Source organism: Cupressus sempervirens, chromosome 2 (genome assembly GCF_028749045.1).
Source record: "Cupressus sempervirens isolate cs-2001-9-10 chromosome 2, ASM2874904v1, whole genome shotgun sequence".
NCBI lineage: Eukaryota > Viridiplantae > Streptophyta > Pinopsida > Cupressales > Cupressaceae > Cupressus > Cupressus sempervirens.
The window spans coordinates 643,790,041-643,934,219 of NC_143119.1; the positions used below are offsets into that span (position 1 = coordinate 643,790,041).

Genomic DNA, 144,179 nt, shown 5'->3' on the forward strand with positions numbered 1-144,179 from the left:
CATAGAAAGGTGGTGAATCACCATAACAAAATTACACAAATGGATAGACCTTATACAACACACAAATGTTTCACAATCCCTCTATTGTCAACTCAATAAGAACAACACAATACTCTTATACAACACAAATAGAAACACATAACCAAATGGAGTTTGAATCTCCATTATCAACTCAATTACAATAGCGTTTTTTCCCCTTATGCAATGAAATCTTCATGACTTCCAAGTATCCAAGAGCATCAAATAACCTACAATTTCAAAAAAAAAAAATTTGGGAGCTCACCTCCCAACCTAGGCCTCAAGGAGGCCACCCACCGAGCTAGGGGGAAACAAGGCTCAAACAAGATACATTCAACCAATCATCACAAAACAAGAACCAACATGAATACAACATTTTCACAACACATTTACAACCCAACCAAGGCTTGCACAATGATTCACAAATGGAATCATAAATATTGGGTGAAGGTGGGCTCTCCAAGGTGGAGAATGCCATATCCTTATGAAACAACAAATCTTGCAATTGCAATAAACCTAACAAGGCTTCCAAGAATACATGCCACAACAAGGCTATCAATAATCACATGCCTCAACAAGGCTATCCATACTTACTCCTCTTCACATATCTTCACTTATACCTCCCCAAAGAACAATAAAAAGGCATATGGCATCAATGGAGCCCATACTCCATGAAAACTATCCCTTCTCCAAGCGGAGGATTTCTCAACTTCAATATTGACCCCAACTAACCCCTTCACCCTAAACTTCTCTTCCCTCCCAAGGGTGAGTGAAGCCTTCACACCCAACACAACGTTCAATCCACAACAACCATTCAAGAAGAAAACCAAATGCAAATAGCTTCAACATGCTCACTCACATACACAAACATCTACAACATACACCATATGAAAAACACATAAATCCTACAAGAACACTCTTATACCATATGCAAAACACATAAATCCTTCAAGAACACTCTTCCAAATTCCATTCTTTCAACTTTCATGAGATGAGAAAATCCATGGCATGAAACACTAACCTCCTTCCAAGCTAATGGCTATTGAATGGTGATGAAGAGCTTTCCTTCCTTGGCTTCCAAGTTCCTTCCCCCAAAAACCCTAAGTGTCTCTACAATTAAAGAGTGGGTGAACAACAACTAATTTGGCACAAGCTCCCTAAACAAACCTCCACTTTCATTCCCACCTACCCTTCCTACCCCCTTGTACCTTTCTACCAATAGGAACTTAACCAAGTGGAGGGGTGAGGAAAGAAGTCATGTGACACTTTGATTTTTGAATTGGCTTGAAAATGACTATTTTAGAGGGTCTCCTAAGTCCCCTAGACCAACTCACAGTTCTATTTAGACCCTCAAGCTATACTACTACCATGTGGGTGATTTATTTTCACAAAAATAACACTTGAGAACCACTTTTAGGCCCTCTAAAGTTCCTATCAAGTTTGAATTAGAATCCATCATGAAGGTGACTCATCCTAACACTTCCCAAGTGGGTTTCCTTGAATTCATAGTGGGTTTTAGATTTGAGGTTAAGTGATTTCATGCTCAGAACCCTATATGACATGTCATTTACACATAGACAACACGTGTCAAAATGACACACATTAAGATACATTACACAACAAAATGACATGCCTCTAATTATTCATGATTTCTAAATTTATTACACCCACGCACAATCATGTTACGAAATAAACACTATGCAATGAGGTTTTGAATCTTCCAAAGATTCACCTTGGCTTTACTGTGTTCACATAGGTTTGAACCTTGTTTCCCCAAATAATTTCCATGGTTCAACTTTTCCTGCACACTCAACTTAAACGTCAGTAGTCCAATGAAAATAGTGTAGAAGTACATGTATATAGGTGCAGAATAATCCATTATCACATTAACAAACACAATTGTTTCCCCTTTCTAATCATTTCCATAAAATATTCAAACATTGAAATATCAAAATATGTGTATCAACATTTATCTTAGCTTAACGTAACCAAATTAACATTCTAAATATCATCACAATCCTTTCTATCATAACAATAAAACATTGAAGTCATATTTATTGAATCATTAAAACAATTAAATGGATCCTGGAATATGTCATAAGTAAAAATCACTAATATGCAAACATGTTAACTCGTATCCATTAATCACATGCATTCCTTGCAGTTTATAATAGGGTACGAATGTGGGCCTTACAAACAAGCGGCATAGGAGAATTCTTGGAATTATTTCATCATAGTGAGTATTTAGATTGAGTTGTAAATTATACAGACAGAGATGTTACCAATCAGAGGATACAAGGAAACCAATAAATCGCACTCAAAAGAATAAAAGTCAATATTTTGTAAAAGACTAGAAAAAACCATAGAATGAATATTTTAGATATTCATTCAGTGTGCATAATATAGCCAACAATTAAATTACCAATGAACAATGTGCATGAGTCTGATCTCTCTGCAGGGGATGATATGGAAATGACATGATTAGAGATTGAAATTATAAGCAAATGAGACATGTGTCATCCTGGTTGACATAAGAGACTTGAGTATATGGATATAAGAGGTAGAGACCTCGTGCACAAAGTATAGAGGTATATTTTATTGGTAAGAATCACATTGTATAAGTAGGGATATATATATATATATATATATATATATATATATATATATATATATATATATATATATATATATATATATATACACTCAATTGAGAATTATATTATGAATCATAATAATAATAAGAAATGTATTTATGTTGTTGTTTGTAACAAGTATGAGTTGAACTACTAACATTCTTATTTGTACTATAAGTATTGTTTGCCTTAGTCTTTTCCTCCAAGAATGTTATTGTAGGAAAAGCGAGATTGATATTGGATTCAGAGGGAGTCTGACACTTCTTTAAAGGTAAAGGGGCTCAAAAGATTGAGGTTCAAGGGGAGTTTGACGCATCCGCCTAAAAGAGCAAATAGAGGATATGTATCAGTTGATCTTTGAAGATCTTGATCATATCAGAATCAAAGGGAGTTTTAACTTCATATAAACTTTTTGTTTCATGTGTGTGATTGGATGATTTAATGGGCCTACCCCATGTGTACATCATGAGGAAGTGACAAATTCAAAATGATTATAACTTGTATTTGCAGAAGTTATTGAAAGGTGACGATCTTACAATAACTTAATTTTCTATTATGATGGATATCTTGTGATATCTATTCAGATCATGATAGATTATACTTTGCATGGTGGATGTTCATATGGTAAGTATTATGAGAATGTGCGTGCACATACCTTATGAACATTTTGAGTACATGGTGAATGTTATGCAAATTGATGTTCAAGACACCATTACACATAGTATTTGGTGAATATCAAATGAGTTGACATTCAGGAGGTCACTGCTCATAGTACTTGGTAAATATCTTGCAACTCAACATTTGGGAGGCCATTGCTCAAAGAGTATGTGGTGAATGTCAAATGGGTTGACATTCAAGAGACCATTACTCCCAATATCTTTATATTACATTGAGGTAATATATGGTCATGTGTTTATCCTCTCTAGCTAAGAGGGGGTGTTAATGTTTGGTAGCTTCAATTGGATAAACTATGAGACTAAAGTGCAGAAATATATATATAATTAATCATTTAGTGTACATAATATAGCACACTAAATAAGAGTGATATTGTTGCCATTGGAAAACATATAGCATAAGAGGCTATGCAAATACATTTGCAGGGATCACCGAAAACCAACAGTTTGGACATTATTTGGTATATCTCCAGAATGTGATGTTTCTTCTCTTCAAATTGTTTTGGAAACTTGTTTTGGTCTATTCTTTCTCATCTCATTCTTTGGCACATATGAAAATTTAGGAATGGGGATATATTTATGGGTAGAGTTAAGATTCTTATTGAGTCTCTGCAAAGACTTACTTAGTACAATATCTTTATGCTAGTTACCATGATTTTGCCAGTTAAGGAGAGAAAACTACTAAAATTTATCAATGAATGTGCATGTACCTTCAAGAAGGAAGAAGTATCATATGAGTGCTTGGTCAAAGAGAAGACTAAGTTTTCTTTTGATTGTAACATGAAGCAATTCATTGAGCAAGTTCAGAAGAAGGGGAAGGCCCTTGTTGCCACTACCATCAATATGGATGCTCCTTGGTTGGCTTCTAATATACCCCCAACCAATGGAAACTAATCCAAGATGGTTATTGGCACTCCACCTCCCATTCCAAATCTACCCTAGAAAGCTTAGATGTCCAACCCACATAATGAAATCATTCAAGATGAACTGATGCTCAAACGGGTTGATGGTACCATGCCATGGATAACCTGGTTTAAGTTGACAGAAGCATCTCAACTTTTTGTATTATGATTTATATGTTTTACAAAATATACTCAAAACTATTTATGTGAGCTATAGACTTAGAGTTGTGTATTGTGATTTGGTACAAGTTCGAGGGTATGTTATGGTACGAGGTGTAAAATTTTGTTTTAGAAATGTTCCTCGATGGTTTCCTTATATAAAAAAATTTTTAAAAATCTTATTTGATGACAAATTGTTGCTTAAAACTTTTGTTGCTCTAACCATTACAATTAGAATATTTCATTATTTTTAGTTTGCTAATTTTAGCAATCTTCTTAGATTCTTCTATTAGTGGTCATATAGTAGTTTTGTTTTTTACTTTACTTCTATTTTAGAATACTTTTATTTCACTTTGAAGCTCTTGTAATGATCTATACATTCATTGTAAATTGTTTATTGAATACATCAAAATTGAACAATTACAAGTATCATATCCATAAACACACACAATTCATCCATCTTAGTGTCATAAATCACTTCCACTAAACACATAATGAATTAAATTATTGTTCTCTAAGCAAAAATGTTGTCACTAGCAACCTTATGTGGGGCTCTATGGTAAGAAACAACCATTTTCTAGATAACTAACTTTAAATCCTTGAGGTTGCCCACAATTTTTTGTGTGGTCTAATGATTCCTTTCAAATGCATTATTCATATGCCCTACCATATCTAGTAAAAGTCTTCAACTATACACTATTTGTTTATAAGTATCCCATATTTAAATTAGCATATCCTCTATCTGTTTTGATGGTTACAAGATACCACCAAGCTAGTACAAATATCTTGTACATGTATTTTTATAGCCAAGTTTCACTTGAAATATAAACTCATAATAGATGCACGTGAACAAATTCCATCATTATCCTCAAGACCACAATTTACTAAAATGAATTCTTAGTAGCTTCATCGTGGATGGATTCCCACAATTGAAAATTCATTTTCATTCTATGATCAAACACACTATGTACACTCCTTTATGAAGAGAGCCCCTATGTGAGGGTAGTGGCTATGCAGCCACTTATTTAGTAAATGATAACATAGAAATAGACAATTTTTACTGTAAAAAAATGGTCTCCTAGGTAAGATTTACTAAATAATTGGTTGCATAGCTTTTGCCCTATGTGAGCAAACAACTATCATGACCATGAATAAATCTCCTAAGCACAACTATACACACCATCCTAGTAACACTAAAGTTCTTACAAATAATAAAACCAACATACTAAACTACTACAATAATTAGATGGATAGGTTCATACATGAGATGTCGCACATCATAAAGAAAGGTTATCATAGATAACTAGAAATGATATGAATATCTATCTAATGGCATACATGAAGCCAACACAACAAATACATTCATGTCTTGTTTTAAACAAGGTAAAAAGAAAAATGTTCAGTTGTAAACTTTGATAGACCTTTCTAATCCAATGTCTTGTGAGTTTCAAGAGAGGATAATTTGTAAAGATATATCTCAACGTTGATTAATGGATCAATCATTTTAGTTTTCTATGTATAGAAATGCATTGTCTTAAAAAGATCTTTCGAAATAGAAGACTTGTAATTAAAATAAGGCAACTTTTATTAAAACTGATAATAATTAAGTTGCCCCCCATTTTGATGTTGTGATAACCTTAAAAGAAGAGCAAGTAACAATCAACTTCATTGTTCTCTCCAAATTAAAATTAAATGAGCTAGACCTATATTATCATGAGAAGTACCATCAAGATTCGACCTTGCATCCTATAAAAATCCTATATTTCTCTTTATCTTCTGAATTCTAGCTCACATCCTACACTAAAATCTTACATTTAAAGATATTTAGTCAATTAATGAGAAATTAATATATTCAAATTTATTACTAAAATTATATTAATATTTTTGTAAATATTATAAAATATAAGACTACCACATAATCCTCATACACTAATTGATCTATTATAAATTTAACTTGATCATTTAAAATTAGCAAATGTAGAATTCTAATGGTAAAGTCAACGTTTCCAAATGAAACAACTAATAACTCAAATTACATTACAAAATTAATGAATTGTCCTAAACCCCTTATAAGTCGTCCCTCATAATGTTGCATCCCAAAATTTATATTGTGATTAAAGTGAGTCACTGCTAGATAAGTTTTAACAAAATACAAGTGTGTGTCCACCTTGAAGTGTTCTCTAATTCACCATCTAAACTCACCTCATATAATGACATGCTCCAATGACTACTAGTTTATAATATCTAAATAGATTATTTTTTAAAAATCTAATTGAATTTGAAACATTAATAAACTTAATGAAAAAATCATAACTCATACTACAAAGGCACTATTTAGCACTATTTACAAAGTACTCAAATATACTATTAAACTTGATGTAAAACTTATGTCATAAAAAGATCCAATTTATTAAATATCTGAACACAATTTTTTTTCTCTCAATCACATATTGATGGAATATATTTTTCCACCAATACACAAACAAAATCTCTATACACATTAGTGATTAGAGTTACAGGGTTGTTATTCTATGAAATTATATCCTTTCATCCTGTCATAAAATTTATAATTTGAAACTTGTTAGACTTTTAGTAGTTTGAGCTATACAGTGTAGGCTTGTTGAATCGTTTCAATATCTAAGCCCTTAAGTCGAACTACAGACTCAACATGTCCTTTCAAAGTATTCAACTCTCGGAGCCTAAGAAAGACAAAAACAATCGTGTAATTATTAGTTAACACTTTATAAAAGCAAAGGCATACTTAGTATGTAAATATAGATAATGTACCTTGCAATTTCTGCACGTCGTTTAGCTTGCCCTGCAATTTCAGAAAATTCTGTGGATCCCTTTTTATCAGAGAAAAATCCCCTTGAATCTGATTGAGGTTGAAGGCCATCTAATGTACGTCGTGCATGAGCCCATTGTGCTTCACGCTCTTCTTTTCCATAATCCTTTTTAGTTGTAAAAGCAACCTTGAACCCAATACAACACCATTAAATTTTTTAAGTAGATTCATGCTATGAGATGATAGAACTTGTCTGTTGCTGCTCGATTCAATTGTATACATTTGCATCAACGTTTTGAATAAGTTGTTGCACAGATTCTAATGATGCTCAACTCACGCACAATCAAATCCAGAAGTTGCTTTCAAATTTGATTGTCTGGTTTGCATCAACAATTTAAATCATTGCATCATCACATAGTAATCTAAAATGTCGATGTAAAACACACAATCAAATCTAGAAACAACTTCTGAATTTGATTGTTTGTGTGTATTTTGCATCAATGTTTCAGAGCACAGATTTGTGCCAACATTTCAAATCACACTCTGATCCAAAACATTGATGTAAAACATACACACCACAAATCCAAAAGAAACGACAGTCCCATTAATTGTAGAAATTTAATAACACTAATGATAGAAATTACCTTGTTATTCAGGAGATTATCCCAAGCTTTTCCACTTAATATATAGCAGACTGCAAACTTTATAAAGTCTAGAGGTACGTAGAATATGATATTATACAACCAAATGACACCTGCCCATCCCCATCCAATTCCTTTAATTTGTGCAAATCCCCAATTTGCATATACTGCTATAAATGTAGCAACCTACACTCCCACAAATACATTGAATAAAAAAACTCATCTAGCAAGTAATAAAACAAATGAATATGTAATATACAAATAAATGGATTTCACAATGGCAATAACATTTTAAGTGTGACCCAATAAAATAGGATCAAATAATTAAATATAAAAAGAATAGCATTTTTTTTTTTTTAAACTAAATAATTGTAGAACACTTATAGTGGGAGGTGACATTAGAAAAAATTATAAACATTAAAATGTGTCAATAAAATGAAAAATTACAAATATTCATTAAAAAAGGTACTTAATATTTCTCCTACACTTATCCTCCCAACTCTATGATTATTACATAGAGTATTCTAAAATTTATAGGCTTGAAATTTTGAAATAAATTTGCATCTATTGTAGTGTAAAGTCGAGAAAAGTGGAAGACCGAGGCTCATCATTTTAGATTATTCTCTATTTCATTATGTTTTATGACTACCAAATTCTTAACTCATTATGGTTTATGACTATCAGATTCTTAATTAATGTGTAACATGGACGATAACCAAGAAGCTAAGAGAACTTAACAAAAGACTTCAAATATGTGATGGTTAAGAAGAGAGAAGAAGTAATTTGTTCTTAGAAAAATTAAGTACACTCCTTAAAGAAATTGAAATATTGAATAGATAATCTGACAAACTACGGGAAGCAAAATGGGCTATTTTATAATGAGGAGAAACCTAAGAGATGTTTGAATTGCATGTCTACCAGTATTACACAGGGATGTGTTCCCCCTAGACCCGTGTTCCTGGGACAGAGACGTGTTGTGACCTATACCCACCATCACCCCATTGCAAATGGGGGCCCCATCGTTTTGCTTTGGCAGTAGGGTAGTAGTTTCATGTAGCCTTGGTGGCAAATTCAAAGTCCTTGAGTCCATAGGCTAAGTTTGAGCAAGCTGTAGGTGCAAGTCCCTTGTCCATTCGAGATTCAAAAGCCACAGAGTAGAGGTGAACCAAGGCATCCAGTACTTAGATCCTCCATAGTAAGAGTGAGCCTTAAGAGAAGTTGATATGATGGGATCCAAGAGGTTGATGGGGAGTTCAAGATTTGATCTCTGAAAAGAGACGGAGCATGATGTGAAGAGAATAGAAACTGATTTGAATTTCAGCTTGATCCTTAAAAATTAGGAGATCTAGTATGACAAGTACTGAAATCTGATCTGGAACAAGTCTAGTGTGCATAAAGAAAAATTGATTTGAGGATGATCAACTTAAAGTGAACAATTTGAAGTTTGAGGCCTAGAATTGAACATGTCGTATGAAGTTAGGCATAAGAAAGAAGATAATAAATCAGACAAAATCCTGAAATAAGAGTATGAAAATGGAAAGAATTTAAGATTCAGATCTGTGACAAGCATGATTGAAACCACCTCAAAGCATGATTGAAATCACTTGGACGAAATGAAAAGGGGAGTTTATAAGTGAAGGAAAGGGGAGTTCTGAATATCAAGAAAGAAGACAATTTTTGGGACCTGTCCTAAGGTACTGTGGAATCCGCACTCACTCAGGGCAGGGCTGTCCAAGGGAGTGTGGAATCTGCACCTACACTGGACAAGCGTGTCCAACTTATCTCAAATTTCCACTCAGATATACCAGGATTTCAACCAGAAGATGGACTCAATCAGCTGCCAAAGTGAGATAGGATGAATTTAAGAGGGAATGAAGAACAATCAGCCAAGAGCAGGGATCCAAAGTCAATCTTATAATCGCTTGGTGCAATTGTGAAACATGTGAATACAAGTCCAATGTTGAGCAGACATGAAAGTTGGAAACTTCTGCAATCAGATCAGAAGAAGAATGAGAAAGGAAACCACTGAAAATCATGAACGAAGGATCAAATTAATGAAAGAACAATGGCAGAATTGGTTTTTAATAATGAAAACTTCAGAAGAATTTTTGGAAGTTGTCCAAGGGTAGTGCGGAATGCGAACTCACCTTGGAAAAGGCAGTCCAAGGGAAGTGCAGAATCCACAACTACCTTGGGCACCTATATCCGAGAAACCCCAAATTTCTGCTCTGTTCTCTACATATAATTTCAACATTGCATGACTTCTTGCATGAAAATATGAAGATTTCAAGGTGTAAAACAGGACTTATTCACCAAAATGAAGCTGATTTGAGTAGGTTGCAAATCAACTTATGCATAAGAAAGATCATAACCAGATCTGCAATCAAGAAGAAAATACATGATCAAGTCTGAAGTGTCAAAGTAAAATCAACCTCAAAGCCCTCACAATGAAGAAGTTGAAGATGAAATGAAGTTTTAGTGACAAAAGTATGTGAATTCCAAGGAAAGCAACATGGACCTGGAACTTGGGAGGGGTCACATTCCAACCTCAAAAAATCCAAATCGGGACTTCACCACCCAAATTTCCGCCGCCTTCTAAACATCAAATCCATGTTTTCTAGCAATTACACCTTGGAATGGTTCAAATTGGTCTAAAATGGGAATTTGTTTGAGATGGTGGATCAGAGTGAGGATGCAAATTCTAAAATGAAGATCAAAGAACAAGTTTTGCGAAGGGAACAATCAAGGCTACAAGTGGAGGGAGCTCTCACAAACTTTAATTTCCCTTGGAAATACAAGTCCACTTTGAAGGATCCAACTACATGGAGTACCTCATTAATCAGAATGTCAAGGCCAAGAAATTAAGATTTATAATATAATAATATATTCTACTGCCTTTAATATAAATAATATATTCTGATATATTTATTATCTACTGCCTCTGATTTAAATAACATATTCTGATATATTATTTTATCTTCTGCCCTGTGATTTCAGATTGTATAAATAATTCCCAGAATTATCTGAGGTTAGTATTATTGCCAATTTAGTAAATAACCGATGACTGGAACAAGTATTATATAAGCGGGAATGTAAGAGGTAATCACATGCTTTGCATTGATACTTTTCCAAATACAATCACATGATACTTACAGGATTAGAAGTGTTAATTATTGTTAGTTGGACAGCTGTTATTTCTGACCCGGAAATAGCAGCACTATTTATGGGTAGCTTGGACAGCTGTTCGTCCTTATCTATGAATAGCGGTTGTATTTATGGGTGGTTTGGACAGCTGTTTGTCCACTTGCCAAAAATTAGTAAATGGTTATTATTTACTAATTTTAGTGATTCCTTTTGGACACTTTGCAACCAATTCTATTATTGGCTGTCGAGTTGTCTTAATCTCAGCCGTTGGTTTGATTTAATCTCGGTCGTTGGTTTACCAACGAGAGTAGTATAAAAAGGGGTCATTGGGTCATTTGGATGTGAAGAAGCTTTTGGAGAAGCAATTTGCAGTGTTAGCAAACAGTCTTGCAGTGTTAGCAAGGGCGCAGTGTTAGCGCAGGGAAGAAGCTTTTGGAGAAGTAGTTTGCAGTGTTAGCAAACAGTCTTGCAGTGTTAGCAAGGGCGCAGTGTTAGCGCAGGGAAGAAGCTTTTGGAGAAGCAGTTTGCAGTGTTAGCAAACAGTCTTGCAGTGTTAGCAAGGGCGCAGTGTTAGCGCAGGGAAGAAGCTTTTGTGAAGCAGTTTGCAGTGTTGACACCAACATCCAAATTTCTATGGGAAACTTGTCCAAACTCAACCCTGTTGGGAAAGGGACTGTTCAGTTTCAGAGGGAGAATGGAAAGATAATTCCTCTTCATGATGTGTTATATGTGCCGGGCTTAGGTATGAATTTGATTTCTGTATCTGTTCTTCAGGATAGGGGGTATAATGTACTCTTTAGAGGGACACGTGTTGATTAAGCACAAGGATTGGAAATCACCAATAGTTATGGGTGATTTCCAATCCTTGTGCTTAATCAACACGTGTCCCTCTAAAGAGTACATTATACCCCCTATCCTGAAGAACAGATACAGAAATCAAATTCATACCTAAGCCCGGCACATATAACACATCATGAAGAGGAATTATCTTTCCATTCTCCCTCTGAAACTGAACAGTCCCTTTCCCAACAGGGTTGAGTTTGGACAAGTTTCCCATAGAAATCTGGATGTTGGTGTCCTCCTCCTTGTAACTGGAGAAGTACTCTCTAACTCCTGTCATATGAAATGACGCCCCACTATCTATATACCAAACACACTGTGAGGTTGAGCTAACCATACAAGCTATGAGTGCAAACTCATCTTCCATTCTGCTGGAGAGTTCTTCTGCACTTGCTGAAGCTGCCACCTGCTTCTTACCCTTTTTCCTCTCTGGGCAATCACTGACATAGTGGCCAAACTCGTGACATCCAAAGCACTTGACCTTAGAAAGGTCCTTCTTCTTCTTTTCATTTTGTGAATTTGATCCTTTGCTAGATCCCTTCTTTGCTTTCCCTTTACCCGCTAGGGCAACGTTCTCTTGTTCCACCTCATTTTTTCTGACTCTTGTTGGCCCCATTGACAAGACTTAGTCTAAACTCCTCCTGAGTGAAATCAGTCCATAGTCGATCCCAACTCGGTAAAGTATCTCGTCCACTGACAACTTGAACAAAGACACTCCATTGTTTAGTAAACCCATTTAGGGCTATTCTCACTAGCTCATCATCACTAGGGCTATCTCCAACAGCTGCTAACTCATCCTTGACAAGTCTGAGCCTGGTGAGGTAACTTGTGATGTCTTCTCCCTGATTCATCCGGGTATTCTTTAGCTTCTCTCTGAGAATCAACTTCCTGTTGGTGGTAGCATTCTGGTACAGATTTAGAATGGCGTCACACATCTTCTTTGCTGTATCTAGCTCCGAGATATGTGGAACAATATGATCCTTGACACCATCAAGGATAATCCTCCTCGCTTTGGCATCGTCCTTCCTATATGCTGCAAGCTGTGTTGCATCCGTTGGTACAGGTACACCACTGGTAGCATAATCCTTGATACCATTCTCTTCCAACAATAAAGAAATTCTGGCCTTCCAGACACCAAAATTTGAGGCACCATCCAATCTATCCTGATCTCTCAAACCAGCTGAAGCCATCTCAAGGGTTTAAAGCAATAATAAATCTAAAGAGATCAAAATTTCTTTCCTAGGGCAAAACTCTTCTACCCTTAACAATGCTCTGATACCATGTGAAAAATCAAACTATTGCAGTCACTGATTATTAATCTCCTATCACAAATGATTATTAAACTGCTGAAAATAAATTCCCACCTAATATCGAAGAATAACACAACTGCAACTTCACTTATAAAATACGGAAAGAAATGCGCAACACAATGAACACAATATTTGTCCGAAAATATTGTGTTCATTGTGTTGCGCATTTCTTTCCGTATTTTATAAGTGAAGTTGCAGTTGTGTTATTCTTCGATATTAGCTGGGAATTTATTTTCAGCAGTTTAATAATCATTTGTGATAGGAGATTAATAATCAGTGACTGCAATAGTTTGATTTTTCACAAGAAGGGTCACCCACGTAGGGGCATGACCCTGCGTGGTCCTGTTTTGTCTTTTTCTATAAACACTCCCGATCATTATCGAGTATAAACAAAGCATCGGCCTTTGACTAATCGGGCCTTGAGTAATCACTCCATTAAGATATGAAAATTGATTTAATATATATAGATTATTTACACAAGTATATATATAGACATAACCATTATAATTTTCATCATGAATCAATCTGACAGATGCTATCACATTTACATTGATCAAGGTATGGATGAGGAATCATATTTAAAAGAAAAACTCTAAAAAATTTAAGTTGGAAGACATCTTGGCTAAGGAAGAAATATTCTTAAGACAAAAGTCTCGCAAAATATGGCTGGAAGTATTACAAAGTAATTGGTAAATATTTGCTTGTCATTAATAGAGACCGAGAGAGCTATATATACAAAAGAATTAAGCGATGTTTCCTTAGGAAACGATCATAAAGAATAGAAACATTCTATTCTAGCTAAAAGAAAGCTAAAAAGGCTAACAGATAATTACAACTAACTAAATATTAGAAACATTCTAATATTTACAATAGATTACAAATAGATTACCATTAACTAATAATAGACATTTATCTATTATCATAATACCCTCCCTTAGTGGTTAATCAATCCACAACACCAAGTTGTCCTCTAAATTTGACAAATTTATCAGGACCAAGAGGCTTGGTGGGAATGTCTGCAGTCTGATTTGTGATAGGAACATACTGCAAATCTATTGTCCCATCTTCAACCAACTGTCTTATGTAGTGACAGTGAACATCCACATGCTTGGTTCGTTCATGAAAGATTGGATTTCGGGCTAACTTCATAATGCCTTCATTATCAGCAAACAAAGTAGTCGGTCCTGCTAGTAACACCTGCATATCCCCAACCATCCGACGAAGCCAAACAACTTCACATCCTACCTTAACAGCCCCTTTGTATTCGGCTTCTGAAGAGGAGAGAGAAACTGCCTGCTGCTTCTTATTGGTCCATCTGACGGCACTAGATCCCAAACTAAACACATATCCAGTAGTTGACTTTTTATCGTCAACAGAGCCTACCCAATCTAAATCTGTGAACCCACTGAGTCTAGGAATAGAACTTTGAGAGTAAAGAAGTTTGTAATCTGAAGTGCCCTTCACATACGAAGCACACACTTTGCGGCCATCCAATGATCAACCTTGGCAGCTGTCATAAAGTGTGAGATGTAGCTGACTACGAAGCTGATGTCAGGCGTAGTAGCAAAGAGGTAAATAAGGCTACCTACTAGTTGCCTATATGTAGTATCATCAACGGGAGGAGAATCAGACATGGATGATAACTTGAGACCCTTCTCCATGGGTGTAGATGTAGGCTTGCAATCCTACATACGGAATTTTTCTAACAGAGCCCTAGCATATTTGGACTGAGAGATGAATGAACCAAAAGATTGTTGCCAAACCTCAACACCTAGGCAATAATGCATGAGCTCAAGGTCAGCAATATCAAAAGACTGGCATAAATTCTATTTGATTCCTTGAATCAAAAATGTCAAATTGTCAATGATGATCAAATCATCCACATAAATAACCAGAAGGATGATGTCACTGTCAGTAGTCTTCATGTACAAATTTGAATCTGAAGATCTCCTCTTGAAGCCTTGATCACTAAGATACTTATCAATTTTTATGTACCATGCCCGAGGGGACTGCTTCAAGCCATAGAGAAATTTCACCAATCTGAGAACCTAATGGTCTTTACCAACAACCTTGAAACCAAGAGTTTGCGTCATGTAGACCTCTTCATGACGATCACTATGAAGGAAAGCACACTTGACGTCCATTTGATGGACCATCCAACCAAACCGTGTTGGCATGGCTAGGACTAATCTGATTGTGCTCATCTTTGCAGTAGGAGCAAAGGTCTCCCCATAATCAATGCCCTAACACTTAGAAAAGCCCTTCATAACTAAACGAGCTTTGTACTTATCCAAAGTAGCATCAAATTTGTATTTGATTTTGTAAACCCATTTGCAACCAATAGGTTTCTTCCCTAGTGAAAGATCAGAAAGGACCTAGATGTTACTCTTCAACAGGCTCTGGTGTTCAGATTTCATGGCCTATTCCCACTCTGGAATTCCTTTAGCCTCGGAATATGTTTGAGGTTCAAACACACTATGAATGTTGGTCATGAGAGAAAAGTTAACAGACTATGTAGGTTTGCTCTTTTTTCCAGCAGTTCTCCCATCAATGAGCTCATCATTACGAAGATCAGCAAGTATCTTAGTCCACCACTTAGGCTAGAGAGGAGAACAGCCAACACTAGTATCAGGAGATGCTTGGTGATCAGGTTCCTCATTAGAAGAATCTGGATCAAACTCAGGTGAAGCATCAACAAATCGAGGTGATCCTGTCGGAGAAGCTAGAGGTATCCGTACAGGGATCACTAGTATAACTAGAGCTACTAGAGCCCTCCCATTAGGTGGACCTAATGGAAGCCGAACTCCCAAATCATGAGCTTTCATAGGCTGGTCTATTGGATCAAGAATAGGAGAAACAAGCGTGAATGGTCATCATTGCTCATCAAAGACTACATCACAACTATACAGGAGACGAGATGTCTCAGTATTGATCAAGCGGTAGGCTTTGTGAAGACTACTATATCCAGCAAGCATGAGTTTCTAATTCTTGGCATCCAACTTGGTGCGTGACGCATCAGGGATCCGAACAAAAGCAAGAGAACCGAAAAACTTCAAGTGACTGATTATGGACTTGTGACCTAACCAGACCTCTTCTAGAATTTTACCTTTGACCGCCACTGTGTGTGACTGGTTCAAAAGATAAACTGCAGTGTTGACTGCTTCTACCCAAAACTTCTTTGGAACAAGTATGTGTTTGAGCACGGATTGAGCCATCTCAGTGATTGTTTTGTTCAAACATTCAACTACACTTTTCTATTGTGGTGTGTGAGGTGTGGTTAACTGCCATTTGATGCCATGAGTATCCAAGAAGCTAGAGAAATCATTAGAACAAAATTCCACCCCATTGTTTGATCTTAGAGTAATAATAGATTTTTCAGACTCTTTTTCAACTAAAGGTTTTAAACTTCTGAAATACAAGAAATGCATTGGATTTCTTTTTAAGAAAATACACCCACATTTTTCTACTGAAGTCATCAACAAACAACAACAAAAAAGCTGGACCCAAGAACAGGAGTGGCCATAGACCTGTAGATATCAGCATGAACAAGTTGAAGTACCTAAGAAGCTCGCCATGAATTGCCACTAGTGAAAGGTGTCCAATGTTGCTTCCCAGCCTGACATGCATCACAAACTTCAAGCTATTGAGTCTGAATCTCTAGCAATCCAAGGACAAGCTCATCTCGAGCAAGCTGAGAGAGATAATGCACATTTAAGTGCCCATATAGCTGATGCCAAAGTGTGCTAATATAAGATTGCGGAGCAGCCATAGCTAAGTCTAGAGAATCACCAGAATCAGTAAGTCAAAAAAGACCATGATCCTCAAGACCCGCTGCAATAGTAGACTGAGTCACCCGATCAATAATGCTACACTGATGTGAACTGAAGGTGACATCTAAGTGTGAAGAATGTCACAGGAACTGATTGACTAAGAGTAGATTTAGTTCCATCCCTGGAACATAGTACGCATCAAGGAAAATAAGATTCCTCCCAGCAAACTGAATCTGAATGTTGTGTAATGTTCCTATCATAAATTAAACAAGGCTATCTTTGTAAACCCTCGAACAATTTCCTCGACGATATTTAAGCACAGCATGTAGGTAGTAGTTGGTATGCGTTTTGGTTTATTATTCTTTGTACTGCGAATTCCTGTTGGGATTCTCTACTGTTCGTCATTTCGGAAGTGAAAGATCTTCCCTACTTGGCTTTCCGGTTTCAGTGGGATTCAACCCTCACCCTATTCCGTCGTTGTATTAATTTGCTTCGGATCTGGCAAATCTGAAACACCATTCTTGTCTGGAATATATTTATCAGTTACTATCTCAATATACTTTGGTGCGTTCTATACATTTTCCTTCAAGTTGTCAATTCCATTCTGGAAGTCTTAGCATTAGCGACTCAGACAAGCAACATCGTACTGCATCACTTTCGTCATCCTACAGCCTCTTACACCACACCCTACATCTCTAGCACTACACGACATCTTCCCTTCACCATCGTACAGCTCCCAAACACTACCGTACAACTTGCATCCTTGACTGTACGAACCCTGCAATACTTTGTCGTACGAATACCCCCTTCAATTATACGGCCCTATCTTGTGATACCATATGGCTGGCTGCACAGCTAATCCCCAATGTACGGCCCTACTGTACACCTGCTAAAAAAACTAGGGTTTTGAGCAAAAAAACCAAGTCGAAGGCCATGGAGGTCAAATGAGCAGAAAAATGCCCGATTTTGGTTGCAAAGTCAAACTAGAGGTCTTGCAACTACAACAACATCAAGATTGGATGAAGGGCACAACGTTTTTGGTAGAAAATAACAATAAAAAATGCGGCATTTAGGGCTTTCAAAACACCATGGAAAACGGAAGTCAGATCACTAGTTGCAGAGCAAAAATGGGAGTTAAATACCAGATTGAATATCGTGATTTATAGGAAAAAAAGAGCCCCCAGCTATTGCAGACACAATTTTCTGAAAGACGGTATTGTTACAAACACAATTTGTTGCAAAAAATCACATCCTTTCCGAACAGCGCTGGAAGCATGCAAAAAACGATTATATGAAAATTGACCTTTGCTATGTAGGCACCATTTTTTCTAGCAATCTAAACAAACCTTAGATTGAAGCAAAATATCTCAAATGCTTAATTTCGAAAATAGCTATTGATAATTTCCGAAAAGAAAATTATTATTTTCGAAAAAATTTAAAAACTTCGGTTTGATACCATATTACATAGTAATTGGTAAATATTTGCTTGTCATTAACAAAGACTGAGAGGTCTATATATACAAAAGAATAAAGTGATATTTCCTTAGGAAATGATCGTAAAGAATAGAAACATTCTATTCTAGCTAAAAGAAAGCTAAAAAAAGCTAACAGATAACTACAACTAACTAAATATTAGAAACATTCTAAAATTTACAATAGATTACAAATAGATTAGCATTAACTAATAATAGATGTTTATCTATTATTCTAATAGGAAGATGGAGACAAAACACAAAAAAACTCTATAATAGTACTAACATATGTAAAAAAATCAATAGTCACTAAGATTAAGGATTTCAGGGGAGCACTCATTGAGGACCCTAAATCTATTGCAGGATCTACAGTCCATTATTTTAATAAAGTTTTAAATAATTGGGAAGGCTCAGACCTAAAACATCAAGATAAGATAATGATATTAATATCCAACAAGAGACCAACAAGGGTCTAAGGGACTGAAAGATACAATAGTGCAGAGAAGAATAAACCAGCATGAGCGCCAAACGACATCCGGAGAAAAAGCACTAAACAGGAAAGCAAGAGAAAGGGAAACAACAAGAAGATAGAGAAAGGATCATCAATCCTTTCTCGATACAAAGAAACCCCACACAAAGGGATAAGGCCCCAGACAAGCAAGGGTCAGGGCTTGGCTCTGTCCTTGTCCCTGTGTAGCAACGGGGGTAGGGTGTTGTTGTCCGAGAAACCCATGTCGAGGTCTGACTAATCTGGTGTGGCCGGAAATGGGTGGGTGCGGTTGTTTCATGCCCCTAGAAGTGGGCATGAATGGAAAGAAGTCAATGATGAGCTGATTTGAGGTCTAGCTCTAAGAGAACAAAAGTTGTAAAGTGTGGTCTCTTAGCTGGGAGGTCTCCCAGAGGTAGAGCCTTGGTCAAAGTAACTGAAAAAGGTCGAGAGGGATCTGCAATCTCTATATAGGCAGTGGAACCTGGCTCTGATCTCATAGTAGATGTGGCACCTGAAGATAAAGTAGGTCTCAATCTTCTTCTTAAATATGGTGCAAAGGCGGCACACCCATTCCTCTCTGGCTAGGTGGTAATCAGTTTGGCAACAAAGTCAATGGGATCCAACTCTAAAAGACCCTAGGGCGATGTGGAGGGAATGGCTCTAGCGTCGACTCAAGTAAGAGGGACGAACAATAATACCAACACGGGTCTCAAGAAAGTGCTCCGAGTAGAAGGCCATTCGAGGGCATAAACCGCCAAGAGGGTTGATCCAAGTGATGGAGATGTATTGCCTGTAAATGTCGAGTCTGACGTGTCCATTCAAATCCTATTGTGAGGGGAGGAGATGGGCAGGAGCATCCAAGGAGAATTGGTATGGCAGAAGATGGTCGATATCTATCTCGATCGACCTCAGTAAGATAGTGGCCTAGGTATACCAGGAACGAGCCCTAGTTGTCCTTGTTGAGATAGCAATGTCCATAGAGGAACAATAAGCAAAGTACGAGTATCTGTGTCCGCCCTCAGTCAAGTCCACAAACTCTCTAAGATGGTGAAGGAACCAAATCAAGTCGAAAATGACGTTAAGCCGAAAAGGGTGGACCCCGAACTCGGCCAAAACAATACTATGGAGTGTAGTGGCAACGGATAATCCAACGGAGGAGAAGAGTCTGTACCGCTTAATCGAGGCCCAATTTGAGTCAAGAAGAGACAGTCCCCAAACCACAGCACCAAAAAGAACTGTGGGTCTAACCAAAGAGTCCAGGAGAGATAACTTGGACTTAGTGTCCTAGAAGTGGTGTCGGAAGCACTGTCTCTCTAAGAGGGCGAGGGAGCCCATGCCCTTGGCCACTCTAGGAAGGTGGGCTGGTCTCATGCTAAAACGGGGACCAAAAAACTTGACCCTGAGAGAAGTGTATGAGGAGACAATCTCGATCTGTTGACCCTGGAAGCTGAAGTGAAGATGCAAAGAAGACATCTTAAAGAATATCCCAAGTATCATTATTGAAGACCAAAATAAGATGTTTAATACAAAAATTTCCAAAGCTAAAATTGAATCTGTAATAGAATAGATGCAACCAGATAAAGCCCCAGGACGTGATGGATTACCTGCTCTTTTCTTCCAATTATGTTGGGATTTCTGGGAGATGAAGTTGTAGAGGCCTTGGGCGTGGTCAAGAGCTCTGGAAATCTCCTAAATGAACTTATCAATACTTCTTATCTCTCATTCCAAGAAAAGAAAAAACGGATAGCTTTGATGATAAGAGCTATAGCCTTTATAATACTATATATAAAATACTGACCAAAGCATTGGCAAATAAAATTCAAAAAGTACTTCCTTAAATAATTAGTGAAGGAGAAATTGGGTTTGTCCAAGAAAGATCCATATATGATGGAGTTATAATTGCTTAAGAAGCAATACATTTTGTTCAACAAAATGGGAGTCCAAGCTGCTTACTAAATTGGACATTAGCAAAGCATATGACAAGGTGGATTGGTGATTCTTATGCAAACAAATTCGGGTTTTACAAACATTGGATTAGCCTAATTTATGAATGTATCTCTACACCTAAATTCTTTGTCCTACTGAATGGTACACCGGAGGGATTTTAGGTTCTTCAAGATGGATCAAACAAGGGGACCCCTTATCCCCATTCCTCATCATTATCATACAAAAGCATTAGGCGGAACCTTTAACACTGCAAGGTGTTAGTGTAGTTTTTTATTTTTCCTATTTTGCTAGATTTTTCCTACACTTTAATAATCTCGCTTAGGTTAATAAAGCATGTCTTATTAGGTGAATGGTTGTGAGGTGTCATCTTCCTACATGTGAGCATCCATTAGCTATCTTGGGAAGATACTTTGCTATTTTTAGTCTGATAGATGGTTGCTCCTCATTGGTTGGTGTTGCCACCTCCTCCCTCTTCCTAGCCTATATAAGCATGCTACCTGGCTTGTATTTGCATCTCTTGTTTTTGCATCCTCTTAATGCTATTTTGCTTCCAGCATTTGCATTACTCTCTTGGAGACTAACTCTATGATGCTATTTTGATTTTGTATCATTTGCATTCATAGTTCAGATATTTACTCGTTGCACTAGTTTTCTGGGTTATTAATCTTTTCAGATTCTAACACAAGGATCGATGGTCACCTAAATGGAATAAGAATCCCTAGTAACATGGACCCAACCACCCATCGACTATTTGTTGATTACACTATGTTGTTTGGATGCAGCACTATTACTGAAGCTAGGAAAATTAAGGAAATTCTATGAATATATGCGAAAGCCTCGGGACAGGAAATTAATAATTCTAAATTGAAAATTTGTTTCTTCAATACTGAACTGCAGATTGAACTAGGGATTTGTAATATCCTCAACTTCAGAAAGGGTGAGCTTCCATGAAAATATCTAGGCCTTCCATTGGTCAAAGGAACTAAATCTACAAATTCAATATTATCTCAAAAATTAAACAAAAAACGGAATCCTAGAAAGGTAAATGGTTATGTTTTGTTGGGAAAGTTGTTATGCTCAAGGCGGTTTGTTAGTTGTCACCATTTACCAACTATTTTGCACCCATGATTTACCCTCAGATTAATAAAAAGAGCATCTTATTGGTGGCATGGGATAAACTGTGTATGCCTAAAGAAGATGGAGGTCTCTAGGATTCAAAAATGTCAAAGAACAAAGTAAAGCTCTAGGTGCTAAATTGATTTGAACAATGCACACTAACCCAAACCTAAATATGGGTAAGAAATACCTAAATGGAAGCAACCCATCAAATCTCTTTAGGATGGCTAACTCAACAAAAGGATCTAGAGTTTGGAACTCCATGTTAGAATGCAAAAGCATTATATGTCAAAATTTAACCTAGAACTTAGGAAATAGAGAGGGCGTCCTTTTCTGGGAAGACTCCTCGGAGGCTAACCCATCAATTATAACCCTTAACAATTTGGGAAATACCAAGGACATCCTGCAAAATCTTTGGATTAAACATGTTAAAGATTGTCTTGAAAACTCTCTACGAGACTTACGAGACTCTCTTTGACGGTCGAAATGGAAATCCCTAGCCAACATCGATATTTCAGACAACGATAAATTTTCCCTCCTAGACATCCTTAGCCAATGATGCATTCTACTAGATAATGCTAATGATAAATTGATTTGGGAAGCATCTAACATAGTGTTATATAATTCCAAGGACGGTTATAATGTGCTTATAAACAGACACCTCAGACCCAAAACTGATCTACCCTTGCAATTATGTTGGGACAAACAATGTATGCCAAAGGCTAGTCTTTTTACCTGGCCAGCCTTCCAGAAAAAAATTCTCACTACCGATCGCTTCATTAAAACAGGTTATGAAGGGCCTAGCAAATGTCCTCTTTGCAAAAGTAATATTGAAACTGCTGACCATATTCTTCTGAATTGTGTATTTGCAAAGGACTGTTAGGAATGGCTATGCTCCAAATTAGGTTACATTTCTGCCCTACCCAATAACATTCTTAATCTATTCTTCAATATGCTCTGAAGAATTTGCCCCTCTAACATAATATGGGAAATCCAGAAGGAACAAAACTGTAGACTGTTTTAAAGGCATGAAAATGTCTACTCCCTAAAGATAAATGCAATTATCATTGAAGTAGTCAATAATAGGATATCTAATTCTTCTGGTTCATGCAGCTCAATGTCACACTGGGACAGCCTTATGCGCAACCATTGGCCAGGACTAAAGCTCCTAGCCTTTGCTAATAATCAGATATTAGACAAATCTAAGGCCAGGTTGGAATGCAAGTGGGGACCACCCCAACAGGGCTGGTATGAGCTTAATTTCGATGGTGCTTCCCATGGCAATCCGGGAATAGCAAGGATTGGTTGTGTTAATAACAATTAGAAGGGTAAAGAAGTAGCATCTTTGGCTAAAACTCTAGGCATAACCACCTTTAACAAAGCAGAACTTATTGCTTTAGTGGAGGGATTGAAACTCAAAATTAAGCTCAAAACTAACAATTTGGAAATTGACGGAGACTCAACTAGTATTATTAATGATATTAGGAAAGAAAGCACCCCCAACCAACAACTCAACTCATTACATAAATATGCACTTAGCATTCTGCCAGCTATTCCCAGTTGTACTTCAACCATACTTTTAGGGAAGGAAACAAAAGAGCTGATGAATTAGCAAATTACGAAGCCGATGGGTTCATCATATTAACAATACATTAACTAAAGATGAGTAAGCAGGATATCTAAGGATTATAATTAACCCACACTTACAAATTTTATGATCTATGGTAATATATAAATAAAATATCAGGTAGCATATGTACATAAACATTCATATCATTATCCACTGATGATGCTGTTGGAATTCAAATATACATGTAACTGATTTTTTACTGCATGGTCGTGGATATTCATATGAATGTATATATACATCATAATCTTGGTAATCTAGTTATATATGGCCAGAAGTCTAATGATTTATTAATATATATAATTATACATAACCATTAATATAAATATTAATACACCATGCATTCATAAGGATGTAATGGAATATTAACATTTGCATTAATGATATGTTTCTCACACATAACTATAAAAATGGATATCATTATATGCCTCAAGCTCAAAATTATCAGTGTAGGCTCACCACAGCTCATATCTTAGATTGTGTTAATCCAGGTTTCCCCATGACCTCAGGTTTATGTATCTCGTGCTCAACTATCCCCCTCTCCCTTTAATCATTCCCAACTCCTTTCCAGCTCACGACATCCAATTCGTCATTGTTTTCTTCACCCTCTTTTACTGTATCCCATCATTTCCAAGGATCGGCTTGGAAGCTTCAGCATTTAGTTACCTTTAACCTTTGACTTAAGGCCTTGTATTACTTATCACTTTTTGTCTTGTTTATGCACTGAGCTTCCAATCCAAGATGCAGACCAATGTTAGGACCTTCCAGACCTTGGGTTCAAAAGAGATGGCTTTCCTTGGCCCTATCACCCCCAAACACTGGAACCAAATTCTTAAAAGCAATGGATGACATGGTACAAAGAGGCATGGTCAAATTCTTTCGAGACAATTACTTTGAATATAGCTTCACACACAGATCTAACTGTGAGCTTACAGGAACCTTTATTGTTTGCATGGTATTAGCAAAAAGAAATTGTCGCCATGTGCAGAGTAGTTTTTCTTGGGAAGAACCTTCGTGGCTTGGAGAATGTTGTTTATAGCATAAATTAGTAGAACAAATTCCTCTTCCAGAACTCTATATGACTGCAGAATATTGGCCGGACATGAAAAGGAAAATACATTTCCTGCTTCGTTGGACTAGAATCATACCAACGGCTGATAATGAATGGCTCTTACATTATCTCAATTCTAAAGGTTATAATCCACCCGACTCTTATAAATCAGGATTTGGACAAGGTTCAGATTGATCTTCAACACTCTATTGCCTGCCAATGCTCGTCCAAAAAGGCTATTAAGGAAAACTCAATGGCTTTTCTGGATGTTTCTGAAGGCAGCTCAGATGAGGAATTGGTATTAGTCAAGCACATATAATCCTTTACTTATTTTTTGATCCATTTTTTAAGGTTTTAGATAGCTGGGTTAAGCTCTTTCATAACAGAGCTTGTATAGTTAACGATGTTGTCACTAATACCTTTATGTTTATAGCATTTTAAACTTTCTTACCTTTTGTTACATAAATATTAACTATAGTAGGATGGCAGCAGATAGAATTCCCTGGTAGGAGTTGGTTCAGGAACCTGCACAATGAATCTTGTTTATATGTATTTAACTTTGTAGCCTTTCTATATAAGATGAACAGTGGACAGAGAATACTAGTTTTAGTTTCCAGAGATAATTATAGCTAAAATTAACTTGATGACCTCATAATTTCACGATCAAATATAATGTTAAATGACTAAGGAAGGAGAAAGGTATAGTCTCTCAGCCATCCTCATCTGATAGCATCCATTAGCTTTCAGATCTGTAGTGTATGTATACACACACACACACAGTCATGGGGTTAATGGTTGATTATCCTAACAAAGAGCTGATGTCTGGACAGTTACTGTTGCGCCTAGTGTGAATTTAGTCTCTCTGTTATGAATTTGAACATTAATGGAGCTGGCAGTTACTTTTGTGGATGCAGGCTTGTATGAACCATAACTGATTTTAGCTACTTCTGTATGGTCTGTAGAAAACTTCTCTCAATTTTAATTTTTACATAAATTGTTCTATACAAATTAGGGCATATTTTGACAATTATGTCCAGGATTTAATTTAATTTGATCAAATATCTGATCTAGCTGTTTATTTTACCTACTCTGGGTATCTGGGCTTATCCTCTGAGTATATGTAGTAATTACTCGTTTGTATTAAGAATCAGTGAGACTTGTCATGACGTTGTAATGGTATTTATACTTATGAAGAATGAAAATTCAGTGAAAATAGTTTATTGGGAACCTTCATACATACAGGAAAGGTAGTAATATTTAAATTTTGTTTGAAGGATGAAGATAAAACAGGAAGGCTGTTGCCAACCCCATCTAACAAATAGAGATCTATTGATTATTTATTTTCTTTGAGTATAGAAAGAATTCTTGTAATCATAGTTTGCAAACTCTGCGAGTACTCTCAGAGTTGCTGAGTACTCTCATTTTTTTTTTGCTGGGTGAGTACTCTCAAGTTTAACTCTCGCTTATTTATAGATGTAAAAAAACGTAGGTAAAAATGTCGATGCAAGGAAAACTCTAGATAAGATGCATTTTTCACATGATGTTACTGCTATAAAACTACGTGTTTTCTCTATTGAGATGTCAATTTATAATCTAATACAAATTTGTAATTGAATTCTACAAAGAATATGTGTTTCTTTAAGAGATTTTAAATTTTAGTACTTAGCGAGTTGCCGAGTTTTTCCTGAGTTTTTGTCAAGTATATGAAGAGTTTTTGCCGAGTTGAAAATTTTGGACTTCCCGAGTACTCTCCGAGTCCAAGTTTGCAAACTATGCTTGCAATAACATATTATTTTATCATTTCCCTATTGTTATTGTAGCCTTGGTGGTCACTTATCCTGAAGTTGTCTCATAAATAAATGATGATTCTAAGGTAAGAGATGTCTGAGGTTACAATAACTTCAGGGCAAGATTAATCTATATCGGATAATCATGGGAAGATGGTGCCTCAGAATATGTTATCTATAAAGAATGATTCTCGTGGATTAATATGAATTTGAAAAACCAGCATTTTAGTTCACAATAACAATTGATCTTAGCTGGCTGTAGACAGTATTTTCAGGCATATATATATATATATATATATATATATATATATATATATATATATATAGAGAGAGAGAGAGAGAGAGAGAGAGAGAGAGAGAGAGAGAGCTGGTTCCCCAATGTCAAATGAATGATGACATGATCAAATATGGAAGCTGGATGAACAGCTCACATGGTTTTAGACACAATATGAATCAAGTAATATGTAAAATGAAAACCAGTTCTATTTAATGTATCCGACCAAAAGGCGGTAAATTGTAAATAGCAGGGTTGTATTTAGTAATTTGGAAATGTAAATGAAAGCAATAGAGGTCTTTCATATCACCGCTGGTCTAGGGCAGTCAAATAATATGTACATATTGTTTCCGGACTGTATAAGTCCCAAGTTATTCTAGGGATTTTCTTTTCCCCCTAGTGCTTGCACCTAAATGGGGTGTAAAAATGTAAAATGAAAAATTTTATATTAATAAAAGAAATTTATCAAGCCCAAGGTCTATTACTTATCATTAAATTATTATATTATTAATCATTTTTTAAATAAAAAATCCCATGCAATAATAAGTCATAGTAACAAATATAAACATTAGCCAGCTCTAGCATCCTTAGAAACTGGACGGAATTGTAATCATGGTAGGAAATTTATAAAAAATAAATAATTGTTATACAACTTTGAACTGACTCTGAAATATTATTCCTATTGGAGTAATGCCAAAAGTAGCCAAATTAGGAGGCTTTGTGGGCAAATTGAACTCTGCTAACAGGTCTTTTGTTTCTTCAATGGTTTTGTTTTTCCATACAATAATCTAGGAAGAGCCTATGCAGCAAGGAACAACTTCACAGGGCAAAAGGACAAATACATTTGGATGTTATCATCGTAGAATTTGATTCTTTGAGAGTTAGCTTTCAAACTTTTTAAGGGTGAAATACTATTTTGTAACCAAGTTTTTAACAGTTCTTAAAGTAACAAGTTAGAAGATTGGGATAATGGGTTGTAGAAAAATTCTGGCACACTATTACAATATTTACAACTAGAAAAGCCTCAATAATTTTGAATTAACAGTATTTATGTACCACTGTGAAAAATGTGTGACAAAGTTACATACCAGTTGAGCTATTACGAATGCAGAGAGAAGTAAAAGGCCAGGCCTCTCTATGTATGACCAACTGCGAGATCGGGTGACAAAGATGAGTGCCTGACTCACAATACTCACTTGTAAATATAATGCAGCTGTTAATTCACCCCTGCTATCACTTATCGTCCGAACACCAAATTTATTCTGCAATGCAAATCTCTTTTTAAGATCAATGTTTGAAATCAGAAGAGTTGTGAGGGAGATCCAAAAATTCCATTTAGAGAGCCTATACAGTATTTTATTAAAAAAATGCTTTTGATGGAGTTACATATTGGAATTGAATTTTGAGAAGACTTTAAAACCTTGTACATCAGGATAAAACATAAACAATGACAAGAAAAGAAAGACCCATGAAGAAACAAATCTTTAACCCATTAAAAACATAAGGAAAGACAAATGATGAAACTGCAATCTTATAACACAATTGTTACTAAGATTTGATGTTGGTAAAACTTGAGATAATTACTTAATTATGGCTGGACTTAAACATCGCTCAGTTGCATTTAACTAGTAACAATGTACTACTTTGTTCATAAATGACGTTAGAAGATTGTTACCTGAAAAACATTTGTCTTGTAAGTAGCCCAGAAAAATAAAACTGTCATTGCTGCAAGGTAAATGCCCAAAACAACACCTGTTGAGAATATTTCCTTCAACTTCCAGCTATCCGGCAATGGAGATGGCTTAACACGATCCTTTGATATGGTCATAATTGTACCTAAATAAAGACATACCCAAAATGAAAATAAATAACCACATGAATTACAGATGATTTCTTACAGCTTTCATAAGTATTGATAACAGGATTTTGAAGTTACCATCGTTTAGAATGGCAATGATTAAAACCATGAAAGGAGAAAAATCAAACTTCCAGATAAGGGCAATGAGCATGAAGCCAAGCTGTTTCCGTCAAACATGCAAGATATTGTGAGTCTACGTTGTTCATGTAACTATTAAATAAAAGTGAGAACTATGATACTATCTTTAGCATTCAGTGCATGATGACAGTTGTACAAGCTAAACTGTAACCTTTTTGTGGTAAATACTGCAAATGGATATTTATGTAGTCCAAAGAAAGTTAACAATAAGTTGCCCTCATTTCAAATAATCAGAGCCAAGAGCTTAGTTATAGAGTGGTGCATACCACAATACGAATGGTAATCGATACAGCATAGATCTGCATTATCATAAAAAAACTTCCAAATTATTTTCTTATTAATAATAAAATGTTAAATTTTCAATAACAGATCAAGGAAAATTAGAAGACTAGCTCATATTTATCAAATACTTCAATATAGTCATAGACCATCAAGATACTCAGGGATCAAAGAGTATCTTTTACATTTTGGATCAAATTTTATGATCTATATCAGAAAACAAACAGTAATAGGAGAGGAGTTCAATCTAAAAAATCTAAGGAAAAAAATCATACAATCAAATCCAAACACAATTTTTACCAAGGTTGCATGGATACGTGGGTACAGGAACGGGAACGGGTACGGGAACACATTTTTCAAAATAGGGGACGAGGGTACATATGTATGCCTAATTTTTTCTATATAATTAATATTTTATAGAAAATATAAAAATCAAAAAAAATATATATATATGCTATTGCTGAATGTTTAATGTTTAAAGTATTTTTCATAATAGGGGACGGAGGTACTTGGGTATGTCAAACTTATTTAACAATTATACTTTTATATTTATAAAAAATCTGAAATTATGAGTCATGACAATGGTTTTTCAAAACAAGAACAGTGATAAAGTTTGCAAATGTAATGTATTGTTTACAGTTTCAGATTTGCTATATGTTTGAAATAATAATACATGATAAATGCTTAGATGCATAACAAAGAAGGCAGACTTTAAACATGAACAAGAACATCCTAAATCATATGACAATGACATATTGCAAATGATAAACTTATGACTTGAACAGTGATAAAGTTTATTGTTAATGAGTATCAAAGTTTCAAACTGATTTGGTATTGAATTAAGTTTGATAAGCAACGAGCTAATACAAAAATAAAAAACCAAAAAATAAAATCAGAATCTTAATCAAGGTCCTTAGCTATGATGCTCTCCACCGAGTACCCAGTACGTGGGATACGTGTACCCGGTACTTGGGTACATGGGTACGAGTACCAGGGGTGTGGGTATGAGTACCCATGCAACCTTGATTTTTACAAATATTACTAACTGTAGAAATTTTTTGTCTACAAATCATCAAGGTTACAATGATTATGACCATTGAAAAGATATTTTAGAATTTGGAAAAACCTTTTATTTAAAAATTCATTATTGATAATATGGATAACTGGACATTTGTAGAGCCTATATAGAGGCTGATAAGTTTAATCTATGGCATTGTATTGACCCACCGTGTAATTCTTCATTCTTTGGAAAATGCAACGGCTGGTAATGACAGCACTAATGATAACACTAAGTCCTGGTTCAGTAAGCACAATATCAGAAGCACTTCTTGCAGCATCTGTTGCATCTGCTACTGCAATTCCAATGTCTGCCTTCTTGAGAGCAGGGGCATCATTCACTCCATCCCCAGTCATTCCACATATGTATTTCATTTCTTGAAGCCTCTTTACAATTTCATATTTATGCTCTAAGAACAAATTATTAATACACCGTTAATTTCAAATCAAAATGGAAAAATACTTGAAAGTTTACAAACACGGATATTTATATATATACCTGGGAACACTCCAGCAAACCCATCAGCTTTCTCAATGAGTTCATCTACTGGAAGTGCTGCAATGTTGGCATCTTTGTTGTTTCCCAGCAATGAAGAAGATGGATACATATTTACACCCATTCCGAGCCTTCGCCCCGTCTCTTTAGCAATTGCAAGTTGGTCCCCTGATATACACAAGACCAAAATGATATACCACTTCATTTGGGGAATTCTTTAAAGGTGACTTTATACAGGCAGTGCATTGAGCTTCTAACGTTAATAAACCATAATAGCATGAAATTTCCTTTGGTTTTTATGTTTCACTATTTATTTTACAACTGGTTTGAATACATATCTATAGCTATGTTTGATATAAAGGCTAAAAAAATAAAAACAAAAATTGATAGAATATCTTGAATCTTAAAATTTATTTTCTCATTTTTTATGTTATACCCTGTTTGATAATAAATAGGTGCTAAGAGGGTCAAACCATTCAAGATTTTTTTCTCTCTGTATATTCTTTCAATTCATTGTTATATCCTATGTTACACGGGGATGTGTTTCCGGCAAAAATTGACCCCGTCCCCACGTCCCCCCGTCCCGGAAACTCGGAAACTTTCGGAAACCTTTCCCTTGGCTGTCCCATAAAATTAATGTTTCAGTTTTGATAATTTGTTTGATTTCCACTCTCATGTGAACTCTAAAGTTAAATTATTTAACACAAACATTATATGTTAAGGTTCTATAATTTATATAAGCATGCGTTATCCATGTTTTTATATGAATATTTAAAATTTCTTTATATATTTTAAATTTTCCCTACTTTTTATATAGCTGTTCACACTGCCGTCCTCTGCCGTCCCCTGCTCCGAGAAAAAAAAAAATCCATCCCGGAAACCTGTTTCCCCATCCCCACGTCCCCCTGTCCCGGAAACCTGGGGTAACATAGGTTATATCAGTCTTGTTTTTTAATGGTCTATAACATATAGGATCAGTTGTATCAGTTCATATCTCTTCAAACGTTAGAGAAATGTTGCATATATTTTGAAAATAGTGAGATCAACTAGATATTCACATTTGTTTTTTCTAAAGTAGGCTATAGCATAATGTGTAAGCATACATTTAAAGCATGAATCACCCAATCCTTTACAGCTTTCAAAGGTTGAACCTGACTCAATCACACATCTAGCGGTTTGAATTTTTATGGATGGCGTAATTAAAGACCATACCATCATCCTCATCAATTGAACTACAATCCTTCAGCGTTATTGATATGTTAAATGTAGATGGTAAGGTCAACGGGGCTCATAGCAGAATGTATCAGCATTTTTGGTTAGTTAAAAAGTACATTCAAGATGGTAAACCAAGTATTTAATGCTTTAGACATGTAAGGCAACTTGATTTGAAATAGTTAAACGGCTGATATGGAGATGCTTGAATATTATTATTCGTTAATTGGATACATTGTCTGTTTTTTATTTTCGTTTGGTGTACTAAATAATGGTGACAAAGCAAGCTAAGTGCAGAATAACACTTCTAATGCTAAATCTAACATTAGAATTAATGCCAAAAATATCTTGCAAATTATTAAATAGTTGTAGATGAGATGCTCAAAAGCAATATTAACTTCAAAAACAAATAGACACATAACACTGAATTTATGTAATGCACACATAAAAATGCGAAGTTCAATTGTACTCCAATAACAAAGATTACAATAAACACAGAGTTCAATTGTATTCCAGTAAAAAATATAACAATACAATGCAGAAAGCTAACATTCTTCAAGAGTTGATACAAAAATGGAGAATTCTAGAGTAATTTCTCAACGTAATGGCATAAGAAAAAAAGTGTCTCTACAAACATCCAAGGCACCAAAATATTTATGGAGCTCGCATGTGAAAGGTAGACACCCATGGTTTTCAAAACCATCTCCCACACCGAGGTAATCAAGTGATGTCAAAACAGCAACTTGCCATATCCTTGAAATATTACAAACAGCATTGTCATAATTAGGTGTACTTCATGCACATAGTAACCTACTAAAAAGAAATCAATGATAAATATAAACTGCCAACAGTCTCGACATAGCGATTTCCAAATCCTGCGAAGAATTAACATACAAGTACACATGCCGGAAAAGTGCAACTCCTATGAATTTTACAAATTTATTTGCCCAAATGAGCACCTAGGGGACTAGTGGCACAATTTCAAGCTTCTCATTTCACATGTAGGAAGCCAACTCACAATTGCGTCCCACTAAGTGATGTAGCAACATAGTAAGTTAACACTTAAGAAATGAAAAAACAAAATAATCAAATATTTATGTTGAGACTCTAAGGTTGACACACGTTAAACCCATGATACTTCCACTTGTCAAAGACCTATAGAGTGTCAAAACGGTGTCATCTTCTCAAGACCCCAAGGCCCATAGAACCGACACAGCATCTTAACTTATTTGTGCTCACTGGCTTCATCAATGAATTTGCAACCTTCACCATAATATCAATCTTTTCCATCTTCAACCATACCACAAACAAAATGAAACTATAAATCAATATGCTTTGTTCAGGCATTGAAGGTTGGCTTATTTGTTAAACAAATGGCACTCTAACTATCACAACAGATAGAATCTATCATTCATCAAAACCAATATGAGAACACAAATGTTTAAGCTGAATGGCTTCCTGACAAGCATGATAGCTACCATGTGTCGTCGGAAGAAATTGTGTATCAGCCGACGGGTCCCTTCGGAAAGGTTTTTGTTATGTAGCGGACATAATGTATCTAGCCGACGGATACCTTCGGGAAGGTTCTTCCGAAAGTATTTATATCGGAAGAAATTGTGTATCGGCCGACGGGTCCCTTCGGAAAGGTTTTTGTTATGTAGCGGACATAATGTATCTGGCTGACGGATACCTTCGGGAAGGTTCTTCGGAAAGTATTTATAACCGCTTCGAGAAGCATTGTATGGATCTTATCATCATATCTTACCATGGAAGCATAATGTACTGTGGGCATATGCGAATAATAATAAGAGTTCTGCTGGTTGCTGTTCATGTTCGTATTCTTTGTCTGTGTGCGTTTCTTAATTAACTTATGCGGTAAACATTTGGCACCGATGGACCTGGTACGCATGCAGGCGGATATGAATTAAATGCCGAATCAGTTGAACAAAGATAAGAATAAGCTGAAGGAAAAAGATGACATACGCGTTGCGCAGGAAAATTTAATTTTGGCTCAACAGATAGAGCGTCGAAGGAGGTTTCAGAAGATTCCCGACGGAAACAAGAGCGCGGAAGGATTGTTGAAGGAGACTCAACAACGGCTTGATTTGGTGGAAGAAGCGAGGGAGGAGTTTCTGAACCTGCATACGCCACAGGAAGAGAATCCTGACGGAAGGAGATTGACTCGCACGGCTTGGAGTGCCGAAGGAGCACGAGCGTGGAGTGACCTCTTCGTCCGAGATATACTTTCGGGACGAACAGCTTTGGTTAACGAACCCTCTTCTTCACCAAACAGTGCGGGTGTTGAAAACAGCGTGGAAGTCCAAAACAGCGCAAGTGTTGAAAACAGCGCGAAAGCCCAAAATAGTGCAGGTGTTGAAAACAGCGCGGAAGCCGAAAACAGCGCGGGTGTAGAAAACCGCGCGGGTGTGCGAAACAACGTGGGTGTGCAGAACAGCGCGGGTGTCCAAAACAGCGCGGGTGTTCAAAACAGCGCGGGAGCTCAAAATAGCACGGGCGTGCAAAACAGCGCAGGTACACAACAAAACCCCCAACATATAGTGATAATGGCGGGTCCGAAGGAAAAATTGCCTAAATTTGATGGTGATGAAGCCGCTGATCCCATTCAACATTGTAAAACATGTGAAACGATCTGAAGGGCAAATGGCATAACAGATACAAACGAACGGATCCGACAATTTCTTGCTACCCTACGGGGTGTTGCGATTGATTGGTTTACTGATGCTAATCCACAGAAATTAAATAGTTGGGATAATATTAAGGAGTTCATCGCGGAATTTCAACTTTTGCATGATGATAATGAAATTGTAGCCGAGATATTCAATACCAAGCAAAAGAAGAATGAAACAGTACGGGTCTTTGCCAGGAGATTGAAGGAATTAATCAGTAAAATGGAGAATAAGCCGGCAAATGGACTCCAGAAAAGATGGTTCATTAAAGGCCTTCACCCGAAGCTGCGGAAAAAGATGAAGATCGTGCCACTATCCACATACAATGAAGCGTACAATCGGGCAATGAACCTCGAAAGTGACCAGAAGACAAAGAAGAAGAAGAACAGCTCGTCCGATTCAGATGACGATGCATCCTCAGGAGATGATAGCAGCGATGACGAAGGAAGCAACAAGAAGGTTCGTGCCCTCCAGAAGGACATGATGCGGATGATGAAGGAATTCAAAAACATGAACAAGGAAACTAAGGGCAATGACCTATGGTGGATAGAATGTAAGAAAGAAGGCCATACGAAGGGATCTTGCCCGAAAGATCAATTTTGTGAAATTTGCCAAATCCTGGGACACTCGGTAAAGGAATGCCCTTTCAATTTGAAAACAAGAACACCGCAGCAAGTGTTCCTCACACAAGAGGCATCCCCATCAGGAGCGAACGGGAACACCAGTACGGAAGGTGCCACATCAGGCGGATACAGAAACAATCGGCTCGGTCAAAATAACAACAATAGCAGCAACAATACAGGCGGAAGGAGTCGAATTCAGTATGATGCGAATGTTCGACCGATTGTTCAATGCTGCGCATGCAATCTCTGGGGTCACTTTGCCCGAGAGTGTACAACGGCGAACACACTGAAGTTGCTATGCCGATGGTGTGGACCTGGAGATCATGATGATACTAAGTGCCCGAAGTCCGGAGTAAACTTGATTACCGTAGGGACAGACAAGGAAGAAGTCCTGGCAATCACTCGGAAGCAAGCGAAGCTATACCCTGACCCAGCGGAAGAAAAAAAGAGACTAGAGGAAGCAAGGGCAGAGATCCAGAAGGCAACACAGGCAGAAACGGCACACCTGAAGGACCGGCCAAGTACCTCAATCCGGAACTGTGCAAAACAGAACACTGTATGGCAAATATTGCAAGCTGAGATACCTGTCAAGATAAGTGATCTGCTGTTGACTATGCCTCAGCTCCGATCGGCACTCACAAACATTGTTCCCGCTGCTCAACTACCAGGAGAACATGGAAGGAAGTAGGAAAGTGGAGCAAGTACAGTGGACAAAAAGGAGAAGGAAAGTGGCGCAAGTGCAGAAGATCCGATGTTGTTAGCCCTCTCATTCGGACGCCATCCAGCAGTCATCGAAATGGGAATTCTCGGGACTGTATTGACGAAAACAATTGTGGACGGAGGGTCTGGTGTCAATGTCTTGCCTGAAGACACTTGGAAAAAGTTGGGACAGCCGACATTATGGCCGCCTACATTCCAGCTACTAACGGCTGATCAACATAGAATCAAGCCATTGGGAGTACTCATAGCGCAACCAGTGACGATTGGAACACAACCGTTCCTATTGGACTTTGTCGTGATCCCACTGAAGCGGAGAGGATATGATGTCATTCTGGGCTGGGGGTGGTTGATACAAGCCAAAGAAAAACATGATTGGAAGAAAAATACTTTATCACTTGAAAGCAAAGGCCGGAAGTATGTCATCGATCTACACACTCAGATGGTTGGAGAAGAAGCTCTATCGTCGGATTCCAAAGGAGAAGATGATGAGAGGAGGCAGAGTATGGAACCCGATCAGGAGGGAGTCCTACGATTGGAAGGAGATGACGATCTGGATTCAGTAAATGGTCTTTACCACTGGCAGATAGAGGATTACGAGCTCTTTTCAAGTTGTAATATGTTAAGGATCGACGAAGGTAAGAAAGAAGAAGGAAATGAATGTCCAAAGGAACACAGAGAAGCCGAAAGAGGAAATGAATGTCCGAAGGAACACAGAGAAGCCGAAGGAGGAAATGAATGTCCGAAGCAACACAGATAAGCCGACAGAGGAAATGAATGTTTGAAGGAACATGGAGAAGCCGAAGGAAGAAATGAATTTTCGAAGCAACACAGAGAAGCCGAAGAAGAAAACGCGGATATGACTAAAGTTGAAGGACAGAACATACAGTACGAACCCAAAAAAAGCAAAGATTCTACTGTACGACTGCACAGGAAGAAAGTATTATGTCGAACCACAAATATAGAAAAAAGGTACCAGCAGCAATGAAGACACACGATACGGTTTGCACAGGAAACAAAGCAGAAGGGTCTAATAAAAGTTGCAGCAGTACGGAGTGGACGTGTTATTGGCGGCTAGAAGGGGCAACTGATGGAGTCCATGCTACGGAGCTTCGAGAACAAACTGGGCGATATGGAGATGACACAAAACAGGCGTAGCAGGTTTCAATTCGGACAGTGGGTGTTGAAGTACGACGATTGGAATGAGATCAAACCAAGCAAGTTCAAAATTAAATGGGTCGGGCCGTACCAGATGCGGGAAGTAAGCAATAAAACAGTGGATGCTAGACCGAAAGGAAGTATTCGATGTAGTGAAGAGGTCGAAGTTGAATGTCTACCATGAAAGAAGTAACGCACCCCCATGGACGAATAACTGAGAGAAGACTGTAAGTACTATATATATGTAAATATTGTACATAATTGTTCCAGAAGTGAGATTTTCAAAAAAAAAAAAAATGAAAAAGTGATGAAAAAGCTACTGTACGGATTTTTGGAAACAAAGCACCGTACGGATTCTTAAATGTTCGCCATACGGTTTTGAAGGAACTGTACGGATTTTCCAATCCAGTGTACGGATTTTTGTGCCGTACGGATTTCGCCAAGTTTTACATCTTACGGAATTTTTTTGGAGGTTGTGTACGGAATTTAATGGTTCAGTGTACGGATTTTATAATAAGAAAGCAGTGTACGGTTTTTAAATGCTACCGTACGGTTTTTTTAGTAGGCAGATACCGTATGGATTTTGGAGACAGTTCCCGTACGAATATTTTCACAGCTGCCGTACGGATTGTGGAGACAGTGTACGGATTTCTAATGATTTAACAATGTACGGATTTCTAGTGAAGATGCAGTGTACGGATTTTAGGCAGGCTATGTACGGGTTCTATGCAGTCACCGTACGACTTTTGAGTCCCTGTCACCATACAGATTTTGGAGGTTGAGTTACCATACGGCTTTGTTAAAAAGCTTGCCATACGGATTTTCCCATTTATATGTTATTTGTTGTACGGAATTCGAGTCTTAGTGCGGATTTTTTAAACAGCCATCATACGAATTTTCCAACATGGTCATCGTACGGATTTTTTGAAGCAGCCAATGTATGGATTTTCAATATAATATGGTGTACGGGTTTTGCATAAATGATAAATATGGCGTATGGCTTCTACCTGTTATTGCATTCAAATTTTGAATGGCATTCCAGGTTATTGCATAAGGAATTGGCGTAACATGGCAGAGGGTGGCAGGATGTTTTCTAATAATAAAAAAATAAAAAAAAAAACGTCGACAAATCAAGAATGCTCAGAATGAGTATCAAATGATGCCATAGGGAAAGGAAAGCATCAGCGATTGCCAGAAAGAGTGTAGAATCGGCAGAAAATGACAGAAATGGTGTGTTCCGTACAGTTTTGTTGGGGTTTCAGAGTGCTAATTTGGTGAATCAGTAACAATAAAACTTTTTAAGTCAATTCAGAATAACCATACACAACATTCACTCATCTATCCTACTGCATAAAAAACTATTAAACATTTCAACCATATATGCACAGAGATTTGGTGACCCAGAAACCTTCCAAAATAGAAAGTAAAATTGGGGTGGGGATGATACCCACAAAGCTTCGTTACTGCAGTATGAAGTTGCACTTAGTGTCAACCGAGTAAAGATGCACTCAGTATTAACCGAGTGAGGAAGCACTTAGTGATAACCGAGCTCAGGAGGTTAACGAAGAAGTTAGTTTCTACCGAGTCACCAATGGTTACCGAGTTCCAGGCAACGTTGTATGACTAGTATGAATCGAGCCCCTACCTCTACCGAGTGCATGACGATGCCAAGTAACGTAGTGGATGCCGCGTATCAGAAGGTCATCAAGTCTGTCTGAAGAACCCGAGTTTATTTTACTATTTGGCCGACTCAGTTATATTTTGTTTACTTGTGTTTGGCCGACCTTGTATGAATAATTATTGGAATGGTATATATATGTAATATATTATATCATTCAATATAGATATACAAGAGATAGATAGATAGATACAAGAAAGATATACAAGACATAGAATATTGCAAAAAGGAGGGACATAAGATATGATATGCGAATTCATCAGCAGAAAAGAATACTCAGCAAGGTCTACCAGGAGCGGAAATGATTTCATCAATCATAGAAGGTGATCTACAATAAAGAACTCAATGAAGTTGTAAGTTGATCTGTTGGTTCATCCTAACAGGTGAATCATTCTTGTAAATCCTTTACCAGGGTAGACTTAACCGTCTTTATTCTGCTGCCCCTCGACCCCGCCGAGGGCGTTGCCCCCTGGACCCCCAGTCATTGCAGATATCAGTCGTGGGAGTCTGACCAGTTGAGAAGACTTGGAGTTGCTGCAGGCATGGAGTGTTTATGTATCAGAGGCACTGGGAGTAGGTGTTGGCCGTGAGGCTGTCTTGGTGGATGCGTAGAGAGCTCGGGAGGAGCTGATCATCCAGTTGGAGGCAGTGCAGCGACACTTGGCTCAAAGTACCGAGGAGTTGGAAGCAGAGGAAGCAGCACAGGTGGCTATCAAGGTGAGCTTGAGGAGTCAGTATTGTGTTAGCAAAGGCTATAGATGCAACGGGATGAATGTGAAAGTGATGTGGCAAATCAATATTGTTGTATTTGTTGTTTGAGTTTTGTTCTGTTGTCGTCAAGAGACGACTTTTCTTTTTGGGGGGGATGATGTCGTCAGAAGAAATTGTGTATCGGCCGACGGGTCCCTTTGGAAAGGTTTTTGTTATGTAGCGGACATAATGTATCTGGCCGACGGATACCTTCGGGAAGGTTCTTCGGAAAGTATTTATATCGGAAGAAATTGTGTATCGGCCGATGGGTCGCTTCGGAAAGGTTTTTGTTATGTAGCGGACATAATGTATCTGGCCGACGGATACCTTCGGGAAGGTTCTTCGGAAAGTATTTATAACCCCTTCGGGAAGCATTGTATGGATCTTATCATCATATCTTACCATGGAAGCATAATGTACTGTGGGCATATGCGAATAATAATAAGAGTTCTGTTGGTTGCTGTTCATGTTTGTATTCTTTGTCTATGTGCTTTTCTTAATTAACTTATGCGGTAAACACCATGCATTCTATTTCTATAGTGTACAAAGCAACTACAACTTGTCGCTTACTCATCCAACTGAGAGCACCACTAAATCTAATGAAACATATCCACAGGAAGATCTCCCGCTGCCTATAACTTATCCAATCTAAATCTACATATCCATGAATGCAAATTGAATGTCAAGGTACCAAATCCCATGTATTGTTTTTCTTCAATGCAAGCATCTCTTCATTCATGGCTTCCATCCAAGAATCTCCCTTATGCATACTCATGTCCTCTCTAAAAGTCCTAGGCTCATCAGTGTTAGTAATCAAAGCAAAAATACAACCGGAATCTAACAAGGAGTATCCAAACCTTTCTAATTGCCACCTAATACATGTAGACCTCCTTGATTGTTGAGATTGAGATTCATTCTCTTCTTCAAAACTTTCAAAGATTTTAGAGCTCTCCTCATTATCAGATCTAGTAAAAGTGCATAGTTCATCTTTAACTGAAGTAGGTGGAACCTAAAGTACATCCTTTTTATGTTTCTTTTCTTTCTCTAGTTGCAAATCAATAGTGGAAGGTCTCAACTCTCAAAAAATTGCCCACCTGTTATAAAGAACCTTCTCTACATGTGAACCTCAAAGCTTGTAACCCTACACACAAACACCATGGTGGATGAAAATACACTTAACTGCCTTTTTCTTCAATTTTGACCCATTTATCACTTGGCATATGTGTATGTGTCTCACAACCAAAGACTCTAAAAGTATCTCATCAAGGGAGTTTCACTAAACGACACCTCCATGGGTGACTTTTCAACTACTACTGAATTAGATCTATTAATCGCATAAGATGCAGTGTCAACAGTTTTAGGCCAAAGTTTTTGTTCAAGGCAAAACAAACAAAGTACTCCAAAACCCTCTCCATCAATGTTCTATTCATCCTCTCAGCAACTCCATTATCCTATGGGGTGTATAGAGGTGTTTTATCCATAGTTACACCGCCCTGGGAGACGAGGGGACGATGGGATAGGGGGGACAAGTTTCCGAGACAGGGGTACAGAGGGGCCTTGATTTGGGGACGGTGGGGTGACGGTGAGGGGGGACGAGGGGCAAGGGAGCAAGGGTGTATATACTATACATATGGTACTTAAAATGCTAGTCATGAAAAGATGTACTACAATTATACGATATAAGATACAAAGATGTAAAAAATTAAAACATTGAACATTGCATTGAAGTTTTCAACTGGAACATCATGATTCATGATCAAATGACAAACAAACAATGAACATTGAACATTGAACATCAGCAAATAATAAATATTAGTCTATATATCAGTCTTCAGATCAATAGTATGAGTATCTAGATTCTACCATCTAATAGTAATCAATGATCATATGAGTCATGACATAAAGATGATTACAATAAGTATCATGTGCCATGAATCATGATATCAAAATTTCGGAGACTCCTTCGTGTCCCCCTGCAATGAAGGAGACTCCTTCGTATCCCCCCTGCACCCCTACCCCTACACTCAAAGACGTCTCGTCGTCTCCAACGGTGGTGGCGCTCTAAGTGGCGCCGCCTGAAATGCCAAGACATCGTCCCCCTGTCCCTAGGACGTCCTCGTATCCGAGACGGCCCAGTTTGGGGGGGACGCGTCCCTGTGTTACACTAGTTTTATCTCTCTATGTCCCATGGTCCATACAAAACCTATCAAATTCTACAAAAACAAAACCCATCACCATCACCATTCCTCAAACACTTAATTCTTCTACCAGTCTAGTTTTCAACCAAGGAGAACATTCTTCTAAGAGGTAAGTTGTATTTGCTTTGCTACCTACAGAAGAAAAGTACATGTCAACTACACATGCTTGTAAGGAAATCATTTGGCTAAAGAGAGTGTGTTCTAATATTGGTTTTGATACAGAATAGATTACTATGTATTGTGAGAGTCGAAATGCTATTTGTTTAGTAAAGAACCCTATTTTCCATGCCAAAACAAATCATATTTATTTTCAATTTCATTTTGCTCCAGATATGATGGAATATGGACAAGTGAAGATGGAGAAAATTAATACTTTGGTGAATGTTGTGAATACAATGACAAAATCCATGAGCACTGAGAAGTATAATGGTATGCCAATTATACGAGCCTTGGGGCCTTGAGCAGATGATAGAGTTTTGAATCTTGGCAAGTCCTTGACAAATGAGAGAATGTTGGGATTAAGGTGTCTCAAACTTAGAGTCGTGTTGGGATTAATGTGTCTCAGACATAGTCCAAACATGTTTACTTAATTATTTATTCTAATGCACCCACTTGGGAAGTCTAACAATAAAGGGACTAGTGTCATAAATTGCTATGTTGGAACTAGGAAAAATTTCTGTTATGATTATGAGGGTTACTATTGAAATGGAAGAGTCGTGGAGCACACTATTGACAATTGGTATGAGGTAGGTGCACATATGGCAATGTGACCATTATGGGTGAATTATGAATTGTTGCTTTGGAAGTCTCTATGTGCAACTTGGCATGGGATAGCAAAATGTTGTTTATGACCAGATACTTCTTTGAAATAGGAGTTAAATTTGGAAACCATAAGCTATCTTGCTTGTGTTCAGCTCTATAAATATGTGGCTTCATAGTGTAATTTGTATGATAGGTTAAATATCTTCTAAGAAGCTTTTATGTGTCAGATTTGTCTGAAAAAGTTTCATACTGTCACCACAAAATGCAGGACAACAATTGGCTCTATCTAGGGAATGTTACTCATTTGTTCTTGGAAACAAAGAGTAACGTAGAATCCAGTTCTCTCGGTGCCTTTATCCACTCCATTGGGTAATAGAGTCAAGCGACAAAAGAAAACAAAACTAAACTACAACTCCAAAAAAAAAAACTATGTACAAGAGGTACTTATCTAATAATCACTGAAAGTAATGTTTCAGATGTTGTCCACTGTAGGGCAATGGCATTGGTGTTGCATCACGATATGCAAGCCAAAAACTGTTTTTGCCCGCAATCTGGTGAGTTATAAAAGGTCCTCGCCAAAGAAAATCAAACTTGCCATGCATTACTTTTCATTCTTGTCTTTTGTCCTAGAGTAGAACAAGATCACCAATTTGAAATTCTTGATACTTGGCCTTTTTGGCAAAAAGAACTTTGACTTGTTGCTGATGAGCAGCAAGCACGTCAATCACTTCTTTCCTTCGTTCCTCCAACTGTTGAAGAAACATAATCCTCTTATCCAGTGCATCTAAATAAGTGTCATCCTCAATTGCTCAAAGCTCTAATGTTATTGGAATCTCAGCATTGATCCCGTATAGCAACTGAAAAGGTGACATTCCAATTGCTCGCTTTGGAGTAATCTGATCTGCCCACAAAGCATCAAACAAAGTTTTGTTCCAAGTTCTCTAATTTGAATCAACCAACTTCTTAAAGATAGTCACAAGATTCTTGTTGCATGATTCTGCTTGACCATTACCTTGTGGATAATAATCAAATGAATGTGTCAAAGTAATCCCATGATTAAAACAAAATTCAATGACCTCCTTGGAAGAGAAAGCAGCTGCATTATCTGCAACAATCTTATTTGGAACACCAAAATGTGAAATGATATTCTACTTTAGAAAGTCACAAATTATTTCAGATGTAGAACCTTTTACTAGAATCGCTTCAACCCACTTGCTGAAGTAATCTGTTGCTGCTAAAATATAAGTATGACCCTTGCTTGAAGATGGATTAATAGTACCAATAAAATCAATTCCCCATTGTTGAAATGGCTCATCGATCACGGCTGGTTTTAATGGAAGAGTAGCAAGTTTCTGCTTTCCAACAAACTGCTGACATAATTCACATTTCTTTACCCATTGATAAGCATCTTGAAAAAGCGTAGGCCAATAATACTGTGCTCTCAAAATCTCATGTGCAATGACATGTGCTGAGAATTGTCTACCACATACTTGATTATAAAAAGAATCCAAAAGTCGTACTTGTGGACTTTTATCAACACATCTTTGGAATGTTCCATCCATTGCTTGCTTGTAAAGATCATTTTCCCAAAGAACAAAACTCAAACCTTTTAACTTGAGAGTCCTTCGTTCTTTGTATGTCAAATGTGGAGGGCATTCAGCATAGCTCAAATAGTATGCCATATCCGAAAACCAATCATCCGTAGTGCTAACGAACAAGATAGTAGGAAGAGAAGAGGAATTCTCATCTTCTACCTGCAAGGGTTCATTTTCAGCCATAAGATCACAAAGTCCTTTACTACAAACTAACTTGGTAGGTCGTATCTCCGTATCATACTCCTGAATCTTGGCTATCCAGTTTCCTCTTTTAGTACCAAAATCCTGCTGAGTCAAAATAATCTTAACAATCGCATCTGGAACTAGAGCAATGAAATGAGAATTCAAAATATAGAACCTAAAATGCTTTACCACTTTGACAACAACCTAAGCATGTTTTTCCAGTTGACTATATTTCAATTCATAAGCCTTCAAAGGACAACTCATGAATGAAATTGGTGATTCAATACCTTCATCATTTCTCTGCATCAAAATAGTAGAAAGAGTATGCTCTAAAGCATAACTATACATAATAAAGCTCTTTGTATAATCGGGACATACCAACACAGGAGCATGTTCTATAGAATCCTTGATTTCAGCAAATGTTTTTCTTCCTTCTTGGTTCCAACAGAAAGCATTTTTTCCTTTCGTCATTTCAACAATATGACGAGTCTGTTAAGCAAAATCTAGTACAAACCTTCTCAGAAAAATCACCTTTCCAAAGAAAGAATGAACTGTTGTTTTACTTGATGGTAAAGATAAGCTTTCTATTGCTTGTACCCTTTCTAGATCAATCTTAATACCTTCTTTCGACACAATGTGTCCTAAAAGTTTTCCCTCCATCAGACCAAGAACTATTTTTTTGGTATTCAAAGACACGCCATGTTGTCTGCATCTTTCTAGAACTTATTGAAGATGAAAGACATGATCTTGACGTTTTTTGGAATAAACAGTCAAATCATCTAAGTATACAACAATATTTCATTGATCAGACCATCAAAAGCGAGATCCATTGCTCATTGAAAAGTTGCTCCAGCATTGATATGACCAAAAGGCATCTACCTATATGCAAAAGTTCCCCGCGGGGTAGTAAATGTCGTCTTATATTGATCATCTTCACGAACCTCAATTTGATTGTAAACTGAAAAGCCATCTAACATAGATAACATTTCGGAACTAGTAACAACTTGTAAAACTTGGTCCATGACCGGCAGTGGATAATTATCCTTGAGAGATGCCTGATTGAGATTATGAAAATCCTCACATATGCGAATTTCTCCTTTTTTCTTTCTAACAGGAACTATATTAGCTACCCAAGATGAATGATGAATAGGAAAAATAATACCTGCTTCAAGCGTCTTTTGAATTTCAGCCAAAATTGTATTTGAAATCTTGGGATTGTATTGCCTCTGCTTTTGGCGGAAAGGAACTGCGCCTAACTAAAGGGGAATATCATGTTGTACTTATTTTGGACAAAAAGACTTGAGGTTTTCATAAGAATAAGCTAGAACATCTTTGTATTGAAGGTGATAAACTTTTCCTTCTCTTCCTCTGTGCACTAATTACCAATGTTAACCAGCTTTGGGTCTTCTTCAATTCCAATATTGTGATTCTCATACTATTCCATAGATCTCATCCTTTTCTTTTGTTGCTCCTTAACATATCTATCATGCTTGTCAAAAAGCTTTTCAAAGAAAACCAAACCCTTTGGAATCTTATTCCTTTCAACTGAATAATGTCATGACCAGTTTCAGAATCTATCTCAAAAATTACTTCATTCGAGGCATTTTCCTTCCTCCAAATTACATCTCATCAAAACCCTCCTTTGATTCAAGAAAATTGATGATTTGAGTATCATCATTGAACACTTGCCAATATTCACAATTATCTAGAATACTTGGTCAATAAACCAATTGTATTTCATATATATTGTCTTCAAAATCTTGGTGTGGAAGTAGTAGAGTTGCTGAAACAGCAAGTGAATCAGCCCTATCATTCAGTTCTCTAGGAATTACTGAAATATTGAAAGCATCGAACAATTTAATGTAATCCCAAGCTAAATCACAGTAATGTCTAAGTCTATCATTTCTCGCTTGATATTGACCCTTGACTTGACATTCTACCAACTCAGCATCTCCCTTTACATGCAAGTTTTGAATCCCTCTAGCTTGCGCCATGTTCAACCCCAATATCAAGGCTTCATATTCAGTCCTGTTATTGGTGTTAGGAAATTGCAACTTGTAAGAAAAAGGGAAAAATTCAACATCAGGTGAAATAAAAACAACTCCAACACTGGATCCCATAGAAGCAAAACTACCATCAAATTCCATAATCCAAACAATAGTAGAACTACTTGAACTTGCTCCAGAATTGTTCAGAATGATTTTCCCTTCAAGAGAAACACTTAAATCAGCTTGAAAAAGAATTTCTTCATCTTTAAAACAATCTATAGGATCATCTTCAAGTTCCTTCCTTAGGAATAACATCTTCTTCTATGACTTCAACAACATCAACAAATCCTTCAAAGTCTGATAGTAATGAAGAACTTTCAAGAATTAGTCCAATCTTTGGCAAACTTGAATACTTCATCGGCATGTAGGTCGTAATTACCCATTCCGGTTGACTGAAAAAGAATTTGAGCATGTGGATCATTGGACTTGACTACCACATACTTTGTTTCTCTTTCAGGGTACAACTTCTGCATAACACCTTTAACTAGTATTCTAGCTCTAGTCATATCCATATTGAGTTCTCCTCCTACATCTTTGCAAAAATTGTGACCAAGTAACATACCATAGGAGGCTGGTTCATCAGCAACCAAAATGCTCATCTTGATCTTTTTGTCTAGGAAAGACGCAAAGGCAAACTTAGCATTTTTTATTTGTCTTTTCAAGGGCACTTGTTTGTTTTCCATAGAATAACAGCTACCAAAAGACTTAGTTAAAGTCAAACCTAAAGCATCTGCAACCTTGGCTAGCATAAAATTATCAAAGGCACCAAAATCTATGACATGGTTGCTTAACTTGAAACCATTGATCAAAAGAGAAAGATAGAAAGGTTCAATCTTTCCTGGAACTAAGGATGGAATGGTTACTAAGTTACTTGGCATATTTTTAACTTTAGGGGCAATCAAATGAGTTTAGGTAGGCTGGGATTCTTTGACAAATTTAGTAAGTCTATCCAGCTGATTCGAATAGGTCTGTAGATATTCTACCTCAGCCATTTGAATTTTAGTCTTCTTAGCATGATCTATAATATCAAAAGCCTAGAAAGAATTTACTAAAGAAGAATTAAAAAATTTAGTCTGGGTTTTAACACCAGTATTAGGCATACTGGATTTCGAAATACTAGATGGAGGAGCAAATTGATCAGCACTTACTTGACTTTTAGCTGGATCATTACGTAGGCTAGGTAATGTTGTTCCTCTATTTGCAATGGTCACAGGCATTTGAGGAATATCCAACTTCTTTTCAGCCTCTTCTTGTTGTTGAGCCAGCTTGGTTCATGAACATGTCATAACCGCATAAGCTTCTGCAAAATCAATTTCATGATTTACATCATTGTATTGTACATACCCAATAGTAAAGTCACCAGCTGCTTGAGGATCATCATGATATAGAGAAGCAATATCCTTGAAAGGATATTCATCTTGATTATCATTCATTGGATCAGCTTCAAAGTAACCAGTAGTTGTGTTACTTGGTGGTGCTTCGAGCGCAAGCCTCTCCGGAGGAGGAAGCTTATTCTAAGTTCTAGCTGCATAATTATTTGCAGCATTAGGATAGGGTCGCCTTGGAATATTCTTGTATGGTGTTGCAAATGAACCTTGAGATATTTGCTTCTTGAGAGCAAGAAGCTCATTTGCTAACTCGTGAACTAGTGAATCAGATGTACCCAATGAAGAAAATTTTGGGAAGGAATTATTCTTAAATCGGTTGGCATCTTTATGAATTTTTCCTATAAGAATCAGATCATCTTCAATCTCAGTCGCCAAAGATTGTGCAAGAGCCAATGTTTGCAGGAGCAGCTCTTCTCAACAAAAAGCTAACTTCAAAAAGTTGAGTGTTAATGAAGGAACACTTCAAATTTGTGACAATGGGCTGAGAAGCAATAGGAAATCGATTAGCTAATTTATTGAACTTAGCAATAAACTCCCGCATTCTGTCATTTGCTTCCTTCTTCATTTGTGTGAATTGTGCTAGGAGAGCATGCTCATCTTCTGCAAGCTTGAACCTTACAAGAAACTTAGTATGCAAAGACACCCAATCTGTGATAAAATTAGGTTCCAAATTATAGAACCAATCAATTGCTATACCTTGTAAGGACTCAATAAAAAGCCTTACAGATATATCTTCGTGTTCAACACCAAAAACTCATACAGCAATGTAGAAGGCTTTAATGTGTTCATCTGGGTGTTGCTTACCATCCTCGTAGAATTTGGGAAAATTCTTATAAGAACCTTGAGGTAATGCATGCAATGGTGCTGCAAGATTTAATGGACCAAAAGTTGCTCCCCACGGAGCAGCAGCCATATTGATGACTAGAGGATGAGTAGTATGAGTAGCAAGATGTAATTGTGCAGTGGACACTAGGGGTTTGAGGAAAAATAGGGAATCTTCACTAAATATAACAATCTTCCTTTTAGAAGGAGGATAGCTTGTAGTACAAGAGAGAGAAGGAATTTTGGTAAGCAAATCAAAACAAGCTTGTTGCACCCAAAATGATCTGGCAGAACTTGATGAACTATCACACTTTTTTCTCCAAGAATACATGTGCTCAAAACTTGTTAGTGTGATAACTTGTAATGACAATTAGAACAAGGAACTAAACTTCAAACGAAAGCAAGAGGCTTCTGAATGCATTCGTATCCCCAGCAGAGTCGCCAAAAAACTATTAGGTGGATATTTTGCAACCGACAATTTTGGGTAAAATTTAGTCGCAAAATAGGATTACCAGCCATAGCGTGTGAGACAGAGTCTCTCCTACCTTAAAGGGAAGGCTCCCCCTTCTCACCGTTCCTTGGATCAACTCAAGGTAAGCATAAAGTTGAGAAATTTTGTAAAAGGGTGTTACCGATATTCTTTCCTCCTAATTTTCAAGAAAGAAACCACTTACTCGTGGAGCAAGTAATGGACAGGGTGAAATCTCTAACTACACTTCTATCTAAAAGCTGAAAACAATGATACTGATAAACCAACACTAACTCAAAGGCTAGCGGAAAGTGTAGCAATTTGGCTCTGAGTCTGGTCATAATTTTATATGAACAAGCTGTACTAATAGGGCACAAAGACTTCCAAAAGTAAAGATATCTTAACTATTTTGTGAATCAAAAAAGAGGTATGAGCTACAAGCAAAGCTTCTGACTATGTATCTCCACAATTGCTCCTAGTCAAAGCTCTGACTCCAATTGCTTCATAACTCATTTTATACTTAATTATCAAGAACACAAGATTACACGAATCAAAGATAACATATGCAAATCACAGACAAAGCTTCTAATTCGCACAAGTAACAATCTCACTCAATCAAAGTTAAATCTCAATTGCTCCTTTGTATTCACTTTTCTATCAAAATAGTGCTACACAAACAAATTTTTGCAAGCACAATTTCTCCAAAGCTCTCTTGTATACAACAAAAGATGATTTTACAATGAGGGGGCAATCCTTTATATAGGCACAGGAGTTGAGAAAAAGATGGAGGAAAAAGTGGGAGCAACTCAACCAACTTTGACCAAGTCTAACTAGAAGAGAAATTATTGGATTACATGCAATTGCACGTGCAACTCGCATTACATATAATTACATCTTTTCATACAATGCATCCTCTTTGATCTACAAACAGAAATAAAAAACAAAATAACAATATTAAAGATTGTTCTTTAGTGCCTTGAACTTGATGATAACATTACGCACTGTAGGAAGATCAGAAATCTCCATTGTCTTCGACATTGCCTCTATCCTTACTGCATCTTCATATGTTGATTGCACAACCTTAGAATTTGCCGCCAGAGAATTTAGCAAGTGTTTTTTCAAAGATTTATTCAGGACAAATTTGTTCATCGTGTGAGAACCAAAATCTTCCAAATCTAAATCAGCATTCATCCTGATTGAATATTCTGAACTAGCTCTTTCAACTGCAATCAGATTACCATGTTCATCAAGAATCTAACATCCCATTTGTTCTAAATCACATGTGATTCCTGTTTCTATCATCTAACAATCTCCAAGAGCTAACCAGTTCTCTCAATGTTTCTTCTTTATAACCCATAAGCCCTTGATACCTGAAGAACATTTCGCAAGATGGAAGAATGTCACATGAAACCATGGCATCTAGATCAAATTTAGCAATCTCATCCCAATCATTGAGGATCTCTTTTAAATCATTCGCTTCTTGAGTCAAGGAGGAAATCAAGCTTTGCTCCATTTCATTCATATCTTTGATATACTTAAGAACTGTAAATGTTTTTGTAATAGCTTGAATTCCTTCAGAAATGACTTTTCCTATCCAAGACTTAATGGCTTTAATCAGCTTTCTGTCCTTGGATGTCTAAGACACAATAACAGCACTTTGAGAAGAGTGTCACCGAATGGACTTAATTTAGGCGAACAACCTCCTGTTTGAGTTGATTCTTCTTTTTCCCATAATTCATGATTGCTTTTTGACACATTAGCTAATGCATCTTGAGCATCTTGCAAACAACTCAAACGTGACTACTTCCTAATTTCTACCTTAGTGAACTTGTAATCAAAACGGGTAATTTCTTCAGCAAGTTTGTTCACTAGTGGCTCAGCAACTTCTACAAACTTGGTTTTCTCCAAATCAACTAAGATCCTTGAAACAATGTTATCTTTCAAAGATTTGGACTTTGTTTTCTTTACAAGGAGATTATTCGGAAGTACAACCACTTTTTTTCTTTTCATTGTGATCCTACTCAACCATGAATTCATAGGAGCATAATGAGAGGATTCCGTCATGAATACCTCAAAACCTGTCAAAGATGTATCAAGTTGAGAAACTTGACCCTTTGTAAGAGTTGGAAAATCTTCAAACACACTTCCCAAATGTTCATATTGTTCATTTGCTAAAATGAGAGGAGCGGTTGAAGAAATAGGAAGAGCCAATGTATTGACTCCTGAAACTGGAATAGACGGTGTAAAAACAGTGGAAAATGAATCCACATCATCATCTATCTCATTCAGAAAAGGTGCTTCATGCATGGATGGTGCATGAGTCTGTACAGGTCTTGGGGGGGATATGATCATAACTTCCCTTCTTCCTCCTCATCTTCTTCATCTGATTCTTCCTCTAATTGTTTGTCTGACTCCTCTGACTCTTGAACTAGCTCAGGGATCTGAGATGATTTAAATCCCTCTCCACCCTTCAACTTGAATTTAAGAGACTTCTTTGCCTCAAGAGAAGAAGCTCCATCTATACCTGTTGTTTCCAGCTGTGACTTCCTTCCAGAAGGACCAAAGCTTCCAAAATCCAAACCCAATTTTGGATTAACCCTTTTTAGACCTTTAATTTTTAGCCACTTGTTAGTGTTTGCTAAAATGGATTGAAATCTATCAAGAATGGATGTCATTAATGGGAAAAAGGGCACCTTTTATCAAAACCTACCTGATGATATTTAGGATCAAGAATATTGCCATCATCTTCGATTTGGAAATCTGATGGGATTTCAAGCATGTTAAGATCAATGATTTGTTGGAAAGTTAATCTGCAGTAATCCATCTTCATTATATCCAGTTCTATTTGCATGTTAATCCAAACATCCTCAATGCGATAAACATGTGTAAAAGCCCTCTTGATTTGAGAATCCATTTCTCGGTAATCAAAGTCAAATCTGACTTTAAATTTCTTCAAAGTGATCAGCTGCAATTCTGCTTCCATATTTTTTGCTTTATGTACAGAATTGATCAAATAATTACCAATTACAAAGGGTTTGGCAGAAGAAATACCAAAGTCAGGCCTATAAAGCATGCTGATCAGATTGAACTTCCATGAGTTGTCTAGCTAATTCCATCAAAATGATCTTATTAATAGCATACCTAGGTCAGGTATATGGCTCACCTTTAAAATATCCAACCCTCAAGTAAGTAAAAGTTGGAAAATGGATAAAGATACAACCATACTGATTTATCTTTTCCCAAACTTCATCAGATACCCTTTAGATGGATAACTGTCTATCAAAATGACACTGGAAATACCCAAAGAAAGCATCCTGAACTCTTCTGAAACAAAACTTACTATTAGCCAAAGTGATTTGATCACAGTAATCCCAAACTAGAATTTGAAGACAATCTCCTTTGGTTGAGAATCGAGAGAAAGATCCCATGGCAGCAGCAATATAAACAAGGTGGGAATTCATGTAAAAAGGCACTGAAGTTACATTGAGCAACTGTTGACAGAGTGCAGTCCTAATCAGTTCTCTCCAAAAGATATGTTTTTTAGTCTCAATGATCTAGAAGATGAATTTGCACATAGATGGTTCAAAATCAGTGGAATGTTTAAGACCACAAACCCTGTTGAGAAGAATGATAAGATCTTTGTACTCTTGCTTGAAATTAGATCTGTGAATGGTCTTTGGCCATCTCGAGAAGTTGTTCCCCTTATTATCCAACCAATTGATTCACATACCTCTGATAATCTCCCTTTTTCTCATTCCATATTTTCAAAGACGATTCTTTGGTCAAATCTACGCATTTTGCATTATGTGGCACCTTGAAAATTTGCTCAATAAAATCTAGATCAAGACCACTAATAACTTTTTCATCAGCATCCTTGATAGTTTTTGACTTTGGGCTGAACGTTTTGCGCATCCGAGAACAAACTCAGGTTCCATGGCAGCCATGGGAAACGTAGATACCAAGTGAATATGACTTCTCTTGATACGTTTCATCTCATGACCAACAGGAGTTTCTATTCTTCACAGAAAATCAGTCATGTCCATGTGTCTAATATTTGTATCTAACACGTTGTCAAGAATGGATGTAACTTGAGATGGAGTTGCATGAGTCAACTCTTTATCAAACTGGTATTTCATTTTGCCCTTAGATTTAGATGGTGAGTGCATCTCTTGCACTTGTGTTGCAACACAAAAATCCCAAAACATAAACACTTCATCAGAGGAAATCGCCATAAGGGTTGATTCTTGATCAGCAACAAAGGTTCAAATATGGATTAGATACTTTTGTAGACTTGATGAGACAATCTCAAAAAGAGACAGCATACATATGTAGTGGATGAAAATTTAAGGTGAAATGAAAAATTATGAAGGTGAAAATGGAAGGAGATGGATATGTGTGACGGCAGAACGCATGGGAATGCATGCGAATGAAGATTGTTGATTTTCAAAAAGTGACTTAGGTTTTCAAAATGTTATTGCATGGAAAATGGATTGCATGTAAATGCAACATGTAATAAAGGATGGAAAGTGAGATGAGATGCAGATGCGGATGGAGAATGAGTTTACATGTAAGTGCAGATAACGGATGGATTGTGAAATGTGTAATGACACAAGAAGTGAAATAACATGCATTTGCTCATGGAGGCGTAAGTGCGTCTAGAAAGATGGAAATGGAATGTAGCTTGAGGTGAGGTGAAGTGAACTTTATAGTCGTCTTTGTGTAAAGGTGAAGTCAAAGTATATGGGGAAACATGCATATGACACTTTTGACCTTTCAAAAAGTGACTTTAAGTCAAAAACAGGTTTGAGAGATGCAATTACACGAAAGGCTTTTCATGTAATCATGTCATGCAAGTGGATGTGGAAAGTGAGATGAGTGGAGATGGAAAATGAGATTACATACACGTGCGGATGATGAATGAGATGAAATACATGTAATTGCATTTTACAAATGAGATGCGAAGTATTGTGGCATGGGAAAATGGAAATGGAATGTGATGGTGCTCTTGCATGAAATGGAAGATGGAGTGAAATGAAACATGACCAAGTTCTTGGAAAAGAAAGTGCAACTTCTCCAAAAATGAAGAAAAACCAAAAGCAAGCACACAAAACACAAAAACAAACTTCAAAAGAAGAACGTACATTTGGCAAAAGACTCAAACATGTCAACAAGCAAAGCACTTCAATATGCAATTTCGAATTTGGAGTTTGGGAAAAAACAAAAAACATGAAAATGAACCATTTTATCAATTTAAAAGGAAAAATACACTTTTCATGGCAACAAAATCAACAAGTGTAAAACATCAAGCTAAAATATGCACAATATCAAAAAGATAAGCATAAATTTATTAACAAAAAGGAAAATTTCCACTTACATGATGATTATGTGCCAAAAATGGAGAGAAAAGCTCCAATATTGAAAACTTCTACAACGATGTTAGATCTTTTCAAACTTTGTAAGAGAAATTCACAAGGGGCAGAAAATGAGGCGTTGCTTATGCACAATGCCAAAACATGCCCTAAGAATGCTCCCAACTTTAAAGTTTTTAGCAAATGCAAGCTCTTGGGGAGTTTTTGGGAAAAAACATGGATTTCCAAGTTCATTACATGTAATGTTTTTCACTTTCAAATGCAAAAATGTGACCCTTGGTGTAATGCAAATGGATGAATATACCAAAACGCCTCTTCTCCAAACAAAAATGTGAGCTAAAATGACAAATTTTAGGCATTTTTTGCCGAAATGTGCCCTTGAATGGAGTAAAAAATGACGTTTTTTGCATGAAATCTCAATGTTTAATGCTTGGAAACACTTAGATTATCAAAAACGACCCTAAAGGAGAAGATTTGAAGAAATTTCATGGAAGAATCCAAGCAAAATCACCAAAAATGTGTTCTTGAGGGCCAAATGCATGAAGGTTTTTCAAAAACGGGTTTTTGAAGATCAAAAGTGTTCGAGAGCAAAACGCACCTTTTGGAGGTGTATGCATATATTAAAAATGCTACATTAAGCAAAACGTACCATTTAGAGGTCATTACATGTTTTAAAAAGATGTAATCAGCTCTCCCAAGGAAAAAATGCACCTTTTAGATGCATATGCATGTTTTTAAAACATGGTTTTTGCCCAAAAACGGGTTTTGGAGGTGTTATTACATGTCTTTGGTGCAAAATGCATCTTTTTGTTGTAAAGACATGTTTAAGTTATATGCATATGCAACTCAAGGCAAAAGCTCACATTTTTTGTGCATATGCATATAACACATGTAGCTCAACTTTTTGATGTCATTGCACCTTTCACGTGAATTTACATGCAATAGCATCAAAAAGGTCCACTTTAAAGTGATTTGCACTTTTAAGTTGAGTTTTACATGCAATAGCATCAAAAAGGTCCACTTTTAGATGTAGAAGCACATTTAATTTATCCATTTAAGCACATGTCAATTTAATTTTAATAAAATATTACTTAAATGGGACAAATTATATTTGCATTATCATACTAACAATATAACATGTAAATATCACTTAATAAGTAATATTTATTAGAGCATTTGATTTAACTATCAAAAATTAAATTGAACTATATAGTTAATATAGTCACTTAAGTGAAAAATCAAAAAATAAACTCAATTTAAAAATATAACATAAAGTGCACTATAGTTACTTTAAGTGAAAATTTAAATGATAAAATAATTTTAAAACATAATATAAAGTGAATTTAAGTTATCTTTTTCAAAAAGTGAATGTCAAATTAAAAATATAACATGATATTTTTAATTCATGCAATTGCATCAAAAAGGTCCACTTGTTGGGCACTAAAATGGTCACATCTTTTGACTGACAACTTCGATTAAGCCCCAAGTTAGATCAAATCAAAGGAGAAACTAAAAGCAATGATTTGAGCAAAATTAGAGGACTAAAAACCAAGAAACACACACTAAAAAAATGAAGAAAAGGACAATGAAGACCTCAAAAATTAAGCATAGGCTCGACAATTAACAAAAAGGAAAAGACTTGACAAAAGCCTTCCCTAAAAGAATTTGCTATGTGAATTGGAGTTGATTGATTCATCAGCATTAAGTAATCAAATAACAAATTCAACTTGGAGAAATGTGAAACTAGTTTGAAAAAATTCCGTACTATTACCTGCATTTTATGGTGACAAAACGCTGGACAACACCATACTCCCTTATATTGTACGTAAGAAGAATCTTGATGTCTCTCCCTAACTACTTCTCAACATGAGCCTTGAAGGCCAAAAATGTATTACTTCACTCTTGTGACCAAGAAACTAGACCCAAGTTTAGCATGAAAAATCATCACTCTGAATCACTTCAAGAACAAATGTTTCCCTCCAAGACTTCCCCTTGTCAAACTTCTCTTCAGGATACATTCCCACTTCACAACCTTAACATACACCCTCTCAATACTTGACTTGATGTAGACCATTGATCATATCCTTGTTGCTAAGTCGCTAAAGATAGTGATAGTTGAGATGTCCCTTTCATGCCAAAGTTTACTTTGTGAATTTGAGTGTGTCAACAAGGCATGTGAAGGAGACTTACACACAAAGTGAGAAAAGGAAAAAAAACCTTGTGCCATGATTAGCTTTGCCTATTGCTACCATAGGATCATCCTTAATATTTGTCACTACAACTAAATCAAGAAGGAACTCAACTTTATTTCCACCTCCATAGTGAGTGATTTCGTAAATTGAAAGGAGATTGGTCCTAATGTTTGGAACATAGAGAACATCTTTGAAAACTCCATTTTCCAGCTCAACTTCCACTTTTCCTTCAACTTCCGCTCGTGTATCATCTCTTACATAGATGTGAGGTACTTCAAATGGTTTCGAAGAGAACAATTGCTACTTAGAAGCCCTCATATGATGTGTGATACTCAAATCAATAAACTATTCCTTTGAATTAGTTGTACTTGCCACCAATGATTGCCCTTTACCTTTTGAAGTGGAAGTTATTGACTCATTTTCCTTGTAGGCACTTGGCAAATCAATATGGTTCTTCTTCATTATGTTTGTCAGCTCATAAATTTGTTTCTTGTGGCATTGATACTTGGCTTCTTGCAATATGCAAAGAAATGTTTCTCCCACTTCTTGGAATTGTTCCCCTATAATGTCCCCAATTTTAGCAGGTTCCTGCAGTTGGTCAGGTCAATTCACCATTGCGACCCTCGTTAGCTAACAGTAGGATTTGAGGGTCTTAGTTGTGTGGTTATAGGCTTTCCAGTAGCCTATGGTGTATTTTGGCTCCGTTTGAGGGACTTACTATTTATAGTAAGTCAATCTATTAGTTCTGATGAGCTCAATTGAATCAGAGGAGTTGGAGGATGCTCTCAGTTTTTATTTCGAGCTTCCAATTTGGGCTCCAAGAATCTAGGACGGAGCGTCTATTTATAGTAAGTCACCCCCTCAGGTTCATTCAATGACTTTCCTCATCAAGATCACTTTAGTGTTGTCAAATTTCGATTATGATGCTTCTTCAATTGTTTTCGCAAGAAGGTGAATTACTATTATTATTCATCTAAATACGCTAAGGTTGCTATTTTTGTTAGTGTTGGTTGGTCACCTTAGTATCATAGCTCGTTGGAACCGGGACAAAAAAATTTAAATCATGGGAACTAGAAACAATGGCCTTACATTTCAAAATTTGAAATTATGGTGGAAAAGGTCATTTTCGGAGCCAAAAGCAATTAATAAATTAGTTTATAGTGGCACTTTATTGTGTTTTAATGTTGTGTGTGGAAAGCTTCTTAAGCGAAGTTCATTTGGGAAACTTTGTGCCATTTGAAGATTATAAATATGAGCCCATTTGATGAGTAAAGCATCCGATTGATTATTTTCTTTTGTTGCCTGCGAAAAGTTTCTAAGTTTGCCGATTTCTTTGCCCTTCCTGAAGTATAAGGATTTGGAATTAAGAAGTGCCTAGTAATTCACAGCCGAGGTATTGTGAATTAATTCTGAGAATTGTCTTAATTAAATTATAGTATTTCCTGATTGTTATGTACTGTACCTGGCAATTTCATTGTGGTTGAAGAATTTGTGATTTCGAACGCCATAATTGTCTACTGTTTGGCATGGTTAAAGAGGAATGTACTATGGCTGTCATCCCTGTATTCGGCAGCGATTTCAGACTTTGTGGAAGGCTACAATCAATTATTGGGGGGCAGCAATCAAGTTTTAGAGCACTTGCAATTATAAGCGAGGAGCATGTATTTCTGAACCTGCCAGTAAATTGGATTATTTCTTGAGAGCTGCAATCCATATTTCATCTGTTAGAAGTCAATTTCCAGGTTCATTATTACATTCTTGTAAATTTTCCAGAAGTCAATTTTTAAATTGGATATTAGTAGCATTACCATCAATTATAGAATTACTTCTAAATTGTTTAGTGGTGTTCATTTGTCCAAATTGATAAAGACTTAATCAATTAAAACTGTGAGCAGCTGGCTGTGAATTTAAAGCTTTATTTATTCAGTGATAATAATTTGCCTACCAAATGTTCGACAAAATATCAAACCGTCGATTAGAAAAAAGCAAATTGATGTTTGTTAAGGATATAGCCTGTTGAGGGTTTTTACAATGGTATTAGAGTGGTTTTCTGCCAAACTGCAAGAATTGGGCTCAGTCTTTATTTTGTTCGGTGCTAACTTTGAAGATTTTTCATCAATAGAGGTTGGCGGAGAGCTTGTATGATGCCTCGACTATTGAGAGGGCAGCGAGGTATATGTACCTATATTTAGTATGGCACCTACTAACCCCATCCGTAGTGTTGATAATGGACTCATTTCACAGAGATTAGTAGATGTGTCAGTACCTTTGGTGGATAGTGGCATTGAGCTTCAACCGATTGACGCTCCTAGAGTTGTTGCAGCTAGTGCAAAGATATTTGATGCAGTTGTTACTACTGACAGTTTTGGCTCTCTCAAGGAGAGGATTATTATTGGAGATTTGTATGTGAGTTATCATAGTGTTGCTCTAGTACAGGAGACAACTGCTTCCTCAAGTGGGACCAATGCATGTATGGAGTCACCCAATTGTGATGTTGGTGATTTGTATATTACAGCGGAGTTAGTAGATGTGGGTTCATGCTCTAGTGTTATTGATTCACAACTTGACATTGAGTCATGTACGCAATATTAGGTGTTAGTATTTGAGGCTTTATTAGGAGATATGGATGCAAATAGTATGGACGCATCTGATGATACATTTGATGATGCTATGAGTTGCACCGGGTACGATATCCCTTGCCAGGTATTAGCTGATGACTCTGAGGAGGTTTTGGATGGGTCCCAGGATCAGTGTTTATAGGATCTATCCTTTAAGGTGGAAGCTGAGACATGTGGGTATATTGATATTGTGAGGGCTTCCATTTCTTCAGATGAGTTGATTGAGGTACATAGTAGTTGTATCTCAGATGCAGAGTTGTGCAAGGTTGATAGCACACATGCAATGTATGATCTTGTGGTGGGCAGTTCTAATTCAGTTTCCTATCACAGTGCAGTTAGTGAGACAAAGAGCTTGCATAGGAGGCAGGGGTTACAAAGGCATCATGTGACTTGTCAGCTGAAGGAGAGTGATAGTGACATTTCTTCAACTCTTGAGCATTATGATGTTATTCGTCAGATGCTAGCTACATTTGGTTGGGATGCTCCTGTGTTAGATGAGCATGGTGATAGTAGCCTTTCCCTAGCAGAAGTTCATACGCTTCGAGAGGCTTTCAAGATCTTGAAGCATAGTTACTCTCAATTAGTTGTCGATAGGGATTACCTTCTAAAGTGGGGTAGCACCTGTTATGAGACGTCAAGGAAAGAAGAGGAGGTAGCTGAGCTTACCCAAGAGCTTGAAGTGACTGTGCACTCTCTTCAGTATACTCAGTTGGCTCTTCAAGAGTCACAGTCACAGTTGCATGAGGTTACTGTGGAGTTAGAGCGGGTACAGTTGACATCAACCCCAAATCCTATTCAGTTACATATTGTGGTTGGTGGTGAGTTTGCTTCCACGGTTGGGGACGAGGGACGTGATGATGTGGCCAAAACATCATTCCAACATAGGGGTGCAGTAGGTACTGAGTAGGTGAGAGCATCAGGGGAGACGAGCTCTCATGGTGATTTGATTCATTCTATCGGAAGCGGATCTATTTCTTCATTTCATACAGCCGGAACCATTGGACAGATGGTAGTACCACATTTTCAGAGGGATCAGTTGTGGGTCGCAGGGGAGCAAGTTGATGCTTCCACATAATTTCTCCTACACAGAGTCCTTCATGGAGTATCTACTAGAGAGTTCAGATGTGAGGGAGGATTCATAGAGTTTCTGAGGGTACTCTCATCCGAGGCTCTCGTGCTATTCAGAGGTTGGTGGCAAAGATTGTAGAGACTTTGTCTACTATGCTTCCCCAGAGGGATTTTGAGGTTGGGTTTGCAGAGAGGGTTGCCCACGATCCTACCCGAACAATAGTTCGAAGTCAAAGATTAGAGTCATCTTCTGATTCCCAGTTTGACGATGATGAGCCCTTGACAGAGATTGGGAGTTTTTATTGGCATTACACTGCGAGGAGTGCTCATCATTTTTCTTTTGACCCATAGGTAGAGGATTTGGTTTCATGTCGGTGTGGGTTGGCTCCAGTTTCATGCCATCCATTATGGGATGGGTTAGCACCATCTTTTGCAAATGGGATTGATAACTGCAAATTAGATCCCTTGCAATATCTACACACCCAGGACAGTTTGGCAGAGGTTAGAGTTGGTGGTAGTGTTTCAAATGCCTTTAGTTGTTACCATCTCCACAGTGCAGTTGGGTGTGAGTATCAGTTTGATGGGGACTTAGGTGTGGACAGAGTTGGTATTTCAGTTGGGTTGAGTTTTGATGAGTTGTTGCCTTCATCAGTGCCTCGGATCAGTTTCCAGATGATTCTGATATTGATGTCTATTATTTGGGTGTTGGTGCTACAGGAGTTGTTTGTACACAGCAGGGATAGTACGCAGTTCTACCTTTGGGATCCAGGTGGATTCTGATGTCCATTTTGCTCTAGGATCGCTTGGGGACAAGCAATCTTAGGAAGGGAGGACTGTAGTGTCCCCATTTTTAGCAGGTTCCTACAATTGGTCAAGTCAGTTCACCATCACAACCCTCGTGAGCTAACAGTAGAACTTGAGGGTCTTAGTCGTGTGGTTATAGGCTTTCCAATAGCCTATGGTGTGTTTTGGCACCATTTGGGGGACTTACTATTTATAGTAAGTCAATCTGTTGATTCCAATGAGCTCAGTTGAGTTAGAGTTGGACGATGCTCTCAGTTTTATTTCAGGCTTCCGGTTTGGGCTCCAAGAATCTTAGAGTCTTTTTATAGTAAGTCACCCCGTCAAGTTCATTCAACATTTTTCATCATCAGGATCACTTTGGTGTTGTCAAATTTCAATTTTGATGCTTCTTCAATTGTTTTCGCAAGATGGTGAATTATTATTATTATTCATCTAAATATGTTTGAGGTTGATATTTTTGTTAGTGTTGTTGGTTGGTTAGCTCAGTATCATAGCTTGTTAGAACCAGGACGAAAAGTTTTAAACCATGGGAACAAGAAACAGTGGCCTTACATATCAGAATTTGAAGTTATGGTGGAAAAGGTCATTTTTGAAGCCAAAAGCAATAAATAAATTAGTTTACAGTGGCACTTTATTATGTTTTAATGTTGTGTGTGGGAAGCTTCTTAAGTGAAGTTCATTTTGGAAACTTTGTGTCATTTGGAAAATATAATGCCAATTGGCTGTAAGTGCATTTTTTCATTTACAATTCATCTATATGCATTTGAAAAGCCAAAAGAGAATTGCATATGCATTTAGTTCTTTCTTAGATATAGTAGCAATCAATTACAAGCTTCTAGATTCCCTTTGATATCATTTCAAGCAAGCATAATCAATATGAAACTCAGAAACAGCAAGTATAGAGATCGTATTGGAAGTGTTTGACAATATTCCTTGACCTACAAATCAACAAGTTGAGGTTCGAATTGACAAGGGATATTACATTGGTACCAAAGTTTGCTTGCAAAGTGTTTGACGAAATATCAAACAACTGAATTAGAGAAGAAATTGGTGTTTGACAAAGTTATAATTGGTAGGGGTTATTACATTGGTATCAGAGCTTGCTTGCAAATTGTTTGACGAAATATCAAACAACTGAATTTGAGAAGAATTTGGCAATGGACAAAGTTATAACCGGTTGGGGTTATTACAACGAGGACATCAAAATAGTTAATCTGAACCATACGGAAAGAATTGCAGCACTAGTACAGCGTGGAGGAACCATCACCCTAGTCGGAAGCCTGAGATGTACGGTCTTTTGTGTACAAGGAACTCTTCAAGGACAAAGGGTCATGGTGATGCTCGATAGCAGAGCCACTCTAAACTTCATAAACTCATCTTTAGTGTTACAAAGAGGTCTACCTGCTGAGACACACACATGATTCCAAGTCAAGGTTGCCAGAGGGACACTCTTTCCCTGTACACACCTTGTTCCCCAACTGAGTATCACCATGGCTAACCACACTATGATGGAGGATTTCTTTATAGTGGACCTCGATGATATGGAGGTTATTCTAGGCATACTATGGATGGAGACACTGAATGAATACACTCAGAGCTTCAAACGGATGGACTTCACTTCTATTGTCAATGGGAAGAAGGTTGTTCTCCGTGGAATGGCCAATGAGCGATCGAAGGAAGTTTCAGCACAGCAAATGGAGGCAATTTTTCAACATGATTACATAGCATGGGCTGTACATTGTTTCATTTCAACAGAACCTATAAAACAACAACAGACACCCCGCCGAGATGATGATCTTCAAAATATTTTGAGTACCCATGATAAGGTTTTTATAGACATTCCTCCCAACATACACCCCATTGCGGGTTTGGACGTACCATCGAGTTGGAAGCTTGCACCAAACCAGTTATCACCATGCCATACCATCATCCCAAAAAATTCAAAGATGAGATCAAGAAGACGATTCAAGAGCTGCTCGAGAAAGGATGGATCTGTCCCAGCTCTAGCCCTTTTGCATCATCAGTGATTTTGTAACAAAGAAGGATGGGACGATGCGCATGTGTGTGGACTATCGTACGCTGAATAAGAAGACAATAAAAAATAGATACCCTATTCCTAGGATCGATGAATTGTTGGATGAGTTGCATGGCGTGATTTATTTTTCCAAAATAGATCTTCATTCTAGATACAATTAGATCCGCATGCGAGAAGAAGACGTGAAGTAAATGGCTTTCCGTTGTCACTATGGGCATTATGAGTTCCTGGTCACGCCGTTCGGATTAACGAATGCACCAGCTACATTTCAGTCTTGGGTGAATCGCATCTTCAACAAACAACTGCATAAGTACTTGCTAGTATTGTTTGATGATATCCTTATTTACAACAAAACTTGGGAAGAACACCTAAAACACTTAAATGAAATCCTTGGGATCATGAAGGCTCAATCCTTGTCAAGGTATTTTTAGTGGCTAATATTTGTCAATTGGCTAATTTTAGAAATTTTTGGCTAGTAATTTGGCTAATAGTTTAAGATTTAACACAACCTAAATCGACATATTTTTATAAATTTTAGCTTTAAAATATTTAAAATCGCTTAATAATTTATTTTATTAAAAAAATTATATTCGAAGATTCGCCATAATTTTCGATATATGATTAGATTTGATTCACCTAAATATGATATATTATTGGAAAAATTAAAATTAATTCACCAATAATTATCATAATTATTAGTTACTTTAGGGATATATCACCAATATTTAGTTTTCACTATTGATTTTAAAATATAATGTAATGATCCTCATACTATTCCATGAGTTAATTCAATTTTCATTTGTAATATTCTATGGTGATTAATGAAATTTCTATTATTACTGAGATTCACCAATATTTTCTATACAAAAATTATGATTCCAAAATAATCGCCAATATAAATAATATTTAAAATAAAAACTTTGAAAGATTCGTGAATAGAAAAAAAAAATTCAAAATAATGAAAGATTCTCCAATATTTGATATCTTTTTTTTGAGGGGGGTTTCTTAAAGATTACCTTGGTCCTTGTTCACCAAGCAATCTAAGTGTGAATTTGAAATGATAGAAATATTATACCTAGTGCACATTGTCAGTAAATATGGAGTGTAGGTCTACCAAAAGCAGATTCAAGCTATCCTGGATTGGCCCCCACCAAAATCACTCTCTGAGTTGCAAAGGTTCTTAGGTCTGTGCAATTACTACCAGAGGTTTGTAAACAGTTTCTCTCAGCTCAGCGGACCATTAACAAATCTAACTAAGAAAGGCTCCTTCCAATGGAATGAAAGGGTGCAAAACACTTTTGATAAGTTAGAAGAAGCAATGAGCACTTGTCTGTTTGTCGCCTTACCCGATTTCACACAACTGTTCATTCTAGAGTGTGATACATCCGGAGAGGAAATTGGTGCGATATTAATGCAAGATAGATACCCTATAGCCCATGAGAGTCAAAAGCTTACAAAAGCAAAGCACCTATATTCCACTTATGACAAAGAGATGTTGGCCATCGTGCATGCACTAACCAAATTCCAGTAGTATCTAGTAGGTGCCAAGTTTGTTTTTCGTACCAATCATAATAGTTTGAGATATTTTCTAGCGGGATCTAAACGAAAGGCAACAAAAATGGGTAAGTAAGATTCAGACTTTTGATTTTGACATTGAATATGTAAAGGGGAAGAACAATGTGGTTGCAAATGCCCTTTCAAGAAAACCTGTCATCTGTTTACTACCTCAGATCTCAACTCACTGGAAAGCACACTTATTGGTGGAATATTCCAAAAACACATTTGCATGTAAGCTAATGGACAGTGACACTCAGGATGACGGATACAAGGAGGTGGATGACATCATTTACTATAAGAATCGGATATACTTGGTGCCTAAATCCAAACTGAAGAAGAAAATCTTGAAGGAAATACACAACTCACCCATGGTTTCTCAAAACCTATAGACAGCTCAGGGAGAGGTTTTCATATAAGGGACTTAAAGGAGATGTATTGCAGTATGTACGGGAATGTGCAAATCTGAACACACTTTACCTACCGGATTACTGCAGCCCTTGCCTATACCACAACGGAAGTGAGAAAGCATCTCTATGGACTTCATCACCGGACTCTCTAAAGTGAAAGGGAAGGATTGTATCTTTGTGGTAGTGGACAGGATGACGAAGTATGCACACTTCTTCGCCATCCGCTCAAACTTTCAAGTCGCACAGGTAGCAGAATTATTTTTCATGGAAGTTTTTTATCTGCACAGGTTACCCCAAAACATTATCAATGACAGAGATGGGCGGTTTATCAATATTTTCTGGACATAATTGTTTCGGTTGGTAGGAACAAAATTATCGCCAAGTACGAGCTACCACCCTCAAACAGACGGACAAACGGAGATTATGAACAAGTGGCTAGAAGGCTACCTCCGGAACTACATTTCGGCACAACAGGAGGCATGGGTCAAATGGATGAATCTAGGAGAATATTGTTACAATACCACTTATCACATGTTCGTTGGGATGGCACCCTTCAAGGCACTATACGAGTACGAACCCCTTTCATTCATCAACATGGTGTTGGGTGGCAGTCGCACACCAAAGGTGAGGGACTGGCTTTAGGGAGGGCAAGACATCCTGAGATGTTTGGAAGAGAACTTACAAAGGGCACAAAATCAACAAAAGATGTATGTCAACAGACACCGGATTGAGAGAAGTTTCAAAGTAGGAGACTTGGTCTATCTCAGACTCCAACCATACAGGCAATCCTCATTGAAGGCAGAAGGGAAAGAAAAATTGAAGCCACGGTTTTATGGCCCTTCTTGTGTAGCTCGCCGCATTGGTGAAGTTGACTATGAGCTGGAATTTCCAGAAGGAAGCCACATTCATAACGTTTTTCATGTCTCCTGCCAGAAGAAAGTTGTGGGACAGAACATCACAGTAACTGCAGACCTTTCGCCGCTCAATGAAGAAGGGAAGCTCATATCGGAACCGGCCGAGATCATTGATGTATGTGAGAAGACCCTACGGAACTGTACTTTAAAGGAATACTTGGTACACTGGAAACACTTGCCATTGGACGACGCGACTTGGGAAGGTGAACACATTCTGCAACATCCAGCATTGCATTTGCTCAAGAACATGCAAAGTTTGGGACAGGAGGACTATAATGTTCCCGTCATAAAATAAATAATTAATCAAACCTTTGTTAATGGGCGGATTGATTTAGTATATCTCGGACCCATTTTTATTTAATTGTTTTTGTGGGTAGGTGTGGCCATCGGCTATCTTTGTAAACCCTCGAAAAGTTCCTCCAACAAGTATTTAAGCACGGCATGTAGGTAGTAGTTGGTAGACATTTTGGATTATTTCTTTGTACTGCAAATTCTTGTTGGAGTTCTGGATTGTTCGCCATTTCGGAAGTGAAAGATCTTCCCTATTTGGCTCTTGCGGTTTCGGTGGGATTCAACCCTCACCCTATTTCGTCAGTGTATTTCTTAGCTTAGATCTGGTAAATCGGAGCATCGTTATTATTTACAAGTTACATAATTTCTGGAATATATTTCCGTTTGGACTACATTAATATCTAATATTGTTTGTGTATTGACAAGAGTGCATTCGGTCTATCTCTGGCATATCGTTTCGGCCTCCAATCCATCACCGTGCAGACACTCCACAACCACCGTACAGCCTCCAGTCCCTTACTGCACAACCACGCCATAGCCACCGTATAGGCATCCACACTAACCATACAGCCTTCAAGGCATTTGCTATACGGCCTCCATAAAAGCACCCTACAGCCCTCCCCCACTACTATACGGTCAAACCTTCATCAATCGGTCAGTCTTTACATCTTCCAGTGCTCACCGTACGGCCTATTCTAGTTACTTTGTATGGCTTCCAAGACCTAGTGTATGCATTATTTGGAGTTGGATTTTGGTGTTCGCCAAACTCACACACAGGCAACCCAGTCTCTAAAGGTGAATCCGACATCGGTACATTACATCCAAATGTTTAATTAAAAACATGCCAACTAGTACTTCAAAGAATTTACACAAATAAAACATGGAGCAATAAAAGAGTATGGCACTAGAGTCCAAAAGATTTCAATTATGATACCAAAAGTATCTCAAAATAGACTTGCCTACCTATTTGTCAAGGCAATAAAAAAATTGCGGCTTAGTAAGTGCCCTTGATCCTATATCACTTGAGGATGCAATCTAAAAGGTAATAAAATTAGACATCAGACCTAAAATGGCCAAATACCACACAAAGAATCAACATCCTAACATTCATATCAAAGCTTTTCATTAAAAGGACGAAGGGCAAAAACCTTTTCTATTACAATGAAAATAGGGAATGCATGTAGAATAAATATATTTCAAGATTAAGGAAAAATGGAATTAGGGCACGTTTGGAATCAAGAAAAACTTAACAAACAATGAGAAGACCTAGAGTATTTTAAACGCAAGGAAGAATGGAGATCGGAACATAAATATGGAAAGGAATGCCAAGCATGTTATATGGAAGCATTGTCCATCAAAAAGGTATAGAAAGGGGAGAAAGAAAATCCTAGCAAAAGAAGAGGAAGCGTGTGGAACTGTAACTGCCATTGCACAAGCCTCCGAACATTGACCCTTTTGAATCCAAGGTATTCTAAAGGGAAAAATATAATTGCCCTTGTAGAGAGTTTAGCCTCCCACAACTTTATAGACAATAATTTAGTCACAAAAATGAAATTGGAAACCAAAGACTTGAAGGTTTTAGAATAGCCATGGCTAGTGGAACTATGGCTCAATGCACCAAACTAATTTCTCAACCACCAGAGATTGCCTTGAGGAAATATTCAACCAAAGAGGATTTTTGTGTAGTAAATCTAGATGCCAATGTAAGCTTGGGCACCCCTTGGATACACTCCTTGGGACAGTTCAGCATAGACCTCACAAAATTAAAACTTTGCTTCCAACATAATAGACAAGAAGTCACTTTAAGAGGATTACCCAACGGAACCTAAGAGTAGTCTCATCCAAAAGGATGGAGAGGATCTTTAGACACGGACAAGGGGAGTGGGATGCACAATGTATGATCCTTGATAAAAACTCCCCAAGGTGAAAAAATCAACATCAATAATCAGCAAATTTCAAATAGACAAAAGAAGCATTTGGTGATATTCCCCTGGGACTTAACCGAAAGAGAGGGTTTGAACATATCATCAAATTGGAAGGAGTAAAACCCATGATAACTACACCTTACAAGCACCTCGAAAGTTCATAGAGGAAATTGAGAAAACCAACAAAGAAAATTTTGAGACAGTTCACATCCAACCCAACTCATCCTTTGGCCTCCTTCGTAGTGTTAGTAAAGAAAAAGGTTGGCACTATGCATATGTGCATAGATTATAGAGCCTTGAACAAAAAGACAATAAAAAACTGCTACATTGGCCCAAGAATTGGCGAGGTAATCGATGAACACCACAAATCAAAATACTTGTCCAAAATTGATCTACGGTCTAGTTACCATCAAATGCGAACGAATAAAGAGGATATTCCAATGACAAGTTTTTGATCCTACATATTGACTTAACCAATGCCCCCACAACATTTCAATCATGCATGTATCATATAAAAAATTGGCTAAAAAGGTTTCTATTAATATTCTACGACATCCTTATTTACAGCAAAGCGTGAAAAGAACATCTTAAACATATTGAGGAAGTTCTAGACATTTTGGAACAAGAATTACTATATACCAAAGCCTCCAAATGTGAATTTGGGGTAGAAGAGATCCTACACCTTGGCTATAAAATCAATGCACAAGGAGTGAGTGTGAATGAGGAAACAATTATAGCCATTAAGGAATGACCACAACCAAGAACTCTAACACATCTAAGAGGCATTGTGGGTCTATGCCATTACTACCCACGATTTGTCAATGGATTTTCTAAACTTTCTGCCCCACTCATAATCTAGATTAAAAAAGGATCCTTCACATGGAAAACAAAAATAAAGCCATTGAGGAATGGCAACAAACAAGAACTCTAACAAATCTAAAAGGCATTGTGGGTTAGGCTGTTATTACTAATGATTTGTCAAAGGGATTTTCTGAACTTCTTGTCCCATTCACTCTTAACCAAAATGGGAGGCTTTGCATGGAATGAAGGGGCTCAACAAATTTTGAGAAACTAAAGAAGATAATGAGCTTGTTCCCCTTCCTAGCCATTGTCAATTTTACATAAGCTTCAAGTTGAAGCGTGATGCTTTTGGGGAAGGCATTTTAGAAATCCTTGTGCAAAACAAACATCCAATGGCACTTGAAAGCCGCAAACTCACCAATGTCGAGAGAAGTTACTCCATCTATAATGAAATGTTAGTCATCATCCACACCCTAACCAAGTTCAGATGGTATTTAGCTTACAGTAAATTCTTTGTTAAAACCAATCATAACACCTTAAGAATTAAAAGGATCAAAACAACAGGATATGGAAATGGGTAAGCAAGATACAAGTTTACGACTTTGATATTAAGTCATAGTTCCAAGAATCACGGCGATTCATGCGATTCGGCGATTCGATTCAAGCCAAAAGATTTTTTGTGAATCGGTGAATTGAATCAGCGATAAAGGGTTTATGAAATAAGTTGCTCACTAAATTTCAAGGATTTTTTTCATTTGCCGATTCGTGGGTGATTTGATTCCAATTCATGGTCAATTCACGATTTGATTCGGCCTTGCCAATTCCAATTCTTGTTACTTTGTATTAAGTACATAAAAGGGCCAAACAATGTCATAGCAAATGCTATGTCATGATGACCCCACTTGAACTCAAGACAAGCATCATATCAAACTAGAAGAACGACATCATTACTGAGTATATCAAGGATCCCCAAGCTAATGGTATCTTAGAAGAAAACTTGCCCAATCAGGAAGAAAAGGTAGTCAAGAACTTATCCTATACAAAAAAGGGGTATCCCTTGTACAAACTTGAAAATGAAAGATGATCATCAAGGAATACCATAACAATTATTTAGCCAATCACCAAGGCTACTACAAAACCTATAAAGAAATAAGGGGAAAATACTCTTGGAAGTGCCTCAAGAAGGATGTCCTTAGACATGTACAAGCATGTATAACATGTCAAAGAAACAAAACCGAACAAAACTACCCAATAGGTCTTCTACAACCTTTCCCCATTAAAAATAAGAATGGGAAAGTGTTCTATGGACTTCATAACCAAATTACTCAAAGCTAAAGGAAAGGATTGTATATATATATATAAAAAGTGGATCACCTAGCTAAGTATGTACATTTGAAAGCAATATCTACCAATTACCAGGCTCTACAAATAGCCAAACTCTCTATCGAGGAATCTTTAGACTACATGGCCTTCCAAGAAAAATTGTTAGTGATAAAGATAGCCAATTCCTTAGCTTATTCTACAAGAGCTCTTGTGGCTAGCAAGGATTGAGCTCGTGCCTACAAGTTATCACTCGTAAACAAACAGACAAATAGAGATTGTTAACAAGTTGGTGGATGGATACTTGAAAGATTGTCACAACCAACGATATGCATGGATAAAATGGTTGTGTCTTAATGAGTATTATTATAACACCACACACCATTTGTCAATCGAAATGACGTCATTCAAGGCATCATAATTTTACGAGGTGACCTTTTCTACCTCATTCTATTTGACACCCAAATTTATAAATCAAAAATACTACAATGATATTTTTTAACAGTATATTTATTTATATATAATACCTTGCTACTTATAAATCATCTACTTTCAATGTCTTCTTACAAAAGAAATCAGTTAACAAACATAGCCCTTAACTCTCTTGCCCACAAGCACTCAAGGCTCATAAATTCAAACACAAACCAGTCATAGATTACAATCTCTGACGGAGAAGAAATTTATAATTAAAACAGCTTAAAATTAAAAAACAACCAACCTGTAATCATCTTGACATTAACTCCCAAAATCAAAGCTCGGCTAATGGTTTCAGCACTATCAACACGTGGTGGGTCAAACAGGGGAAGCACTCCAACAAACTCCCATGGATCTCCTGCACTCTCCTTCCTCTTTTCTGGAACTTGCTGTTCTCAATAATCCCAAAAAGGAGGAAACTAAACATCGTATCTGAAATAGTTACAGAACAGTAAAAGGAAATAGAGAAGAAATAGATTTATTAGAATTGAACCTGTCTAGCCACAGCTAGGGATCTCAGCCCACGTTCTGCAAACTTGTCCATGATGCCATGCACCTTATTTCTCAAAGCTTCCCCACTGTTGCAGAGATCAAGAATCTGCCCATACCCAGGTTGTTTTTATAATTCATATAAACCCATGATTTTAAAATCAATTTGGATCTGGAAATTATGCTTTCAGTAGATAAGAATAACCTGCTCAGGAGCTCCTTTACTAACGCGATGCCAATTTTCTTGAGAGTCAATATAAGTGAGTGCAGTACGCTTGTCTACTGGATTGAATGGCAGAAAATGAATTTCTCTTATGCCTGCTCGAGCCTGAAATACCAGTTCCATATCATTACAGGCAATTCTTTTAAAAAGATGTCTATGAGGAAAAATGTTTTAAACAATTTTTTAAAAATTGTCAATAAAAATAACAAAAACAAGTAAAAAATATAATATTACAGTTGGTTCTTCTTTAAGACATTTAATATATAAAAGTAAGTAAAAGAAATATTTAATCAATAATATAAATCAATTGATATCTTGAATGGCAAATGGTTCAATGGTGTCTGTTATAGGCTGTGGAAGCACTGGTTTCTGCAGGAGCTAGGGCAACCATGCCCTTGGCCTCTGCCCTGCCCTGTGATTTTGCTGCGTGGGGTTGGCGATTGTAACTGCTGTGAGCTGAGAAACATAGAGAAGGGACAGGGTACCTTTTTCTCATTTTGCATCTTTCAATCGATAATGTTGTGCTTTGGTGTGGAAGTGGTGTGGGGTTTTGACTTTTCACTAAGTGGGATTTTTTGCAGATAAGGTGTTTGGCAGCTAATATTTTGTGGTCTATCTTTTGGTGCAACTCTATTTTTTTTTAGGTGGGGGAATTGAACCATGGGAGGCTTGTGTGCCGCAGAGGTGGGAGTCTAGTTCTCAATTCTAAGGACCTTGCATGACTCAACCCAGAGCTTCCCTGGTAGTCTCTAAAGCTATGGATGTCTTAGATCCATCTTCTTATTTGCATGCTAATGTCAAGAATTTTTCTGATGGCATTGCTTCCTCCATAGGGGTTCCTAGAATCAAGAAAGTTAATGGGTGTTTGGAGAGATGCAATGAGCATCCTATCTTGGTGGTTCAATCGGATACAGTCGCAGATGATGTTTCATATTGGAGCAATCATGCTCATCTATAAATTCATGGGACTTCAACTTTCTCTGCTAATCATGGAATCTTGGGCTCAAAAAGGTTTGGAATCCTAAAGAGGGCATGGAATTAATGTTGCCTGCCAACAATTATTTTTTGGTTGTTTTCTTGTGCATGGAAGATAGAAATACAACTTTTAAAGGTAGCCCATATTTCCTTACTCAGATTGGGCTCTTCATCAAACCTTGGACTCTACAAAGGAGCTTCACTCGTGGATGCCTATTTGGGTTCATCTTCCAACGTTCTCCTTTGAGTTTTGGAGAGATGAGATTCTTCATTCCATTGGACTTCTAGTGGAAAATTCCTACTACTCAAACTCAAGATAGGAAGGTAATCTCTTATACTTGAATCTGTGTGGAAGTTGATTTAAATAAAGCAATACCAGACTCTTGTAGAATGGTTCACAACACAGAATATACATAGCAATATAACATGAATTCAATTACACCAACATAACATTCATTACTAGTACCAGAATACCAAAGTGGCGAGGAAATATTATTACTTTATTGATTACCAAAAACTTGAGTACATCCATATTCCAAAGTTGTAATATAATGGTCGGTTGGTTGGGAAAACCAACGGACGCATCCACTCGCTTCCTAACTACCCCAATCCAACAAGACTTAACTAGTTCTAATTACAGCATTACTTTATTATGTACTACATTTATCCACCCCAAAAAGGAAAGACGACTACCCAACAAAACAAAAAGAAAATCAGACTTCAAGCAGAAAGTTGTGAAGACATCCCTAGACTCGGGGCTCCACAGAGCCATAGAAGATCCCATTCATCCGCCTTTTGTTTGGCACAAACTTCCTGAAGTACACGCAATGCATCCATCTTTTTCGTCTCTGCTGTTGTGAATTTCTCTTCCAGGACAGCTTTCTCTATCCTCCATTTTTCTTCCAGGGCAGCTTTTTCTATCTTCCACTTTTCTTCTAGAGCAGCTTTTTCTACCTCCCATTTCCTTGCCAATCCCTTTTCCTATTGAAGTTCCAAGTATGTCCTTCTAAATGCTACTTCCATTTCTACAAGTGCATGTATGAGAGGTGGTTGTTCCTTGGCTAGAGGTATGGTGTACCGGGTAGTCCGCTCTACAACTATTTCCTCTTGCTTGTACCCAACTTGCTGAAGTAACCCCCAATCTATATGGCAGTCTCACTTCATGAATGCTACCAAGGATTCAGCTGCTCTAACTATGGTTTCAAGGTTCTGACTCTTAGCTTGTTTTATAATCTCCTTAACATTTTTGTTATGTTCTCCCCTTCTACCTCCAAGGGGGTCGGCAAGGGTGGAGATACCATCCCAACTTCTTCAAGGAATCTATTTGCCTCTTCTCCGACTTCTTCCAGAAGTCTATTGGCCTCTTCTAGCACTATGTCCTCCACCGGTGTATGATTCCCTAGTATGTCTTGATGTTCAGTTCTAGGTTCTTCTCCCTGCTTCTCATGCTCTGCACCCATTTTTCCTATGGGTTGTACCCCCAAGGCAATAGGGTGTGCTACTTCTATGCCTTGCAGTGTGTGCAGTCTTACCTTGTGCCCACATTTTTTCTGACACCTGAGATCTATCACCTTAGTACGACTCTGTTGATCTGTAGGAACCAAGTTTGCCACTACTGGCAAGGAAAGTCTTGTTGCCCCCCATTGAGGAACCTTCTACTCTCTACTGCCTTCTCCCTCTGTACTATGGTTATCCTCCTATGTATATCTGTCCTCCATGGTACCAACATATATACCGATGCCTTCCTCTATACTAGTGGCGGTACGTCCTTCCTCCGTATTAACCATGGTTCGGATGCCTTCCTCTGTACCAATGGTTGTACGTCCCTCTTCCTGTTGCTTACTTGTAAGAGCCTCTTCCATACTCTTTAACTTTAGCACTCTGAATATCAGCTTGGTGAATCTGGGCGTACTCGGGTACCCCACTTGGCAATGGTCCCTCGACTATCGATAGAAAAGAGATATCTCCAGGTGTGCCCTTCAAGTGGCTTAGACGGATTTATTCCTCCTAGAAATTTGAAGATGTGTATGTACTAGTCTCATCCTCTTCTAAATTGTCCTCTCCAATCTCCTCCTGACTTACTCTTCAACAAATGTTACTTGTTGTACATGTGCGGTTGCCTATCTTGGTTTCTTTTTCTGTGGTTTTCCTCCACCTAACCCTGCTTCGAAGGTGTCGATGTGAACCCACTATGTCATCCCTGGTTTGTAGGGTTCCACTCTGTTTGCTAGAACCAATACCCCTCTATGCTCAACAGCCCCCTGAGTACAAACTGTTTCCAAAAATAAGGTTATGCCTTATGCTTCGACTCCATGAATTCTTGTAACCTCTCTAAGAGAAACTGCGCCCGAGTATTACACCTGTCCCCTCTTCAATCCATCAACCACAAGTAACATCCATAGAGAAATATCTGATGTGTGACTTCCGGCTATAAGCCCCATTGTTCATTAGCTATGAAAAATTTCTTCAGGCCCTAACTATTCTTCTTGCTGAGAATGCTCTCTCATTCCTGTTTTGTGAGGTCATTTTTGCATCTTAACCCCAACCACTTTTTTTTTTCCTCCAATGTCATTAGGGTATTCATCAGTTCCTGTCCTTGATTAGTAATACCGAACACCTTATTGATTTCCTTAGCCAAGTAGGGGATTGTCAGAGTTTGATGTGAATACTAAATTACAGATTTATAAGCTTTCTTATCATAACCACCCACCATGCTCCTTAATATAGATTCAAACTCCTTTAAATTAAAATTGGGCATAAAAATGATTTTGTCTACCTCGGCTCTGTCTAGCGCTACTTTCAATGGATGGTTGTCCCTTCCTTACACTCCTTTCAGCTTGTCCTACATCGTACGATGGAAATTTCTTGGTGTCGAGTACAGTACTACTTAGTACACTAGTGTTGATTCCCCTTCGTGCATGCACTATCCTTCATTGTACATGTACGGCTGCCTAAATTCATACAGCAAATCCCCCTTCCTCTATACAGTTCTTCGACTTCTCCGTACTTGTATGCTAGAACCCACCCATACAGCCCTTGGTAGCACTCATATGCTAGCCCTCATATCTTTGTTTTCTCGTATGTCTTGGTCTTGTACGCTCCTCCTTATCCTGTCTCCTCTCTTACTATCTCCAACTCATACATTGGTTTGGCTTCATACACTCCTTGTTTCGTCTCTGCGCCTAATATCTCCAACTCGTACGCTTCGCTTCCATATGCTAGGCTTCCACCGAACTACTCTCCCATCATCATCTTGGACTTGTATGCCATCCTTGACTCGTATGTCATCCTTCTTCGAATCTATGCTTTGTACATCATTCTTCTCCTAAACTCCAACCACACAGGATACATCTTGGGCGTTAGTTCTCTCCGCCACATATAAGGTGACTTTGGGGTTGTGTTGTTTATTTTTTTCATTTTGTCCTTGGTCCTTCCCTCCATTAATTTTTTATATTTTCCTTTATTTCTTTTTCCTGTCTTTCTTCTCTTATGTCTATAGAGTAAATAGAAACCGACTCCCTTCTTTCTTTATAAAGTTTAAATTTTGGTCCATTAACGAGGTCTTTTTAGGGGTTTATTATCTAAGGTAGACAACCTTAGTGCCCAATTATCTTTTATCTCTAGGACCCTATATGGCTCAAGCCATCTTACTCTAAACTTGCCTCACTTTATTTCATTGTTCCCATTGTACTTAAGTACCAACTGTCCAGGTCTCAAATTCATCTTTTTTAGGTGCTTATCATGCCAGAATTTTCTCCTCCTTATGCTACTTCAGTTGTCCATTGAGCTAGTCTCCTTTTTTCATCCAATTTTATCTGAGTATTGAGTCTTTCCGTTGAACTCTCCACATCCCCCAACCTGTGTTCAACTGCTATTCTTAGGCTAGGTACTACATATTCCATTGGCATTACTGCTTCTTGTCCATACATCAGGTGAAAGGGGGTATGCCCAGTGGTGGCCTTATAGGTAGTCTTGTATGCCCACACGGCTATTCGAAGTCTTTCCTCCCAATCTCCTTTCTCTATGCTACAAGTTTGTACAAAATTGTCACCAATATTTTATTTGTAGATTTTGCTTGACCATTTTCCCTTGGATACTATGGATTGGAAAAAAAATAGAAAATTTTGTACTCTTCATTGTTCTGATTGCCAGATTGACAAAGTGCACCCCACTATCACTCATCAACTGCAATGGTATACTGAATCTTGTTACTATCTGTTTATAGAGAAATTTGGCCATACTGAGAGTTGTGTTGTTAGAGAGTGCTCGTACCTCTCCCCACTTTGTAAGATATTCAGTTGCCACCACTATGTATTTGCATCTATGGTTACTGCTAGCAGGCAAAGGCCCTACAAAGTCCAGCTCCCAATGTTCAAATAGTTCTTGCGGCTATGACAGAAATAGCAGCATGAAATCTCTTTTTAGGGGTTTGCTTGCCCTTCGAAACGTATCACAACTCAAGACCCATTCTCAAGCATCTACATACAGTGTGGGCAACCATATTCCAGCCAATAATACTTTTCAAGTCATAGTATCAGGTCACATAAGGCCTCTTGCCAGCCCTTCATGGGATTCTCTCTGAACTCTTGGAGTTTCTTCATCGATGATGCATCTCCTTAATACCTCGTCTAGCCCCGTCTTATTCAACAATCCCTCGATCAGCTGGAATGTGTCCTCTTGAGTGCAATTTTTGTCCTCTCCGCATTGGCATTTTCCTCAGAATGGTAGCAGTTGACAGGTACTACATGACCCCTTTGTACCACTGAAGTAGTACGGTAATTTGAAACAAATGGGCATCAGGGAAGTCCTCGCTCACTCCGCTTCCAGAGGCTACCCCTGACTTGATTCTTGCAAGCTAGTCTACAATTACATGACTTTTCCTTGACCGAACTATGATTTTGAAAGTAAATTCTTGTAGAAGGATTAGCTACCTACTCACTCTTCCTTGAATCACAGGCTTGTTCACCAAATACATAAGTGCTTGATGATCAACAAAAATGTGAAAGGAGTAGCTAATAAGTAATGTCTAAATTTATGTACTACATAGACCATATCTAAAGCTTCCCTTTCAATAGTTCTATAATTTCGCTCCACCTTTGATAACAACCTGCTTGCAAAGTATACTAGATGGTCCAATTCTTCCTTCCCAATTTGTGCCAGGGTGGTGCCTATTGCATAATTAGATGCATCCACATGGACATGGAATTCTTTGTTCCAGTCAGGGTATATGAGAATCGGGGCACCCACTAGTCTCTTGTTTAGTTCTTGGAAAGCCTCCTCCTATTCTTCCTCCCAGCAAAAGCATTTTCCTTTTCTGGATAGCTTTTCTAAAGGTAGAGATATTTCTACCAATCCTTTTATAAAAAATTTGTAATAGCCCACATGCCCCAAGGACTTGACACTAGTTACATCCGATGGAGCTTCTATATCCAGAATGACCCTAATCTTGTCGGGATCTGTTTTCAAGCCTTCCTTGCATACTATATGGCCAATAAGTCTACCTTGTGGAACCATAAATCTACATTTCTTGGGATTCAAGGCCAGTCTTGCCCTTTGACATCAATCCATGCATTCACCAATGACCTTGAGATGGTGCTCCTTTCCACTGTGAATTGACCAGTCATCGGGAAGGCTTTGAAATTCCCTACACACATACCGTCAAAGATATGCAGTATGATCCTTTGAAAGGTGGTTGGTGCATTACATAGCCCAAACAACATCTTGTTATATGCATACACCCCATCCTCAACTATAAATGTGGTTTTCAGCTTATCCTCCTCATCAATGTTATTTTGGTTATATTTTGAAAACCCGTCCATGAAGGAGTACACTTCATGGCCGCCCACCTCTTCTAGGATACTATCAGTAAAAGGGATTGGGAAGGGGTCTTTTATAGTTACCCCTTCAAGCGTCTGAAGTCCACACATATCCGAATTCAGTTACCGTCCTTTAGTGATATAACTATAGGAGATACCCACTCACTTGCTTGTACTTTGAACATGATTCTTGTCTCAAGCATTTTTGTGATTTCTTCCTACACCTTGGCTGCAAAGTTCTTGTTCATCTGGTACGGTCATTTGCGCACCGGTCTTGCTCCTATTATCAATGGTATTCGATGGACGCACAGCTCTAGTGGTACTCCTTTCAGGGCCTTGTACATCCATGCGAATACATCCTTGTATTCAAGAAAGATCTTAAAAAGTTGCCGCTTTAAACACTGGATCCCAATCATCTCCTATAAGGATCTCCTTGGGTTGGTTCATCTCCCCTAGGTTCATAATCTGTAGCTTGGCCTCCTTGTATTCTACTTTCATGTTTTCACTAAATATATGTGTCGGTTTACTATTGAGAGTGGTTGTACCCTCCTTGTACTCCTTATACCCCTCTAGATACCTTTCTTCTAATTCAAACTCTTGGATTTGCAACATATTACACTCTGGCTAGAATACTTCATAGTCTCCCATTTGCCGATGGAACAAGTCATTTAGAGCACATGTTTTGTCTTCTGAGCACTCCCCCATCTAGAGTACTCCTTCATCTGGTTCCACTCCTTCCCTGTCTTCTCCCTCTGCCTCTGAATCGGATGCCAGATCCTAACTTACAGACTGGTTACTTAGATCAATTTTGTACTTTTTGTCGTCTACATCTATGAAAAGGGTATTTCTCTTCCAATTATGGGTGGCCTTTGCTGTGACTAGCCATCCTCTCCCCAACAACACATCATACCCTTTCTTCTCTAAGGTAATCACCACAAAGACCAAGAGGAACTGTTGTGTAGAAATCACTACCTTTTGTCCCATCAGAGTTCCCATTGCCTTAATTCCATGATGGTCTACACCCCCCAGTTGAAATGTGGGTGGTCAAAGTGTAGGCTTCCTTAATGCCTTCCAAGTCTCCTCAGGTAGGACGTCCATGCCCAATCCTCCGTCCACTATAGTATTTGTGAGTTTGCATCCCATTATCTCCATTTCCACCATTACAGGTGTCCTACCCATCCCTATGGTGAACAAGGTGTTAATCGATTTTCCCACTTGTGCTTCCTCTTTTTCTTTCTCCATGGACAATTCTCCTTGGTCACTTGCTCCTTGTGTTATTGCTACCCGTAACTAAGGTAGCATTTCTAGTGGATCCACAATTTTCACCGGAATGGTAGCCTCCAATACTTGTTTCATGATGTTTCGTAACATCTGGGTGGTTGGAAGTTTAGTTGTACTTGCCTTCCTTCCTCTACCATGTTATCTCAAATATCCTTTCTTGCTTCCTCTAATCTTTCTTTCTCTATGGCTGCATCGAGATATACAAGTTTCCTGGCCTGCATTCTTGTGATGGCCAATACTTCGTTTCCCGACTCTGCAATGTCTGGCATGTTTACCCCTTTTTGTCTAAGGCAATTGGCATCCTCGTGATTATACGGTCCACACCATTTACACAACATTCCTCTGTTATGACCTCCACTGTTCTAGCAGTCTCAAGCAAAATGCCTCCATTGATTGCATCGCCTACATTGAATCACGGGTCTTCCTTTGGATTGTACTGGATAGCTCTCTTAGGTGTGTTATTGTTGTTGTTGCTGTTGCTTCAAATAGAGAAAACTAATAAAGAATTGCAGCCTAGTTTTGATACCAAGTTGGTTTTGTATATCGCTGAAAATGTACTAAGCACTGCCTGGTACAGTATGTGTGTTCCAAATGGCAGCAACCTCTCTTATTTATATTTAAAAATGAGTCAAGAATAGACATGTCCCTTCATGCGACATGTCTATTCATTATTTTGTAATTATTACTAGCATTTGCACCTAAAGGAAATGCAATAGTTAAGTCAGTAATAAATTATAGATAAGTAATATTTAAGAAGATACATTGTGCATATATTTCCATTAATAATGATAATTTTTTACAATGTAATTGAATTGATTTCTATTTTTGAAGATAATTTTTCATTCATCAGATTCAGCTTATGTGTTATGTTATAAAGGATGTTTGTATCTTTTACTACCCTTATATTATAGCACATGTTGGGAGTAATGTAGTTTTGTAGAGTTCCCAACATGAATCAGTTCAAGCCACCATACACACGTGTATTAAATGGTTACCAAATATATTCATGTAATGTAACATGTAGGGTATACATTTAGATTGAGGATATCAATTAGTATTGCTATATAATTTTAAAAAAATTGTATATATGTGGAAATATAGTATTTTTTTATTAGTATTCAATAAATATTATTAATTATAAGCATATCCAAAATCAAATGAGGTGTCAAAAAAATTTATTAGTATGATGGAAAACTTATTTAATTTATGCAATCTTGGGAAACTCTCTCAATCTGATGATGGCTCACAAAATGTGATCTAAAACGATAATATAAGACACTCATACAATTGAATACACAAGTACAAAACATCAACCTAATAAATTATAGAAATCTAATGTCATTAAGAATGAGAGATCTCAACATAATAAATCTCACTTTGTATCATGTTTATCATGAAACAAACATATATTGTAGACGCAATTCTCAAAAAAACAGCCAAACTATGCAAAACTTATATCTTGCATCATTAAGACCATGAAATTCAACTAATTCTAAGTGTTATGTTTCCCAATACACTTTTGTCGACAAAACAGGAAGACCGAGCGATCTTCAACTAAATCACACTATATCAAACCAAAGAGAAATTACCAAAGACAAAATAATAAAAGAAACAAAATATGCTAAACCACCAACAAAATCAAATGTAGAATTATTCGCACCTTTAAAAAACCACAAATTTTGAATAGACTATTCGATGAAAATAGAAATCAATTTTGATAACAAGTATTCCCAACACCATTATTGCCAATTTGACTAAAGAAACTATTACAAAGTAATTGGAAAATATTTGTTTGATATTAATAAAGACCGAGAAGTCAATTTATACAAGAGACTGAACGATGTTTCCTTAGGAAACAATAGTAACGAATAGAAACATTCTATTCTAGATACAAAAAACTAAATATTAGAAACATTCTAACATTTACAGGAGATTTCAATAGATAACCATTAGATACTAAACAAAGATAACAACAACTATCTATTATCGTAATACCCTCCCTTAATGATTAATATATCCAAAGCACAAAGATGTCAAAAAGTGTAAAAGGCGTATTATGTCTACTTAGAGTGCTCCACACTGTTTGTTGTGGGCTGTAAACCAGATTACTTCGATTGGGCAGGTAAGAACTGCTGACATTCAACCTTCATGTGCCCATACTTGTGGCAATAGTTGCATTGAATGTTCTTTTTCCTAGAGCCTTTTGAAGCTACAGTAGAGGACCTCTGCTAAGAAGACTGCTGTGAACCAAAATCACCTCATTGTTGTCGCTTCCATATGCCATAATTGCACAAAATTTCTCCTCAAGACAGCTGCAGCTTTTTTGTTATGATAATGGAATTCGTCTTTCTCATTCTTCTAACTACTTTCCTCAAGGAAATGGTCAAGCAAAGTCTTCTAATAAAAGTCTGATTTCCATTATGAAAAAACTAGGTGAGTGACAATGCAAAAGATTGGCATAAAAAGCTTTTTGAGGCACTATAGGCAGATCGGACCACTCCTAAGAGAGCAATTGGGATGACTCCTTTTGAACTGGTGTATGGTATTGAAGCACAATTATCTCTACCTCTTGAACTAGCAACAATCAAACTTCAAAAGGTTATTGAAAATGAGGTCTTCCAAAATGCCTTATAGAGAAAAGAATTTGTTATCTCATGAAGATTGAAGAAGAAAGAGAAAGAACAGTTGATCATATAACTATCCACCAGGCATGGATTAAGAAGATTTTTGATAAAAAGTTCAGACCCTGGAATTTCATGGGGAATGATAAGGTATTGCTATGGGATAAAAGGAGAGAACCCAAGGGTGCACATGGGAAGTTCAAATCACTTTGGAAGGGCCCTTTCGAAATTAGTAAAGTTCTTGGAGCAAACTCTTTCAGACTCAGCTACCTGGATGGAACTGACTTGCCCTTGTCTTATAATGGACAGGGCTTGAAGCTTTATCAGCTTTAGTCCTTTTAGTTTGTGCTTTGCAATTTTTTTGTGCCTTAGGTTAAGTTCTTTCCTTGTTTTGTTAGCAATAGTGCAAAACCAAAGATGTCTAAATTCCTTTTGAGTCCCTTACTATCAAAATCCCCAGTCAGAGCCAATTGTTACCCATGTATGGTTCACCTATATGTATTCATAATCATGGTAGTTTTAAGCTTTGTTTCTTGGCAAAGAGTCTCCAATGGAAATCTTCAGTTTAAGCATTGGCCAGTAAAATGCTTTTTGATTTTATATTTTCGGTCTAACAAACTCTTGAACATGAACATTGAACATCTTGTTCAAGATTCAATGTTCATAAGTTTGAGAGTCTTCTTCTGTCGGGTTAGTTCAAGTTGGAGAGTCTTTTGTTCTCACGGATACTTTTTCTCATTGTTGAAGTTGAACAATGAACTTTCTTGTTCAGAGTTCATAGGTTCACCCGTATTTCTAAATTTTGTTGTCTTGAGAGCATAGTTTCCAACATTTCTTGACTTTTGAACTTGAACCTTGAACTGTTCTTGTAGCTCAAAGGTTCATGTTCGCTTGGTTGAAAAAGCTTATATTAGTAGTGGCACGTGTCCAAGCAAGTCGTGGTACGGAGAATATCTTTTCATTATCGAGATCTAAGGGAAAGATACCTATTAATTGGGAGTTAATGGTAATAATGGCAAGACATGTTTTGGTACGTGCGAAATCCAAATGAGCTTTTAATGATGGAAAGTATCAATCCCTTCACCAGTCTTGTCAGCCATTCGCATGCTTTTGATCCAAGTCTTATGTTTTAAAAGAAGTTACCTCATTCTCATTCCTTTTGCCATTGTTTTTTTAAGTAAGGATTTTTCTTGTCTTGTCTGGCCATACACGAAGGTAGCTTAAGCATTTCTTTTGGCAAAGCTTGCATGCACCCAGCACGGTGAGTTTCTCGCCTTTCCTTGTCAAGTGTTATTTCTTTCCTGCATTAATTTAAGGGTTGTGAATTCTTTCGTTGTTGCTCTATTTTGATTAACCCTTCCTGCTATGGTTGCATTTTGTCCTAAATTACCTGATAAGGTTAAGGAATCCGTCATAAGTAGTGTCTTGCCTAATATTAAAGACACTTTCCTTGCAAAGGAGGACATGGGCAAGTTATTAGCTAGATTTTCAAACCCAAAGCCCGGGTCTATATCCCAGAAGGTTTCAGAGAGTGGGTTGTTACGAGCGTCTACCTTCCCTGAAGCCTTTCCTTGCCCAGAATTAATCCTAGCATGCAAAGATAGGTATGACACAGCTGAAAAGTGTATCTGTGCCTTTAGTGGTGAGGTCTTGGTATATGTCAATCGAATTGTTATAATGGGTGCATTGAGGATCCCTTTGCACGAGGACTATGAAGATTGGACTATCAGCTCTTCCTACACACAATTCTCTATGGATGTCACTGAACTTAATAATACAATTGCTAAAGGTTGGCTTTTCAAATCTGAGAGAGAAGGTTCCCGCCTTCCGCATCCATTAACCAAAGAGCATATGATTCTTGAGATTAAAGATGTCATAACACTGTTGAATAGAGTGAAAGGGAACCCCCATGCTTTTCATTGGGAGAATTGGATGTACTTTTTCATTCAAACTACTTTGGGGGAAGATAAATTAATCGACTGGGCAGATATTATAGCAACTAGGCTTCAAGAGGAACTTTCTCAAGTTTACGGAACTTCTAGCTTTTATATGTCCTCCTATTTGTTTTATATCTTGGCTTGTGGCAAAGAATGGAAGGGTTTACCTCACTTGGACTAGAACCAAAGCATGTTGATTTATGAATACTATCCCCTTTTGCAAAACAACAAGAACCCACAAGGTTTCAAAATACTTCAAGATACCTTCTTGGCTAAACTGGTGTTCGGGCTTCAAGAAAAAGAGAACACAAGACTAACAGAGGAAGCCGCTCAACTAATTGACATTTATGGCAGTGTCTTTACTCAATCCCCAAAGCTCACTTACCCAAGAGTTGGATGATACGAAGGAAAACCCCTAAGATTGCCTTGACACTGCCTAGATCGTTTTGTATTGATTGAAATATGTAGACAATTGGCTGAAGTAGAAAAAGGTTGTAAAACTCAGAAAGGTTCCGACTACACATTCCATGTTGAGCTCAAACATTATAGCTGCAAGACAATCCATGATGCCCTGAAGCTTAAGGTTGAAATTAAATCCATGAACCTCTTGACCTAGTCCGCCAGACCTAACTTTGATAGCCAAATATTTGCCCTAAAATATTTTGAGCTAGGTTCATCTACTTTTCATGTCCCTCATCTAGAAGACTCATGGGTTGACTGTCAGGATGATTTTGAGGTTAGGAGAAAGTTGTGGTCTAGATTGTCGCTAGCCCAAATCAAAGATTTTAATCTTTCGCTAGATATCTCTGGAGTAGTTGAAGAGGAGAATGAAGAAACTGTTGACTCAGCTTATATTGAACAAGTGGAGGCTTACTCTTTATCGGCAATTGACTGGACCATACCAGAAGAAGATGACTTGCATGCTAAAACCTTGCCTATCCTAACCAGAATAGAGCAATGGCTCTTAAACAAAAGGCAATCAAAATCAGTGACTCATAGTGTTCAAGAAGTTCTTGCTAGCCCCTGTTCGCCCATGGTTGTTCCTAATACTAATGAAGTTGTTCCCTCTCCCACTACAAGTAAACCAAAGTCAAGAGTTGAACTTGAACACCTTGTTCAAAGTTCAATTCAACTCCCTCCTTCCGTCAAGTGGACTCGCTCTCGTAGCAGAAAGAAGCAAGAACAGCCAAGCATTCCGAAAAAACTTGCAATAAGTCAGTTACAATTGATCTTGATTTAAGAGAAGAACCTTCTGTTGAAATCCTAAGTGCTGAAATGGAGCAAGGGAATCTACAAGTGATGGAAGGAGCCAATACTCTAAGTTCAATGGTGCTCAATTCATCCCCTGTTCTGCAAACCCCTCCTCCTAGGGAAATCCAGCCATTCCTAATTGGTTCAACCTGTTTGTGAGTAAGAAAAGGAGTATAGTTCCAGCAACTCTTCCAGTAGGTGGTATGGTAAGCAAATGTCTCAGAAAGACTCCCAAAACTAAGAAAGCAAAGATTGAGACCATGCTAAATGTTGATGAGAATACAAGACAATGGATAGCTGATGTGATGAAGCCATTGCCTAACAAGAGTATAGATGATGTGCTTCCCCAAGATTATACAGTAGAGAAAACAATCCTTGATCCTACCTCCAAAGCAGCAGATATGAAAATATGGACTGCTGGAAATTCAAGGATTTCTCACCACATATGGAAGGATCAAAGGGATAAACAGGAACTAAAACAGTCCTTGTGAAAGATGGTTTAATATATTCAGGAGATTCAAAATCCAAATACAGAGGTTTTGCCAACTGATATTTCTGTCATTGATGTCACTTCTCCTCTTAATAAAAGTTTTATTGAACAGGTTAAGAGAGATCGCTCTATTTCTCAAGCCCGTGGTGAATGGTTGAATGTAGTTCATACCCAGGCAACCAGTTATTTCTCCCACTTTACTAACACTAATGAGAGAGCTGACAAGTTGGTGACCACTCTGGATCATAAATGAATTCCTGGGAATCTGAGAAAATCAAGTGGGATGAATACATCATTGACATTTCAGAGGTTCAAGAATATGGAACAGACAAGTTCCTGGCTGAAAATTCAGAGGTAAAATTTGATGTTCATTTTCTTTTCATTGCCAGAGCTAATTTAGAATGGAGAAATATAGTAATTGAACAAGGATTGGAGGAATGCTTTGAGCTGCTAAAGGAAGTGGGGTGTTTGAAGGAGATCCTAACGGCTAACATCAAGTGCATTGATGTTAAAATCATGGATAACAAGGACCAAAACGAGAAACACCCGAAGGAAGTGGAGACGGCTTTCTTCTCTAAGGTGGAGTTGCTGAAAGAAATGAGCAAGGTCTCTGTTAAAGACTTAACCATCATAGCCAGCGCAGATTCTATGATGATCATCTGCACAGATCATTTAGAGATACAGGATTAAAAGTTCAATCAGATCTGTAGGATCATGAAGATGTGGAAACTTTGACTGGAGCAGCTTGGCGTCCCGCAACAACAAGAACTTATCAATTTCCTTACAACACATAAGGCCTGGAAAGAAGCTAGTGTTGGTTGCTCTAACTCCCAGGATCCGCATAATGACGTCCACGACACAGTTGGAGCTTAAAAGATGATTGTGAGGCCACGTGCCTTAGTTTCTTGTTTTTATTTTAATTTACGCTTTAAAACTTGGTTCTATTTAAACAGTTGGTAACTCCTTAAGGAGTTAGTTTTAAAACTGATTTGGAAAGCCTTGCGTAGCTATATATACTTTGTTTTAATCAACCTTGAGGGTCGGCTCTCTGGACTTAGATAGTTTGCTATTTCAATCAAGTTAGTGGTTGTTTCTTTTTGTTTGAAGACGGTAAGTTGGTGATAAAAGAGTTAATCGTATGGTTATTTTCTGGGCATCTTTTTGATGATCGTGTGATTATCTTACTTGATGGTATTTTCGTATGAAATTCATTATTGCGTTGGTGTTGCTTCATTAACTAGGTTGGAGGTGTGATTTTTCTTTTATTCAGTTTGGTGAGCCTGATCATAAATCTGAAATCTTTAAATATGTGTCATGTGGCATGTATCAAATATCAAATGTATAATCTATAACATTCTTTTGTGTTTATGGGAGAATGTTTTTGCTTTCCTCAAGTTCTTTCAAATTAAAAAAGAAAATGTTATAATTCATTTACAATAAGAGCCATATGGATAAATCATAGTAGAAGGGAGTTTTGCCTTTAAACATAGAAGGTCTTTGTGAGTTTTCAAGACTCATTTGTGGTGAAAACTGTTTTTCCTATTAATGTAAACATAAATAGCTGGGAGGGAAAAACTATTCGCTAACAATCTACAGCGAAATCTTTCCGTTTTGAGTTATCTCGACAAAAAATCCACATAACCTAACCTCTAATTTGCACCCTTCTAAAATCTAAGAAACGAAGAGCTTTTAATGCTTTTAGTGACATTTTTTATGTAATCAAAATTTTTTGTTCATTGCCACATGCTACGAAATATCATTTGAATCTTTAATGTTTCTAAAATTGTCTTGTCTATCTTGACATGAAATTCTGTCCACCTTGAGGAAACCCATGATTTTACAAGTTTCCTACGCATTCATGCAAAATTTGAATCAATTACATTATAATTGTACGCCCTAAACAGTTCACAAACAAATCCACACGCAACCATCTCACCCAAAAATATGCCTTACCTATCAAGCAAATTCCTCTATATTAGAATCAACCTTGCCGGCCAAGGGAAACATTTAGGATTCTCAATGGTGCAGGAGGTTTGATGTTGACGGGGCAACAAAACATCTCTTGGGACTATAGAGACTTAAGCACATTTCACCGACAGGAATATAAATCGGTAGCAAACTAATACGAAGACGTCGCATTTTTTTTTTCACTTTATGATTCTATTTGTTATCCGTCCGATTATTTTTCCCGACAACAACTTTTTCGAGTAAGACATCTTACATTCCAATCATTGTTTCCAGCAAAATAGCCTATCAGCTAATAATTATAATTATACATATATATAAATAATTATACTTATATATATATATAATCTCATAATAATAAACTTATATCTCAAATATAATAAACACAAAGATAAATTAAATCCCATATATGATTATATATATTCATAGGTTTACCCAATAGAAGCTACCAAACATCAACATCTTACAAGATTCAAAAAAGGTGAGTGCTCTTGTGGGAAGATAGATTGTATGCAAATTCCAAGAAACCATGGTTGCAAAATGTGATTTATTTGTACCATAGTTTGCAAACTCTCTGTGTACTCTTTGGGTTGTTGAGTACGCTAATTTTTTTGTCAAGCAATTTTTCATAAGTTTAACTCACGTGATTTCATCGACACAAAAAGCCATGCATAAAAATAGCGTAGCAAGTGAAACATTGGTTAAAATGTGTTTTTCATATTTTATTTTTGATATGAAACCATGCATTTTATCCTTCAAAATGTCAATTTTTAATTTAATACAATTTGTAATTGAATTTAACAAAAAGAAATATGTTCTTTAAGAGATTTTATTTTTTAGTACTTTCAAAGTTGCCGAGTTTTTGTCAAGTTGGAAATCTTGGGCTTGTTGGGTACTCTAAGTCCGAGTTTGCAAACTATGATTTGTACCTTAAGGCTCTAGTGATTTGTATGTGATTAAGAATTTTAATTTAGTTGGTAATGGAGTGGGCCCCCCTATCACGAGGACATTGAGGAAAACCAAACAGCAAATCCATGGAGAAGGGAGGTGGTTCCCTGCTAAGGGAGTTTTAAAAGTTAATACCGATTGTTCTTCCAAGGGGACCCTGGATATGCAGGAATTGGTGGTATTGGTAGAGGTAGCAATGGTGGTGATGTGTTCTTCTCTACTTATAAGGGACATGATTCTAATAACCTTATGGCGCTATAGCTATTCTTCGTGCTATTAAAAGAGGGTATTTTTTGGGTTGGAAGCCAATTGTTTGTGAATCTATTTCCCAAATTGCGATTGATGCTGAATGCAAAATAGTTGGATGGAGCTAATTAGCATTTAGCTTTAGTGGTAAAGCAAATTTAGAATTTATGTTTTTCTCTAGATCATATTTATTTTTGTCATATTCCTCATGAATGGATTAGAGTGGCTAACTGTCTAGTAAAATGGGCTTCAAAGAAGCTGGATAGATGGGATGTGGATGACTGGGTCCTCTTGTGCCTAGAGTATTTGAAGACTTTGGCAAAGTTAATTATAGAGGACAAAATTGTGCAGTTGTTTTACCGATGGGATTCCTTTTGGAATCTCTTCTTGACATTTCTTAGTTGTTCTTGTTTTGGCCTTGGGCCTTTTGCTTTGTACTTTCCGCTTTGATCTGAATAAGTTTTTACTCCTTTTCCAAATTTTTATTTTTATTGAATTTTTTATTAGTGTTCACCAAAAATCTTGATATTTTCTATGTTACATTCCATCCCTTACCATCAATATAGTTATTCCCCTTAACAGTAATAATTATAGTTAAATTATTTTAAATGGTTTTCTTAGGTTAATTATTTGATCTAATAACTATAACATTATATATGTGAAAAAGATTAGCATAAAAACTATCTTCAGTATTTTAAAATAGACTCAACGCACTAAATTTAGAAGTAACTCTAAATCTAAATGTAATAGAAATTTTATTTTTATTTATAAATGCTTACATATTATGATAAATTTGTTTATATACATTGTATGTTGATGCTATTGAAATGGTCATTTTGATTTAAACTTCTACCTAGTGTTTTTGTGGGTTTGGTTAAGATTTTAAAGATTCAACGCTCTATCGTTGTAAAGGTTAAAGGTGCATTCATAAGGCCTGCCTCATTTGTTTTGTACTCATCTTGACATTTTATCTTGAATAAAATAACTTAATGTTCAAATGATGTATTATATGTAAAAGTTGGTATCCAATATGTATCTTATCTAATTTATTAATCCTCATTTTCAACATTCTAGACCTAACCCTCATATATGTTGTTTCTTGTATCCCCTTTTCTGATCTATGGCTAAGTGGATGGTTTGGTAGATAGCAATAGAAATTAGATAAGTCCTTCATTTACTTGCAAATTTACTTAGAAATGGGTGTGTTTGGAATAAAGCATTGGCCTTTATTTAGGAAACAATTGTATTTTATGTCTTCTAATTGAGTAGTGATTAATCTTTAGTTTGAAAAGTTGCATATTGGAAGAAGATTATATTATGTAGGTATTGTTGTGGGGTTTTGACACCATCGTCCCATTGCAAATGGGGACCCCCTTTTTTTTTCTCTTGGTCTTGTCCTTTTGGCTTTAGTTATTGGTAGTTTTCCGCTCGGTCCTTTGAGGTTCCCTTCTTTCAAATGAGAATTGGTAAAATTGGACAAGTTTGGAAAGTGTTGTCCATGTGGGCTCCTAGAATGGAAACTATTTGCTTGTATGAGAATTGAATGTCTTGACATTCTATTTTAGTGAGTCTATTTCATTGCCTCCTAGATTGACCTTATTTTAACTTTGGAACAACTTACTATTTTTAGAAAGTCTATTTTTAGTAATTCTATTTTTAGTAAATTTCACTGCCTCTTAGATCAACCTTTTTTTGACTTTCGGACAACTTACTATTTTTAGAAAGCCTATTTTTGGCAGGTTTGTCTTGGCAAAAAGTGAGCTCTAGTTGATAATGAGCCAAAAGAGTATATGTTTCTATATCCAAAAGAATGAGCAAGCAAGACAGCCAATCAGAAAATGGTTATGTCCGGAATCGCCTTTGAAATATCCAAAAGTGGCAAGGCATCAAAACATCAGGAAAAATGATTGTTGTGGAATTCTTCCATTATGGACAAAATCCATGAACACTCAAAAAATCCTACCTTGGAGAAAAATGGTTGTTGTGGAATTCTTCCATCATGGACAAAAACCATGATCACTCAAACAATCCTGCCTTGGAGAAAAATGGTTGTCGTGAAATTCTTCCATCATGGACAAAATCCATGATCACTCAAGGAAATTCCTCCTTCATGGAAGAAAAAATGGCCAAGTGTCGGAAATTCCTCCTTCATAGAAGAAAAATGGCTAAGTTTTGGAAAATTTCGCCTTCATGGAAGAGAAAAATGGCTCCTTCATGGAAGAAAAAATGGCCAAGTGTTGGAAATTCCTCCTTCGTGGAAGAAAAAAATGCCTAAGTATCAGAAATGGCTCCTTCATGGAAGAAAAAATGGCTAAGTGTTGGAAATTCCTCCTTCATGGAAGAAAAAAATGGCTAAGTATCGGAAATGGCTCCTTCATGGAAGAAAAAATGGCTAAGTGTCGGAAATTCCTCCTCCATGGAAGAAAAATGGCTTAGTGCCGGAAATTCCTTCTTCGTGGACTTCATGGAAAAAATAATGGTTGTGTTGGAAATTCCTCTTTCATGGAAAAAAAATGGCTGTGTCCGAAATTCCTCCTTCATGGAAGAAAAATGGCTTAGTGTTGGAAATTTCTCCTTCATGGAAAAATGAAAATGGCTAAGTTTTGTAAAATTTCTCATTCATGGAGTAAATTGCAAGGAGTAGATAAAATTTGGCTAAATATCTTTCTAGAGAGACAGGGAATATGTAATTGGTCTATATGTTTCATTCTGAATTTTTTTGCATGATTCTTATATTGCTTATTTCTATTTTGCAGGAGGAGATAGCTCCAGTTCTAAAAATTCCAAAAAGATGCTCAAGTCCCAAATTCTAGGTCCAGCATCAAAGACATACAAATGCTGAGTGATCTAGTCCCAGACATTCAAAGTTCAATAATTAAAGTCCAAATTCAAAAATAGAAGAACATGGCAATGGAAGTTCAATATGAAGAAATTCGAAAGTGACATAATCATCAGCAAGGAATTCCAATCCATTTTAGGGGGATAAATTTCCAAGCAAGTACATGGAAGACAAGAATGTTCGAGGAGAGATTTTCAGAAAAGTCAATCAAAGTTGGATCTTAGTTATAAACCGACGCAATTGGAAAAGACTCAAGCTTACATGGCTCCATCATCATTTCATGGCATCCATTTATCTTTAATGAAAAATTAAGGTCTCCAAGTCAAACTTCTATGCATTTAGAGAATGGAATCAAGAATAATTTATTCAAGGAAGACTAAGCATTTATCGAGTAATGAACATGCATACTGGATATTTATTGCACTCCAATCTCTTTTTGTGCAAGCATGCATAGTGGGAATCTATTAGGGCCCGTTTGGTTGCAAGCATAGGAATTGAGAATCAGAATAGAAAATTTGAATGAGAATGGAGAATGAAGAATAGGAATGGAAAACTGCAATCCAATCTTGTTTATCCCTTGTTTGGTTATGCAAGCTTAAATTGGAATAGGGTTAACTCGCAATCAGCGCCATTGGTTAACTTGCAATCAACGCCATTGGTCCTCCGAGAGCTGTAGGCTCTCTCCGCTATGGCACCCGCATTAACATGCCTCTCCAAGGATCCGAAACCGTATCCAAACCCCTACTCGGTATTATTTACAGCATAAGTAAACGAATTTTGCACAAGTTTTTCTCTAAGGGTTTTTAACGTGATAGTGCCATTAGTGAACATGAGGTGCGGAAGTGGCAGCAGCCCATACTCAAACGGCTCTCTGCGCAAATGGAGAAACAACGGCGCCTCATTCTCTGTCATCTTTTGTTATTTTTTCATCAATCAAACCCGCAGAAATTGTAGCAGCAGCAATGAGTTTTTTCTATGCTCTGCTTCTTCTGCAAGCGGATCGATCGACACATCATTTGAAAATATTGAAATAGAGTTTCAGCGCTCACCCCAAGTCAAAGCGGATTTGAAAATTTAATCAAATTTGAGAAAGTTAAAATGAATGCAAGAATAGCAATTCTAATTACAGGTATTTTTTGGAATGGACAAAAGCTCATTTTGGGGCTAAAATGAGAATACATATTCCTATTCCCTATTCCTATTCCATGCACCAAACAAAGAATACAAATCATATTCTAATTTCCTATTCCTATTCCGGTTGTATTCCAGCAACCAAACGGGCCCTTACCCACTATGGTAGTGGATTTCTTATTATATTAATATAGATTCCTTTTCTTTGCTCTAACCTATGTCACAAGGTTCGGCGAATTTCATGAATGAAATTCGAAATCCTGCAAATTTTATAAAATCTCCAAAAATTCGTTTTCGTTCGCCTTAAATTCAAATAGAAATTTTTGTGTTAGGTTTTTTTTTTACTCTGAATATATTTTAGAAAATGTTCTCAACTGTATTTTTCGGATAAAAAATGAATCACAGGCTTCATTGTGGAGTTTTCACAATTATTCCTACGGAATGCATATGTTTGTGTCTTGTCAAATGACTTTTGCAACTCCTTTATGCTGCAGTCAATGGTGCAGCTCGCCAGGAAAAGTTGGCCATGTCTCCTCCAATTCGATAAGTATTGGCTAACCTTCAAGCTCCAACCGCTGCAAACTGGTCGCCGCTTCCGTCAGTCTACAACTTCGAATGTGGCAGATGCACCTGATTTTTAAATTAGATTTTTTATTGAGTTTAATTTTTAGGGTTGTTTTATAAAAATATTTAAGAGTACATTTTTATTCTATGTTTATAATGATATAAAATAATATTTTATTTATTTTGTATTAATGTTCAATATAAACATTTTGTTATTAAATTTTAATATTAACATTTCCTTATTAAATTTTAATATTTTGTTATATTTCTATTCATTAGTTAGTAATACATGAAATTAACAAAATTTGAATTTAAATTAATATAATTATCTAGTCAATTTATAAATATTTTAAAATTTGTTTAGTTTATTTTAATTTTTCAATTAAATTAAATTAAATTTAGTAGTTTAATATTATTCAAGATTATGTTTAATTTTAAAATACTTTTAATAAATATTTGTGATTGCGCTTTCTTATGTGCGTTGTGGATTATATTTATATTCTTGTATACATGTAATGATTTCTAATCTATTTAGCTATGTTAAATTATTTGATAATTTAGTAGATATATTAGTTATTTTTAAAAATAAATAAATTATACAAAGGTGAATTTAGTGTCAATTTTTTTTTCGAACTTTTTACCTAGTCGAACTTCATCCGAATTTTATAGTTCCCGAATTAGAACTAGAAGTCGATCCTTGTGACTTAGGCTCTAACCCTATTAGGGCTGATGTGGCATGATCTGGGCCATCAATTATTGTGATCATCCAGGTCATCTATTGTAATCAAGGACCTATATAAAGGCCTCACTCCTCATTTGTAAAGGGAGGATTTTCTGATATTGTTGCTATGAGCTACTGAGATCATAGTTTAAAATTTCGGTTTTGGCAATATCTCAGACAAACCAAAAAATTTGCAAATCTCAGAATCAGCAAAAACTCAGTGAAAAATTCCGCAATAAATCAGCACTTTTATCCAAGATTTGAAAATATACAATTTCTTAAAATATTCTTAAAGTATATCAATTATAAATCTTTTAAAGAATAATCTTGACATATATAATAGTTAAATAAAATTATAAAATATCATTACTAAATACCGTTGTATACTTGTAGTTGTATACAAGTTAAAATAGTTAATTTATTGTATTTTAAAATCACTATATTACAGTAAGTTTAAAATACAGTCTGTTAAACTGTATTTTAAATTTACTAAAAATAGTAGTAAATTAAAAATGAAGTCTATTTACAAAATTTTGTATTTTAAAATTTTTATTTTTTATTAAAACAAAATAAGAAATTTTTAAATACATTATAGTTTTCAGTATTTTACAAAATAGAGTAAGTTTTAAACAATTTTTTTAAACCAAATATAATAAAACTTATTAAAATATTTATAAATAAAATTTAAACATACCTGCAACTTTGGAAGTGTCGAATGCTTGTAGGCTTGACAAATTTGAATGAATGCAGACATGAACAAATTTGCCCCATCGAATGCTTGCAGGTTTGACAACTTGTTGAATGAATGGACACAATCCAAGCCAATCTTGAATGTTGTCACTAGAGACAAAGCCGTCATCGCCGTTAGAGACAAAGCCATCATTCAAAGACAAAAAGAAAAAGCCTAAAGTCTAAAATTGTCGCCTCATCATAAACGTCAATGTTTTTTGCAGTGTTTGTTTGGCTTTCCACGCGATATTAACGAAAAACAACATCGCGGTTTTTTGCTTTATTTCACCTCCAATTTTTACTACGTTTATTTCAGCCTATTGTTTGCTAAACAAAATACCACGGGTTTGGCGAAATATCGCCGTTTTTTTAACTATGACTAATATAATAGAGTTTCCATTGAAGCTTGGTGAATACTTAATGTGTCTTGGTGCTTGCTTGTTCTCTTAAATTCCCTCATTTAGATTAAGTTAGTTTAGTTAAAGTGTTGTGATTTCAATGGAGAATATGATGGTGTATTGATGGATTTCTTTGGTTCATACTTTTGACGTTTTAGTGATTCTAAATCGTTGTGCAAAATTAGCCTGAAACCCTTTCATGCATATATTTCACTTCTATCTTCCATATACATTGTTCTTTATGGTGTATGTAGTGGTATGAAAATCTTTTGCATAACCCTTGAAGATTGCAACAGTTCACGCGTAGTTGTAGTATAACTTGGCAAAGCGAAGCTCGGTAAATTAAGGAATTTGTCCACCAGAATACTATTTGTTGTCATCACTTCCCTTAGGAATAGATTAGAACCTCTAAAACCCTATCCCATTTTATTTCCACATATTTCGTGAAAACCCAAAAAAGTACTTCATCGCAAAACCTTTAGATAGTTCCCACATCCATGTGTCTTGAAATGAATTTGATAAAACACATAAGGCCCCTTGAGATCATCTACAAATCACATCAACCACCGAGCTTATGCACAGTCAAGACCTAACATTGAAGGAACCTTGGAGTCATCATATGATCTTCTAGCAATCTTAGCATACACAAGACTTTGTTCAAGAGAGGATCAGATATTTCGGTATTTTGTTCTATTGTTTGGTGGGTCATAAAAAACGCATCAACAGGTATTACACCTATCAATTAAACACTAGTATTTGGAGGATAGATTTATTAGTTAGTTACCAACAAGTAAGAGAGTGATTTATCAGTTCACTACCATTAATCAAAGATTGATTGCCTATGATTTGGGATCATGAAAGCTAAGACTATAGAATGTGCTAAGAGAAGAGGATAATAGATCTATTAAAAATTAAACAAAAATTCAATTATGTTTAAGCCTTAAGGTATTACATAAAACACACATCAACAGGTATTACACCTATTTACACCTATCAATTGAACACTAGTATTTGGAGGATAGATTTATTAGTTAGTTACCAACAAGTAAGAGAGTGATTTATCAGTTCACTACCATTAATCAAAGATTGATTACCTATGATTTGGGATCATGAAAAGCTAAGACTATAGAATGTGCTAAGAGAAGAGGATAATAGATCTATTAAAAATTAAACAAAAATTCAATTATGTTTAAGCCTTAAGGGGATGTTACATCAAACAAAATTATTATAAATTTCAATAGTGATGATATGGTAGCTTAGCTGCCATATAGTATGGTGGTATGAAAGTTTTCAGTCTGGCTGCCATCGATACAAATATATGTGCAATAATTCAAAAAAAAATTGAACATCGTAAGGGAAAGTTGCATAGTGTCCAGCATTTTGTTCTACATATATTCGTAAAGTTGTCATTCTATTATCTAGAAAATAATAGATAGAAACTAAAGAATGTTGGGTAAATAAAAGACATGAAATTTGAATGACTATTCAAAAAGATTGAGGGTAGTTTTTATAAGATAAATATTATTAAAAAATTGTATTTGGTCAAGCTTTGTACCTATTCATAAAATCTAAGAAAGTTTGTAAGAAATATTCAGAATTGTAGTGTATATATTGTGTAATGGTCTTGTTTAGTGTATATATTAATAAATCATCTTTTTGACAGAAAATTTATTTAATATTAAATATAAGAAAAAAATTTAAAATAATTTAGAATAATAACAATTATAAAAAATATGAATGTGCTTGATAGAAGAAAGAGTTCAAAATTAAATCGATTTTAAAAATGCATTGTCAATTTAATTGAGAAAACCCACCTATTATATAGGAAACCTGCTCTCAACTGAGTTCAGACAACCCACCAAGAATATGACGTCTATGATTAGTTGAATCATTTTTGTCCTTTTTCCGGTGTATTCTTTTTTAACATCCTTGTATATAAAAATAAGCTATTGTTTAAAATAGCCATCTATATATAAGAGTATCATTTAATATTTTCAATTAAATAATGTTTATCATTTAATATTTTCAATTAAATAATGTATATCATTTAATATTTTCAATTAAATAATGAAAACAGAGTCTAATGTAAAACGTTAGGTGTAAATATCTCCTACACATCTTAAGGAAAATGCCATATATAAGATTGAACTTAGGTATCCAGCTTACCTCCTTAGGATCTGCTAGCATTCCCACCATAGCTGCATCAATGGCATCTTGATTCTCTGTTCGTGAAGCTCTAGCAGCCAGAAGGAGCACATAATCTTTCTCCACTCCAGTGGGAAAAGCCTAGTCCAAGTAGTTTGAAGGTAGATGCTTCAGATGGTTAAAACTGAAAACTTCGAAATTTGAGAATATTACTTGGCCAAAGCAATATTCATTTTGTGCTACATAGTTAATAGAAAGCATTGGATTATCGTGCTATACAGTCAAATATAGATAGATCTTGGACTATATGTATATTGCAATGAGAATCACCTCTATTAGATTTTTATCAACGCTCAACTTGTTGAGAGTAAGTGTTCCAGTTTTATCACTACAAAGGACATTCATTGCGGCCATCTCTTCAATGGCAGTCATTCTCTTTGTGATAGCCCCCTGTTGATCACAAGAGCTTAGGTCAGTTAAAGAAAGATTTCATCTTGAATACAACTAAAGCGCAGTCAGAAGAACTTATAACCTGTTGTGAGAGCTTGTGTGAGCCTATGGCCATGGTTACAGACAATACAGTGGGCATTGCAATTGGAATTCCTCCGATCAACAGCACCAACAAATTGTTAATTCCATCTCTGTACTTTCTGTGTTGAATAGGGTACATGACAATTATTTCTATTATCATTCCAATTGCAATTGAACAAATGCAGAAGTTACCAATGGCTGTAAGGACCTGCAAAATATGTGATTAGAATCCCATATTTGAAACTACTTATTTCTTTATTACAAAACACTTGATTAAAGACATTAAATTTCTACAGTCCATGCTGAATTTGTGTGTTGTTTCTGGATTCAACTGTGTGAATCTTTTTTTGCATCTAATCTAATACTTAGTTACCAAATCTAACTTTCGAATTGAAAATAACTTTTAAGATAAACCCTGTGACCCATCTGAGGAGTGCGGTTTAATCATGAAGTTAATGATTGGTTTAAGTCATATTAACGACTTCCCAAAAATTTTATCGCCCAACGGCTAGCATAACCAACCCTTACAAAGAAAAAACCAAATAAACCAAAATAAACCAGCCGATGTGTAATCATAAATTACGAGGTACATTTGTTTGTATTTACTTATTAAATGAAAATAAATAAAAATTTGTATTCTGATTTTTAATTAATTAATAATATAATCAAATGCACATTCTGATGACTGGACAGACAGCACAGCTCAACCATAAGGTCCAATAAAGAATATGGTTCGTGGTACAAACCTTCTGGAAATGGCCCACTTGGTTTGTACTATCAACCAAATGAGCAGCCTTGCCAAAGAATGTGTGGACTCCAGTAGCAATGACAACTGCCTCAATCTCTCCTTGCTTGCATGTAGAGCCAGAGTATACTCCATCCCCAGGATCCTTAGTTACTGGGAGAGATTCTCCTGTTAAAGCAGACTGATCAATCTTTAAAGGGTCTCCTTCAAGCAGCCTCGCATCAGCAGGAATGATATCTCCCAGCTTAATGCTAATAATATCCCCAGGAACAAGGATAGCAGCATCTTCCTCCTGCCATCTACCATCCCTAAGCACCTGCAATCATTACAACACATTTAAAAGATCTTTTGGACACAACAGTTCATGGAAAGAAATAAAAAGTGCATTTCCCATCAACTTCTGAAAATGATAATGATGAAAAATAATAGATTATGGGTCTCAAAAAGAGGAACATCAACCATTAGCAAGAGAATGGCAGATGATTACACTTGCTGGGTCTTGAACTTTTCAACTGTTTGATCAAGATGACAAATGTTGTCGCTTTCCCTGTGCTTAACTATCTGTCATGACATATGGGCTTAGAATTAAATAATATTACCTTGGTCTTGGGAGCTAAACGGGCCATGAGAGCAGCAGCAGCGTTGCCTGCATTGTTTTCTTCAATGAAGCTTATAGTTGAGTTGATCACAAGCAACACAACTATTCCGATGAAATCTTGCCAATCTGGAGGTTCTCTCTGCAGTCATAATTTCTACGCTTCTGATTTAAAGTTCCATCATGAATAAAACCAGCAAGATAACTGTTTTTCTTTCAGGTCACTGAATCTGAATATATAGTTACGGGATATTATTTATCCATCAACTTACATTTCCGTTTGCCAAGGCAATAGCCATTATTGCGGCAGCCTCCATGACCCATGATAGGGGATTCCACATAAAACCCAAAAACTTGAGAAATTTGCTTTCCTAAGAGTCCAACAGGATGAATTCAGTATGAAAAATAAAGATTTCTACTATTTCTCATTTCTGTGTGTATTTCATGTATTTTCATTTCAAACATTTGAATCTTTACTATATTAAAACTTCAGGTCTAACTTGTAAACCTTTTTCAATAAAGAAAATGTTGGATGCACACGTATTCAGTTCATTACAGTATACAGATGATTCTGGCTTCACTTCTAAATCCTGAGAGTAAGTGTTATATCACCAACCCGATTGCATGTTATGGTCCATGTTTTTATTACATAGATAGATTAACCATAGTTGCATCCATATCTATGTTTTCTGAAATATTCAAGTTTATCACCAACCTTTTTCTCTTCCAGTTTGTTGGGACCAAAAATTGTCAGCCGAGTATCTCCTTCCTCAGAAGACAGTCCATCTCTACTACACTTTAGCTCGGCAAAAACTTCCTCAATGGGTATATGCTCCTGTTTTTCTCAACACCATTAGAATCCATAAAAGCGTTTACCAAAAAACATAAGATTTTAAAAAGCAACTCCATCAAACCCTCAAAGCATTTTAATCAAAAATAACCATCACAATTCTCATAACTGAAAATATGACTTTTTAATGATATGTGTAACACTATTTCATAAATGAAGATATTTTTTCATAATTAAAAAGAAAAAAAGTAAAAAAATCGACCTTCTATCATAACATATTTCTAATGATTCTATACTTCCAGCTTAAACAGAAAAATCATTTCCGTCACTCTTCGATCTTTTCCTGATAATTCTTCACTAACTAAAACACGAAGATTAAGCAACTAGGAGTAGCAATTAAATTCTGTTCAACCGCCCTAAATCAAAAAAACAAAAATTAAAGAGAGGAGTTGAGCTTACCAGATCAACAGTTTCCTTTTTAAGCCCCTCGGGGTCTAATGGTTCGTCTTTCGTTCCCATGAGTGAGAAAGAAATCGAATTTTATCACGAATTGCAGAGCAGAACTGTTGTGAGAAACCGGACTGATAGATAAAAGTCTTTTTTTTATTTTTAGTAATGCCGATATAAATGCCGAGACTTGTAAATGGATTTTATAAACCCGTTTATACAGAAACCCAGAAATAATATGTAAAGCTGTCAATGTTATCATCTTATCTTAGTGGTAGTTTTTTGTTTTCCTGAAAACTAATATAAGAAATATTTCCTATCTGTTCTAAAAACAGACTAGTGATATCTCCGCTCGCGTGAAGGGGTCACGGAACAGCGAATCGACAAGCCGGAAGAGGTGTTCAAGAAATTCGATGCTAATGGGGACGGGAAAATCTCCACGTCTGATCTGGCAGACATCCATTTATCCATAAGCAGTCATGTGCGTGAAGCTGAGGTACAGGCCATGATGAAGGAGGCTGAGTGGCTCCATCTCAGCATACGAGCTGTACCAGGCTCTCAAGATTTTGGGCGAACCCTGCAAAAGCGAGAAGTCTGGCAGCATTGTTCAGTGCCGACGAGATTGGAGATGGCCTTATCAATTTTGACAAGTTTAAGCAATGATGACCAATAAAGTGAATGATAAGAGCAAACTATACTCTATTTTATCTTGTCAGCATTTCATATCAATTGTGCAAACCCTAACAGACCGGACAGTAGGACCCATTACTGGAGTATTGGAACAGCAAACAGCACTAAGATTTTGCCGGCATTATGCAAATACAATTTCTATCACTTGTCCGAAACTTAACGGATAGACAATAGTAACCGGTGCTGTAAATGTTTCAAACGTTGAACAGCGGTAACGTTTTGAGTAGGAAAAATAACATCATTTGTGCAAAGCCTAACGAGATATATGATAAAGACCATTAATGAAATTGTTTGGAATGTTGCGACAGGGCTAAGGTTTGGCCATAATTTTGTGAGTAGAATTCTGCATATGAATTCCAACTGTAATCTGCTTGAGCATTTGCTAGTTACGTAATTTGCCCTTCGTGATGAATTTTTCGTTCTTTTAGCTTTCAGTGGAATTCAAAATATAACGAGCAATTCAAAAAAAGTACGAGTTTAAGGCTGGGTTCCAAAACTTTTAGGAATATTTAGAAGAGGGTGGTCGTATGGATTTTATATGTCAATCAGTTTTAGTTCACTCGAAAATTTAAGGATGTTTGTGGTGTTATAAATTTTAAAAATAAAAATTTATTTTTTCCATAAATTTTTTTGGTGGGATTATATCATTTTGGTGGGAAAATAAATAGTAGATTTTGACAAGTGGCAGATATTTTTCCAAGTAGGTGGAGTTGTTTCTATCTCCAGTGCATTTTTGCCTAAAAAGTCGAAGCTCCTATTTTATAGAAATAGATTCCAAACAAACCTGTAGCTCCCCTTAAAAAATTATCATGGGGACAAAAATAGAACCCAAGCCCCTTCCATGGAACCCCTGCCTAAACGTTTCTCTTTCAAACTTGAACGCCAATAGTCTTCAACTATTCAGTAATGAAACAATAGTGATGTGCACTCAATCATGTCTTTATTTTTTGGTTCGAAATAAAAAAATTGAGCTTATATTATTAATGCCAATAGCCTTCAACTATTCAACAGTGAAACAATAGTGATGTGCATATTAACTCTTTAACGTGCTTCAAGCTAAATTAAGATTACAATTTTGAGTATGCTTAACTTTTAAATCAAAAACCAAGTTTGGTGCTTAGTTTTCAAAAGGCTTTCAAGTGTTCTCTCCGTCCATATTGTTCTTTGGCTTAAAAGAGCCATCAATCTAAACAACTAAATGAGGATCGTCTACCTTAGACTCTCTATATAGTAGTAGAACAGAAAATTCTTCAAATCTCCTTGCATGACAATTATGATCAAGATTCCAATGTATATGTGTAAGTTCCAATCGAAGGGCATCAAAGAAACTTAAGGAATCTTCTTCAAAAGACCATCATTACAAATTATGTCATACAACACCATGCATCAGACCACATTTTTGCGAGGTCATATTTCAATGTTTTGCATATATGGCTTCTAGAGCATTATAGGCATAACTTATCATGAAACCACACTTTGTCAAATTTTGAAACAATTTGTCGAAAAAACTATTTTATTTGTGTTTTCATAGAGTTTTATTCATCGATTTAGATCGAAACGGTTGTATGTTCCCAGCATATTTGAAATTTGGAGAATAGTTGTGAGGGGTTGGCTATAATAAGAGGTTTCAATATGTACTAATAAATTGTGAATGGTGTAATGCATGTTTCACTATAAGGGCATTTCCCATTTTGAAGTATTTATCATATTTCAATTCACATAGGAAGTTGCAAGATGTTTCTATTGCCCCACGATGTTGTATGGAACTTTCATATTATTTCTCTAACCATTTTTTATATCATAATTTTTACCCTAGTATTCACCCTGGAATCAAAATTCCAAGAAATAAGAGTTAGGATTAAACATATTACAAAGAAAATATTATGATCTTAAATTTGAATCCTACAATGATATGGTATTAAAATATATATCGATTCAATGATTAGGATTAGATAATATTGCATAAGCTATCAATAACATTATACATGCATATTGAAGGTTAGAAGAAGAAACATGATGGATTCATCCTAGGTCATTTCTACACTAAGCCTAGAAGTGGATGTCTATTGAAGCTCGTCCCTTTGTTTGCTTAGTTTTTTGTTGTACTTTACTCCCCTATCAATGTCTTATCCCCACAAAGACATAGGCCACCTTGCAAAGTTGTGTAGAGGAAGGTTTTTCTTGTTCCTATGTGAGTGGCCTCTTGACATCCTTACATGATGTAACTATCAACTTAGACTTCTTACATTACCTTTTGTACACCTGTCATACACCTCAAATCCTTCCTAAGAGCTCTTGTACATAGAAAAGATACTGAAAATTATAAATCTAATTTAGTTGATAGGTTATTTGTGCTAAAAATTAAATTTTATAATGCCACAAAATCGTCGGCCTCTCTTCTTATTTCTTTACCTAGCCATGCAAATATTTTCAGCTCAAAACTATCCTCTTACATGTTTTTTCCATTTCCATTTGTTGCTTTTTCCTTGTCCTTGTCTCCTCTTTTTTTGCCCTCAATTTGAAAGAATTTGCTAGAGTTGTTTACATTTGGTCTGCATAATATGCATGTGTTTTTACATTGATCACATTTACTTTGTATTCCTTGTTGTTGTGGTTGACATTTTGAATTGTCTATCAAGGCATCCTTTTAGGTAAGGATATTTTGCATCAAGGTCTATCAATGGTTGTTTTCATTTTTCAAATATTTCTCTATCAAATTTAGTTTGATGGATGACTAGACCTTGCATTTGTATTTGCAGGAGTGTACAAGCTTGATCGTTGCATGAAGGTATAGTAGTTGCAAGAGTGATTAATTTCTACTTTTTTACTTCTAATGTTTACCAATTTATTTTGTTTATATTTTGTAGTCATGGTATGTTGCATGTATGTTTACCAGTGTCACACCTATGATGCCTATAATGAATAGGTTCCTACAACTAATATGGGTAAAATAAGTCCATATCAAATATCTTGGAAAAGCTAAGATCTCTCAAATTACAAAAGCACAACACAAAAGGCTCTTAGTTGCTTAATGTATGACTCGGGTATTATGAGAGGAATAATACAATGTAATTAGCAATAACCTTTGCGAGCTTTTGAATTTTAGGTTTACCATAGGTGTAAATTTTTTTATTTAAAGTTAAATAAAATTATTGAACTTCAATATATAATATAATCTTTTTCATAATAGAATGTAAACTTGTATGATAAAATCTAGGAAAATAAATGATGGTCATGCATAATGCATAATTTGTGAAAACTAAAAATTCTTTGGTATGCTCTATTGTGACTAGGGTGGCCTGAAAAAAATGGTTATTAAGTTTTAAAAAATATGCCAATCTTGATCTTGCTACCTACAGGAACTTCTTTGCCCCTTTGCTAGATGAAGAGGTTGGTTTTACAGATGGCTTTATAAATACCTCTATGAGTTTCCCTAATTAGTAGATTGATTTTAAAAATGTGGCTTAGCATAATAAATATAGGAGATTTGATGAGCCATTGAAACCCCATTTGAACTTAGAAAATTCTAACTCAGATGGTTCCTCTAATGATGTAGGTGGCATACGGTTAAAGAACATAAGATAAAGCAAACCCTAACATAAGAAAATAAGAAAATTTGGATCATCCTTATTTTAGATAATCCATCATTTACCACTGGTTCTAATAAGATTCAATTAGGGTAAGGGACCTCCCTTCCTTGTGCCTCTCCAATTGTGCAATAACCTATAAGATCCCTATCCTACTAAGCAAAGCCACATCATTAATGTATGAGGAATGCAGAATTCAAAAGATGAAACTCTAGTAGACTATTCAATCATCTAAGTAATTAAACCATAATCAAGATCAACAAGTAGTTATCCATGTCTTAATCAAAATCATAGATAAACAATATTACTTATCAATTAAGCAACTACAATGTCAATTGAATGATGTTGACCTACACATCATACATTCATGACATTACAAGTAAATACATATGTTTGAGTCTACAATATACAAATGGATGCAATAGTTAATTATTACATCCTACATCATTGACATCATATAAGATGTTGATTTTATACATTTCATCATATGCAAGTTAAAATGAGTTGCCCTTGAAACAATGTCTCTTTGCAAGTTCCAATCTCCACAACCATTAGACATTGTCCATCTGCTACGTGAGATGGGAGCGTGGACCAAGTATTTTTCCCATGTCAACCACAAATCTTTTAGCTCCCTCGAGGTCCTTCCTGACACAAAGAATGCCCCAACCTTGGCAGAAGAAGCCTGGAAACTTGGAACAAGAGGATTCGATGGATCCAATGCAGCTGCGAAACATACTATTTTTCATGTAGTGCCTACCCTCGTTCACATCTTTTCTGGACATTGTTGTTGTTATTATCAGACTATGATAGACTAGTTTTATGTTGATGGATTAGTGGTATTGTTTTGAGACTATCAGACATTATGTTATGGATTCAGTGGTTACATGATGAGATCATTTAGACTTTACATTTCATGTATGCATGATGATCATTATATTGCTTTTAGTTATTGTTGATGATTAGTTAGATGGTTTATTATCTCATGTGTTTTATTATGGATACTTACCCCATACTTGCATGTGTATGGTGTGTGTGTTTTCATATTGTATGGCGTTTCTGATACGGTTAAGGAAGGGAGTCATAGTCACCTGCTTAGTCGGGATCTACACGACACACCACTTCCTGCCATTGCCTGTTTAGCTTAGCATTATATATATTGTATGTACATGCATGATTTTTCTGCAGGTTGCAGGTACCGGGTATTGACTTCCCTAAATTGCCAGGATGAGCGTACCCTATTATACTATCCTAATGATAAGAGAAGGTAGATAAATTCTCAAGTCCAAATCCCAAACCCTTAAACCAATTGTCCTAGTGAGGTAGGACAAGTATCTGGATATTTTACCCACTGAATGTGTCGGATGACATATTTCGTGATTTTTAACCCTTTAGACTAATTTTGTGTGAATTGCTCTACGATGGGTTTTTATATTTTATCTTGGAGGTCTATGGTGAATTTTCTATTAATTAAGTCTTAATAAATGGATTTAATTAATAAATTAATTATTTGAGAAGATTAATATAAAATATCATGGTCTTTGATATTTTGATTATAAATAATTAAATGTGAATTAATTGAAGAAAAAGGATTAAATAAAAAAAAATTAGAAATTAATAATAATAATTATTATAAATAATAATAAAATTAATAAATAAATAATAATAATAAAAGTTATAAAAATTAAAATGAAAGTTATAAAAATTTAAATAGAAATTATATAAAAAGTAAATTGGAGTTATAAGTTTGCCTAGGAGTTAACACACCTTTCTATTTCTCTTATGTCAACAACACGAAGGTTAGTGCATCAATTAAGCACATGGTGTCTACAACCTTATGATTCATCTAGAAGGTTGGAAAAGACACATGCTTAGTTGGTGACACCTTCTAGCTGTTTCTAGAAGCATTCTAGGTGTTTCTTGAGAGCTCTTTATATTCAGGCATTCCTAAAAGCTTAGACATAGCGTTTGGAGAGCATTTGGAGCATTGGAGGACTCGGGAATTCTAAAGAAGGGAGGAGCTTGCTCTGCGGGTTTTCTGAGGAAGAGCGAATTAGCATCAGAATCCGGGTAGATTCTTGTGATTTTACTTATGCTATTTCCACATCTTGCATTCCCTATCTTCTTCGTGTCTTCCATATGTCTTATGAGGATTTTCCTATTTTAATTGTATGCATTCTCAATATGGGTAGTTAAAATTTATTTGAGAATCTTTTATGCATAAATCAGAAAAGAACACAGGGCTAAGGTTTAAATTCATAGCCAAATCCATTAGATTAATATTTGGATAAATTTGAGATTTAAGTTTATAGGAAAATTTTGAAAATTAGAATTTTTAAATAAATTGTTTATATTTTCGAATTTGCATACACACACACACACACACATATATACCTTTATATATATATATATATATATATATATATATATTCATTTAAAAATCGAATATCATAGCATTGATCGATTACTTTTTTTAAACGTTAAACTTTGTTAAAATCGAAATCGCATATAATAACGGGCGAGTTGAAATCACTTATGCGATTTAAAAAAAAAGTAATATGCATAAAATGGGGGGGGGACGAGACCCGCGCCCCATGCCCACTACGGTCACAGTGTACCAGCTGTCGCAGGTACTACGACGGCAGGGGAGTACCCGCTGACGTCGTAGGCCCTGCGACTGCAGGGTCTTGCATACCGCCGGCGGCATATAATTATATATGTGTGTTATAACAGTCGTTTCATATGAAATCGATTTTCATTGTTATTAAATTTTCATATGTTATATTGTATCAATCGAAATTATTAATTCGATTTTATAAAATGTAATAATAATAATTATTTATATATTTATATATGTATGTATATATATATTTAAATATATATGTGTGTGTGTGTGTGTGTGTGTGTGTGTGTGTGTGTGTGTGTGTGTGTGTGTGTGTGTGTGTGTGTGTGTGTGTGTGTGTGTGTGTGTGTGTGTGTGTGTGTGTAATATGCAAATATGTTATTAATAAATTTGAATTATTAATTGATAAATGATTTATATCAAAGGTTCATTTTTATGGTGAACTCTTGTATAATTTTCAACTATTAAGATTTAATTTAATTGTTTTAAATTATTAAATAAAGTATATGAAATTTAATTGATAGTTTGGTGGGGGACGTTTTCAAACCAATCTTATAATTTGAAAATGGATTTTAGACCTATTATGGAAAACTTTTATTCATCCAAAACAGTACATGGAAAAAAGTACAAAATGTTCCTCCATTCATTCTCCAAACTTGGAAACATAAACTGAGACCTCTACATTTAAATTCAAGCATGTAAATTTAGCAAAACCAAAACATGTGTTTGCATTGTGTATTTTTTATGCTATTGTTTTGGGTTTTGGGTTGACTAGTGTTGACCAATTATAGGACATCTACCAGAGGCTTGGGGGATTATGTAATTGTGATGTCATGATGATGTTTTAAACTCGATCTTTATAAACCCAACCATGGTTATGTGATGGAATGCTCTATGTAATGTTTGTAAATTACTGATTGTTATAGTTGAGATTCTTATGTATGAGACACTTGACTTAACCATTTTTGGTTCTTCGATCAGTTATCCTTGGTTATTTTTCTAGTCGCCATGATGAGACTGAAATGTGGATTTATTCTTGACGATGTCATGTTGTGACATGTTTTGACTCAACCATTTTGGATACTTTTGATTATCAGTGATACTTCAGTTGCCAATAGAGAGCTGTTGTGATCATGATTTTCTATGGATGTTTGCTCATGGAGATTTGATACTTTTATGCATATTTGATGATTTTTATTATGGATTATCTTTTGTGATTTTGAGATTTATGATTCCATGAGCTTAGGGTAGGATATCTACATGTAGTGTCGGGAAGTGGCTTGCAATGGGGGCCGGGGCCCTAAGAGGCTGCCAGGGTAACTCATTGTAAGTTGGATTAATAAGTGAAAGCATTCACACCTAATACTAACTGAATGAACCTAAAAAGATAAGTGTTTTGATTCTCACCCATGCCTTGAGTGCTTGTATAGACTAGGATGGGGGTAGAGAGAACGCATGGTTGCGACCTTGCATTCCATAGTATGCCTCGTCAGTATGAGAGGATACTAGTGGCCGCATGAGATCAGTATGGACCCGTGGATTTTAGCTAATTGCCAGGGTAACTTGTACGTGATAAATGCGATGACACTTTTCCGCTTGCATAGTAGGTTCCTACATGTCTTTGTGTGCCTCTGGGATTAGATGTCGATTTTGTGTTTGGAACCTTTGAGTTAGTATACTTTTAGGATTCCTGGACTTATAGAGATTTATGCTATGTGTTATTGGATAGCCTGTTTGGGACTTGAGATTATCTCCTCAACACGGTGGGAGTGGACCACTTAGGTACCACGTGGTCGGGTGGTAGTGTTTTTTCACTCTTATCATTTGAGATTTATTGAGACATCATGGCCGATGCGTCCTTCATGATGGTGGATATGTATCCTTTCATTGATGATTAGCATATGTTAGATGATGTTATCTTATGCTTTTATTTGCATGTTAGATTACTTTTTGCATATGATATAGTATATGTTAGGAGTGACATTTCTACTATGTTAATACCGATGATCTTTTGGAATGTTACGCACGGAGGGATGGCTAGGATCCACGATGGTCTAATGATGCTATTTACTATTGGGAGGAACCGTGCACTTAGTTTATTATGTTTGATCTTTATGATGGATGTATATCTTCTATGATCATGTATCATGTGTATCATGCGATTATCTTTACTTTGATGTATCATGGATTAGAATAGGATGATGTATCTTATTTCACATATGTATATTCTTTTAAGCTTTTCATACCCTATGACATGTACAGTGGATGATTGAGCATTTGGAAATGTAATGTATGAACATTGGACTTATCAATATTATTTCATGTGGTTGTTATATTTGATGGAATTCAATAATGATAGTTGATTTAGATGTAATTCAATGTTAAGGGATCTTTAAAGAATGTAACCAGTTGCATATGTTATGATTAATTTTAGATAGACATTGCTATTGCTTCTGTTATGGTGCATAAGTTATATGTGGTATTTATTTTCATATTTATAAAAAAAATGTTACCAAACTTAGTGAAATTCTAGGTTAATTCTTTGGATCCCTTGGCAAGGCATTACATTTCACATATATGTAAGTAGCATAATCACATAATGTGGTAGGGAAAATAAAACAATACCATATTTACACATATGCATCACAAAATAAATGGCTTTGGCCAAACCACTTTAAGAACCAAATTTAGTTGATAGAAGAAACAAAACATATTGTATCCATTCTAAATAGAAATGGCAGATAGAAAGAAACAAAGCATACTGTATCCATTTCTATCCCTCCCTAATTGCCACATTACAACCAACCACAAGGAAACTAAATGCACTCAAGACATCAAACACGAAATCAAATGATGCAATATAACTCACAGAGATGCACTCATTTACAAGCATTGGCATACAATACAGTTCAGAGAATATATCATCTACATTTAGCATAATGATATAATTCAGAAAATGTACTTGTATATGATATCTAATAATGACCTTGGAATGAGCATATTGTCATTATACACTATCACTTTACACACATGATGATAACATTTAGTTCTAATTAATTGTGAGAGTTTATATGATCATCTTCTACTAATATAAATTGAAGGATTGATTGAATTCAATGTATATTTGATACACTCAATTTGGAGACAATTTAATAATACAATAAGATATTGCTAATATGGAACACCTCTATTTAACTGATGCCTATGCTTTCCTCAATTAAAATTTGAAACATCACCTTACAATCAAGAGATGCTCTCAAACTGTAGTTTAATACAATTTCCATGAGATGATTCACAAGTTTAACTATAACTCGATTTTGTACGACCAACTAAACTTTTAAAACGGTTTATCCATTTTGTTTCACAAAAGTAACTTACACAACACTAAGACTACACAACAAAGATATAACATTCTCATTCCCGAAGTCCCAAACTCAGACTAGAATTGCTATCCACAATTTTTCCAATTGATCAAAGACTACGCATACATATCTAGATTTCAAGAATAATTTTAGCATATGTATTAGGCCAAAATGTTGCAGGAAGAAGAGTAAGGAAGTATAGAATTGAAATTACAAACTATTTATATTTTTAACTTTATGCATAGAGCAACATGATTCACTTCTGAGTAATAAAAACGTCAATATGGAGAACATTGATGTTCAAAACATTAGACCCATCAATTCACAGTTTTTATTGTCAATATGAATGGTGATATCATAGATTGACATTTTGCTACGATTTTGTATCACATGTTTCATGCAGTCAGCCATGTTTACTACCAAAATACAGTTACACACGTGAACTTTGTTTTTCAGGCATATATCCATATTATTTCCCCAAATGCAATCACCCACCCTATCATCTCAATCGGTATACATGTCTTGTTGATAGGGTATAGAAGGAAGGTCGCCATGAAGTTATAGTTTTAGAACATGAAACAACTATAAATCGAGGTTTAAATCAAAATACATACTTCATACTAATAAACTCTAATATAACAGGCATTGGCTAATCTCTAGACAAAATGCACCAAAGACAATAACAAAAAAAAGTCAAACATGATTTTTTCTAGATTAATGAAAACACAGCGAAATTTTCTCAAAAATTTTGTTGTTTTTTATCACAAAATATATAGATCATGAAGATCATATCTGAAAATTTCTGAAAAAATCATTGTATTTTCATTTTTTTGAAATTTAGTCAATGGTGCAATTTGTAAGGAGGATAGTCGCATCCAATATGGCATGGGACCAATGTGTTTATGTTAACATAAAAAGAGGTAAAAGTTGCAACTTTGGAAAGAATTCTAGATTAATGAGAGCTATAGGTGTCATTTTGTAACATTCATTGGACATCTTCAATCTATGACCATATTTACGGTATTTGTTCACATATTACTCTTCTCAATTTTGAATGTATGTTTTAACAGTCTCTAAGGGAACAGTTGAAGACTAAAATTCAACATTGAATAAGACATTGTGAGGCCAAGATTTGGTTTGGTATAACATCACACAAAGAGGTTATTCATAGTCGGTAACAATATTACAGACTCTCATTGGGCATCAACACTTCTAAATAATTTCCAAGTTTAAGCTATCTTAGGACAAGTGTATTAATGCAATGAAAAGACAAAGGAAACTTGTGATTTTAAGCTCGTTTCCCTATGCATGTTTGTCTTCCTCCTCATTTTTCCCACTGACCTCTAGCTTTATTCTTGATTTCAGTTCTCCTCCCTATTCCTAAGATCTCGTAACCACATGAAATGAAAAGAAACAAAACCCCCAATCCCATAACTGACTCAATTCTCTTTTTCCTTATCCCATCAAGGTGAAAATAATAATTCATATCTTAACTAATTATTATTTTGTAAATGAAATAATGTTATCAATTTAATTAGTTAATCCATGGGGCACTGAATTTGCCATTTTGTTCAAGTTGTGGAAAAACGGGTTGTGACACAACTCATCATCCACCATCTCTCATAAAATCTTGGAATAATAATGTGGGGCTTACCAAGGTAGAAACCAATAAATAAATCATCAACATTTCTTTTGATTCTCTTCAGTTTGGAAGAGATCCTTGCTTCTTATGTTGAATGATATAACATCCCTTATTTTAAACAATGCATATATGTAAAGGCTTTGGGTATATTGTAAATTCAATCACTTTTTTGTAAAATGCTATGGACTGGGAAACTCAATGGAGCACATTAGGAAATGGATGAAGGACTCTTTTGGCAATCAGGTAAGTATCTCCACCCTTGACCAAGACTTATCCATTGATTTTAAATCTATAAATCTTAGAAATAAAATATTAAATGGAACCCTACTTTCTTCAAGGGTTATCATCTTAAATTTTATGAATGGTCATCAAATTTTGATCCTTGTAAGTTTATGAATATGAAAGTCATTAAGTGGGTTATGATCCGTAATCTACATGTTAATCTTCTTTGCTACCAAATTTTTAAAAGGATTGGAAATATCTTAGGGAGTTTTCAAGGCCTCAAGGAAAATTTTGTCTTGTCAGTTAATGTAAAAATCTTCGTTAACATGATATTTGGGACAAAGGAATTCAAACTTGTTCATCATCTCATCTCATTACTAATCAATAATCTATTAATTATACCCTAAGTTATGTCAAGGAGTCATTATGGGGGAAATTATTTTGGACTCCACTCATGGGTGCCCTTGCAAATGATCTATATTACAAGGATTTGTAAGAGAGAAATTGGATACTTTTCTATACTAAATAATAAATTATCAATTTAATTTAATCAAAATGCGGGTGGCTTCACAATATCAGAAGAGAACCCTACCCCCTTGGCTGAAGAATTACATGTAATCCCAAGTTAGGACTCAGTCTTGATCCTTGAAAAATGAGAAATTAGGGACCTAGCGGAAGATTACATCCTCACTACCCCTAACATTCAGGAACAAAGCCTTCTTATTGATAATAAAGATGTTGTTATTAATTAAGAGGGTGATGTAGACACTAATAATTGCATGGTAATTGATCCATGCTTGGCCCCTATAAACAATTTGCCCTCACCAAAAAATTGCATAGTATCCTTTCTAATGAGAAGCATATTTAGTAGGCTTCTCGTGATTTTGAGGCAACTAAGGTAATTAAGGATACTCACCCTCAAGATCATCAAAGGTATAACACTCATGAATCATGTGATACCTTAACAAATAATCTTATAAATACCTTTATAGATGAGTTTTTGGACATAACAAAAAAAAAATTCCAAAAAAAATTGTTGGTTAAATAACTCCTTGAATTAGGAGGGGAGAATTACCCAATGGATGATCTAATGAGGGATTCAGTTCTTCTGGATAACTAGGAAAATGTAATGGGTATTGGTCCAAAATTAAGGGAGAATTGGATTCCTTAGACTATGCTAAAATATACAAAAAAGAGGAAGAAAATATTTACTTGAGCAAAGGAATAGAGATGTTGAGGGTGAAGGTCAAAGTAAACTAATTGATATCTTCTTTGTAGGGAAGGGGAAGGAACTTCCCAAGGAGAAATGATGGTCTTAGAATGGAATGTTAGGGACCTTGATTCCCCGAAAAAATTTCAATTATTAAAGCATTGCATAAATAATTCTAAATCTAATTTATTGGTAATTGAAGAAACAAAGATGGATTTAAATAAACTAGAGCTTTTCAAAATAAAATTAGGGCTTAGATAAGTTTTTGGCACCCCTTCTGTTGGAGCCTTAATTAGGTGGTCTATCCATCATCTAGGATCCACAAATTATCTCTCTCCAATCTCAAGGGATTAAATAAATTTGGATAAGTTGTCATGTCACTAATATCAAAAATAACATTAGCTTCTTGTTGATCAATGTTTATGGCCCTACTCAAAACCATGATAAGTGAAGAACATGGATGGAAGCGGATCAGCACTTGCAATCCTCCAATTAGTTGGGTATCATGTGGGAATATTTTAATGCAATCTTGAGTAATTTTGAAAAATAGAGTTTTTTAATAAGGTCTCACAAGCTACTCTAGATTTTAATAATTGGATTAGAAAATCATCTCTATTGGCAATAGAAAGTGATGTAGTGCAAGGTGGGAGAATCCCCAAAGGAAATGTGCTAGCCCCTAGCAATTAATCACAAAACAAAAACACAACACAAGATACAAGATCTGATACCAAACACAACTCTTTGTTCATAAAATAATTGATTACATGCAGTGTGTTGGGCTGTAAGGCCTTCTCGGTTATGGTGAAATAGAAAGAAAGTAATAATTCAGCAAGATCCCTCAAGATCCAATCTAAACCTAGCTAGCCCATATCTATAACATAACAAAAATCTAGTAGAAACCTCCAACAAGATCTAAATGTATGCTTGCAAGCCACCAAGTAACCTCTGTGTTTCTAAACTACAACCGCTAGCTCTTCTCAACTTTTATATCTCCATACGAAACTGTGCAAGATGAGAAACTCCATACGTTTTGTGAAAACTAGTTGAAAATTGATACTGGAGGAAAACAATGATATCTCCAAACTTCGGATGAATTAAGACTTGCACATTTAGCTGTAGATAGTATTTTAGGTCCTATCTAAGGGCCTAATACCACAAAACATCATTCATTAAGGATCAATGGATATACAATATGTGAATTACCTACAGAAACAAGAGAAAAATTGCTATTATTGATGCAAGATTGCTTAAAGCCCCAAGATGCTCTTGCATAACTAACTCATAAGACCACATAAGAATACACACACTTAGAAATAGGTCCATGTTCTATCCCACTATCTAAATCCAAGAGTGTGAATGCCAACTCCCTCGAATCGAAGCTCACAAATACAATCTCCAAAGTCTGCTAGTAAATCAGAAATACATTACCAACAATCGCCAAAATGACTCTAACTCCCAAAAAATAACTCCAAACTTCATGCGCACTAAAGGAAGGGTTCCTTAGTATGCCTCAAACAAATCCCCAACCATGTGAATCATAACTCCACAAACTTGAGCATGAAGCCCCTGCATACAAGATTGTTGACTTCCCTAGGATGCACTTGCATCACAAAGTAAAGATAAGGCTTTTACTTGGAATAATAGGCAACAAGATTTTATTCATATAACGAAAAAATTAGATAGGTTTTTTCTTTATGAAGCATGATTGATTTTGCCTTTACTCTGGAGTTAAAGACAATATGTATTTTACATTTAGACTATTACTTGATTCTATTAAAGATTGTGTTAGATAGTAGCCCAAGGAGATGCCCCTTTAAGATTGAGAAAATATGGCTCAAGGATGATACTTAGCTAGCTAAGATGGAAGACTGGTGGAACAATGCTAAAGTCTCAAGCTCCAAACTTTATAGAGTTATCCAAAAACATAAGATTATTAAATGTAAATTAATTTAATGGAACAAAGAACAATTTGGCAAAAACAAAATCCAAATAGGACTTAGAAACATAAGTAGAAGAAGTTAATTTAGAAGTACTAAGAAGAGGTATGAATAAGGAATTGTATCTATAAGAAAAAGAATTAAGGAAAAAATATTAGGATGTTCTCCCTAAAGAGGAAGTATTTTGGATTTCCATGGAAAGAGAAACTTGGTTGGCAAAAGGTGATAGAAATACCAAGTTTTCTCATAATAGTACTAAGAAGAGAAGATTTGTAAATATGATAACCAAAATAAAGAATAAAGGTATCATATTAGAGGATCCCTCATATGTTTCCTTTGAAGAAGTTAGTGTCTTTGAAAATATCCTTAATGATTAGGAAGGGTCCCCAATCATGAATCAAGAAAAATCTTAGCTAATATCCCAATAATAATTACCATATAAGAAAATAAACTCTTAGTGGAAAATTTTTCGATGGAAAAAATGAAGTAGCCCTTTATCAAATGGATCTAGATAAACCACTGGGGTCTAATGGTTTTCCTGTGTGCTTCTTCCAACAATGTTGGTTGTTTATGGGAAACAAGATCTCAAAGGTCTTGGAAAGTGTCTAGAATTCAAGAAGTATTCTTAAAGAGGTTAATGATACCTTTTTAGCCATTTCCCCTCAAAAGGATAAGGTGGAAGTTTTAAATGCATTTAGGCTCATAGCCTTATGTAATATCTTATACAAATTTAACTAAATGATTGCCAATAGGATCCAAAAGCTTCTCCCCACTGTTATGAGTGAAGAACAAATTAAATGTGTTCCAAGTATATATATATATATATATATATATGATGTAATAACCATTGCTCAAGAAGCCATTCACTCCCTCCAAAAAAGTGATAATCTTGAGACGATAATAAAGCTTAACATTTGTGAGGCCTATGATAAAGTGGATTGGCACCTCTTGTGTAAAAGTATGTGAGCTTTTGATTTTCTAAAGGTATAGATTAGTCTTATCTTTGAATGTGTATCAACCCATCTCTAGAAGGTTTCTTCTCTAACTTGATAGGACATCGGAAAGGGGATCATATGTCCCCCTTTTTGTTCATTCTTATTGCAGAATCCTTAGGGAGATCTTTGAGAAATACGAGAAATCTTGGCTTATTGAGAGAGCTTAATATGAATAGGAGTATTGATCCTAATTCTCACCAAAAAAAATTTGATGACACCATGTTATATGGTCAAGGGGATGTTAGGAGAGGAAAATCTTTTAAGGAAGTTTTAGAAATGTACTCTAAATCCTCTAGGTAGAAAATTAACTAAGATAAATATGAAATATTCTTCTTTAACACTACAAAGGAAACATAATTAGAAAGATCTAAATTATAGAAGAAGTAACCTACCATGTAAATACTTAGGACTACATATTGATAGTTGTATTTGTTCTTCAACTTTATGGGATGGGATGTTGGGGGAAATCAAAAGGAGGACTCAGTCTTGGAAGGGGAAGTGACTCTTATCAACTAGGATGATTACTATGTTAATGTCTATCCTTTCAGCCATGCACATCTACTAGCTCTCTATTACTTATCTCCCCACACAAGTGAGAAAATATTAATAAACTTTTAAGATCTTTTTCCTACCAAGGATCAACAAAAAAGCATAAACTCTACCTTCTAGCTTGGGAAATTTTTTGTAGAGCCAGAGAAGACAGTGATTTTGGAATAAAAAATATAAGAGATGAAGGTAAATCCCTTCGTGCAAAACTAATATGGAAACTATTCAAAAGTCATCATCTAAAATGGGTTAGGATTCTTAATAAAAATTATTTAAAAAACCCTAACTCTATTGATATTCTTCGAATTATAAACCCCCCAAGAGGGTCTAGAATTTGGAATTTAATGTTGGATTGCATGAATATTATTCAATAAAATTTAAGTTGGAATCAAGGAGATGTGCATATGGCCCTCTTCTAGATGACTTCTTGGGGTGGTTACATAGCTATTAGTGAAATAGATAACTTTGGGATCACAAGACCACTTTGGGAAATTTAGTGGGGTATATGTGTAAATGAATTGAATATCAAAGTGTATGGGGATTTATCAAAAGGGTGGAAATAGAAATCCTTTTCTGGCATTGATATTCCAGATGAGGAAAGAAGCGCCCTAAAGAATATCCTACATGATAGGGTCATTACCTTTGACCTAAGGATTGACATGTTAGTATGAGATGAATGAAAAATTGGAGATTATAATACAAACGATGGCTACAATTATTTATGTATGAAGATGATTAGACCAAAAACTAATATTCCTATGTAGTTGATTTGGGATTGTTTATGTGTCCCCAAAGTAGGAGCTTTTTCCTAGCTAGCTCTACAATACATAATTGACCTTTGACAAATTTAGGAGAATGGGATATAAAGAACCAAGTAGACATCCCTTATGTGAAAAAAAACTAAGGGGGATACTAATCACATCCTTGTTGGATGTGACTATTCAAGTTAGTGTTGGTAGTGGCTACTTAGAATGCTCAACAGTAAGCTTTCCTTGGCAAATTCAATTTTGAGCATGTTCCAAGCCTGCCCAATCCTTAAAACAAATTGCATATTTAAGGGTTTATAGATAATTTTCCATTCAATTATAATATGAGAACTATGGAAAGAAAGGAATAGAAGGTTTTTAAAAATGTTAAAATGGAATGGAAACAATTGGCTACTAAAGTTGAAACTTTGATTTTTGAAACCCTTAACTGTAAAACTCTAAAAACAAATGAAATGGATATGAGCATGACTCTTTCGGATGGGGATATGAAAAATAAATGGTCAGGATTGAAAATGCCCCCTTTTCTTCGTTGTGTGAGGGGGGGCAGTGGTAGGAGTAAGCAAAAATAAAATTAATGTATTTGGAACCCTCCCAAAGTTGAGTGGTTTAAGCTAAAATTTGATGGGGCTTCTTGGCGGAATCTTGTGGAAGCAAGAATAAGATGTTGCATCTATGATAACAATGGTGAGGAAATTGTGAGTTTCAAAATTAAACCTATTGGAAAGGTTTCAAATAACGAGGTAAAACTAACCACTTTATTAGAGAGATTGTTGTTAAGCTCAAAGCTAGGCATAGACAACCTCAAAAGTGAAGGGGATTCAACTAGTATAATCAATGTGGTAAGAAAGGAATCTAGTCCAATTTGGAGACTTGAAGCTATTCTAGCTAGAGCAAGTCATATTGCTAAAACCTTGAAAATAATTACTATAAACCATATCTATAGAGAGCACAATAAAAGAGCCAATGAATCGACCAACAAAGGAGTTGGTTGTATATACATTCAACCTTAATGAAAGGATAAATAATTAATTAATAATTAATAAAATCAAATAATTAACACTACTAACTAAGCCTTGATCTATTAAATATAATTAGTGAACTAATCTAGTAATTATGTTTCAAATTAGTTAAATAATTATTTAATCAAGTAATTTAAATATTAAATAAATAAACATTCTTGCAAGAAATTTATGATTAATAAAGAAATTATTCACTAATAATAAATAAATACAAAAAGATAAAGTATACAACAATAATAAAATTTTAACTAAAAATAATAGTTATCAACTAATATTCAATTAATCAATCAATTAAGCTTTAAAAGAATTATCAATGAATAACCAATTATTAGTCATTAAAAAACAATTAAGAATAACTAAGTAATTAGTTATTTAACTAATAATAAATTATCATCAAAAATTAGTATTCTTAAAAATTGAATAGGCATTAATAAATAATTAAGAGCCTAGAATTACTATTATCAAATAACAGCAAGTGCCACATAATGGTGTGTACTTGCTGATTTAGTGACTTGCATAGATATTTGCAATGTATAAGTGTGTAATATTTTTTAGGTTAGACATTGAAACAAATAGATGACATTAATTAAATTTGCATGAATAATAATGTAGTGCGGATTAAAATATGAGTAATATAGCATAAGATATAATATGTAAGATGCAGTGTATTGTTTTGAGTGTAATATATTTGGTTTATCACTTAATCTATTACATGATATTAATTAACTCTTTGCATATTGATACTGAAAAGTAATACAATGTGAGGCAAGAGCCTACAACACAATGGTAAATTGTGAGCATCTTATCGAAGAGTTATTGGGTTTGAATCTACTCGAACTTAATGAATAATAATAATAATAAATCACACCACATAATAATTAGTCTTGGCTTCGACCTCTTACCGATCACAAAAAAAAAGAGAGTAATACAATGTGCAATAAAATAAGAATGAAATTGCATTAAATGTACCATATTAAAAAATATTATAATGTGCAATAAATAATGTCTTCATATAATAGTAAGTAGAGGAAGATATATTATATCATTTTGAGTGTAATATAAAATTGGTTTTATAGGGATCAAAAACCTAATGTGAATATTTGAGTGTAATGTATATTACAGGGACCAAAAATCCAATTTGAATAAGATTGTAATGTTATTTGATTTTATAGGGACCAAAAGCCCAATGTAAATAGAGTAACATAAGTTATTTTTTTAAAAGTAGGAAGCAATAGTAAAAAATTTAAGTTCAAAAATCCAATGTATATTACAGGGACCAAAAATCCAATTTGAATAAGATTGTAATGTTATTTGATTTTATAGGGACCAAAAGCCCAATGTAAATAGAGTAACATAAGTTATTTTTTTAAAAGTAGGAAGCAATAGTCAAAAATTTAAGTTCCGAGGTAATTTTCTAAATTGTATAAATTTTGTTTTGGAAAGTTAACAACTAAATATATTGATTTGAGGAATTAGGTCTAATTTTATGTAATATTAGTATGAGGTTTAAATTTAGTTTAAGGGATGGACTCAATCTAGGATAGGATTCTAATATAACATTTTATATATGTTTATAGTAAGGGTTTAAATTAATTTACTCTGAGGCCAGATTCGAATTAGACATCCCAAATATGGTTTAGTATATAATAATGCACAATTGGTTGTTCATTCTAGCTAGCTTTAGCATAATTCTTATTTGGAAAATGATTGATGCCATTTTTTAGATGACTTTCAGAAGTAATAAATTTTTATTTATCTATTGAATATTCTAGTTACATCATACTTAATTTCTACACTGATTGCAATTAGCTCAGTTAATTTTTTAAATAAAAGTAATGACTACCTTGGTTGAAGAGCAAATAGATGGAGAACACAGGGTAGAGGGTACTAACAACAGTCACTGCACTTGCAATATATTTAAATAGTTTTCTCCCCTTTTTTCCAGCGCTAATCTTATAAATAAGATTGATGTGTGTAGGTGTTAGAGACATTTCGTTTCTTTGAGAGCAATTTTAGTTGTAGAAAAACTATATAATTTCAGTAACAGAGTTGTTTTAGAAGGAAAAAATAATGGGTAATTGCTTGTCCAATGATATTGGTAGTGTAAAGCGAGACATGGTCAGTATTTTTCAGGCAGAATACTTATAGATTATTGTGAGGAACCCTAAAAAGTAAAGCCAATCCTTAGTTGTAGATATCAAGAGATTTATGATTGAATTGATTCAAGTTATGATAAAGTACTTTGAACTTAGCAAAATTGTAACATGGATTAAAATATTCAGGAAAACATATAGTTATGAAATGAAGGGACCCAAAAACCTTAGTAAAAATCATCATGTGATCTGTTATATCTCATTAGGTTCACCTGGTGTATTATGGGAAATAATTTATAATGACCTAGACTAGGCACTGAATGCTATATTCTTACAATAGTAGTATGATTATGGGATCCCAATACATGAGTTATTGTATCAGCACAAAACAAAATTAATATAGAGATTTTCAAAGAGAAATCAAATTTAACGAATCCTAAAATCTTGCCGAAAATTATGAAAATGGAGCACTAGTATGAAAAAAGGGGTCCTATAAGAGAAAATTGATCAAACCAATAAGAAGTGAATTAAATTAATTATATCAAATTTAAAATAAAAAATATTTATTAAAATTTAATAATCAAACCCCCCAAAAAATGCAAACATCTAATTGGTTACCGAGTGAAGAACTATTGATTAATTCAGGAGAATTGAATGCAATAGTACATTGCCTACGACAAGTACAATAACTACTGACTTTAAAACTAATAATTAGATACAACTAGAATGATAGAAGTGTTTCTTTTGATTTAGAAATCACAGATGATGTGGTGAAAATGTATTTCGCTGATAACAAAATTTGTGAAACTAATATTTTAAAGATAGTTATATGGAAGTATATAGATATCTCTATTATTATCTTATGGTCGTGATATTGATGAATCTTAACTTTTAAAAATCGTATGCTATGAATGTAAGAATTGTAATAAAAACTAAATATACTTTAGAATCATATGTGACGTTTACAAGTTATGCCACTATGATTATGGAAGTAACATGAAATTTGCAGAAATATTGTAATTTATCTTAACAATATAAATGATGGAAGCTTTTAGATTATAGCTATTTAATTTATCTTCACTTGGAAGTGAAGAATAAGTGGAAAATAAAGGTTTTGTATGCCTAAGTAAATTAGGATTTCTATTTATGGTTACTCTGTAATTTCGCAAGTTAAATTCTTTGATTAATTTTCCATAATATACTTTAATGGTATTTTCTAATTTAAAGATAAAGGGAAGGGATCATAGCTATTGGTTTATATATATTTGTATGCTTCCATTGTAAAATTAGTGAAGAAGGATTGTGGGTATTGTGTGTGTGCATGTGTGTGTGTGTGTGTCTATGGACCATTAGCAAGCAAGCATGCTTCTAGTTTATGCATGATCTTATGATAAAATATTGAAGTCTCATTTTTTTTTAATGGTCATCAAGTTTAAGGAGATTCTTCGGGATGAATATAAGTGAGAGGTAATGGAGATATGAGTTTTCATGCTTTACTTACTATTTAGATGTTAAGAAATGGGATAGAGGTAGTTTATCTTTCCTTGTATAAATTTTCTCTCTTCATCGTTAAGTCTTGGTCAAGTGGTGGAGAAATTTTTGTTTGCAGTTTCAATGAGTGACATATCCAAAATGACAAGACTAACAAGGAAGAGGAAGGTCCACTACCTTGTGTCTATATCTTCACCATTAATGTATCCACCATTTATGTCAACTTTAAAATGATCATTGTAAGGGCTAAATGAAAGACCCTTAAAATGTCTATACTAAATTATTGCACAGTTATCAAACTAGACATGTAATGATAACCTATGGGTTATCAATTAATATGATTCTTTACTCTTTTGTTTCTTAATGGTGCCTGCATTGAATGAAGAATGCGCTTTTATTTTTTATATTAATAAACATATTTAGACCTTGAAGGCCTTTTACCAATGAAAAAAAGAGTGTGATAAGATTAAAATGGCAATTTTCTTTTAATATACTTGAGAGAGCTATAACTTCGATAATAAAAATTGATAAATTTCATAATAGGATGTGATTTTTTGTTCTATATGATTTTAATTTCATAATAGAATGTGATTTTTTTATATGATTTTAATTTCTTAAATACATTGTGATTTTTTATTTCTATAAAAGATTAAGAAGGCATGTTTCTGTTAATTCATTTATAAGATAATTAGAAATTGATAATATTTGGTTTACAACAATATTTTTTTAATAAATAGAATGAATGACTCTTTTATCCCATTAAATATTGGCAAAATAAAATAATAAATTGATCTTCATATTATAATATAAATTCATTCCTTTTTCCAACTATTTTATCAAATCCAAAATTTGTGAATGTCAAGGTTAATATTACTTTAAAAAAAAAAAATGAATAGTCCCTTTCTATTAATAAAGTAATATACTACATTATTACTTTTTGATCTCATTAAGAATTTAAATATTATGCCATTACATAGTTAAGCATTTCTAATTATAACATTAGACCATTTATATATAATTTTTAAAAACTTTTTAATTTATTTTCTTTATCTACAAAAGTATAATTTCATAATTTTAGTGTTTTTTTATTTTTTCTTTGAATTACTTATAAATTTATAAATGAAAAGATGAAATAAAATAAAATCTCCTTTCAGCTCACTATTGCACAAAAGCATGAGACTGCTACTAAAATATTAGTAATTTGATTTATAGTTAAATTCATAGCTATAAATGCAAATCAATCTTATGAATCACTCAAAGTCCTTTTGAGTGCTTGTGTTTAATCCTAACTCACTCTTATATTTTTGGTTAGTTATTTTTGTAGATGTAATGGACTATTGATTGTGTTCAATCACTTAAATAATATATTCACGTCATATACTTTTTATTTTAGCCTATTATTGAATACTAATTACTAATTGTGTATTCATTACTTATCCTTTGATTCACAACATAGTACATGTTCCTTTAACTACTTGGAATGGATTCTCCTTTATTAGTGGAAGAGTGGCAACCTTTCATTAGGATTGATTACCCACTTTTTATTGTTACCTTTGGCAATAATATATTATTCCCTAAATCGATTTCCTTCGTATGTTCTCCTCAAATGAAATTGTCTACCCTTTATATCCTCCAACGTGACGGAGAGTCACACCTCTTCACAATGTTTATAGTCTTTCACAATTATCATCCTTCATCACTTCTATCATTAGATCACAAACTTTCATTGTTGGTGCTCTTTGAAAGAGTTGCAACACTTCAAAATTTTCAATCTTTGAAAGAGTTACAAGCCTTCACTACTTTTTCCTTTGGAAGGAGTTACTTCCTTATATTTTTCACTTCATTATTTCTACCCTTTGAAAGAGGCACATGCCTGCATAATTGTCACTCAATGTATGAGTCACAACCCACTTTTGAAGTGGTCATGTTGTTCTTCTGAGGCGTTAATTCTTTATTGTTGAGATTATATGTGTTGCACACATTGCATAATATTGTTTATATTATTTTATTTTATTTTATTATGTAATGTTACACCAAGATGGTGCAACATGTAGAGATTATAATGGAATATCCTTGACGAGTTGTATTGTAACATTGTGCTAATATTTGATGTAATTATTTAATAAATTGAGGAAAATAATTAAATACCCAATATTAAATGTGGGTCAATGAGGGTTTGGTAGCACATGGTTTATGTAATACCACTTGGTAGTTTTGTGGGAGCTTGCTACTATAAAAATAATCACAAGGTTATTTGTGGACGCAAGGCAAGAAAGGAAAGGCAAACCAAGACAAGGAGAGACATGTTAGCCAAGGGAGCATTTGTGGAGGTTGGAAGCATGACATGGGATGTGTGGATTTATACTTAACACATGGATTTCTTGGTTTTGGCTATGGCTTTGAAGGCTTGTATAGTCGTATTACAATGGTGTTTTTGTTTAATAATACATGGTGACGGATTCTTTTGGAGGCTAGGTTCTTTCTCCCTCGATGAGGGTTTCCCAAAATATAGCTTGTGTCACATTTTTGTGGGTATGTTGTTTATTCTCTTGTATGTAGATTTTAAGTGCTTATTTATTTTAGACCCATTAAGGGTTATGTGGAAATGGTAATATTTTTTGTTGCAAATTTCCTTACAAGTGGTATAAGATCTATACTTTTGTTGTTGTAACCCTAGATTGAATTCATGGGATTTCATGAAATAAATGAAAAGATATATGAGTTTTATAGGTTGTTTATTATAGATATGAGGGTTTTGGGTTTGTTTTTATGATGGGTCTATTGGCATATTTTGGACATGTGAAATTATTGGTAAAAATAGTTTTTGGATGTTTCATTTAAATAAAAAAATTGGGGGGAGTTTATATAAATGACCTCCTGGGAAAAAAAGACCTCACCATTGGATTCGAGTTGGTCTTTCAATAATTTTTTCTATATAATTTTCCCTAGTTTGGCTATGTTGAGGGAAAATGCAAAGGTTTTTAGTTTCATACCATGACAACCGTCAAATTTAATCATGTCATAATTTTCATCACACAACAAAAAACCACTTTGAAAATGGTTTATAGGTTGTCTTATTAAAATGACCATATCTTTCACTTAGGATCTTGGATTTTGGACTTCGTACAATCATTTGAAAGCTAATTCAGAGCACTACAATTTGGTATAGGATCGATTATTGGATTTTGACATTTTGTCATATTTCATAGGCCCAAAAATTAGATGTTATTTATTTTTACCATATTTCTAGGCATAACTTGGTCATATAGAGTCATCTTTTGAACTTTCAATAGTCAGTGGAAAGCTCTTGGAGAGCTTTACACATTGGTTTAGATTTAGTTAAGGTTTTGCATGATTTATTTGGTGATTTATCGATTTGAATAGTTTACAATTTATATTGACTACGGTAACATTGTGAGTTTATGACATGGTGTATGTTTTGAAGATTTGGAGTTTGATGTCATTGTATACTCGGGATGTATTTCAAATTGGTCTCTTGTTGACATGGTTATCAGTGTTTGATTTGGATATGCATGACGATTTATTGGGTCTACAAGTTGTGCAGTGTTGTAAGAATTTTATAATTATAGGTTGCATTTATGGCTTGGATATGTGTTGTCTTTGTCTATTGTTCATTCATTATTGATGCATATTTAGATTGGTGTCTTGGATTTGGGTTGTCTATGCCCTTAGTCACATGATTTTTTAAATTTTTCTTCACATATATGGGATGAGATGTTGTTACCAAGTAGAGTTATGGTGGATGAGTGTGGTGGACTATTTTTGTTAGAATGATTTAGAATAAGTAAGAGAGGGGGTTGAATCAATTATCCTTAGGTCCAAATGTACCAATTAATCCACTCAGTCCCTATAACAACTTATCAATGACATAAACTTGCAGCCCACTATCCCAATAATAAACTACTTGAAAAATGTTAAACATTAAATAGTAAAACATCTCATACATCATTCACACAAGTACAACAACAAGATTTAATGTGGAAACCCAAATTGGGGAAAGCCACTAGTAACATGTCACCAATTTTTCACTCTTCTCAAGTGAGCTTTGTTAGGAGCCAACCATGTTAAAGGTTACAATAAACACTGTTAGGTGTGACCCTATTAAAGGATTTAATCACCCTATTAGGATTGGCCTTGTTAGAGGACTTAAGAACATGCCATTAGAATGTCACCTTGATTAAAAGATTTACAAATGACTATTAGGTCAACCTTGATTAAAGGATTTTAACTGATACAATGGTTAGAAAGTAACAACATGTTGATTTGATAAATACAACTCACTTTGCAAATAAAGATCACAATGTAGCTCATTTGATAATTCATTGAATGGACTCCATTCATGTCTCCATCATCAATATTTGATCTTCTTCGAAGATCCTTCAAGAAATCACTCTTCACCTTTTCTCTTCTCCTTCTTTAAAACCTTCTGCTCAAATTTTTCAGTCAACAAAATTAGCAACTGCTTACCTTGATTAAGTCAATCCTTATGCCTCCTTAAATAGTCATCTTTTATCTTTTTCTGCTTAAACATCACTGTTGATCTTAGGGTTAGGTTGGATTCATCAAATCCTTCTATTATTTCATTTCCTCCTTCTCCTTCTAGACACTTCTCAAAACTTCTCTTTGAATCCATGCCTATAAATGCTCAAACATAGTTTCTCAAACATTAAATTCTCTAGCTCATCAATACTTATTCTTCATGTGCTTTGACTAATCCAAAAATTTAACTATGTCAGCTAGGAATCTCAATTCCTTTACAAAATATCAAATGGTGACACTTAGTCAAAACTGTGTTCCTTGGCCTTAGTAATCACTAGATAACTCAGTCATCACTAGGCTTTCTTGCTCGACTTATATTGTCTTCTTTCAGTCTGACTTTTGTGATACTCAATCTTTACTAGTGCTCGACCGACACTATATTTGCTTGACTTCTACTATTCACTCGGTTGAGACAAGCATAAGTCAGCTTCAACTATAAGTTCCTTAATCTTCTACTTTGTAGCTTAGTTTAGCCTTTGCATTTGGTCCTTCATTGATCATCTCAAATAGGCTTTAACTCAACCATCTTATCCACTTAGTGTTATGATTAAACAACACATCATATTGTCAAGGTTTAACTGGTTAAGTGCACATTGTAGTTCCACATAACTCAACCTTTCCACTAGGTCTTCTTGTTATTTCTTCTTCTTAGATCCTCTTCATCAATTATCTTGACATGGAACTTTGCTTAGGTAGAAATTGTCTCACCAATAAGGTTTGACATCAATGACAACATAACAATTGTTCCAATTGTAGTTTCCAAAATTTTTATGCTGACAGGCTAGACACATTGAGAGTTACTTGCTTGTTTCATGGATGTGATCATGCTGGCATGGATTTTTGCATGGCATGATTGGATATACAAGTTTTTTTTTAATTTTCATTGGTTTAGATTCCTTATTTGGTTAGGGTGGTTTATATTCTTGGTTGAGGATCATGGCTATTTAATTTATACTAAGGAGCTCATGATGTGCACTTTGAGTTCTTTGATGGTTTAATGCCTTGTTTGATTCTCATGTTTAGAGGATAGTTTTTTCATCATGATGTCATGGATATCTTTGATACATATTTTAGTGAGAGAATTTGATAGTGATGATGTGGTGGTGCAAGATTTGTCCCTACTTTAGTTTATATCTTCTTGGTTTGGGGATCTTGGTTTCACTTGTTACTAACAATTCGGTTGTGTGTGTAGACCTAGAGGATCTTCACGTAGGAGATGAATTTTATGATGCTATGGGTGACTTGGTACCATGGTTGAGTGGGTATTTTTGGAATTGATATATTTATTGAGTGTTTACAGATGTTGGAGAGTGTCTTAAATCCCATTACTACAGAAGCATCTTTTACAGTTGCATGGTGCACTTGTTGGTGGTGGTTATCTTCATGGTGTATGGAAATAGTTACATATTGAGATTTCATGGGGTTCTTAGTAAAGCTATGGTTTATGCTTTCATTTGACATGTTATCCTTGGTGTTAGGATAGTTTCATTATTTTGTCATGGTATACTCTTGATACACATTTAGAGTTTTTTGACATGTTATGGTATGTTCATATGGGTCATGTTGTCTCTTTTGTTGAGATGGTTTAGATAATTTCGTCATGTTTATGTTCTTGTGACCATAATTGGAATTTTTACATTGATCTTGGTTTAGTCTCTTGGTATTGAGTACATTGATCATTTGATGGATACTTCATGACATTTCTATGTTGCATTTGGAGTTGGCATGGATTGATCAATTGAAGGTGCTTGTGGATACTTAAAGATGGTGGTGATGATGATTTCTCTTAGATTAGAGATGAATTTGTTGGGATAGTTATTGGTTTCACTTGATATGGACTTGAGAGTATATTATTATTAGATTAGTCTTGGTTGGAGACTTGGATATCTTGATGAGAATTATCATTCCCCACTCTTGGTATACTCGGTGGTTTACTAGTTGAGAGGTATAATCCATTGCTTCTCTCAAGTGCATTATATTCATGTATGTCTTTCATTGTATGGATCTTGAGCTATGGTACATGGGTTAGTTCTAGAGGGTTCATTTAAGAGATGGTTTAGTATTGGTTATCTCCTTGTGCATATGTTTTTATTATATTGGTTGAGTTTGGGAGATGGTTTATTCATTGATTTAGGAATGGTTTATGAGTTTTCTATTCTTGTAAGAGGCTTACAACCATGATTAGTTTTACGGTATGGTTTGTGTGTTATTGTTTCTAATTGGTTGGGGTTTTATGGAGGAGACCTTACTAGGAACAATTTACATCTAGAGGTATATGTAGAGGGACATAATATAGGTTATGATTTGTATGGTTTCTTTTTTGGTCTTGGTTATCTTCATGCATGTTTTTTTTCACTTACATTGGTTTTAAGATTGGTTGGAGCTTGTGATCAATGATTTGTGTTCGTGTATGTCATGTGAGAGATAAGACGGTTATTCTTTTATCTCTTTCCTTTGTTTTTTATGGATAACTTTGGAAAGTGTTAGGGAATTGTTATTGGAGATGTTCTTGCAAATTATAGGTTTTATTTATTATGACATCCTTGATACTACGTGGATTCACTTGTATGAGATGTTGTGAGTGGAACTTTACATTATCTTTTCCAATAAGATCTCATTGGTGTATATGTGGTAGGTATTGATCTTGAGGCTTGTGATTACAAGTTATAGATTGGATATGTTGATGATGTGAGATTCACTTAGTATACCTTTGGAGTTTTGGGTAGTTGGATGGGTTAACACTTTTTGTGGGTGCAATTTCAGCTATAGATTTTGACAACTATGGATACATGTGATTACCTTTGGATCATGTGTTTTTGCTTTACATTTCAGTTGGTATAGGAATTTATGATTCTTATGTTGAATGGATTTCTCTTTGGATGACATATATGTATGTCTGACAGTTGTGTCATACTAGGAGGTGGGATCGTTCATGTTCGAGATGCTAGATACTTTGATTTTGTTGCAGGTGCTAAGATGAAGCACATGGTGTACTTTGATTCATGATGGTCGATGTGCTAGGAGGAATTCTTCCCTTATTCATTTATGTGGCTACAAATTGACCCTATGCAATGTATAAAACAAGTGAGAGACTATTAAGATTATTTGTGTTGCACACATTGCATAAAAAAATTTATATTGTATTTTATTATTATTATGTAATGTTGCACCTAGGAGCACCTATATTGATGTGTAGCATGTAGAGATTCCCATGAAACATCCTTGATGAGTTGTATTGTAATATTATGATAATACTTTATGTAATTATTTAATATTGGGTAAAATAATTAAATGCCCAATATTAAATGTGGGTCAATAGGGATTTGGTAGCACATGGTTTATGTAATACCACTTGATGATTTTTTGGGAGCTTGCTATTATAAAAGCAACCACAAGGGTAGTTGCAGAGGCAAGACAAGAAAGGAAAGTTAAAACAAGACAAGGAGAGACAAGTTAGCCAAGGGAGAAGTTTTGGAGGTTGGAAGCATAACATGGGATGTGTGGATTCATGTTTGTTCAAATGGATTGCTTGGTTGTGGCTATGGCTTTGAAGGCTTCCATAGTTGTATTGTAATGGTGTTTTTGTTGAATAATAAAGGGTGATAGATCCTTTTGGAGGCTAGGTTTTTCCCTTGATGAGAGTTTTCTAGGATATATCTTATGTCATATTTTTTAGGGCATGTTGTTTATTCTATTTCATGTTGATTTTAGGTATTTATTTGCTTCATATCTATTATGGGTTATGTGGAAACTATAATATTTTTATTGCAAGTTTCCTTGCATTTATCACTTAAGATGCAATTTATTAAAGTCACTAAGTGAAACTGCCCTTCTAATTCAACCAGAGATGTACATTCTCAATTTCTATTTATTTGAAAATCATAAATTTAGTTTTTGACATCCATTGCTAAAAATTTGCTAAGCTTTAACTTTGTAATTTGTAATGTTACAAAAATCTATACAATTAATAATTATTACTTCTATATAATTAACTACATATTATTTAGTTAATTCTACATTTTTAGTTAAATTTTATTTACTATACATTCTATATTATAATAAAAACATTATAACTTTTTGCTATAATATATTTTACTTATGATATTCTTGTTGATAGCATTTTTTAGTTATATAAAATTTGGGGATCTATTAATATTATTGCTCACCATTTTCATTGCAAAATTAATTTAAATGCTAGAGTTTCTAAGGAACTTCAAAAGGCTAAGTTCTTACAAATTATAAACCTTTTAATTAACATTTATGTGGAGTGAGTTTGTTAATTTTAAACAAGTGTTATTCTTTATTATTCTTCTAAATTCAAAAATGTTAAAATTTTATGCTTTGTAATATTATAATGATTTTTTAAATTGATAATAGGTAGAAGTCATATATATTTTATTAATTTACAATTTTACAACTTCATTTATGTGGGTGCTAGTAGGAAAAAGAAAACCTTCAGTCTTGCCTAGGAATTTAAATGTCCAAAATATTCTTCCTTACAATAGGTAGGTTATATATTATGAAGACAAGTGTCTTCATCTACAAATATAACCTCCCAACCAAATAGGAGAACTTATTGAGCCAATTCAACAAATATGGCTTGATTTGCATCCATTTACTCCATATGATTTTTGTCATATGACGTGTTTACAACATAATTAAATTGTTCACAAACTAGCATCCCTACTTTTGATTTACATGGAGTGGTATGATCCATATCACATGGATTGTTTGCACAATAGTTACATTGTTTGATGATTTTATATAGTATGTATATGATCCAATCTTCCTTACTTTCCAGATCTACATTTTGTTGTACATACTCTTGCCTCTCCTTAGTTGTTTCCAAGGTCCTAAGTTTTCTACTTCTCAGCTATACTATTACTCCAACTACTATTATTAGCTTCAGAAATCTAACAATCATACATTTTCTTACCTTATATCCTACAATATCGTAGTTGGATAATGTATTAGCCATGATGGACATTATTGTATCTACAATGTGAGTAAATGATTACTAAAAACTTATCTCTTATATATTATAGTCACCAAGTTAAGGAGGTCATAATCAAGACAAAGTAACATTTCTTGCAAAAAATTAGAAGGCTACAAATAGATTATACTTCCATTGTTAATTCAAAATTTGTGAAATCCCTTACATGTACCAATACTGTAAGATAAGAACATTGATCCATATAACCTATCTCAAATCAATATATTTATCAAAGAGCACAACATGTATTCCCAAATTTCCTTCAACATTACATACATATACTCATATACAAATATGTAAGTGTGTATGTATTTGTATATATAGTAGCATTTCGTGCTTCTTATATATGCCCACCTATACATATGGATACAAGCATAGATATGGACTTCCATGGATATACATAATTTTAATTTTAATCCATCCCATCTTAGATGAAGAAATCTCATTGTCAATCTCTTTAAAAGAAGAACGATAAATAATTTCATGTCCATTTGTAAAAACCCACAGTCCTAGGGAAGGGGATATCAATCACTTCGTACAATAATTTAAATACTACGATATGGGATACCCATATTGTTTTGTTAGAAATGTCAATACTAATTTATTATTAATTTTGACTAATATATGTGTGTGTGCAATCACTAAAATACCATTCCATTTTTTTTTCCTTTGAAGCCATTAGGTTTATTTTCATATTATAAAGATTCAATCTTTCCCAAAAGGTCTATATAAGTTTCAACCCTTAGTTCAAAAGAACATAATGGAAAGATCCAACGATAGAGTTAGATCCACCACAACAATTACTGAAAGCATTTATCTTCTACAATATATGAGAAATGCATTTAGCCATAAGACCCTATTTATATATCATCAGTCTATCTCCAAGTTTTATTAAGGAATGAAATTTGGAGTCCAATGTCCCCAATCCTAAATTACAATATGTGATTATATATACCAAAGGAAAAAATAATAAGAAATATAAATCATTACCATACCATTGAGTAGAAAGGAGAAACTATAAGAAACAAATAAGATATTTTAACCCATTTTCTTCCAACCCAAATATAATTGTAGGTATGAAAGTTTGCATACCAACAAACCCATATGTATCTCATCAAAGTATCTATCCACACAAACACATATATAAACATGTACATGTATGTGTATATATGTATGTATATAATTTATTCTAGATCTCTATTTTTCCTCTATTTTATTTATGCAACTTTGGCCTCTTTCTTTCAACAAGATCTTCAATATATTTCACATAATGTATGTGAAATTTTACATGCTATCAGAACCTACGAGAGCTGAAAGAAGAAGCATTGATTTTATTTATAGGTATTGCAAACCAAAGCTATTTTAGAATGTATTTGTCTTCATTAGATTGGGGGTTGTTATTGTATTTCATTTTGTAATCATGAATTGAGATAAAGTTCCATTTTTGGGGGGTATCAATGACGTCTAGTATTTATTTTCAACCCCCAATTGTCAAGTTAACCCCAGATAATTATTTGTCATGGAAAAAAGTATAGAGAATCACTTCATTGAGTAAGATCTATTTCCCTATCTCCTTGGACATGTTTATGAACCATGCAATTATGAACAAAAAATTGCATGGTTTAATAGTAATGATATTGCCTATGGACTAATATGCCTTACTATTTCTAAGGATATTTATATCACATAGAGCACATAGAGTGTTGTTTCATTGCTTGGACCATCATCCAACATATGGAAACATTGATTCTTTATCTGAAAGTGATGATTCCTTGGATAACCAAGCTTCTATAGGTGATACTAAAATTTTAGTTGCTCCATCTTGTGGGGACACATCCTTCTTAAATGATCAATTTATTGATAACCCTGGTGCTCCTATTGTTTCTTTAGAGATTAGAGTTTCTTCATTGAAAACTTCCAATGATTCTTTGAAGCAGGATCATTTGTGTCTTTCAGATTCAATCCATTTGGATCAATTTCTATAAGGAATATCTTTTTTTTTTTTGTAGAATACCTCATTTTTTATCTACATGATAGTATGGATTTCATAAATCTTCTCTTTGATGAAAGTGATTCTTCTTCAATTGTTGTAAGAGAACCTTTTTTTCCCTCTTCTTCCTTTTCTACATGGTCATTCTTCACATATTTATACGAGTTTGGATACTTTTGCACAACATTTTGAGGAGATCTATTTGCCTTATAAGGAGATAAATGTCCCTTTTGATTATGTTATCCATAAATTTCTTAAAGGTTCTAGCTATTTCAAGATCTACACTAAGACCAAGGAGTAGTTTCCAAAGGCATCATACATTTTGAGATTTCTTTCTACATATTCCTTTCAAGATTTGGGAGACTTCATTGATACATCTTCAATTTTGTTTCTTCCTAAAGGGAAGAATATTGTTTGAAGATCATGGACCACCTTCTATACATAGTTTCGAACATCTACCATTGATTACACATTGTTGAGAGATCTATCTTCTCTTCTTTTTCACTTTCTTAGTGATCTTCTTGGGGTGAAAGAAATTGCAGTATGGTAGTTTTATTGCTTTATTAGAATCTTTTTTTTTTTTTTGGGGGGGGGGGGGGGGGGGGGGGGGGGGATGTTTGTTTCGAATGGGTTTTCCCTCTTTCCTCTTTTCTTTCATTGATTTTAATTTTCTCCATAGTTAGAAATAGGGTGTGTATGTGTATGTTAATATTTAATTCTAACTCACTATTTCACTGAGTGCATGGTTTTCTAATCACCATTTTATGCTCTAGTTTGAATAGTCATCACAATCTCCTTTTCTGATTGCATGTTAACTACAAGTGAAACTTGGGCTTAGTTTATGTCTTCACCATAATTTTCTCTTGAAACTGGTAGCATTAATTTGAATAAAGAATGCATTATTATGGAAATTCTACAAGGACGATGAATGAATAATAGATTCTTTATTCAAATTAATACCACTAGTTGCAAGAGTAAATTATGGTGAAGACATAAACTAAGCCCAAGTTTCACTTGCAATTAACATGCAATCATAGAAGGAGATTGTGATGAGTGTTCAAACTAGAGCATAAAATGATGAATAGAAAATAATGCACTTAGTGAAACACCAGTTAGAATTAAACACTAACAACTGGCACTTTTAGATTATGATCGAAGCCACTACATGCACTATGAATTTTATGGCATGTCTATCTATAGCCTTCTATAGGTATGGATTTTAAAGCACATCACATGCACTCTTCCTACATAATTTCCTATTGACATTAACATATTGCTCCCCTATGCCCACTTCTATCGTCTAATGCATGGTTAATAAAGATTTGGAAACCTCACCCATTGATGGGTGACTATACATTACCTTGGTATGGATGACATTATTTGGTGAGCATATTGAGGCACGACTAAGTAGATGACAAGTGAGCTCATTTGCATGCAATGGGACCATTTTCTAGCATTTTGTCATAGTTATATAGTAATGCCATAGTATTATAGGTGTTTCATAAGGCATTTTAGAGAAATCTAGACCATACCACTCGCTCTACCTATTGACATGAGATTAGAATGAAGTATGACACATGCCTGGGGGCATTGGTTAAATAGTCAAACATTTGCACCCATTGAAAATCCTATCCTGTGCTACATGAAATGCCATGCCCCCATCTTATACCATACACCCACCATTCATTATAGTATAGTCAGAGACCATATGCCATTCCCTTGGATAATATTTTACTTTGAAAATTTAAAAAAATTTACATTTAAATTAATATATTATGTTCGAATCGTGTATGTATAATTTTTTTAAAACATGATATAGAGAGATTATGTTTTATACATAGCATATAATATTTTTAAAAAAATTATATAGATTTGATTTAAATATATAATCTTATATTATGAAATTAATATATAATTAAAATATAATTGTATTTTAATATTTTAATATAATCTAACATATTTAAATATATTTATATGATATTCTATGTCTTATTTTCAAATAAGATTAATTTATGTTATACTATAGATATTATATTTTAAATTCAATTATAACTATAATTTAAATATAATTTAGATTATTTAACACTAATGAAGTAACTAACATTATTATATATAAATAAACATTGATAAATAAGATTTAAGGCTATCTAAAATAGGGTTAAAAAATAATATATTTAATTTGAATGTAATGCTTTTTAAAAAAAAAATTATTTCATTTGAAGTAAACATATTATTTTGAAGGATATTTTAGAGAGTCTTAAATCTTGTTTATTAATATTCATTTATATCTAATAAGTATAGAAAACATAAATCCCATCAAAAGTATAAAAAAATATAAAAACCTTTATCTTAAGTGTCTTAATAAATATTATGATCATATAGAGATTATAAATTTTTATCGGTACTATGCTTATTTATGAAATTAAATATAAAATTAATTTAATAAGTTCACCATATAATTAAATTATGGTTATATTTTGTCTTATTTAGTAATATTTTTCAATAATAAAATAAAATATGAAAGTCTTTTTAATGTTTATCATATTTTTTTCTTCATTAATTTTAAGTTTTTTTGTTTTGGAAAAAAGGGGGTAAACATTTATTCAATCACAACCAAAGTAATACAAAAAGCCTTAGGCCCAAAAAATCTAGAAACAATCACCATAATAATTAAATCCTATCATTTTCCATTAACTTCTCCAAAGTCCCAAGATAGTCGGTAGGATGCCTATCCTTCCCTGCAATATCCCAACCAACTCATTCTCTAATGCCCATTTTGCCAACACATCAACCACTACATTCCATTCCCTAGGAAAATGACAAAAAGAGATACAATCCACATGATTACTCAGATACACAATCTCTCTAATAATAGAGGCTAATTGCAAGTTAACATCATCCACTCTTTGGTTATTTATCACATCCACAACAATCTGAGAATCTGACTCAAATATAATCTTCTTCCATCCCAAAGAACATCCCCGCTTAATAGCCAACTTAATAGCAAGGGCTTCCATCAGATTATTAGAGTACTCATATTTATAGACAGAGAAAAGAAAAATAACTTCTCTATCCTTACCTCTTCCTATGCCTCCAATACCAACCTGCCTAGGATTCCCATGGGAGGAGCCATCGGTACTAATTTTTAGGATACCAATTGGGGGCAGTCTCCACCTCCCAACTCTACAAACCTTTCTCTTGAGCGAATGAAATCTCTTTCTGCCCATGCAATCCATTCCCTTGTCTATCAGTCCCAAATTCCTTACTATACTATAATCTCCATGGTGAACATGTTCAATCATATCACACTTGGCATATATAGTTTACTGGAGTCTGCTCAAAATCAGCTGCCACACTATAGTGATTCCCAAAACTGAGTTGCAAAAAATCATGTGACTGCTCCAACCAGAGATTCCATATAATGAAAGCAGGTCTAATAACCCATGCCATCTAAAGGAAAGTTGTTTTCATAGGGGGTCTACCAAGGCTTTCCCAAAATTCAATGAGAGATGCATCATGGATGCAGCTATAATGTTGCGCCTCCCACCACTTGTGCTAGATTTCTCTAGAGAAGGGGCAAAGAAAAAATAAGTAGGAAACACTCTCGTCATCCTGCATATAGAGGGGACAAAGTGAAGGCTCTTGAAATCCTCTCTTTTGAGGGTTTTCCTAGGTGAGACATTTCTTTTGAGCCACCAAACATAAGAAAAAATCACACTTAGGCCAGGAGAAGTTATTCCAAACCTTCTTCCACTAGGGAACTTCTACTAAACCATGCCATTGTCATCCAACCAAGCATAACCTTGGGAAACACTAAACTTTCCTTTAGGACTCGGACCCCAGGCAAGTATATCCTTGTCCCTAGTAGAATTGCAAAGCCAATCCAAGAGGAGGTTAGCAAGCTCAGCCCGAATCTCCATGGAACCACCTAAAGGCCACTCACGTGGGTCCTTCCAATAGGTCACATCCATTGATCCACACCTATTGATAGTCTTAAAGTGTTCCACCTTAGTCCACCCAAATTCCTTAAAAATATGGCACAGATGCTGAAAATGGGGGTGAGTGGAGAGAATTAGAGGATGGCCACCCCAGGAATCTTGCTAGAACAAAGCACATGATCCCCCATTACATATCCAGAAAAGGCCATCCTTAATAAGATGTGCTCCCTTTTTAAGAGTATCCCAAATAAAAGAACCTTTCCCAACTAGAGAAAGCCTTGGGATATCTTGACAATCCACTCCAAGAAAATACTTTTGGGCAAGAATCTTGGACTAATCTTGATATTGATTATTGCAACACCTCCAATAATTAGAAGCAAAAGACATACACCTAAGACCAAGACCCTCAACAAACTTTGGCAAGCAAACCATTTCCTAATTAACTAAACTCCACTTCAAAGAGAGAAGGTTACCTAAACAAAAAAATTATCGAGACAAAGCATTAAATTCCTTCATAACACTAGCAGGGGGAGTCTGTACAAAACATCTGTAAATGGGAAGAGCCCGAGTCACTGTCTTAAGGAGAATTATTGTCCTAGTAGAAGAGAGACACCTATAAGTCCAATGACTAACCCTACTTCAAAATTTATCCAAAAGGTCCTACGAATAGTCCTTTAGTTGAGCTCCCAGAGCTAAGCGGAATCCAAGGTATATCAAAGGAAAAGATCCATTTTGAAACCTAAGATGAGCCTAGCAATCCTATTTTGGATAGGTTGTGATGTATTAAAGAAATAGATGGAGGACTTACATTCATTGATTTTCTTCCTAGAAACTTTCATAAATGTATCTAAAACCCTTCTAAAATTTCTTGCCTTGTTGATTATAGCCAAGCCCATTAGTCCGGTGTCATCGATGAATTGGAGATGAGAATATGATGGGAGATTATTATTCTATTTCCACCCATGGATGAGCCCTTGTTCAGCCTAAAGTCTAATAAATTTTCCCAAGCCCTCGGCCATAATGATAAAAAGATATGGAGATAGATTATCCCCTTGTTGGAGTCCTTGAGAAGTAGAAAATAGCCTAGTGGGTTCTCCATTAATAAGAACATAAAAGGAAGGAGAAGCCACACAACTAAGAATCTAGCCAACCCATTCCACATCAAAACTAAAAGATATAAGCATTCTACTCAAGAAATCCAAACTTACTTGGTCATATACTTTTGCTAAGTCCAGCTTGATAAACATGGCCTTTTCCTTGGAGGTGGCCATAGAGTGGATAGCTTCTGATGCAATTACAACCCCATCAAGAATATGTCTACCACCAATAGAACCTCCTTGATCCTAAGAGATCAAAGTATCCAAAAAAGGCTTGAACCTTTCAACAATTAATTTGGTGATAATTTTGCAAGTAATGTCATTACACAAAGCAATAGGTCTAAATTAATCCAAATTGTTGGCCCCATCAATCTTGGGTATGAGAGCCAAGTAGGTAGCATTTAGAGACTTGAGCATTTTTTTGTTCTTATGGGATTCCTAGACCACTTCTAAAAGTTCAAATTTAATAATCTCCCAAAATTATTGGAAAAATTCAATGGGGAAACCATCCAAACTAGGGGCCTTTCCTTTCTTCATACCAAACACCACTTTGTCTAGCTCAACTTAAAAAATAGGTCATTAGAGATTCTTATTCATTTCATTAGAAACAAGGTGGGGAATGCAATCTAAAATGGTCCTTTCTTCCACCATTGGAATGGGTTCCTCCCTAGAGAAAATTCTGGAGAAGTATCTGATCGCCTCTAGATAAATATCCTCCTTGGAAGAGAATTTTTCTACAGTAGTTGAGATGAAAGAGGAGATAGAATTACCAAACCTGCAAGCTTTAACTATGTTATGGAAAAAAAATGTGTTCCTATCTCCCTCCTAAAGCCAATCCACCTGCAAATTTTTCTTGCAAAATATTTCTTCCTGAAGCTCCCATTCCTCTAAATCCTTAAGTGTTGAGGACTCAATAGTAATCAAATCCACAGTCATCCCTTTGTCCCAAATCTGGCAAGTGACATTGTCCAGCCTATACTAAGCCACCAACTTTTGGGCCTGCAAATTCCCAAAACACTATTTGTTCTACCTTTTAAGCCTAAATTTCACATGATGAAGCCTCTTCTCAAAAGTGAACATGGAAGTACCATGAGGAGGCCTACCCTCATGCCACCATGCTATCATAAGATCCTACAAAGAGTGATCTCATAACCACATTAGCTAAAATTTGAAAGAAGGATTTTTAGTAGCCTTGAAGGATATAACAAAAAGCTTAATAGGCCAATGATTAGAGCTTCTCCAATCAAGAACTTCTGATTTGGTAGACCATCTGGCATACATTCAATAACAAGAAACTAAGAACCTATCTAACCTTTTTGAAATAGCTTTAGTCCCACTCCTTCTCTTATTCTAGATGAAAGTACCATTGCCAGGTTTAATATCAATGAGATTCAAGAAATCAATGTTATCCCTAAGCATATTAAAGGAAGGGCCCAACTGAGCTGCCCTACCCCTTTTTTCATCTAAACTAGTTACAACATTAAAATTCCTAGCCACAATCCAAGGGAGGAAAGGATCTAAGGAATGAACAAAGGTGATGTGACACCACATAAGAGATTTACCCACCAAATAATCAGGAGAATAAATATTAGAAAACATGCACCTTTCTCCAGTCTCTAAGTGGGAGGCAATCAAAGAGATAGAGGACCTACTCAAAATCCACCAGAAAGGTGTCACCTTCCTTGGATTCTAGAGATAGACAATTCTGCTAGAGAAACCTTGAGTACTCGCTCCTTACTAGCAACCATGGGGCTACAACTTTGGTGCACAACTAGACAAACCATCAATTGTAAGCTTGGTTTCCTTGATGAAAACAATATTTGGAGATTGAGACTCATTTAATCTATGAAAAAACTTTTGTTTAGGGATGTTTTTCAACTCCCTCACATTCCAAGAGAGATTAATCATTTAGGGGGTTGAGAGAAGTGGGAATCAATGGGCTTCACAAATCTTGACTCAACTAATGTCTCCCCCATCATCTTAACTTTCTCATGATTAGTCTTCCTTCCACTCTTGGATGGCTTCTCTGAGGACCCTTTTTTAAAAGGCTTCTACTATAATCCTAATGTGGGTGCAGCTTTAGTACTTTTAGTACTATCTATTATCCCCTTATGGGCAAGGATAGTAGAAGCTGAACTATTTAAATTGCCCCCAGGTTGTGTCCCCCCAAGAACACGAAAATCCTTCTCCAAAGGTGGGTCACCTTTATGAATTTTTTTACCTTGTTTCTCTTCTGGTAGCTAAGCTAGATCCTTACCTCCTTATCTTGGGTCACTTGTTGAGCCCCACCCTAAGAGGCCAATTCAACTAGAATTCCTTCCTCCTGCATCAATTCATCTAGAACATTAAACCTGTTAAAAGGGCCATCATTTTGTCTGTCCATCCAAGCTCTCTTCTTTCCTTTCCCCTTATTGTAGGGCTTAACTAGGATAAATCCCTCCTTGCCTGTAGGTCCCTTAGGAAAAGTGGCCTTACCCTTATCTTCCTTAGGAGAAAATACAACAGAACTTAATGTTTGAGAGAATTTATTTCTAGAAAATTTACATTGTAAGTGCCCATATTCATGACATATCCTATATCTAAAAGGTAGGGTTTCATAATCCAACTATTGAACCCATTAGGTAGGGCTCAAGAAAATTTCCTTAGAGTTTGGTACTGGATTGTTAAGATCGACCTCAACACAAATACATGTATAAGAGATTAGCTTATGGTCTTGAGTCTACGTATCGTTTTCGCAATAGTAGAGAAATCGAGTGAAAAATATCCTTTCTCCAAAATTTTAGAGGGATCCTTGGTAGATGAACCCATACTGGTACTCAAGAAGGGATATCCTCTACAGAATTAAGTCCTATGTGCTAGGTCTTGATGAAGAGACCCACCTAGTTAAAAAAATATGAACCACCTTCAAACACCTTATTCTTGTCTGTCATATTCAAAAAAATTACCAAAAGATAGTTATTAGCAGCCAGAAGAATCTCCATGTCCCCCTTAGGATTCCAAATCTAATGCATCCATGATTCCAACACCATAAGAGAAAGACAGAGGCCCAAAAACTTGCAAATGAGTGCATGCTTGCTCTAGTATTCTACGTCATCTAAAATCTGCTCAGGTTGAATAACCAAAACTTGTCAATCATTTGATCTCTCTAGACACCCATTCACCTTTTTGATTTGAATTGTGCCCTTCAAAGAAGAAGCATCGACCCCAGTTGGGGGATTATCAACCTAACCCTTGGCCCACATTTGCATTGACAGAGAAGGATCAGTCATCTCCATATCAGCAAATAAAATTTGAGAAGAGGGGAACTATGGTTGCCCTATAACAAAAAATTGAAGAATCCCTTAACCTATGAACATCCAAAACCTGAAGACTGCACACCCTAGGCCCAACCGCAGCCAACACCTAACCCTGAGTTCTCACCTGATGGCCAAAAAAATGGCCCCCACAGACTCCTCTCACCTCCTCACCCACACGCCGACCACCAAATACAATCGAAAAGAAAAGGACAGTACACCTCGTAGCTAGATAACAAAGGACGTCGAGGATAAATGTGAGTGAAGGTACACTCACCCTAGCCTCACCTCGATCATAACACATAATTCTTGCATTCTCCCCAGATTGTAGATCAGTTCTACACTAGTCTTTCACCCAAAATATCCTTCATTAATTTTAAGTTATGTGTGTGTAATTGTGCATATATTTTTTGCATCAATAAATTATATTAATTTTAACATTTATATTATACATTATAATTATATTTAATAATATTATTAATATCAACATTTATATTATAAATTATTAATATATTTAATAATTGTTATTATTAATTTACATTTGCATGATTTTAATATTATATATAATCTAAATAATATTTAAGTTATAATTATAACTTAAATAAATATAATATCTATAATACAACATAAATTATTTTGAAAGTAAGACATATATATGGTATAAATATAATTATATATTTAAATTAAATATATACAAATGAAAAATATATATTAAACTAATATTAATAAGTATAAAACATAATCTTTTTATATCATATTAAAAAAATTATACTTGAACAGTTCAAACATTCTATATTAATTTCAAATGTAAAACTTTTTTAAAAAAAATTTAAAAGTAAAATATGACACAATGAAATGCCATACAGTCTTGAGTGTACTATGATGTATGGTGAAAGACGGCAAAGATAGAGGCATGACATGGCATGTAGCTCAAGACATGATCTTTGATGGGTGCAAATCTTCGGCTAGTTAACCAGTGCCATCCCTAGGACCTAGCTTGACCTAGACTCGAAGATGTTCCTAACAACCCTCTTGGAGAGCTTGATGATTATGCACCTTGATATTAGACATGAACAATATCAAGGTGACTGTTGAATTCCTTTCATAGTGGGCCCATATGAGTTCTAGGGTGATTTTTTTATAGGATACAATACTCAAAGATTTTCAACTTCTAGTCGAGCCCACTTTTACATACTAAGGAAAAAACAAAGTTTAGAAAAAGTAAGTTAGTGTCAACTATTTAACACTTTTAGCCTACAAATAAAGCCTTAGTGTATATGTTTAAGTCATAGATCATAGAGTCAATGAACCACCATGATAGATAGGTAGAGATGGTTTTCCTACAAGGATTTCTCCACAATAGTAGTGACAATAGTAGGAGGAGAGACCAATATAGAGCTAGTAGTATGATCACCACGAACTAGTGCTACCCTACTTGTGTGTCCTCCACTAGTAGGATCAACCTATAGATTTATTATTCTCACTTGTCTCTAAGGTAAGTGTAAATGATACCACTAGTGCCATTGACACCATTTGTGGGGACCCCAAGTGCATTTGGAAGCTGTGTATACCCAAAAAATTGAGGCTAGATAACTAGGAACCTAAGTATAGATGAATTATTTCATATAGTAGGTATAGATATCTATTGGTCCTAATAGGTACTAGGAGAGGCAGGGTGGGGTTTGAATCAATTCTTTTCTTTTCTTCAGGTTATCAAT

General features: G+C 35.4%; 1 protein-coding gene and 1 pseudogene across 3 annotated transcripts; one reads left to right on the forward strand and one right to left on the reverse strand.

Moving 5' to 3' along the window:
- Positions 1-6,729: 6,729 nt before the first annotated feature.
- LOC149575019 (plasma membrane ATPase-like) lies at positions 6,730-101,090 on the reverse strand. Of its 3 annotated transcripts, none has more exons than XM_089814878.1 (20): positions 100,422-101,090; positions 99,888-100,007; positions 99,445-99,543; positions 99,177-99,314; positions 98,579-98,893; positions 97,834-98,040; positions 97,632-97,751; positions 97,323-97,442; positions 71,227-71,349; positions 71,026-71,130; positions 70,777-70,921; positions 30,471-30,635; positions 30,143-30,381; positions 28,903-28,935; positions 28,577-28,658; positions 28,316-28,476; positions 27,837-27,902; positions 7,816-7,998; positions 7,174-7,358; positions 6,730-7,085 (listed from the first exon to the last, which is right to left on the reverse strand). In XM_089814878.1, exons 1-20 carry the CDS (start codon positions 100,479-100,481, stop codon positions 6,989-6,991), a joined length of 2,763 nt encoding a protein of 920 aa, XP_089671004.1. In that variant the 5' UTR covers positions 100,482-101,090; the 3' UTR covers positions 6,730-6,988. The 3 variants fall into 3 exon arrangements, with proteins under 3 accessions (XP_089671004.1, XP_089671003.1, XP_089671005.1); XM_089814877.1 differs by having other exon boundaries at positions 27,729-27,902; XM_089814879.1 differs by lacking the exon at positions 6,730-7,085 and having other exon boundaries at positions 7,327-7,547; positions 27,729-27,902.
- Positions 100,662-101,266, forward strand: LOC149575020 (polcalcin Cup a 4 pseudogene; annotated as a pseudogene).
- Positions 101,267-144,179: the final 42,913 nt, after the last annotated feature.

What these genes read in the sequence shown, in the direction of transcription:
- LOC149575019 (XM_089814877.1), bottom strand. Translation starts at nt 100,481, where the DNA reads ATGGGAACGAAAGACGAACCATTAGACCCCGAGGGGCTTAAAAAGGAA. An exon ending in GTTTAGCTCCCAAGACCAAG is followed by an intron (nt 98,894 to 99,176) that starts GTAATATTATTT and finishes TAATGATTGCAG; the next exon opens with GTGCTTAGGGATGGTAGATG. An exon ending in CATTGCCATTCTAAACGATG is followed by an intron (nt 28,477 to 28,576) that starts GTAACTTCAAAA and finishes GTCTTTATTTAG; the next exon opens with GTACAATTATGACCATATCA.